The sequence below is a fragment of the Hemiscyllium ocellatum genome, chromosome 15 (assembly GCF_020745735.1).
Source record: "Hemiscyllium ocellatum isolate sHemOce1 chromosome 15, sHemOce1.pat.X.cur, whole genome shotgun sequence".
In the NCBI taxonomy this organism is placed as follows: Eukaryota; Metazoa; Chordata; class Chondrichthyes; order Orectolobiformes; family Hemiscylliidae; genus Hemiscyllium; species Hemiscyllium ocellatum.
The window spans coordinates 31,898,474-32,020,369 of NC_083415.1; the positions used below are offsets into that span (position 1 = coordinate 31,898,474).

At 39.4% G+C, this 121,896-nt stretch overlaps 2 protein-coding genes across 5 annotated transcripts; one reads left to right on the top strand and one right to left on the bottom strand.

Moving 5' to 3' along the window:
- Positions 1–44,839: 44,839 nt before the first annotated feature.
- LOC132822928 (serine incorporator 1-like) lies at positions 44,840–76,099 on the top strand. The gene is made up of 10 exons (XM_060836342.1): positions 44,840–44,999; positions 55,249–55,410; positions 58,566–58,759; positions 59,418–59,497; positions 62,977–63,114; positions 64,585–64,754; positions 65,255–65,345; positions 66,395–66,578; positions 72,901–73,131; positions 75,907–76,099. The coding sequence occupies exons 1-10, from the start codon at positions 44,961–44,963 to the stop codon at positions 76,043–76,045; spliced, it is 1,428 nt and encodes a 475-aa protein (XP_060692325.1). The 5' UTR covers positions 44,840–44,960; the 3' UTR covers positions 76,046–76,099.
- A 6,513-nt stretch (positions 76,100–82,612) lies between these two features.
- On the bottom strand, positions 82,613–118,636 carry ttpal (tocopherol (alpha) transfer protein-like). Of its 4 annotated transcripts, none has more exons than XM_060836345.1 (5): positions 118,504–118,636; positions 104,339–104,816; positions 101,779–101,972; positions 89,858–89,968; positions 82,613–87,137 (listed from the first exon to the last, which is right to left on the bottom strand). In XM_060836345.1, exons 2-5 carry the CDS (start codon positions 104,805–104,807, stop codon positions 86,859–86,861), a joined length of 1,053 nt encoding a protein of 350 aa, XP_060692328.1. In that variant the 5' UTR covers positions 104,808–104,816; positions 118,504–118,636; the 3' UTR covers positions 82,613–86,858. The 4 variants fall into 4 exon arrangements, with proteins under 4 accessions (XP_060692328.1, XP_060692326.1, XP_060692329.1 ...); XM_060836343.1 differs by having other exon boundaries at positions 118,409–118,636; XM_060836346.1 differs by lacking the exon at positions 118,504–118,636 and adding an exon at positions 116,050–116,064.
- Positions 118,637–121,896: the final 3,260 nt, after the last annotated feature.

Below are 121,896 nucleotides of genomic sequence, written 5' to 3' on the forward strand. Positions count from 1 at the left end.
CTAAACTTTTTCAAATACAAATTCTTGAGTTTGCACATACTCAGACAAATCCAGTCTTTAAGCACTCTGCTTTTGTGTGATCTACTAATTAAAATTGGACCATTTTTTGTTCTATGGCAAATGCTTACAAGTAGGGGATTTTGGAGATAACATTTGTTTAAATAGTTAGAACTTTTAGCAATAGAATGTCACAAAAGTAAGGATGCATTAGAGAACAATATTTATGTTTAACCATAGTAAGATATCAAACTTTTAAACCCAGAAATGATTTACTAATGTTTGGATTTGGTTGCATGCCCATTCTTACCAGCTGCTTCTTTGCTTGTACCCCCAGTCTCCAATGCGTTTTTCGGTGACTCGTTTATGTCAGGTACAGCATCTCTACGACCTGCTCGTGCCGAAGAAATGAATTCTGTTAATGAGGCTTTTATATCCGGCACTTGAGATGTATTTGGATGCAGCTGCACCTGCAATTTAAATAAACAAAGATTATGTAACTCAATGACTGAAGCAGATTCACACTCACTTTATAAGGGTAGACATGTCTTTGATATGTTAAGCCAATTTTTGATTTTAAGAATAAGATCTCTTTTATGCCAAGTTCATTCATAGAAATAGAATCTCTTTTCTCTAACAACTAGGAATCAAGCATGCATGCATAGTTGAAAGCTGTGTGGAACTGGCACCAAAGAGATGTTGAGGCCTGAATAAAATCAGCCATGATACAGTTGAGGCAGGCCTGAGTTGCCAGTGGCCTACTTCTGCACCTTTTTCTTATGTTTACAGTCTGGACATCAAAGATTCTCATGAAAATAAGCAGAAGTTGCAGACTTAAGCACAAACTACTGTTGCTGAGTTTTCAATGCCAAATCATATACTTACATTTTCAAACAAGACTTAATTTACAAAGAAAAAAACACCCATTCTTACATTTGTCTACAGATGCAGCCAGACCTGCATTTAGACATTTAAGTGTCTACTCATTTCTGTTCTTATATATGGCATATCTGTAAAATGAATCTGTACATAATATTAATATAACCAAATCAGTTAATAAATTTAATAATGATGTTAAATATGCATTTACAGCAGGAACTTTTATTTATAGTCTTATTTTGGACATTGAAAATGTCAGTTGTACAGACTAAGTGTTATATTTACATTTGCACAATTTTTTTGGATGATCTAATTGGTCCACATGTTAACTTAAAAATGAATTTTATTAGGTCCTCCTCAATATTTATTTAATAGTTGCCTCAAGACCTTAATAATCATTGCCTTTTTTCTCAGCCTTTTTCTTAGTGTTTTGATCTGTAATGTCATAGTAGATGTGTGACAAACAGGAAGTGTAAGCTCGATGCAAGACTTGATCATCATTTTGTCTCTCTGTATGTCTCTCTCAATTTAACAGATACTAGTGCCAGAATGGAATATTTCTCTGCTCATCTTTACAAGAGCACTCACAACTTAAGTGACAAATTGACTATTTGCAAAGTAATGCTTTCTTTCCTTTTATAACCACCTTAGAGTCTGATGTTTTGTTTAAAAAGGAAGCCCCTGGACAAATTTTCACTTTTTGAAACTCTTTCCTCACCAAGCCAACTCCGATCAATATAACTAAAACATCACTCAGTAAGCAAACAATATTTCAAATAAAAAAGATAAATTTTGCTTTAAGTAGTTGATATAACAAAAATACACCTAATTTAATTACAAATAGTCAGATTGCTTCACACACAACTGTGCAGCCACATGCATTCTCATGTTCTTTTCAATTCGGTCTCTGTCTTATGGGTTTTCTTACTTCTCATCCAATCATTTTAGCTCAAGTCATTCACACTCGTCAGAGGTTTCCCAACATGATCACAACTGAGAAGACAGATGTCTATGAATGCTTTCTCAAATGTTTCATGACAATCCTGATGGTACAGAATCAATAGAGAAACCATTCTCATGATTCTTAAATCACTTTTGTTTCAATTTTGGCTTCTAACTTAATCCAATCATTATCATTTATTTCACCATCTGATGATGTAAATTAAAAGTGAAAGACAAAGTGCTTTTAATTTCCTGATTTGCTGTCTGTGAGATTCCTTCAATGTGGTTGGTTACATCAGCTAACAATTGAAAGAACTACAGATACTTGAAATCCGAAGCAAAGACAGAAATTGCTTGAAAATCTCAGTAGGTCTGGCAGCATCTGTGGAGAGAAATCAGAGTTAACATTTCGGTTCCAATGACCCTTGTTCAGAACTTCAGCAATTTCTGTTTTGCTTAAGCTGTTTGTTAACATCACTGCAGTTGGATACTTGGAAATTTCTTTGTTTTGGCACAAGATTTAAACTGCCACTGAAAAAGGTAAGTCTGACCAATAGAGATCTTTACAGACAGCTTTATGTGGCATCAATGCCACGCGTTGTGGTTTTACTGTTCACTGCAAAATCCAGCTCATAAATCTCAAAAGGCACTTCAGAGGACTACCTGAGGTAATGGAAATAGGTTGGGTGAAGCTATAAATAAAGATAATTTTGAAAGCAAAGCATTAGATAGGCTGGGAAATGGTAAATCAGCAAGCACAGGAGTGATGGGTAAAAGGGAATTTGTTCAATTTAGAAAACAGCATATTTTGGATGAGCTCAAATTTATGCAAAATAGATGGTGGAAAACTGACTAGGATAGAATTGGTAGAGTCAACTTAGAGGTAACAGTGCTATGAACAGTTGAGTCACAAATAGCAATGAGAAAAATGCTTGCTTTAGTGATATTAGCCAAGGTCTAAAATACTGTCCACAAAAGTGGAAAAACTTCATTATTATTCTTCAAATTTGATCTTTTCCTTCCACTTGAAAAGAAAGAAAGGCAGTAACTGTTTTGTTTGTGCTCATGCATGCAACAACAGAAGTAAGAAACAGTATTCTGATTTTGTGTACAATTTTGAATTTGAAATATGAAAAGACCATGTCAGAATAAAAATAAATATCTTTACTGTTGGCTTTAAATTGTAATAATTAAACAGAAGATGCACATGCACCAGTTGATAATTGCTAGATAGTTGTTTAATACTGAAGCAAATTACTGCAGATACTGGAATCTGAACTGAAAACAAAAAGTGCTGGAGATCACAGCAGGTAAGGCAGCATCCATGGAGAAAAAAACAAGCTAATGTTTTAAGTCCAGATAACTCTTCGTCAGAGCTGAAGTGAAAATTGTTGCAAATGCTTCAGTCTTATCTTTTGCACTGATGTGTTGGACTCTTCTGTCATTGAGATAGGGATATTTGTGGAGCCTTCTTCTCCAGTGAGTTGTTTAACTATCTACCACCACTCGACTGGGTGTGTATGACTGCAGAGTTTAGATTGATATGTTAGTTGTGGGATCGCTGTGCTCTGTTCATCACATGCTGCTTATGCTATTTGGCACACAAATGGTCCTGTTTGGTAGCTTCACCAAGTTGACTCTCATTTTTACAAACGGTTGGTGCTGGTCCTGTCATGTTCTCCTGCTTCAGCTCTGATGAAGAGTCATCTAGACTTGAAACGTTAGCTTGCTTTCTCTCCATGGATACTGCCTGACCTGCTGTAATCTCCAGCAGTTTTTGTTTTCAGATGTTTAACATACTTCAAAACATTAGCAGTATAGTTCAGAAGAATTACAGGAACCTGCGCATTAAATTTATATGTAGATTACATTTTTTAAAAATTCTAATGGATATTAACAATTGACAATTGAATCTCATCAGGCATGTCAGTAAGCAGAAATATAGTGTGGAATTTGAAGTTGGCAATGTGGCTTATCCACTGCCTTGAAAATCTGTGAGAACTACAGGGCACTTTTATCTTGGAGACCCAAAGCTATTGCAAGGTATATTGCATATACCTACCTAGACAACTGTGGTCTTCCCTTTGAAGTTGCTCTGGGAATCCTCAACATCGACTTTGGGCCCCATGAAGTCTCAAGGCTTCAGATTAAATCTGAAACCTCCTGCTAATGATCTTATATTGTCCTTCCTTCATTGATGAATCTGTACTCCTTCATATTGAACAGCACTTGGAGGAAGCACTGAGGGTCATTAGGGTACAAAATTTACTCTGGGTAGGGAATTCAAAGCTCATCACCAAGAGTGGCTCAACAGCAGCACTGCTGATTGAGCTGGTCAAGTCCTAAAGGACATAGCTGCTGGACTGGGCCTGTGGGATGTGGTGAAGGAATGAATAAGTGGGTTGGCTCCAGCACAATCTGCAATTTCATGGCCAGGCATATTCCCATTACATTACCATCAAACCACCAGATCATCTCTGGTTCAATAAAGAGTACAGGAGAACACAAAAGGACCAGTACCAGTCATAACTAAAAATGAGATGTAAACCTCATGAAACTACCAAACAGGACTACTTGTGTGCCAAGCAGCATAAGCAGCAAGTGATAGACAGAGCTAAGTAATTCCACAACCAACTGATCAGTTTAAGTTGTGCAGTCCTGCGCACCCAGTCATGAGTGGTGGTGGATAACAACTCACTGGAAGAGGAGGCTTCACAAATATCGCCAGCTCAATGACGGAAGAGCCCAAAACATCAATGCAAAAGATATTATTGAAGCATTTGCAGCAATCTTCAGCCAGAACTGCTGTCAAATCCCAGAGTGGATGAACAATTTTGGTCTCCTCCAGGGGTCCCCAGCATCACAGATAACAGTCTTCAGCCCATTTGATTCACTCCATGTGATATCAAAAAATGATTGGAGGCATTAGATAGTGCAAAGTCTAAGGACCAAAACAACATTCCACAACAGTATTGAACACCTGTACTCCAGAACTTGCTGCATCCTTAGCCAAGCTGTTTGAGTACAGATAAACACTGACATCTAACTAACAATTGGAAAATTGCTCAACTATGTCCTATACAAAAAGGCAGGACAAATATATGCCTGCTATTTACCACTCTATGGGTGATGAATGGGGGTAAGTGCAGGGTTGAGGAGATGTTGAAGGTAAGGACAAATTGGATAACTTTCTAAAGCACCCCAACCACCACACCTTTTACACTGCTGGGTGCCTTGATTTGGGGCATCACACTTGAGAACTAGTGAGCAGCCAGAATATGTCTCAGGTAAATGTAACCAGCTTTGCCGGGCAGTTTTCTTGGAAGGTGAGTTTTCTGCCCAGGGTAAGACCTAGTGTGTCCCTAAAGTGACTGCCTAAGGACCACAATTGGTGTCCAGGTAGGAAGATTGCCCTTGACACTTCCCGGCTAGGCCTTGATTTGAAAAGTGAGAGATTTGGGAAGCTGCCAAGGTCTCCATCCACATTCTTCTTCCCAATTAAATGGCCCGCCTTCAAAATTGCATCAGTGGGAGTGGGCGTCCATTAAATTCCATGCACGCTCCCAATCTATTACAGTCCTGACTAACAATGCCCAAGGATAATTTAATCACTTCTTTTATCAGTCCGTGTGCTATCCTGCTTCCAACTAGGATGACAATGCTAGTGAGCAGGCAAGTCCAAACAATATCATTGTCCACTACTGCTGTCAATACCACTACAGGAGCAGCCAGCATGAGTTACATTTAATGAAATATTCACCCCACGTAGCAGTTCAGCAGAAATGCAAGTCTGAGCAACAAATGATTTGGAACAAATATATGATCATCCAGCTGAGAGAAGTATAATACCAAACCCACAGCCAAGTCAAGCTTTCTGGCTTTGAGTATAAATGATAAAAGAAAGCATCATTCTCTAATAAACTGCAGAGCTGATTTGTTTCTAAATGCAAATTAATGTTACTGAAAGGAAAGATTAGGAGCTCCTTTACTATGAACCTCACATTTTAATTTAATTTTCTCGTGGGAAAGTTGATTGCCATTTACAACATGAAGCCTGAGTTCAAGACACCAGTAAATATGGTCGTGTTTAAAATCTGTTAATGCTCATGAACCACTGCCAAGAGCTTCAGATCAGTCATTCCCATGCCAGCTTGAATGAATAAATAGGTCTTGCCACATTGCTTTTAATTTCAATCAGTAGGGTGCTATTCGCTGCACAATATCCCCATCAAACCGAGACAAAACAATTTTTTTACATATCCAATCAAGTAATGAGTCCACTTTATAAGAAGTACAAGTTTTCATTGTTCAAAGACTGCACACAGCATGCATGGCTGCATTATTTAGGAAGGCATTTTCTTCAAAGGTTCCACCTTGGAATTTTGTTCAGTGTTATTAGTTATTTAGTCCAATTACAAAATTCAATTTTCATGGTCATGTAAAATCAATGTGCTAAATTACTCAAACTAAGTATATTAAACATATATTAATCAAGAACTTAGTCTTGTTAATCTCGATGGAATGATGTCAGATAAGAATCTGGAATCACTTATAATACAGGATCTTCCTGCTCACTATCAATAGTGGCATGGGAAATCAAACATTTTGTATCTCTGACAACAATATTGAAAGACAAAACCGAAAACAACGATTTCTGTATGTTCCCTCATATACCTTCAACATCATCATCCCAAATTTCTGTTAATTCTCCTTCAATTTACAGTCTTCTTCATCTCTTTACTTTCTCCCAAAATTGTCACTTTAAAGATATTAAAATGTTTGGTTCTTTCAATATTGAGCTGAAAAGTAAGTCTTATTAAATGTTTAAGTGGTTTACACTCCATAATGAGCATTTGCACATTCAAAAATGTATAAGGTCAAATCTGAAATATGAAAAGGTGGATAATAGGCAGAACAGAGAGAAGGACTTAGCAGCTAAATCTTAAATAGTTGACCAACAAACAAAAATAGATAGTGACAATAGTGCATTAGTTGACACGGAGAACAGAAGCAGAGAAAAGAAAGACAGAGAAAAAGAGATAGAGAGAGAGCATGAGAAAATTAAAAGAAAAAAGAAAGAAGAAAAACATGAAAGAAGTTCAGTAAATAAAAAAGAAGTTTAGAATCATGTGATTCACTAAAGTGGACAATAGGTAAATATATGATACCAAAGTATAACCTAGAAGTTCAGCAAAGGTGATTGAATTGCTCTAAAGTTGAATAGGAAAGCTGGAATATGAGAACAAGTATAATCTAATTGAAAACTGTGTTTGAATGAATTGCAACAAGCGTCAAACTTAAGAAAAAGTTGGTGTCCCCGTAGATACCTACATCATAAGCATAAATTTAAAATATTACTTTTGAAATCTTTAATAAACTTGCCCATCTTCCAATACCATTCTGCTATAAATTTGTAAATTTGCATTCTTGTTCCTTGTAAACTTGGAACAGTCTAATTACACTCTTGCCAGTATCAGTGATACAGTAGCTATATCACTGGATAGTGAGTGTCATCACAGTATGACAGCTTCCCTAAGCTGTTTAAATTAGAATTAATTTACAAGAATAAACGAATGTAGCCAAAAATTGTAGGATAAGGACCTCTATAAGCAAATAACACAATTTAACTTCAGATTATATTTTGTCTTTATTCCTCATATTCAAATAGGAAATTGTTGTGTGGAGCTAAATGTCATTTATCTGTAAACCATTCCTGTTTGCAAAAATGTATTTTCTGCACACATTTTGTCAATTTTTCAGCAAATATTTCCATAAATTCCTTTGTCCAAAAACTTGCTATACATCCTGCACCACTGGACACTTGTCATATTTCATGTTTGCTTTACCCAACCTTTCATACAGTACTGTAAAAAAATCTCCTCTATTCTTCACCTAACTATCTTTTTGCTTCCATATAGTGACATGATTTGGTTTTAACTTTAAATATGATGGACCAAATCTTCCTGGAAATATAAGAAATAAAAATGAAAGATCGTAGTCCAAACAATGCAATATTAACAAACAGAGAAAGTGCTGGAGATACTCAACCCATCTACAAAGATAGAAACAGAGTTAATGATTTGAGTTAGTTATGATTATTTTTCAGAACTGAAAGTGGTTGGAAAAATAATGCTTGTTATAGTTTTGACAGAAGACTGAGGGAACAGATGGTGGAGATAACAAATCCAAAAGGAAAAGAGGTTATTAATTGTAAAGAAAGAGAATAGAGATGTGAAAGATGTGTAAACTAAGATGTGAAAGGGAGAAAATGGTCCTCTCTGCTACAGTTATTAATGTGCAGCAAGTTCAGGGAAGAAGTGGTTCATCATGAGTCATAAATCACTAAAATATTCCGGTTGACTTATATTGTTCTGCTGTTTGTTCTTTTAATAGCATCTTGCCTCTTGTTTTGCATTGATGATTTCCACCCTGGGGTCCCACTATTCACCTCTGTGGGCATACTGCAAGTGTTAAAGTGTTACGCAGAACAGTCACAGTTAATTAAGAAGATCTTTCATTAAAAAGCAAATACTATAAAAATTCAAAATATGAAGAGAAAAGGCTGAAAACCCAATAAGCTCATTCGTGGAGAGAGAAGCAGAGGTGAGCTGCTGAACTAAATTATGTCCAAATTTTTATTTCAATACTGAGCAGTTTATTTACAGTGAGCTAATCTAAATGTATCTTAAGCTCAGGTCTCTCAGTTGTGTGTATTAAATCATACACTCCACAGAATGGCAATCTTATACACAAGACTATGGTCCAGATGTTCCAGTAGGAAGACAGTTGTTACTGAGGGTAGACCAGATTTGCATATTGGGACCATGAGGAAATCCTAATGCAGCTGAGTCCACAGGAAGTGCCCAGGAAGTTAAAACTTTCAACAGGTGTCTGGAGTTAAAGTCAGGTATGGATGTAGGTTTGCTTGCTGAGCTGGAAGGTTCATTTTCAGATGTTTTGTCACCATACTAACTAGGTAACATCTGTAATTAGGTAAAGTTGGAAACCTTGGATAGTTTAGGCTCACCTAAATAGGACAATAGAAACATTTCTAACTCCTGGGTAAGTATGAAACTGACCATTCTCCCCATTTCCCTGACTCACAACTAACACGGCCACCCAGTCATTTCTCCAAGAACAACCAATTCTATGCCCTCCTCACTAACGCTGACTAGATCCCTAACTCTCCCCAAATACCCTTTGGAAAGCTGACTCCTCCTTTATGCACCAATACTTCCCAACACAAATCGCCTCACCACATGACACCTTACTTTCCATTCACTTTCCAGCCAACTCACCACTTAAGTGCCATTCTCCTCCATCATATCTCTATAACCCTGGTGCTGTGCCCACTTCCATTCTCTTCGAAGCGGTTAATGAGGCTTTAGGCTTTTGACATACAGAATACAAATGCTGCAAAACTGATATTGTTTAGCACGGATTCTCTTTGTTCTTGTCTTCATTGATTTCTGCACTTGGTCAAGATTGGAAATAGGATTCTGGGTTGTGTTAGGTCTTTATAACTTCCATACAGCTAATGTTTCACTGCTTATAAGGCCTATACAATTAATGTGGTGGGTGTAGACTATAGGTTGTGTGAAAAAAGGAAACATGTCTATTAACAGAAATATTGAAAATAATTTGTGTGTTCCTGTGAAAGTTGTCACAGATCAGCTGTACAAATGATGCACAAAATTATCTTTGCACTTTATGTAGTGGATGAGACCAAGACTAGTGGTACAGTGCTACAAATCCTTCATCTTCTGCATGGGATCTTTCATCACCTGCCATAAAATGTAGGAATGGAAGTAGGCCATTCAGCCTACTGAGTCAAGAGTGTGGTGCTGGAAAAGCATAGCAGGTCAGACAGCATCCAAGGTGCAGGAATATTGACATTTCGGGCAAAAGCCCTTCATCAGGAATTCTGGATGAAGGGCTTTTGCCCGAAACGGCAACTTTCCTGCTCCTTGGATGCTGCCTGGCCTGCTATACTTTTCCAGCACCACATTCTTGACTCGAATGTCCAGCATCTGCAGTACTCACTTTCGCCCATTCAGCCTGTTGAGTCTACTCTATGATTTAATGAGATTACAGCTGTTCTGATAATCATCAACTTCACCTTCTTGCATTGTCCACATATCATTTGATTTACATACTGCTTAAAAATCTATCTCAGCCTTGAGCCTACTTAATGAATCAGCCTCATCAATCCTCTGCAGTAGAAGCTTCTCCAGATTCATTACCCTCTCAGAAAGAAAAAAAACTCCTCATTTCTGCATTAAATTACTCCTTAATTGAGTTTATGCCTTCTGGTGTGAGATTCTCCCACAAGGGGAAACAATTTCCCAACATCCATACAGTTGAGGCCTCCAAGAATTCTGTACATTTCAATAACATCAACTCTCATTCTTATGAACTCCAATGAGTACAGGCCCACTATTCAACTTCTCCTCACAAAGCAATCCCTTCAGGATCAGCCTGGTGAACCTTCTGTAGACTGCTTCCAATGCCAGTATGTCTTTCCTTAGATCAAGGGCCCAAACTTGTTCAAAATCTACCAGGTGTGGTCCAAATAGTGCATTGTACAGTGTTAGCGTGACTTCTCTAATTCTATGCTCCATTCTCTTCAAAGTAAATGCCAATGTGGTACAAGTGGTGGGTAATATACTACAGTACACAAAATATAACAAAATATTCCAAGTAGTGTTGAAGCTGTAAGTTGAAGCCATAACTAGAAACAATCTATACCATGCTGCCAGTGGGGGATACCATGGGGATTATTTTAGATTCCAATATGGCCTGAAAGTGGGCACAGACAGGATAGAGTTAATCTGGAAATAAACTTGAATTGTCAGATTGTTGAAACAAACGCAGACAATACCAGTGAAACTCATCAGGTCTGGCTGTATCTGTAGACAAAAACAGAGTTAATGTTAAAGTTCAATATGACTCCTCTTCAGAACTTTGGTACATCCTTTTCTGAATAAGGACATAATGTTTACAACTCTCCAACCCTCTGATAACCCCTCCCCCAACCACCCCAACCCCATCTAAGGAAGTTTGATAAAGTATTACCATTGTCCATTGAAGAGCATACACTGACACACTTCTGTTACCCAATATGTTGTACTGAGTTGATTAAAGATTTTGTAAGGTGGAATTTATGGAAGAATTGCTAACAACCAGAGCAATTTCAAAAAATCAAATTCTACTTACCCAGAAAGCTGCAGACTTTAAAGAACATGCAGTAGCAACAGTTCACAGAGTCAATTTAAAAAATAATCACTACAGATAACAACAGTAAGTGAAGAGAATTATATAGATTAGATTACCGAAAGTACGAAACGGTCTACCCTCCGAAGACCAACCCACCTAGACCCATTCCCCTACATTTACCCCTGCCCCTAACACTACAGGTAATTTAGCATGGCCAGTTCACCTAACCTGCACATTTTTAGACAGTGGGAGGAAACCTGAGCGAACCCACGCAGACACAGGGAGAATGTGCAAACTCCACACAGACAGTTGCCCGAGGCAGGAATTGAAACCAGGTCTCTGGCACTGTGAGGCAGCAGTGCTAACCACTGTGCCACTGTGCTGCCCATATTATATCCAGATTGGATGCATGAAATTAATCTCTGACACAACAGTGTGTTCTCCAGATATGATTGATGGGTAATTACCCAATTGCCTCCTTTCTGACTAAGAACAGCAGTGTCATTCTATGTGCCTGGCTATGTTCAAGCAGCTAAGGAAGGTTTATCGTTGTGTTCAAAATTAGGATATTCAATCTATTATGGTCTAACTGACCAGTCCGTATTCTGGGCAAGTTGCATTAACACTAATACAACATCAACGAGTGATAAGGACTGAAATACATGTATAAATTCTACAGTCACTCCGACTGATTTTTGCTGGGATATGACAAACTCAAGAGAGATTTGTTTCAATCGATTAAAGAAAAAAATATTTTATAATGTTTGCAATATACAATCAGAACTTTATATCCATTTTAGATTATAACTAATAGTTAATGATTACAACATTCCAATGGGATTATATTTCATGTGGGAGCATCTTGCTATGTGATAAAATTGAATGCTATCTTGTACTTTGTGACCATCAGTGAAATGACGCTATCTCTTTATTTGAACTCTCAAGTCTTCAATGGGGTGAAACAGCACCAATGTGTTCATATAGGAACCAATTCTGGGGTAAGTTATCGTTCCTGGCAGGAATCAAATTAGCAATAGAATCAGCATGAATCTTCATAACATCTCTTCTTCAAATTCCAGTTAACAATTGCAAAGCATCAATCTCAAAATCATGAGTCATTGTACAAGCACGAAAATTTTGATGACAATCTGAGTGCAGATGACAGTGGACAGGATGCAGTCAATGCTGGCTGGAAAGAAAGGAAGTTTGCTAAGCAACTGACATAAGATTGATCAGCATATTTTTTGACTGGTGTGATCAAGTAAATGTTATGGCAATCCCAGATGACATGTTTGGTGAAACTGGATCTCCCACAGTAATAAGTACTTTGAAAAGAAAGCTTAGCTTATTTGGAGGAAGTGTAGTGCAGATAAGCAAATTCCCCTTTAGCTGACTGAGCATCATTCTGATAGTCCAAATCAAATTGCTTATTCCTCATAATGAACAAAATGTGCAAAATTCTGATCAATCAAACCACCTTCTGCAGGTGAGCATATCCATGTCTCCCTGTTGAGCATCGTTTTAGGAAAATTAAAACACAGGTCACTGGACTTGAGACGTTAACAATTTTTCCCTCCACAGATACTGCCAAATATGCTGTGTTTTTCCAGCAATTTCTGTTTTTGTTTACTTTAAGAATATTGTCCCCTTCACCAAAATTGAAGAATAATTGAACCATTGCTCTCCAGAAACTAAGTATTTGTCTAGGAAAATCTTGTTCAAACTCATGTCTGGCCATTATATTGTATTATTTGCCTAAATGCAAAAGACTTTTGAAACATTTGCAAACAACTACAGCTAGAGGTTCTGAGTGGGAAATTCGTTTTAGCCTTCTTCTGAGATTCCCAGCATCAGAGATGAGGTGAGATGGACTGCGCTTGATATCAAAGTCCTATTTGGCTGAGCATGGGATCAAGGGGTCCAAGCAAAACTGGAGTCAGTGGGAATTGGGGCAAATTTCTCCACTGGTTAGAGTCATACCTGGCATATAAAATGATGCTTGTGGTTGTTGGAGGTCATTCATCTCAACTTCAGGACATCTCTGTAGGAGTTTCTCAGGGTAGTGCCCTTGGCCCAGTCAACCTCAGTTATATCATTATTGTTTGCCAATTATTGCACAATGTTCAGCACCCTTCACAACTCCTCAGATACTGAAGCAATCCATGTTGAGATGCAACAAGATCTGGATACTATCCAGGCTTGGGCTGACAATTGGCAAATAACACAAATGCCATGCAATAACCATCTCCTATAAGATATTATCTAATCACTGTCACCAGCATTGAATCCCTTACTGTCAACATCCTGAGCATTACCATTCATCAAAAACTGAACTAAACTAGCCATATAAAGATAATGGCTCCATAAGCAGTTGTGAGGGTAGGAACACTGCAACAAGTAATTCATTTCTTGGTGCTCCAAAGCCTGTTCACCATCTACAAGGCACAAGTCAAGAGTGTGAAAAAAATATTCCCCACTTGTCTGGATGAATACAGTTCCACAACACTCAAGAAGCTTCACACCATCCAAGATAAAGCACATCACATCCAAAAATATTCACTTCCTCTACCACTGACACTTAGTAGCAATACTGTGAACCATCGAGAAGATGCACTGCAGAAATGCATCAAAAATGCTTAGATAGTGACTTCTAAACCCATTACATATATGACGTATAAGGAAAAGAATAGCAGATACATGGGAACAGTACAATCCGCGCATTCCCCTCCTGGGCATTTGCCCGAAACATTGATTTTCTTACTCCTTGGATGCTGTCTGACCAGCTGTGCTTTTCCAGCACCACTCTAATCTAGACCGTGATTTCCAGCATCTGCAGTTCTCACTTTTACCTAGCATTCCCCTTCAAACCACTCACCATCCTGACTTGGAAATATATTGCCATTTCTTGATTATAACTGGGTTAAATTCTAGAATTTTGTCCATAGTGGCACTATTTGTTTACATATAGCATATAGACTACAGTTGTTCAAGAGGGCAGTTCACCACCATTTTCTCAAGAGCAACAATGACTGGTCAATAAGTGCTGGCCAGTGATGGCCATGCCCCATGAGTGACTAAAAACATGTCAACCTTCAGCCAATTCAATTCACTCCACATGATATCAAGAAATGGATGAAGGCACCGGATACCACAAAGGCTATGGGCCCTGATGTCATTCACAATAGTACTGAAAACTTGTACTTCAGAATGAGCCATGTTTTTAACCAAGCTATTACGGTACAGTTATAAAATTGGCATCTACTTGTCAATGTGAACAGCATGATGTACCCAAGTATGTCTTGAAACAACCTGGCCAATTATCATCCCTTCAGTCTACTCTTCATTATCAGTAAAGTGCTGGAAGATGGTGTTAACAGTTAGTGAGTCCCTCAGATTGAAATTCTGAATGTAAGTTTGCTCGCTGAACTGACATTTCGTCACCATACTAAGTAACATCATTTATTAGCCTCCAGTCAAGCACTGGTGGTGTGGCCTGATGTTTATTTAGGTTTTCTTGGGTTGGTGATGGCATTTCCTGTGGTGATGTCTTTTCCAGTGGTGAAGTCATTTCCTGTTCTTTTTCTCAGTGGGTGGTAAATGGGATCCAAGTCAATGTGTTTGTTGATAGAGTTCTGGTTGGAGTGCCATGCTTCTCGGAATTCTCGCACATGTCTCTGTTTAGCTTGTCTAGGATGGATGTAGTGTCCTTCCTCATCTGTATGTAAAGGTGCTAGTCAGAGTGGGTCATGTCTTTTTTTTCATGTATCCTTGTGGATAGCTTTCTGTCTGTTCGTCCAATGTAGTGTTTGTTACAGTTCTTGCAAGGTATTTTGTAAATGACATTGGTTTTGCTTGTTGTCTGAATAGGGTCTTTCAAGTTCATTAACTGCTGTTTTATTGTGTGGGTGGGTTTGTGAGCTACCATGATGCCAAGAGGCCTGAGTAGTCTGGTAGTCATTTGGTACTCACAAAAAATGACATCACCACAGGAAATGACATCACCAACCCAAGAAAACCTAGACACATAATTAAAGAGCAGGCCATACCACCAGTATTTCATCAGAAGCTCACTGATGCTGTTACCTAGTAGAGTGACGAAATGTCTGAAAATAAACCTTGCAGATCAGCGAGCAAACTTACATCCGGTGTTAACAGTGTTGTTATCAAAAAGCACTTACTCAACAATAAACTACTCACTGACACTCAATTTGGTTTCTGTCAGGCCTACTCAGATCGTGAACACATTACAACCTTGATTCAATCATAGAAAAAGAGCTGAACTCAGGAAGGAAAGTGAGTGTGATTGTCCTTGACATCAAGGCAGCATTTGATGGAGAGTGGTATCAAGATGCTCTCGCAAAACTGGAATCAGTGGGAATCAGGGAAAACTCTCCACTGGTTGGAATCATTCATAGCGCAAAAGAGATTATTATGATTTTGGATGTCAGTCACCTAAGCAGTCTCTCAAACTATGCCTTTTTTCAATATTTCTGGGTCAGATTTACGTCTTGCCAGCATGTGCTTCAGTGAGGTGCAGGTTAACATAAGATTTTACTTATGTTACTTCTGCAAGTAAGCTTTTACTAGGGCCAAATGTTCACAGACCTGCCGTCCTGCTCAGGCATCCAGGCATTCAACAGCATTGTCAACACAGGCCAGGTGCTGAAATCCTTTAAATGAGCAAGCAACATGAAGATCTGCTTGCTGCATTGAAAGCAAAAGACATGGAATAAAGTGCATTGTAAAATAAATCAAGTAATTCCAAACATCTTCTATGAATAAATAATCGTCTCTCTTTTCTTAAAAATATAACAAATTTACCTAAAGTTAATTGTTAAGTCTTTAGCTTTCCAGTCCTATTCTCTAGCATCCTGAAAGGGGATTTACTTTTCAACCCTTTAACTCGATTTGAGACGTGTGAATTTTGTGTTCTCCAGTTCTTTGAAAATGATTTGTTTACTTTTATGGTATTTATACCTGTCTTATTTTAATGGGCTGTAACAGTATCTCTCTCAGTCTTCTTATCTCTAGTGAAATAGGTTTAATCATCCCATTTACCCATTATCACCTTGGGTGTGCTTTTCTAAAGTAATTATGTCACAGAACAAAGTACATTACAGCACAGGAACAGGAACTTTGGCAACCAAGCCTGCACTGATCCAGATCCTCTATCTAAATCTGCTGCCTATTTTCTAAGGATTTGTATCCCTTTGCTCCCTGCCCAGTCATGTATCTGTCTAGATACATCTTAAATGTTGCTATCGTTTCCACCCCTACCACCTCCGCTGGCAATGCACCCACCACCCTCTGCATGAAGAACTTTTCCTCTCACTTTGAACTCATGACCCTTAGTAATTGAGTCCTCCACTATGGGAAAAAGTTTCTTGCTATCCACCCTGTCTACACCTCTCAAGATTTTGTAGGCCTCAATCAGGACCGCCCTCAATCTCCTTCTTTCCAATGAAAATAATGGTAATCTACTCAGCCTCTCCTCATATCTAGCACCCTCCACACCAAGCAACATCCTAGTGAACCTCCTCTGCATCCTCTCCAAAGCATCCACTTCCTTTTGGTAATGTGGCAAACAGAACTGTACACAGTATTCCAAATGTGGCCGAACAACTGTAACATGACGTGCCAACTCTTGTACTCGATACTCCGTCCGATGAAGGAAAGCATGCTGTACATCTTCTTGACCACTCAACTGACCTGTGTTGCCACCTTCAGGGTACAATGGACCTGAACACCCAGATCACTCTGCACATCAATTTTCTCGAGGGCTTTTCCATTTACTGTATAGTTCACTCTGGAATCGCATCTTCCAAAAGGGTATTTACTTTTCAACCCTTTAACTCGATTTGATGGTGAATTTTGTGTTCTCTAGTTCTTTGAAAATGAACTCGCAGTCGTCTGGACTGAACTCCATCTACCATTTCTCTCCTAACTCTCCAATCTATCTATATTCTGCTGTATTCTCAGACAGCCCCCTTCACTATCTGCTACTCCACCAATCTTAATATCATCTACAAGCTTAAACCACCTCCAAACGGACCCTACCACCAGGGATATATCTCACTCCCCTCCCCTATCAGCGTTCCGAAAAGACCACTCCCTCCGTGACTCCCTCGTCAGGTCCACACCCCCCACCAACCCAACCTTCACTCCCGGCACCTTCCCCTGCAACTGCAGGAAATGCAAAACTTGCGCCCACACCTCCCCCCCTACCTCTCTCCAAGGCCCCAAGGGATCCTTCCATATCTGCCACAAATTCACCTGCACCTCCACACACATCATCTATTGCATCCGCTGCACCTGATGTGGCCTCCTCTATATTGGGGAGACGGGCCGCCTACTTGCGGAACGCTTCAGGGAACACCTCTGGGACGCCCGGACCAACCAACCCAACCACCCCGTGGCACAACACTTTAACTCCCCCTCCCACTCCACCAAGGACATGCAGGACTCCTCCATCGCCAGAACATAACAACATGACGGTTGGAGGAAGAGCGCCTCATCTTCCGCCTGGGAACCCTCCAACCACAAGGGATGAACTCAGATTTCTCCAGTTTCCTCATTTCCCCTCCCCCCCTTGTCTCAGTCGATTCCCTCAAACTCAGTACCGCCCTCCTAACCTGCAATCTTCTTTCTGACCTCTCCGCCCCCACCCCACTCCGGTCTATCACCCTCACCTTGACCTCCTTCCACCTATCACATCTCCATCGCCCCTCCCCCAAATCCCTCCTCCCTACCTTTTATCTTTGCCTGCTGGACACACTTTCCTCATTCCTGATGAAGGGCTTATGCCCGAAACGTCAAATTTCCTGTTCCTTGGATGCTGCCTGACCTGCTGTGCTTTAACCAGCAACACATTTTCAGCTGCTAATAAATCAACCTACACGTACCTCCAAATCATTTATATATATCACAAACAACAGTGGTCCCAGCACTGGTCACAGGTCTCCATTTTGAGAAGGTCCCTTCCACTACTACTCTATATCTCCTGTTGCCAAATTAGAACATCTAGCTGTCATTTAATTGCAAAAAATATCTAAATAACCTGCAACTCTCCAGAATTCAATTTCATCATTCGTTTAGTTGCATCCAATGTCATCTAACAATCCCCAGTATCTAATTTGCTTTGTTAGTAACTAGGTTATATACAGATACATTTAGTTTGGTAATAATAGCTCAGAAATTCCTTTCCGTTTTGAGTTTTGCAGATGGAGTTGGTTAGATCAGCTGGCTGGCTAACTGATTTGTGATATAGAGTACTATATCAGTAGCTTGGGTTCAATTTCTGGTGATCCTCAGGTAACATTACTGCCAGCCTACTCTCTCTCTCTCGTGAGAGAGTAGACCTATGGTCTAGTAATACTATGATGACTGTACGTTTTTAGAATCCATTACATTTTCAGAATGGATACGTCTTCAAGTGACAGAGAGCAATAATGTTCAATGAATCACTTGCTTGCAATTCCCAACTTGCATTTGCACTGCTTGATGAAGGAGAGCAAGGAGGAATCTAGTGGATTTGAGCAGATTGGATTTGCCATCACTAGAGGCATTAACTGCCACATTATTTTTATGCTGCTCCTTTCCTGTGCAAGGGTAATTAAACTCTGCCAAAGAAATAGGTTTCTTTCAGGTTTCACAGGCACCTTGAACTCTGATGGCTACTTTTCCCTTGACACAGCACTTGTTATTTATTTACTTCCTTCCTGTATATCTGTTATCAAACACATTCCTAATCCAGCCAGCCAAAGTAACTAACTATTAGTACAAACACATAAACAAATAGATTAGAAGGAGGAATAAGCCATTTGGTTTCTTGAGCCTTCTCTGCCATTCCCTAATCTGGTTGTACCCTCAACTCCACTTTTCAAGCTATTTTTGAGTTCCTCATTCATCAACAAACTATCCATATCAACCTTAAAATGTTTTCAATAATCCTGCCTCGACCAGAGTCTGGGAACAGAATTCCATACACTCACAACCCTCTGGGAGAAAAGAATAATCCATATTTCTGTCTAAACGGAAGATATTATTTTTAAACTCTGTCCCCCATTTCTCGTCTCTCCTACAGGTTAACATTCTTTCAGCATCTACTAGGTCAAGCTCTGTGAGGATCTTTAATGTTTCAAAAAGATTGTTATTTATTATTCTAAACTTCAATGGATAGAGGTCCAACCTGTCCAAACATTTCTGATAAGACAAACTCCTCATCCCAGAAAGCAGGAATGTGACTCATTGAACTGGCTGTAAATGTAATTATGTCCTTTCTTAAATAAGGCATACTAACTTCCTTGTGATTCACAAATCGGGCACTCCAGATCTCTCTCTACCTCAGATTTCTGCAGTTTCTCACAACTTAAACAAAATGCTTCTTTTCTTCCTGCTAAAATGGACAAGTTCACATTTTCCCACATTATACCCCATCTGCCAAATTTATTGCTGACTCACTTGACTATATCCCATTGCAGTGTTGTCTTACAACTTTCTTTCCTACCTATTTTTGTGTCATCAGAAAATTTAGTAATCATACATTCTTTACTTCTTGGTCGTTTCATTCAAGCCATTGAAATAAATTGTCAATAGTTGTGGTCTAGCACTGATCTCTGTGGCACTCCTCACTTTACACTTTGCTAACCAGAAATGACCTATTTATAGCTACTTTGTTTCCTGTTAGCTAACAAATCTTACATCCATGCCAATATATTACCCTCAGTACCATGAATAATTGTTTTGGGTGGAAACATTTGATATGAAACCTTGTCCAATGTCTTCTGGAAATTGTCTGTGGTGTTGCAGGCAGTCAGTTGAGGAATACAAGTTTACATTTTATAATATTCAAATTTTCCCCATCCCAACTATGTAAGCCAGGTTAACCTACCTCTAAATACCAGACTTGTGCCCATTACAAATGCAGATCTTCTGTACATACCATCGCAGGTTTTGTGGGATCAGTTTCTTCCATAAATGACCCGAGTGTCTTACTTTTATGGCAGTTGATACACACTGCATATATATACTTGCATGATGGTGTAAGCTGGGTGTAACAATAATACCCCTTTGTGACCTAAACTGGTATTTCTTCAATCTCTTGGAAGGCATTTGGTGAAACAAGATCAGACACAAATTGTAAAGCTATTTTGTTTCACAATGCATTACTACAGAGTAACAATTATAATCAAAGTTCCATTTTACTCCTTTCCATATTGTTGAAAACTGTTGTCACCCAATGTCATACTGTCGGACAATCTGTTCATACTTTCAGTATTACTTTACTTTCTGTTTAACTACTGGCAATAGAAAAACTGATGGACTTCATTTTGATCTTTAGTAAGGAAAGAATCTTGTCTCTCTTTATGTTAACATTTTTTCTTGTCAGATTCTGGCTGAGGGTTCGGAGGGATGGGGCACGGTGTGAATCTTTGCAGGCTCTTCTACCAGTCATACCATCAGGTACTAGGCATCAGACAATGAAATACAACCACTGGGATTCTGCAACTGTTGTGATCCCTGGAAATTCTGGACAAGTCAGATCCCAGAGTGAAACCTGGCTTGATAGAGCTTAAATTTTAATGCCGTGGTTTCTTTTTAATCATGGTGGTCAGGCACTGAGCATATACATGATCCTGTCAATACACTTTTAACAAAAGAACATCAAAGTTTGTGACACAACAGGAAAATAAACACAAAAATTTTATGAAATACAAGAACTATTTGGAAAAGTCTTATTATTTGAATATCAGAAAGAAAGATCCAATCCTTTTACCTTTACCTTACGGATATTCAAACCTCAGTGAACAGTCACACTACTTCCACTTTAAAGGTCCTTGTTTAGATGGCATGGTCGTAATTGGATTATTTTTGGCAAATTTCTGTGTTTACTCAAAGGTATTTCTTTCGGTAATAAGACCATAATAGAAGGAATGGGATGAGACCATTCGGCCCCTTAAGCTTGCTCCACCATTCAATAGGAACACCAATCCTATGTTGGTAGAATAAAATAGAATAGAACAGAACAGAATGGAATAATATAATCTCTACATTTGCCCCAGTGAGTCTTCAGCAACCCTCCAAAGTGCATTCCACTCAGACCTAGTCCTAATCCTATCCCCATAACCCTACTTCTACCATGGCAGATCCACCTGGCCTCCACATTCCTGGGCACTAGGGAACAATGTAGCATGGCCAATATATAGTGGGAGGAAACTGGAGCACCTGAAGGAAACACTTGTAGGTACAGGAATATGTGCAAGCTCCACACAGACAGTTGCCCAAGGCTGGAATCAAACCCGGGACCCTGGCACTGTGAGACAGCAGTCTAACCAAGTGGCTAACAGAGCCACTGTGCCACCCCTACATCCACTTTGTCTCTCTCACTCTTGATTCTCCTAATGATCAAGAATCTTTCACTCTCAGTCTTAAATACACACAGCTCTCTTTGTGACAAAGCATTTCAAAGCTTCACAACTTGCTGAGAGAATAAATTCCTCTTCATCTCAGTTTTAAATTGCACCCCTTTATTCTGAAACTATGTCCTCTGGTCTTCCATGAGAGGAAACATTCTCTCACCATTTAACCTGTCAAGCCCCTTAAAAATCTCACATGTTTCAATGAGATATTAGCCAGGGAACACGGTGATGTGCTGAAGTTACAGGCGACAGGAAGCTAAGCATCCTTTTTACAGACAGAACACAGATGTTCTGCAAAGCAGTTACTCAGGCTGTGTTTCATTTCAGCATTGTAGAGAAAACCATATTGTGAACAGTGAAGTGCGGGTAAATCACTGCTTCATGTGAAAGATGAGTCTGTGGCCTTGGATTGTGAAGAGGGACAAAGTAAATGGACATGTGTACCACTTTCTGCTATTGCATGGGAAGGCACCGTAGATGTGTGGGGAAGTGTTGGGAGTGGACTAGGCTGTCAAGGGAGAGAAAGGGAATATCTGTCTGATGATGGTATCCTGCACATGATGTAGAGCACATGAAACATTTCTTGCTCCATTATTACTCTGGTCCTACCCACAACTCTTTCTCTGATACATTGATGACATTATCTGTGCTGCCTCCCTCTCTTGTGCAGTATTGGAAAAGTTTATCAATTTCTCTTCCAATTTCCACCTTGTTCTCACCCTCACTTGGTCAATCTCCTTCCCTACTATGACATCTCTGTTTCCATTTCTGGGGTAGGCTGGCCACCGATATCCACTACAAACCACAAATATCCACTACACTCCCACAGTTACATGGTCTATACATCCTCTCATCCTACTTCCTGTAAAGACTCATAGAATCCCTACAGTGTGGAAACAGGTCCTTTGCCCCAACAAGTCCACAACAACCCTCCAAAAAGTAACCCACCCAGACCCATTCCCCTACCCTATATTTACCCCTGACTAATGCACCTAACCTACATATCCCTGAACACTATGGGCAAATTAGCATGGTCAATTCACTTGGCCTGCACATCTTTGTGACTGTGGGAGGAAACCAGAGCACCCGGAGGAAACCCATGCAGACACGGGGAGAATGTGCAAACTCTACTCAGACAGTCGTCTGAGGCAGGAATTGAACCTGGGTTCCTGGCGTTGTGAGACCACTGAGCCACTGTGCTACTCTCTATCCCATTCTCTCAGTTTTCTATCAATCGATTTTAGATCATCAGCAAAGTAGTGGAAAAGGTTGCTCAGCAACAACCTGATCATGGACATTAAATTCAGATTCTGCTCGGGCAGTCAGCTCCTTACAGCTTTGGTTCAAACAATGATAGTTGAGCTGCAAAGATGAACATAAGGCTGACCTCTTTTTAACTGTTCACAGTTCGGAAATAAAATAGCATTTTATTGATTAAGATGAGTTGTTCTTTTGCAGTAGGAGTGGCAGTTGAAGTAAGCTTTCATAAATGGTAAGCTCCAGGAAGGTAGGAAATGGATGAGTTGGCCTAGGTTAACCAAAATGGCAATGGATGTGGTTTGATATAGCATAGGCATTCCTTTAACATTCCTCCTCTGAAATAACCTTCTGGGATAAAATCAAGTGAATCTGATCAGAAGTATTGCGTATTTGCACATGCCGTGAAAAATAATTTTAACAATTTTAATTAGTCTTGTATATTCTAGTACTAACTCAATCTAAAGGAAAATCTGAAGAAGCCTATGCGTCTTATACAAATGTTTCTGATTTGGCTCAGGGGTGTTATGTTGTTACACTCTTGGGCTTCACAAACACGCAAGTGCACATAGGGTATAGTGAAAGCTTTTTTGATCATGTTTTCATTTGAGTTATTCAAATTTGATCCAAGCTCAGCTGGATTTTTTTATTAAACAGGCAGCCCTGGGTTGTGAACAGTTTCTGTGCTTGAATCCATTCATAAGTCTATTTGGAACCAAATCCGAACACAATGCAGGACAATATAAAGTAATCGTTCCTAAGTACAAGGAAACATGTCCCATGTTGGATCTTTAAAATTATTATTAATGCACCCCTGTATAGATTCACAATAATAAGTACAAATGTTTATAATTCGGACATTGTATTTATATATAGTATTTAGTGTTACACTGTCCATGATGATAAAGTTATGAAGCAGGAGGCTCCAAGCTGTACAAAGGGCACTACCACATGACAACAGAGGTCATAGTGATATCACAGCTTACTTCAAAGGCTCATCTAAATAATCAACAAACCCTATCACTTTCTCTTTTCAAAGCTTTTTTTTAAACATTATTAGCAGAAGCCTTTAATTAAAAAATTCTCATTAAGATTGAATATGTTTTGAATATCATCACTTCCCTTCAAAGTCTCATTTTCACAGATTCAAATATTGTGGTGATTTCAATTCTAACAAGAAGCTGTCATACAAACTGAGTCACTACAAAAGTTGGTGAAGGAAGCTGCTCTCTCTGATCTGGATGAACATCAGGGAAAACTTGACCTATTTTATCAAGATCAAGATGTGGTAGGCATCACAGAGACATGGTTGCAGGGGGTTCAGGACTGGCAATTAAACATCCAAGGATTTACAACTTATCGAAAAGACAGGGAGGTGGGCAGGGTTACCTTGTTAGTTAAGAATAAAATTAAATCTATGACACTGAATGACATAGTGTCAGATGATGTGGAGTCTGGTGGGTGGAGTTGAGGAACCACAAAGGCAAGAAAAACCCATAATGGGAGTTATGTACAGACCTCCCAGCAGTGGTCAGGACCAGGGTGCAAGATGTACCAGGAAATAGATAAGGCATGTCAGAAAGGCAGGTCACGGTGATCATGGGGGACTTCAATATGCAAATAGACTGGGTGAAATATGTTGCCGGTGGATTCAAAGAAAGGGAATTCATGGAATGCTTGCAGGATGGCTTTTTGGAACAAGGGAGCAGGTTATCCTGGACTTAGTGCTATGTAATGACTTAATAAAAGATCTCAAAGTAAGGGAACACTTCGGAGACAGCGATCATAACATGGTAGAGTTCAATCTGCAGTCTGAAAGAGAGAAGGCAAAATTAGGTGTAATGGTGTTACAGTTAAATAAAGTTAATTACAGGGGCATGAGAGAGGAGCTGACAAAACTCGACTGAAAGCAGAACCTAGTGGGAAAACAGTAGAGCAACAATGGCAGGAGTTTCTGGGTGTAATTGAGGACACTGTACAGAGGTTTATCCCAAAGAAAAGAAAGATTATCTGGGGGTGATTGGGGGGATGGAGGGGAAATTAGACAGCCAAGGCTGACAAAGGAAGTCAGGAAATGTATCACAGAAAAAGAGAGAGTCTATAAAATGGCCAAGAGCATGAGGAAATCAGAATATTGGGAAGACTACAAAAACAAACAGAGGATAACAAAGAGAGAAATAAGGAAGGAGATGATCAAATATGAAGGTAAACTAGCCAGTAATATTAGAAATGATAGTAAAAGTTTCTTTCAATACATAAGAAACAAGCAAGAGGCAAAGGTAGAAATTGGACAGCTCCAAATTGAGGCAGGAAGGCTCCTGATGGGAGATAAGGAAATAGCTGAAGAACTTAATAAATACTTTGTGTCACACTTCACAGTGGAAGACATGAGTAATATCCCAACAATTAAGGAGAGTCAAGGGGTAGAGTTGAGTATGGTAGCCATTACAAGAAAAAGTGCTAGAAAAGCTAAAAGTTCTAAAAATTGATAAATCTCCTGGCATGGACGGGCTACATCCTAGAGTTCTGAGGGAGGTGGCTAAAGAAATAATGGAGGCATTGGTTATAATCTTTCAAAAATCACCAGAGGCAGGGAAAGTCCCAGATGATTGGAAATTGCCATTGTAACCCCATTGTTCAAGAAAGAATCAAGACAAAAGATGGAAAATTATAGGCTGATTAGCTTAACCTCGGTTGTAGGTAAAATTCTAGAATCCATTGTTAAGGATGAGATTTCTAAATTCTTGGAAGGGCAGGGTCAGATTAGAAAAATTCAGCATGGATTTAGTAAGGGGAGGTCATGCCTGACAAACATGTTAGAATTCTTTGAAGAGGTAACAAGTAGGTTAGACCAGGGAAACCCAGTGCATGTTACCTACCTAGATTTCCAAAAGGCCTTTGATAAAATGCCTCATGGGAGGCTGCTGAGTAAGGTGGGGGCCCACGGTATTTGAGGTGAACTATTGGCGTGGATTGAGGATTGGCTGTCTGACAGAAGGCGGATAGTTGGGATAAAAGGTTCTTTTTGCAATGGCAGCTGGTGACAGGTGGGGTCCCGTAGGGTTCAGTGTTGTGGGCCGCAACTGTTCATTTAATATATTAATGATCTGGATAAAGGGACTGGAGGCATTCTGGCAAAGTTTGCTGATGATACAAAGTTATGCGGACAGGCAGGTAGTTCTGATGAGGCTGGGAGGCTGCAGAACGATTTAGACAGTTTTGGAGAGTAGTCCAAGAAATGGCTGATGAGCAAATGTGAGGGCTTGTACTTTGGAATAAAGAATACAGGCATGGACTATTTTCTAAATGGTGAGAAAATTCACAAAGCCAAAGTACAAAGGGCTCTGGGAGTGCTAGTCCAGGATTCTCTAAAGGTTGACTTGCAGGTTGATTCTGTGGTTAAGAAAGCAAATTCTCTCAAGAGGGTTGGAATGTAAAAGCAGCGATTTGCTACTGAGACCTTACAAAGCTCGAGTTAGGTCCCATTTAGAATACTGTGTCCAATTCTGGGCTCTAGACCTCAGGAAGGACATACCTGCACTGGACAAAAGTGAGGACTGCAGATGCTGGAAATCAGAGTCTAGATTAGAATGGTGCTGGAAAAGCACCGTAGGTCAGGCAGCATCTGAGGAGCAGGAAAATCAACGTTTCGGGCAAAAGCCCTTCATCAGGAATGAACTGTTGATTCCTGATACTGGCATTGGAGCTTGTCCAGTGGAGATTCACACAGATGATATCTGGAATGGTAGGCCTAACATACGATGAACAGTTGAGAATCCTGGGATTGTATTCATTAGAGTTTAGAAGGTTGAGGGGAGATCTAATAGAAACTTACATGATAATGCATGGCTTAGAGAGAGTAAACGCTGGGAATTTGTTTCCGTCAGGCAGGGATACTAGAGCCCGTGGACACAGCCTTAAAATTAGAGGGGGTCAATTTAGAATGGAAAGAAGGAGATATTTCTTCAGCCAGAGAGTGATGAGCCTGTGGAATTCATTGTCACAGAGTGCAGTGGAGGCTGGGACGTTAAATCTCTTCAAAGCAGAGATTGATAAATTCTTGATCGCACAAGGAATTAAGGGCTATGGGGAGAGTGCGAGTAAGTGGCATTGAATTGCCCATCAGCCATGATTGAATGGCGGAATGGACTCAATGGGCGAAGGGTCTTACTTCTACTCCTATGTCTTATGGTCTTAAAGTCTAAGATCTGAAGAGTCAGATACCATAGGATCAACTTCTGAAAATAACAAAATTGGCCTGTTAAGCACCTGTCATAAAGTTTATTCCTGGCGTGAGGATTGATCAGAATATCTGAAACAGAAAGAGATTTATCTTGGAAAATTTTCACAAAATGTTGTCCAGTTGCTTTCAGATGAAAACTCACATCCCTGAAGAGACTGAGATAAAGCCTCACAAAATGAAATGTAATAATCAGCTGATCATGGCACTTCCTTTACTGGAGAAAAGCATAACTGCTGAAGTGAGAAAGGGAAGACCTCATTGGCTCTTCATTATGCTGTGTGGCACTGCTCTCTCATTGAATACATCTTTTGCTAACTCCTTCTTAACCATCACAAGCTTTCATCCATTTTCAACAATTGATTCCCTCTTCTCTTAAGCAGGCATTATCAATGGCCAGTGAATCTCCACTGAGAGGCCAATGCTGGAGAATATCATATTATTTTGTTCTCCTTTTCAAAAAGAACATCTTTACATTTTCCAATACTGTACAGTATTTGCCAATTTTTGTCTATTTACTTAACCCAACAATAGCTCTATATACCCTGTTTGTATCCCTCTCACAACCTGCCTTTCCGCGTATTTTTGTGTTGTCTACAAATGCGGCTACAATACATTCACATCCTTATTCCAAGTTTAAGTCTGTGTTATATGTTTTGATAAATTTTGAGGGAATCAGATAAAGTTGGAAAATTAATTCAGAAGTTTGAGTTATTATTATTCCATATTTGCACATGATTAGTAGATTAACATGATCTACATTTGCATGATGAACATTTTCAAAATCAAACATGCTCCGTTTTGTATCTGAGAAGCTGCAAATGGTGCTGAACATTGTACAATCATCAGCAAACATCCCCACTCTGAACTTATGATGGACGGAAGGTCACTGATGAAGCAGCAGAATATTTTTGGCCCCACAACACCACCCTGAGGAAGTCATGCAGAGATGTTTTGGAGCTGAGATGACTGACCTCCATCTCCCTATGTGTCAGGTATGATGCCAACTAGCAGAGAGATTGCCTCCTGATACCCACTGATCCAGTTTTGTTAGAGCTCTTTGATGCTAGTTCAGCTGAATGCAGCCTTGATGTCACTCTCACCTCACCTCTAGATTTCAGGGTTTTTGTCCATGTTTGAACTAAGCCTGTAAATGATGGCAGGAGCTGGGTGGCCCTGGTGGAACCCAAATTGGGCGTCAGTGAGCAAGTTATTGCTGAACAAATGCTGCTTGATAGCACTATTGATGACACCTTCAAAAACTTTACTGATGATCAAGACTAGACTGATGGGGTGGTAATTGGCTGGGTTGGAATTGTCCTGCTTTTTCTGTGCAGGACATACTTGGGCAATTCTCCTTATTGGTGGGCAGATACTAGTATTGTGACTGTCCTGAAACAACTTGGCTAGGGAACTGGTAGGTTCCGGAGTACAAGGCTTCAGTACTATTGCCAGAGTGTTGTCAGAGCTCAAAGCCTTTGCAGTATCTGGTGTCACCAATCATTTCTTGATATCGTGTAGAGTGAATTGAATTAACTGAAGACTGGAATCTGGGGACCATTGGACAAGGCTGAGTTGAATCATGCACTTTGCACTTTGTGCTGAAAATTATAAATCCCTTCTCTGGGGAGACAGAAGTTTTTCCTGGGGGCTCACTGCTGAGTCTGTCTAATATATTAATGGCAAGTTGTAAGTTTGCTCATTGAGCTGGTAGATTTGTTCTCAGATGTTTTGCCACCATGCTAGGTAACATCATCAGTGAGCCTCTGATGAAGCATTGGTGTTCTGTCCGGCTTGCTATTTATCTGTCTTGGTCTGTTGTGGTGGGTGATATCACTTCCGGTTCTTTTTCTGAGGGGTTGGTAAGTGGTGTCCAAATTGATATATTTGTTAATGGAGTTCTGGTTTGAATGCCAGGGCCTCAAGGAATTCCCATGCGTGTCTTTGTTTAGCCTGTCCCAGAATAGATGCATTGTCCTAGTCAAACTGGTGTCCCTTTTGGTCTGTGTGTATGGATGCTAGTGATAATATCCATACAAAAGACATGGCCAACTATAATAGCAAGTGGGACAGAACACCAGTGCTTCATCAGAGGTTTACTGATGATGTTACCTATCATAGTGACGAAATGTCTGAGAACAAATCTACCAGCTCAGTGAGCAAACCTACAACTTGATCCACAAATCTTTGCCAGAATCACAAATATTAATGGCAAGTCAGGTCAGCCTCTGAGAAGATGGTCCAGCAACTGACATTGTTTCCTGTTCATGTTGTAGCAAGAGATGCCCCATTAACAGCTCTGTTATTAATCCACTGTGCCATGGCTATAACAAAAGAGATTATTTCAGATATGTCTGTGGAAGTAACAGAACAGTCCTGGCAATCAGAAAAAAAGAACAAAAATAAATCTTTACAGCCTGTCCAAGAAATATATGTAAAGAAATATATGATATTGAAAACTAAATGTATTTTTCTGAAGAAAGTCATAGACCCTCAAGATGACCTCTGTTACTCAAGTAATTTTCTCAACTGCAAGAAGATTCCTTTAGAATAATTACCAAGGTTGATGTATCCATTCTTTCTGATATGGTGCCATGGCTCAAGTCTCACTTTCCTAAACATCATAAGATCTGACTGTGAGGTCTAGGAGTTATTTCATGGATGCTAAGAGACAGCTGTATGCTCTCCATATTGATATGTTTACCTAGATTCTACATTTTATTTTTAATCAGCAAAATTATTTCAAGAGAGAAGCTTGTTTAACCTTCTTTCTTCAGCATCAGTATGATAATACACTTTCTTGATAACATTTATCAATAGGACCACAGCTGAATTTTTTGGATCTTTCATTCCTTTTTTAGGAAAAGCTCTGTGAAGTGTCCAGGACTTGAAGGTGGCCAGCTGCAGGATGCTGTGTTAGCCTTCCCTTATCTTTGGCAATGGAACAGGCACACAAAGTAGGGGCCACCACTACTGATGATTTGATGATGGAGGAGGTTACAAATTCAGCAATGCTCTTTGAAGCTGGCACAGACATTGACAACCATCTTGAGATTTCTGTTGACCCTTTTGATGTTTCTCAGTCCTTCACTGGCTACGCTAGTATCATGATGCCTCTGACGCACAGTCTCACTGAACATTCCAATGTCATATTGTAATATGCTCAGTTGAAATAAAAAGTATTGAATAAAGATTGTAGTTCACCAGAATGAGGACAACCTCACCTCTCTCTCCAACTTTAGTAAGGTCTCACTTCAAATTGTACTTTGAAGTACAGACAGGCTCCATGTTTTATTCCATTATCATGATGTAATTTTTATATCAGTCAAATGGTGCATATACATTGTATTAAAATATTGCCCTCTTGTTCTGATTAAGTACTCTTCCAGCATCCAAGTCAAAAATGGAAAGCAGAGACAGTACTGTTGTTTTATTCTGTCATGCTTACAGACTATGACATTTTGAATTTATATAGTAGTTGAGTGGTCATTTAGGAGGATTCCAATGCGCCTTCCAAGCAGAGGCTGGTTTATTCTGACTTATATTATGATGCTGAATCATTAGAATCTCTTTGAAAGTAAATTAAAGTTAGCCAAGTGATAGAAAACACGAGTACTCAGTTTCTGCATGAACATCCTGAGATCAATAGAATTACTTCTTGTTTTCAAATAAACCACAACTAGCAATTCATAATTGTTGCAGAATTCTAGGAAATTTTATTACAAACATCTTAATTTACTACTTTCCAAGATTTTATATGTCATGGTCATGTATTTATTGCTTTTTGGAGTTGTAGAGTGAAACAGTAGAATTTTCAACACAATTAGGTCTGTAGACAGCATTAAGAATTAATTCAAGTTATTTGTTCTTAGTGGATGGAGTTCAGTTAGGCCAAGAAAATATCAGCATATTTCTGATCCAAAAGCTTTTATGCAACATTTTTTATCTTAGTTTCCACTCTTAATTGTCTGCATTTTTTTTCTGTGAGGGCAAAGGGTGAAGGGCTCCCTGTAGATCATACTCACTCTATTGATTCTGTGCTGCTCCAGAACTCTTATCATAGCCTTCGATGAAATGGGTTTCACATATTCAAAAGCTCTTGTAGTCTCATAAACTGACACGGTGACGGTGGTATTCCACACAACACATGAACTAATCTCTCCTCTGCCTCCTTAAATGCCTTCTTCTCCTTTGAACTTCAACTTGTTCCATTCCTCCTTTTTCATTTTTTTCAAAATATTTCTTAGCTATTCAATCTACAGGACTCACCCTGAGTTTCTCCCAGAGATACCTTTTATCTTTCCTACTGTAGCTTAGGGGAATTTGGAAACGATGGTCTCCTCACAACATTGCAACTTTTGCCTCCTTGGTAATAGAGTTGGCAGGGGATGAAGGTGTTTTCAAAATAGGTTTGGTGAGTTGCTGTAGTATCTCTTTTGTATTGTACCTACTACAGCCACAGTACTCTGGTGACAGATGATATATATATGTGTATATATATATATATATTTGAAACCAGAGGAGGGATGACCAAACAAACAACTGTCCTGCCCAGAAAGAGTTCAACTTTTGAATGTTGGTGCTGCTGTAATTATCTAGGTGAATGGCATCTTTTTCTTTACACTATTGACTTGGTGTTGACTGATGTAGAGTTTTTGAGGCGTCAGGAGATAGCCATTCATTATACAGTATCCAGCTTATACTTTCTTTTTCTGGTTTGATTTTGCAAAGATGCCCTTTGAAATAGCATTTATTTTGTATGTTCCCTGTTTGCTCTAGTTTTTGTTTTCAGATTTGATCATTGTGCTGAAGTTCCGACTCCAATAAAAATTCTCATAATGGTGTAAAATTCATAGAAAATTGTAAACCTGTTCATAAATCGGTACACAGAAGAATGCCAAATATCCTATTGTGCCTGTACAGTATCTCCAAATGAGCATCAGGACTTAGTGCCATTTTCCTGCTGGTTCCCCACACCATTGCTTTGTTTCTCTTCAAATAATTATCTGATAGTATCTTGAATGTCTCAACTGAACTTGTTTCCAGTATGCTTTCAAGCAGTGTGTTTCAGACCTGAAGCTGTTGTGTGAAAAAGCTTTTTTTTTTGCTCACATCACATTTACTACTTTTGCAAAATTACTTTAAATCTATGCCCTGAGTGGGAACTGTTTCTCCCTACCTACTGTATCTAAATCTCCCCTAATTTTGAAAATTTATAAATGCATATTTATTGACACAGTGACAAAATTGCATGGTTTGATTTGAGTTCAGAATGTATTGTAAATGTAAATTATTCATTTTACAATATTCTGGTATTTAAACTCTGTCAAATGATGCAAGTACCTCAGAAGTTTAGGTACCTTTTAAAATAGTTAAAGAGTTCCAGAATAGAACCTGATTTACTGTTATTTAAAAATGCAACCTTGGATGAAGGTAATACAGCTGTATGCTGATAGTTTGATTCTGCATTATTAATGCCACATAACATAATCTAAAACCAGCCTACTAATATTAATTTTGCCAAATCAAGAATAGCAATGCGAGATTTAATGTTTAGTATAGCAGCTAAAGCTCATTTTTGCTACAGCTACAAGAAGAATGTACAGTTGGTTGATAAAAAAGATTCATCTTGAAAATTAATGACAGTTTGCACAATATGCAACACGGAACTGGCCATGTCTGTTTAAAAAAAGCTGATTAAAAGTAAGAACAAAATAATTTTATCCAGACTAATTTACCATGGCTCCATTATGCTAGATTCCATCATGTGGAACATACTAGGTATTGTGGCATACAAATAGAGTCATACCGTCATAGAGATGTACAGTACTGAAACAGACCTTTGGGTCCGAGTTGCCCATGCTGACCAGCTATCCCAGGTAAATCTTGTCCTATTTGCCAGTACTTGGTTCATATGCCTCTAAACCCTTCCTATTCATAAAAAATCTAGATCCCTTTTAAATGTTATGATACCTGCTTCCACCACTTCCCCTGGCAGCCAGACATGCAACACTCTCTGTGTGAAATAATTGCCCCTTAGGTCCCTTTTAAATCTTTCCCCTGTCAGATTAAACCTATGCCCTCTAGGTTTTGACTCCCCCACCTCGTGGAAAAGACCTTGTCATAGCCTTTCTTTACCCAAGCTTGTTATGATGCTTTAATTTCAGCAAAAGCATGTGAGTAAACTGCAATAGTACCATTCCAACTGAAATAATTGGAATAATTTGCTGTTTATTTCATTTTTTTCTTTTCCACCTCCAGTGTGGAATAGTGGGAGTTAGATTTTAACTAAAAGACACAACAAATGGACAGAGAAAACATAAAAACCTAATCAAAATTACTCTCCCACCACAACAGTCCAGATTTATCCCCGTACATAGTCCGGATTTTTCCCTGCACCATAATCTTACACAGAATATTTCAGAAACTAGAAGCTATTTCTTGGTCATTTATTGTTCAATATTAAACACCATAGTCAGAAAAATATAACTCGGACCACAAAGTCAATTTTTATAAATAATCCAATTAACCAATTTAAAAATGTTCTGTTAGGTTAGCTGATCTTGAAAAAGTACAAATCTAATGTTAAATAAAGTAATTCTTCCAAGAAGTGAAAGTTATAAACAAAACCAATTCTTAATGAAGAAATTTAATTTGCAAAACCTTGTATTAGCTTGGCATATTATAAAACACAACCTACCTTATACAGAAGACATCTATAAACTATTTAGCACATGAGCAATGCATGTTAGCCTCAAGGATCACTGTTGAAAATAAAATAAACATGTTTAGTTAGTGTTGGAAAATTAATAAAATGTTAAATGTTATGAAAAGTTGTGCTAACTATTAATTAATAGATTATTCTTTCAAATTAAGGGATAAGATTTAGTGTTGTAAATGTAGATGTCATATAGGGACCTCTCAAACAGATCGTAATCAAAATGCGTACTTTAAGCTCTTATTCAAAGACACATTTAACTGAGCAAAAACATTAGATTGGTACTTTATGACTTCTGAATAATACCTTGTCGTAAAAACTTATCCTTTGGGTACAGGTCTGCGTCATTACTTTCCATTAGCTCATCTAAATAATAAGATTAGTGTTCTATTTGATTTCATAAGTTTAAAATAAAATATTGGAATAAAATATTTGTAAAAGATACACAATATGATGTGGGGGATAGGGGAAGCAATAAACTAAAAACGTGTCACAAACAGGCCTTATGACATATTTTTGCCTGCGGCTATTTTCACTTGAGAGAATATGTGGTCATAAAGGACTTTCAGAATTTTAGGACCAGATGAAGATGTACCAAGTGCCACTCTTACTAACTCCCAGGCAAGCTGCAGGAAATTTCTAAAAATATCTTTTACAAGATCATCAATTTATTAACATTTCAAAGAAATTCAGCTGAACTTGTTAGCTTCTCCCCTGCTTAGATTCAATTATATGTAGGAATGTATTCAAATATTAAGAAAACTCTTGATTAGATTTTGTTTTGGTTTCTTATATAAACTCCTCACCACAAAAAAAACTTAGCTGTAGATGTTCTCCATTATCTCTACTGCAATTCAAAGCTGTTGCAGTTACTTGATTAATAATATTCAAATAACATATTTGACAAGTTAAAATGACAACAAAGTATATTTTCCAGAGTGTCTATGTATTATGTGTAAATGTCACAGTAATTTCAGGTGGCAGCAATTGTATGATTATATGTGAAAATCTAAAAATTACTGTTCAAGATATGCTGCATTGCTACTAGTTTCAATAAAATATCAAAATCTGTCTCACCACTGAAATGCAATAACTGGCAAGATGCTGCTATTTATTTTTGGTATCTATGAACTAAACTGGCGCAGGAAGTTCAGTTCTGTCTAAGTACACTTTTAATAGCATTGCAAGTCTAAAATAGTTGTAGTCAACTTCTCTGGCATTGAAAATTAAATATTACAAGTTTGGAGTCTTATTTATTTGAGTGTGAATTGTTGTTGGAAAATTTAACTTATTAAAAACTTGTCCTATCATTTTTGGTCTTTTGTGAATTACTGTAGCATGGAAGAAGTTTGTTGGCCTGTTGTGTTAATGCCAGATAAGTGAATGTGAAGTTATTCTACCACATTTTTAAAGTAACTGTCCAATTTAATCCCACATCCGAACATTTTTTTCAATACACCTGCAAGTCTGTTTTCTTCAAACATATATCAAATTGACTTTTAAGAGTTTTTATTCAATCTGATTCCAAACAATGTATTGCAGATCAGATCGGACAGTTAGTCACTTGGTTGCGCAGAACATGAATCTTGCTGAAAAGGGAGACATGTTGCTGATATCTTTCATCTTTAACTCATTGGGGCAAACACATGCACACTAAATTTCAAATGATTTCAACAATTTATTTAACAGGACAAAAAGGTGCTGAATGGTTGGGAAGTCAATTCTGATTATGGCAGCTTCATTTTTTTAATGCACTTGACTGTGAAGAATTGTGGAAATATCTGGATATTTTTTAAAGGTCCAGGAAAAGATTTCTTTTTTAAACAGGCATTTTTTTGGAAAGCGTGTGGTTCCAGATAATTGGTGGTCTTGATCCCTGTAGCTCACATGACTTTTTAATGATTGGAGTTATACTGTTCAGTTTCCCAACTACCTGCTCCACCCTCCCCTCCAACCTATCGCTTATTTCTTACCCCCCTTCCACCCCACACCCCACATTCCTGATGAAGCACTTATGTTCCAAAACATCAGCTCTCCTGCTTCTCAGATGCTGCCTCATCTGCTGTGCTTTTCCAATGCCACACTTTTCGAGTCTGATCTCCAGCATTTGTGGTCCTCACTTTCTTTCAGTTTGAACAGTGTTGCGAACGTAGATATTGTTTTGTCATTGGTAATCAGCCCACTAAAGGAAAAAGCTTCCCAGCTCATCTGTCCTGTTTCTGGAAAAATCCATGTGGCAAATCCAACTGATTATCATCTTGAGCAGTACCTGGAAGAACCTGTGTTTCCTTGAGAAGCATCTCGTATAAAGATTTGAGAAATAACTGCTTGTGTTTGATTACATTAATGCTGTCACCTGGGAAGTAGTGGAACTGGAGAGAGACAGTACACTCCTCCCATATGATAATATGATGGAGATAATATGATGGAGAAAACAATGGAAGGCTATATATGCACCAAGCTTCAAGGTAATTGAAAAAAAGTTGCAAGGTTTAACAATACTTTTTGGTAGAGAACAAATTACTTTGTAATAATGTAAAACATTTCTAGCAAGCATAAATGACCTATATACCATACCTATATTATTTGGCTGGTTATTTTAAATGGGTGTTTAGTATCATACATAGCATAATTGAAATTGTTCAGTGAGGTTTGTAATCACAATTAATTGTTCTAATGATCTCAACCTTTTTTATTTTTGAATTGGAATGAAAGTGAAGAAAATTGAATGCTTCTTTTGAAAGGGGAGAATGTGCAAAGAGTTTGTTTACAACTGAATAAAATCAGCAAAGCTTGTGGATACATATTAAAAAAAAGTTACTTTTTGGGGACACAAATACTAAATGAATTGGCACAATTTATCGTGCGGTCAGGAGAGCTCAATTTTGCAACAACTCTCAGATTAGTCAGGCTGAAGCTTAACATACAGCCTGTGAGAAAACCACCAAAAGTAGCTGCATCAACAGTTCTCTATCTCCTTTCTCTGTAAGGTTGTTCTTTGTAATTCTCTGTTGGAAGAGCAAGAAAACTATACTCAGAGGTGCTGATATAAATCATTTTAACACCCAAAGGTAAAAAAAAACACCCAGTGAATTAAAGACTGATCAACACTGTGTGTATATAGCACTGTGGTATCATTGAAGGAAAAAAAAAGTATTGTGAGACGAAAAGTATTGGTGGCTAAGACAAATGGTACATAATTGTGGCCTCTGCGCCATTTTTTTTCTCCACTGTAATATTTGTGCCTTGTCTACTTCTTTTTGAGTGTTTGTTTGTATGTGTTATAGTATGGTTGAGAGAGAGAGGGACATTTTAAAAGGCATTAATTAAATTTTCTAGTCATAAATTAGCAGTATCATTTATTATTATTTAAGAAAAGCAGTTTGATTGACTAATCATTTTCTTGTTCATGCCAAGAACCTGAAACAGACAATCAGGTAAATTGGACATTTTGGTAGTTCAATTAAAGTTTTTGTGACCATGGTTGTAATATCTCTATGAACTTTTGTGGCTTAACATTGCTGCATTCTCCCAAGTGAGTCATGTCAAAGAAAACATTTTGTTTTGGGTTTTCCAAGCTAGGACTGGTTGAGTAGGGTCTGTACTTTGCCTATTATGCACAGCGCATCTCCTCCTCTTCCTACACCCCCTCTCTTGAATTCCACTCCTCCAACAGCAACAAGGATAGAAACGCTCCCACCCCCACCCCAGTCTTCACCTTCCACCCCACCAATCTCTGGGTATAGTGCATCATTCTTTGCCATTTCCGTCACCCCCAGTCAGACCTCACCAGCAGAGATCTACTTCCCTACCCACCCCTCTCAGTATTCTGCAGAGACCATCCCCCCCCCCCCCCCCCGCCCACCGCAGGTGCATGCCTGCAATCCACATCCCCACCAACCCACCCTCCACTGTCAGCACCTTCCCTTGCCGCTGCAAGAGGTGTAAAACTTTCACCCACATCTCCCCCTCATCTCCATCCAAGGTCACAAAAGATCCTTCCACATCCAGTAGAAATTTTCCTACACATCCAAACACCTCATCTGAAAGGCTTTTGCCCTAAACGTTGATTTCGCTTCTCCTTGGATGCTGCCTGAACTGCTGTGTTCTTCCAGCACCACTAATCCAGAATCTGATTTCCAGCATCTGCAGTCATTGTTTTTACCTCATCTACTGTGTCTGTTGCTGTCAATGTGGTCTCCTCTACATTGGGGAGACAGGACGCCAACTCGCAGAACATTTCAGAGAACATCTCTGAGACACAGTAACCAAACAACTGCACTGCCCTGTGGCTGACTACTTCAATCTGCTTTCCCACTCTGCCAAGGACAAGAAAATCCTGGGCCTCCTCCACTGCCAAATCATAGGTATCTGGTGCCTGGAGGAAGAATGCCTCATCTTCTGCCTTAGGACTTTCCAACCACATGGCATCAACATCGATTTCACCATCTCCCCTCCCCCCACCTCATCCTAGATCCAACCTGCCAACTTGGCGCCACCCTCGTGAACTGTCTCACCTGTCCATCTTCCTTCTCATCTATCAACTCCCACCTATCACATTCACCTCCCACCTGCATGCGCCTATCACCTTCTCAGCTGCCTTTCCCCCAGCCTGACCCTCTCCTATTTACCTCTCAGCCCCCTTCCCCTCCCTCTGCCCACATTCCTGATAAAGGGCCTTTGCCCAAAATATTGATTCGCATGCTCCTTGGATGCTGCCTGATCTCCTGTGCTTTTCCAGTGCCACACGTTTCAACTCTGACCCCCAGTATCTGCCGTCCTCACTTTCTCCTAAAGGAATAGGTTGTTTGATTCAATTAGCCAGTTGTTGGGATGTATGGCCAATGAACTTGACATTGTATTGACACTGAAATTCATTCACAATGCTGCTCAATGTGGTAAACAAAACATCTTTTTAGACTGAAGGCAGCATCCTGTTGGAGAAAAATACCAGTCATGTACGCAGTGCATTGTAACAATGATCTGAACAGGTTAGCTATTGTCCAGCAGGTTAGCTTTGCTGTGTTCTACATCAATCTTGTATGTTGAACAAATGGCTATGGCCCTTTCACATTGGTGCTAATAAGTCTAATGTTAGAGAGTGTGGAGGTTTATAAATCCTAAGGTGGATATTGACCAGTGATATTGGTATTGTAATTGAGATAGATGGTCTAGTGGTACTATTGCTGGACTATTAATCTGATTTGATTCCCGTCATAGTAGATAGTGGAAATTGAATTCAATAAAAAATTGGAAATAAGAGTCTAATGATACCTATGATTCCATTGTCAGAAAAACCCACCTGAGTTCTTTAGGGAAAGAAACTACCATCCTTATCTGGTCTGGTCTACATGTGACTCCAGATGCACAGGAATGAGGTTGACTTTTAATTGGCCTCAAGGCAATTGGGGCCATCAACATCCTTATCTTGTGTATGAATAAAAAAAAAATTGCAAGATGGTGTATAATGTGGGAAAATGTGAACTTGTCTGCTTGTCAGGGAGAATAGAAAAGCTATATAATATTTAAATGTAGATATTACAGAACTCAGTAGTGCAGAGGGATCTGGGTAGCTTGATTTACAAATCACAAAATATTAGTGCAACAAATGTTTAGGAAAGTAAATGGGATATGTAATGTCTTCTGGTATTATCAACAACCTGATACAAATTGAGTAGCATGGATACTGTTTACTTTCAAAAAGCTCAAAAAGATTTGTTCGCAGCTTAGATCTGAAAATCGACATTCATACAACCTCCTACTCACATTTCTTCTTGCTAGACTGCATGACAATTGATCTTGTAGTTTACATCCTAGTCCTTGGCTAACTGACATAACACTGCTTGGAAGTGTGGAGGTGGCAGGCTCAATTAAGACAATAAGAGAGAGAATTGGATGACTATTTAAAAAGAAATAATCTACAGTGTTATAGGGAAAAGTCAGGTGTCTGGCACTAATTCAAAATGCTCAGAAAGCCAGTGCAGGCATGATGGGCTATATGGTCTTCTTCTGCAGCATTAATATTAAGTGATTCTGTGATCAAGCTTTTAAAGCAAAACACCTCTTGAAGCACTTATACAACAACCCATATATTCCAAGATAAAATTACACATACTAAACTTTTGGTGAAAATCTGTAGCTCTGCAGCGGGTTGGATTCATTGTTGGTCTGTTTGCCGAGCTGGTAGGTTTGTTGGCAGAGATTTTTTCCCCTTTCTAGATGACATCATCAGTGCTGAGTTGCTTGCTGTGAAGCGCTGCTTTACTGTTCCACTTTGAACTTCCAGTTTGTGGTGCTTCCGGTGGGTGCCAGTTCTGGTTTTCCATTGTAGCAGTTTCTATATTGGGTCCAGGGATGATAAACAGTAGGCTAGTTGCTAAATTATTTAGATAGCAACACACACTGAAAAGTATTTAAATTTTGTTTCAAATTTAAAAAAAAATAGAGTTCAAGATTTGGTATAATGTCTTGGTGATTAGACAACCCTTATCAATCTTGTGATTGTATAACCATCCAGAGATTTGAACTTTGCACTTCATAGAGGTGTTGGAGACTTGGCTGTTGCTAGTTGATTGCTGTCCTGATGATCTTCCACACTTTTGTGAAGTAACTGCAGGTTTTTATGTGTTTTGTGCACAATTGCTGGACGGTACCGCTCTGAGCTGGCTTCTATTTATCCTCAACGTTGCTCTATTCTGTGTTGTGACTTTGTAGGATCTACACTTAATGTACTCTCTCAATCCCTCTGCTGATAACCAGGTACCCTGTGTAGGACGTATGGCCCTGGCTTCCTGTCCGACATGGAGATTAGACAGTTCTGCATCTGCATGGTGGTCATACACCATCCTCATTCTCACTTGTTTTTCAAGATGTTTGTCCTGTATCTCTGAGAATTTGGGATAGGTCATGGCTTGGCAGGATTATCCTAACTATCCTGCTAAACTTGATCACTGCTGGTGAATGTTAAACTCACATCCAGAAGTTTAGCCCTTAGGTACAGCAACAGAACACAAAAATCTTATTTAATTACCCTGCACTTTATGCTGCTTTGACAGTGCATGCATTCATTCAGCAGAAGTGGTGAAAGTGAGATATTGTGATAAGGGTATAATATCAGTTAGCTTCATTTTGAAATGTGTTCCTGAAATGTCTGCCTGTATATTGTGGACCATTGTCAGATACATTTTCTTCATGTAGATTGAACTGACCCAGTATTGCATTCTTTCTAATTGCTATCTTTATTTGCACTGTTTGCTTAGCTGGTTCTGCAACTGCTAAATCTAAAAAGCATAGCTCCATCCTTTGTTTAAAAAACCCAGATTTAGATAGATCACCTGTTGTCTTCCAGTCATTCTAGGGAATTTCATAATCATCTCACTGATGCTATCAAATGTCTGGAGATTGTTTCTCCCCCACTCTTCCATTACTGTTTCCAGTTCCAACTCAAGTATTGTTTTTGTTATAAAATCAAGTATTCACATTTGCTTCCTGGGTCGTTGTGCTACCCCTTCACGTCTTGCCTGAGGCCTTCTCCCGTGGTGCTCAACCTTGTATTCTGTTTTTACTTGTAAGAAAATCACTAGAGTTTTACACCATGGAATTTTTTCTTGAATTATTTGGAAGTACCACCAACTGAATAGCATGGCTTCTGTTTACTTTAAAAAGCTCAAAGATTTTATTAACAGCTCAAACTATAATTTGCAGTTACAAGCAAGTACATATACCACCTTCTTCCAGTGCTGCACATGCTAATTGGTCTAGGAATTTACATCCTGGTTCTTGATTCATTACATATCAAGCTTTTAAAGCCTCACGGTTGTTAAAGCACAGAATAATGGCATTTATTGTAAGGGAATAGAATTTTAATTTGGTATCTTTATTATAGCTGTAAGGGTCTAGGAAAGACTACGTATATAGTACCGTGTATAGCTTTGATCTCCTTGTTTGAAAAAGGATATAACTGTAGTAGAAGCAGCTCGGAGAAGTTGCACCCAACTTATTCCTGGGATGTTGCATTTTCCTTCCCAAAAAAGATTGGATAGATTGGACTGTGTTCATTTGAAAGAATGAAAGGTAATTGTATACATACAATAAGATCCTTAGGGAGCAGGGGACATCCTGCTGAAAGGATGTTTCCCCATTGTGGGAGAGACAAAAAGTAGGGCACATAGTTTAGGAAAGAAATGTCCTCCTATTTAAGATAGTGATAAGTAGACTATTTTCTCTCAGAGAGTTGTTAATATCTTTCTGTGATCCTAACTGCAAGTTGGGAGACAAATATTCAGATTCAGATCCAGATTCAGATTATTCACAAACATTCTCTCCCTCTATCACCAATGTTTACTAGCAACAGCGTGTACAATGTATAAGAACAAAGAGCAAGAAAAGTACAGCACAGCACAGGAACAGGCTCTTCGGCCCTCCAAGCCTGCGCTGATTCATATCCTCTAGGTAAAAACGAGGACTGCATATGCTGGAAATCTGAGTCTGAATAAGAGTGGTGCTGGAAAAGACAGCAGGTCAGGCAGCATCCAAGGAGCAGACAAATCGAGGTTTCGGGCAAAAGCCCTTCATCAGCAATAGAATGATCTATATCCTCTATCTAAACCTGTTGCCTATTTTCTAAGGGTCTGTATCCCTCTGCTCCCTGCCCATTCATGTATCTGTCTAGATACATCTTAAATGACGTTATCGTGCCTGCCTCTACCACCCCCCCCCCCCGACAACATGTTCCAGGCACCACCATCCTCTGCTTAAAGAAATTTCCGTGCATATCTCCCTTAAACTTTTTCCCTCTCACCTTGAACTCATGACTGCTAATAATTCAGTTCCCCACTCTGGGAAAAAGCTTCTTGCTATCCACCATGTCTATATTTCTCATGATTTTGTAGACTTCAAGTAGGTCCCCCCCTCAACCTCCATCTTTCTAATGAAAATAATCCTAATCTACTCAATCTCTCTTCATAGCCAGTGCTCTTCATACCAGGCAAAATTCCGGTGAACCTTCTCTGCACCCTCTCCAAAACATCTGAATTTTTTTGGCTATGTGGCAATCAGTATTCCAGTACGCAGTATTCCAAATGCAGCCAAACCAAAGTCTGATACAACTGTTACATGACCTGCCAATTTGTGTACTCAATACCCTGTCCAATGAAGGAAAGCATGCTGTATGTCTTCTTGACCACTCTAGTGACTTGTGTTGCCACCTTCAGGGTACAATGGACTTGAACACTCAGATCTTTCTGTACATCAATTTTCCCCATGACCTTTCCATTTACCATTGAGTTCGCTCTTGAATTGGAGCTTCCAAAATGCATCACCTCGTATTTGTTTGGATTGAATTCCATCTGCCATTTCTCTGCCGAACCCTCCAATCTATCTATATTATGTTGCATTCTCTGACAGTTCCTTTCACTATCTGCTACTCCACCAATCTTAGTATCATCTGCAAACTTCATAATCAGACCACCTATACTAGATCATTTATGTATATCACAAACAACAGTGATCCCAACACAGATCCCTGTGGAACATCACTGGTCACAGTTCTCCATTTTGAGAAACTCCCTTCCACTACTATTCTGTCTCCTGCTGTCTAGGCAGTTCTCTACCCATCTAGTGACTACACCCTGGACCCCATGTGACCTCACTTCCTCAATCAGCCTACCGTAAGGAACCTAATTGAATGTCTTACTGAAGTCAATGTACATGACATCTACAGCCCTTCCCTCATCAATCAACTTTGTCACCTCCTCAAAGAATAATATTAACTTGGTAAGACATGACCTTCCCTGCACAAACCCATGTTGCAAAGGAGTTGCCATGGGCACCCGCATGGGCCCCAGCTATGCCTGCCTCTTCGTAGGATATGTGGAACAGTCCATCTTCCGCAACTACACTGGCACCACCCCCCACCTTTTCCTCCGCTACATCGATGACTGTATCGGCGCTGACTCGTGCTCCGAGGTGGTTGAACAGTTCATCCACTTTACCAACACCTTCCACCCTGACCTCAAATTCACCTGGACCGTCTCAGACTCCTCCCTCCCCTTCCTAGACCTTTCCATTTCTATCTCGGGTGAGTTTGGAAGGTTTAAAGAAATTCTGCATTGCGCCTTTTAAGGTGCAGCCTGAAAGGAACTAGATAATGAAGTCAGCATGACTAAGAGGAAGAGTAGGTATGGAGCAGATGCTGAACGCGAAGGGACAGGTGGTCTGAGTGCATTTGTTTTAATGTGAGAAGTGTCGTAGGTAAGACAGATGAACTTAGGGCTTGGATTATTATCTGGGAGTACGATGTTATTGCTATTGCTGGGACTAGCTTGAGAGAAGGGCATGATTGGCAACTAAATATCCCAGGATATAGGTCCTTCAGGCAAATAGAGAGGAAGGCAAAATGGGTGGAAGGGGTGCACTGACAGAGAACACAGGGGCTAACACCTTCAACATATTATCTGGCTAACACAATTGTTACAGTTAACCTGAGAATGTAACTTTTAAAAACAAGTTTTTTGATTTACATATGAAAGAACTGAAGCGATCAAGATAGAACAAAGAAGAACAAAGAAAGTTTAAAGCCCAGGAACAGGCCCTTTGGCCCTCCAAGCCTGAGCTGACCCAAATGTACGATCTAAACCTGTTGGTCAATTCTCCTGCTGCTCCCCACCTACTCATGCATCTGTCTAGCCGCAAATTAAATGTATCTACTGTGCCTGCTTCTACCACCTCTGCTGGCCACCATCCTCTGTGTGAAGTACTTGCCGCATGTATCCCCCTTAAACTTTCCACCTCTCACCTTGAAAGTGTGACCTTTCAACAGATATTTGAACAGATGAAAGACTCAACAATCAAGGTATTTTTCAATGTATAATTTCAGTTCTGTCACACTGTAAACCTTTGCTACAAATTCTGTGTCTTACAATTGTGCCCTTCACAACCACCTGATGAAGGAGCGACGCTCCGAAAGCTAGTGCTTCCAATTAAACCTGTTGGACTATAACCTGGTGTTGTGTGATTTTTTTTATCTTTGTGTACCCCAGTCCAACAGCAGCATCTCCAAATCCTGCCCATCATAACTGACATCGCAGTCAATCCCCGCTCACATCACTCCACAGGGACCAGAGGTAGCGCACGCGTGCCCTGCCCGCCGACGTCACAGTCACGTGCTGGCGTAGTGACGCGTGGGCGCGGCTCGCTCGCTCGCGGGTTCCCGCTGCTTGGTAACGCGGCCGTTCGGAGGCAGTGACAGTGAAGGTCGCCGGGTATTCGGATCGCTCCCGGTGTGCCGCTAACGATGGGCTCCGTATTGGGGGTGTGCTCGCTAGCCAGCTTGGTAAGAATGTGATGCGAGCGGCGAGGCCTTGGAGTGCCTGTGTGTGTGTGGGTTGTGGTGGTGGTGGTGGTGTCTGGCAACTCCCGAAGCCTGGAGGGGAGGGGTCGAGGCCGGGGCCTGAGCTCACGATCAGGTTAAGTTCCCGCTGATGGGTGCCCAATATGGCCATTACTTGCGTTTGTTCACTCTCGAGCTCACTTCTAGAAGCTTCCGAAATCAAGGCGGGGCTGAGGCCGCTCTGCCCGTCGCTGTCGGTGTTGAGACCGCAGCAGCTGTGTGTGTGGGCGCGCGCTGCCCACCGCGTGTTTGTGTTGACGACTGTGGTTTAATGAAGCCTTCAAGCGCCTTGTGTCAAAAAAATCCCACCCGCTTAATGAAAGCAGTGAATTGTCATTGCGCAACTGTTCGGGTTGTACTATAGAGTCACGTGATGTTTTTGCGCTTCAGTAGAGCAGCCGCAGAGCGTACTTAGTGGCGTTTGCCAAATATTTACGTATTGGAATTTTTTTTACAACGTTTCAACAAAACTTTGAAGAAATAACGCACTTTCAGAGTTAATGCAAACGTTGGATGCTATTTTCTTTCAGTAGCGTTGTATTTATGTAGCTGGGGAGAACTGTCCTGTTTCCCTTTGAATTATTATCAGGGGGGTCTCCTGAATTAGCTTTTGGGATGTCGTCATGTTAGTACTGCATCTGAAAGATAGCGCCTCCGGAAGTGTGTTACCTTCAATTGTGTATTGTCAGTGTAGGTTTCGCGCACTCGGCATCAGTGAATATATTATAAAATGTAGAAACTCGACTTCAGCAATTAGAGTAAAATCTCTTTTATTTTTGAATTATTCAGTTAGCCCACAAAACCGAACTGCTCTTTAGGCTAAGTCCTTAAACAATAACGTATCTGCATTAATATTTCCTTCATTTCAAGATAAAAGGATACTCAAATTGCTGTAATTCCAACTTATAAAAGTTTTGACAGTGAAAAGACCAATTTTAAATAATTGGTTAAAGAAACAGCAACATAAAAAATGCATGGTCAAGGTCTGGAATGCATTGCCTGAGAATGTGGTGAAAACAGGTTCAATTGAAGTATTCATAGAATTGTACAGTGCAAAAAGGCCCTTTGGCCCAATGGGTCAGCATCAGTGTTAGAGAATTATTTAGCAGCAATGTCCTTGTGGGGAGATTTGGTGCTATGCTCTTACCAAAATGAGTGAGAAAAGGTTGAGGCTCGAATCATCGAGGGAGACAAGAGCTTGGCAAACAATAAGGAAGATGGATCAATAAAGTTACATTTACTTCAATACACAACACCTGGCAGGTAAAACAGGCAATGTGAGACTATAATATCACAGTTATTACATAAATGTTGCTCAAGAATGTGCATGACTGGTAACTTGATCCGGTATACATGTGCTATAGGAAGGATAGAAAGGGAGGCAAGTGAGGAGGGGGAATGCTGTTTTGGTTAGGGATAACATTACAGTTGTACTTAAGGAAGATATTTCTGGGCGATCATCTAGTTATATGGGTGGAACTGAGAAATAAGAAAGGGATGATCACCTTGTTGGGGTTGTGTTATAGGCCCCCCAATAGTCAGTGGGAAAACGTGATAAGAAGATCTCCGATACCTGTAAGAATAATTGGGCTGTAACGGTGAGTGATTTCAACTTTCCAAACATAGGCTAGGACTGTTATAGTGTTAAGGGCTAGGATGGGGAGAAGTTTAAGTGTGTACAAGAAAATCTTTTTTTCTTAATTTATGTCCACTAAAAGAGCAATATTTGATCTTCACTTGGGAAATAAGGCAGGTCAAGTGACTGAGGTGTCAGTGTTGGAACTCTTTAGGGCAAATAATTATAATTCTGTTAGTTTTAAAATCGCTATAAAAAGTATAAAACTGATCAAAAAGCTAGTTCTAAATTGAGGTAAGCCTGGTTTTGATGGTATTAGATACAAACTTCCAAAAGTTAATTTTGGGAGGCTATTCTTCAAAGTAAGTGGCCAGTTGGAAAGTGGGAGGCCTTTAAAAATGAGATCATGAAAGTTCAGAGACTGTATTAAGTGTTAGTGTTAAGGGCGAGGCTGGCAGGTGGAGGGGATGTTGGAAATTGAGGCTCTGGTCAAGAAAAAGGAGGAGGAATATCCGGTGTAGACAGCTGGGATCATATGAACTAGAAGATATTAAGAGCAGTAGGAGTTCCCTCCATAAGAGGGAAATCAGGAGAGCAGAAGGGGACATGAGATAACTTTGGTAAATAGTTATGAAAAATCCAAAGACGACTAGTAAATACGTTTTAAGGGCAAAAGAGTAACTAGGGATAGAATAGACCCTCTTAAAGATCTGCATGGCCATCTCGTGTTGAATAACAGGATATGAGTGAGATACACAATGAATATTTTGTCAATATTTACTGTGGAAAAGGGCATAGAAACTTGGATAAATAGTAATGTCATGAAATAATTCATCTTACAAAAGAGGAGGTCTTAAAATGCATGAAGGTAGATAAATCCCTGAGATCTGAAAAGGAATTTCCTGGAAGTTTCTGGGAAGAAATTGCTGGGCCCCTTGCTGAGATATTTGTATCATTAACAGCTCTGGGGGAAGGTGCCGGAAGACTGGAGATTGATGCTGTTATTTAAGAAAGTATATCAGGAAAACTAGGAACTATAGACAGTGATGAAAATGTGTTGCTGATTAAAGCACAGCAGGTCAGGCAGCATCCAAGGAACAGGAAATTCGACATTTCGGGCATAAGCTCTTCATCAGGAATGAGGAGAGGGTGCCAGGCAGGCTAAGATAAAAGGTAGGGAGGAGGCACTTGGGGGAGGGGTGATGGAGATGGGATAGGTGGAAGGAGGTCAAGGTGAGGGTGATAGGCCGGAGTGGGGTGGGGGAGAGAGGTCAGGAAGAGGATTGCAGGTTAGGAGGGCGGTGCTGAGTTCAAGGGAATCGACTGAGACAAGGTGGGGGGGAGGGGAAATGAGGAGATTGGAGAAATCTGAGTTCATCCCTTGTGGTTGGAGGGTTCCCAGGCGGAAGATGAGGCGCTCTTCCTCCAACCGTCGTGTTGTTATGTTCTGCCGATGGAGGAGTCCAAGGACCTGCATGTCTTCGGTGGAGTGGGAGGGGGAGTTAAAGTGTTGAGCCACGGGGTGGTTGGGTTGGTTGGTCCGTGCGTCCCAGAGGTGTTCCCTGAAGCGTTCCGCAAGTAGGCGGCCCGTCTTCCCAATATTGAGGAGGCCGCAGCGGATGCAATAGATGATGTGTGTGGAAGTGCAGGTGAATTTGTGGTGGATATGGAAGGATCCCTTGGGGCCTTGGAGAGAAGTAAGGGAGGAGGTGTGGGCGCAAGTTTTGCATTTCCTGCGGTTGCAGGGGAAGGTGCTGGGAGTGGAGGTTGGGTTGGTGGGGGGTGTGGACCTGACGAGGAAGTCACGAAGGGAGTGGTCTTTGCGGAACGCTGATAGGGGAAGGGAGTGAAATATATCCCTGGTGGTGGGGTCCGTTTGGAGTTGGCGGAAATGACGGCGGATGATACGCTGTATACGGAGGTTGGTGGGGTGGTAGGTGAGAACCAGTGGGGTTCTGTCTTGGTGGCAGTTGGAGGGGCGGGGCCCAAGGGCGAGGAGCGGGAAGTGGAGGAGATGCGGTCGAGGGCATCGTCGATCACGTATGGGGGGGAATCTGCGGTCCTTGAAGAAGGAGGCCATCTGGGCTGTACGGTATTGGAACTGGTCGTCCTGGGAGCAGATGCGGCGGAGGCGAAGGAATTGGGAATATGGGATGGAGTTTTTACAGGGGGCAGGGTGGGAGGAGGTGTAGTCCAGGTAGCTGTGGGAGTCAGTCGGTTTATAGTAGATGTCTGCGTTGAGTCGGTCGCCCGAGTTAGAAATGGAAAGGTCTAGGAAGGGGAGGGAGGAGTCTGAGACAGTCCAGGTGAATTTGAGGTCGGGATGGAAGGTGTTGGTAAAGTTGATGAACTGTTCAACCTCCTCGTGGGAGCACGAGGCAGCGCCGATACAGCCATCGATGTAGCGGAGGAAAAGGTGGGGGGTGGTGCCAGTGTAGTTGCGGAAGATGGACTGTTCCACATATCCTACAAAGAATCAGGCATAGCTGGGGCCCATGCGGCTGCCCATGGCAACTCCTTTAGTTTGGAGGAAGTGGGAGGATTGGAAAGAGAAGTTATTCAGGGTGAGGACCAGTTCAGTCTGTTGAAGGAGGGTGTCAGTGGAAGGGTACTGGTAGGTGCAGCGGGAAAGGAAGAAGCGGAGGGCTTTGAGTCCTTCGGGATGGGGGATGGAGGTGTACAGGGACTGGATGTCCATCGTGAAGATAAGGCGTTGGGGACCGGGGAAGCGAAAATCATGGAGGAGGTGGAAGGCGTGGGTAGTGTCCCGAACGTAGGTGGGGAGTTCTTGGACTAAAGGGGACAGAACCATGTCGAGGTACGCGGAGATGAGTTCGGTGGTGCAGGAGCAGGCTGAGACAATGGGTCGGCCGGGGCAGTCAGGTTTGTGGATTTTGGGCAGGAGGTAGAAACGGGCGGTGCGGGGTTGTGGGACTATGAGGTTGGAGGCGGTGGATGGGAGATCCCCTGAGGTGATGAGGTTATGGATGGTCTGGGAGATGATGGTTTGGTGGTGGGAGGTGGGGTCATGGTCAAGGGGGCAATAGGAGGAGGCGTCTGCGAGCTGGCATTTGGCCTCAGCGGTATAAAGGTCAGTGCGCCAAACTACTACCGCGCCTCCCTTGTCTGCCGGTTCGATGGTGAGGTTGGGGTTGGAGTGGAGGGCTACACGTTCTGAGGGTGAGAGGGGTGGACAGGTATAGACAGTGAGCCTTCCTTCAGTAGTGATTAAAGTTGTTGGCGGGAATTCTGAGGGACAGGATTTACATACATTTGAAAAGGCCAGGATGATTAGGGATAGTCAGCATGGCTTTATGGTTGGGATATGATGTCTCATTCGCTTGATTGAGCTTTTTGAAGAGGTTACAAAGAAAATAGATATCTACCACTCTGCTTTCATCAGTATCAACTTCAGCTAATTGTTTGACTGGGTGCTGCATGGTTGACTGGTAAGAAGGATAGATCACATAGGCGTGAATGAGCTAGCAAATTGGATACAAATTTGCTTGGAATGTAGGAGACTGTGTGGTGGTAGAGGGTTGCTTTTTAGTCAGGAGACCTGTGACTAGTGGTATGCCACAAGGATTGGTGTTGCGTCCACTGCTTTTCTTCATTTTTATAAACTATTTGGATGTGAATGTAGGAGGCCTAATTAGTAAGTTTGCAGATGACACCAAAATAGGTGGTGTGAAAAAGATTCTGCAGTCCTTGCTTTCTCCTAATGAAAATGATTGAGTACAAAGGGGCATTGATCAGTTGGGCCAATGGGCCGAGCACTGGCAGTTCAAAATTAATTTCGATAAATGTGAGGTGTTGCAGTTTGACAACGCAAACCAGGACAGCACTTATGCAGTTAATGATAGGGCTCTGGAGAGTATTGCTGACTAGAGACCTAGTGTTTCAGGTTCATAGTTCCTCAAAAGTGGAGTCACAGAGCAGTGAAGAAGGTATTTGCTATGCTTGCCTTTATTGGTCAGAACATTGAATATAGGAGTTGCAGCTGTACAGGACATCAGTGAGACTGCATTTGGAATATTGTATACAATTCTGGTTGCCCTTCTATTGGAAGGATATTGTTAAACTTGAGAGGGTGCAGAAAAAATTTACAGATTGTTCTGCTGTAATGCAAGTTTAGTCAGCACGAATTGACAGTCATGTGATTGTGGATGTTGTTTGCATAATGCCAACTTTCTGCTTTTCCTTAGCACAATTTACTATAGCACAAGGTTGCAGAGGAACAGAGCTGTTGCATTATAGCAGAACGACCTGTGCAAGGATATTGCCTGGTATGGAGGGTTTCAGTTATGAGGAGAGGTTGAATAGGCTAGGATTTTTTTCCCTGGAGTATTGAAGGCTGACGAATGACCTTCAAGGTCCATAAAATCATGAGCGCATGGATAGGGTGAATAATGAGGTCTTCCTCCTAGGGCAGATGGAATCCAAAGCCAGAAGGCATAGCTTTAAGCTGAGGGGAAAGATTTAATAAGGCCGTGAAGGGTAACTTTTGCAGTCAGAGGGTGGTTTGTGTATGGAACAAATTGCCAGAGGAAGTGGTGGAGGCAGGTATATTTACATTATTTAAAAGGCATCTGGTTGGGCATATGAATCAAAAGTTATACCTTTTGAGTGAGAGGGGCCAAATGCTGGCAAGTTGGGACTGTGTGGTTGGGATGCTTGGTCAGCACAGATGAGTTGGACTGAAGGGTCTGGTTCTGTGCTGTATGACTGATGTGGAGGTGATGATGAGGTCAGAAGTCACATGACACCAAATTACAGTCCAACAGATTTATTTGAAATCACAAGCTTTTGGACCGTAGCCCCTTCAGGTGAAGTGACAAAGGAGCAACTCACCTAAAGCTTGTGATTTCAAATAAACCTGTTGAACTAAACCTAGTGTGCTGTAACTTCTGACCGTATGACTCCATGACAAGGTTTAGCAGTCTTAAGTGCATAAATCCACAAGTCTAAATGAGATGTATCCCAGGTTGTTGAGGGAGGCAGGGGCAGAAATATCAGGAACCCTGGCAGTAATGTTTAAATCTGATTACAGCACTAATGTCACTCCATTATTAAAAATGAGAAAAAGGTATAGACCAGGAAATTCCAGGCCAGCGAGTTGAATCTTGGTGGTAAGTTATTAGTCTTCTATACTTGGACATCCACATATTTATCAGGGATAGTCAGCATGGATTTATTGAAGGAAATTTGTGTTTGACAAACTTGATTTTATTTTTGAGGTGATGCTCTTGTGGAGGGCTGACAAGAGAAGGGGTTACATGATGACTTGTAAGACCCGCAAAAGTACTGAAGGCAAGAAACCTGGCTGTGCATATCTACAAATTCCTGAAGGTCTTAGCTGGTAGATAAGGTAGTTAAAGAAGGCATGTGGGATACTTGCCTTTCTTGGCTGAGGTTTAGGGAGAAAGTTCCAGCATAGCGACCAATGTAAACATGATTAGAATATTGAATGCAGTTCTGGTCACCATGTTATAGGAACGATGTGATTGTACTCGAGAGGATGCAGAAACCATTTACCAGGGTGCTGCCTGGCTAGAGCATCTGAGGTATATGGGAAAATTGGAGCAGCAAAGGTTGAAGGGGACCTGAAAGAGGTATAGAAGATTAAGTGGCATAGATAGTGTTAGGAAAAGGGTTTTTCCATTACTAGAGGGGTCAATAATCAGGAGACAAAGATTTAACGTAAGAGGTAGGAGGCTAGAAGGAGGGTTGAGGAGAAATATTTCCATTTTGTAAGTGATGGGAGTAGGAACTTTCTGCTCGAGATGATAGTTGAATCAGACACCCTTGGGCTGTAGGCCAAAAGTATGTACCTGCTGGGCAGAAAGGTCTGCTTCTGTTCATAAATGAATTGTTGTTATCTTTTCATCTCAATTGGTGAAATCATGTAAGTCTGAGTAAAAGTAGAGATGTATATTTCTTAGTGCCTCTTGATTAGTTCTGAAGAAATTCTGAAATAACTGAGTTCATATTTTGTGAGGTCTGAGCTTGTCAGGTGGTCAGAGCGGCCCTTTGAGTCAGTCGAGTCTTTTTTAGTCCATGAAATGTCGAATGATAAAGCCACGTTTTGAAATTTGATAGTCCATTTTGACTATGATTTTATCAGGATAAATAGATAACTTTCACATTGATACACTGTCAATAGTGGAGCACCACAGGGATCAGTGCTAGGTTATTTGCACAGAACATTGAACAGTACAGCAGAGTAACAGGCCCTTCAGCCCACCATGTCTGTGCTGGCCATGATGTCATTCTAAGCGAATCTCAACTACCTGCATGTGGTCGGCATTTCCCTATTTCCTGCTTGTTCGTGCATCTTAAATGTTGCTTTCTTATGTTTCTTCCACCTCACCTGGCAGTGCAGTTCGAATCACTTACCACCTGTGTTTTTTTTTAAAAAAAATCTTTCTCCTCACATCTCCTTTAAACTTTCCCTTTCTCAACTTTCTCATCTGTGTTGATTAATATTTGACAGTTTCATCATGGTAAAAGACTCCACCTAACGACTCTATTATGCCTTTTGTAATTTTATATACCTATATCCTGTTGCTCCTCAACCTTCGCTCTTGCGAAAACAGTCCAAGTTTGTCCAACCTCTCTTCATAGCTAATGCTGACCAAACCAGGCAATATCCTGGTAAACCTCTTGTGCACCCTTTTCAAAGCTCCATGTCCTTTCTGTAGTCTGGCCACCAGAATGAAGCACAATATTCCAAATGTGGCCTAGGGTTTTCTTTTACAGTTGCAAAATGACTCGCCAGTCTTTTTAGTCACGGTCCCTGACCAATGAAGGTAAGCATGTTGTTGGCCTCCTTTACCATCTTATTCATTTATGTTGCCACTTTCAGGAAACTATGGACTTGGACTCCAGGATCCCTCTGAATTTAAATGCTCCAAATGGTCCTGCCACTTATTGTGTACATTCCTCTTGCATTTGAACTCCCAAAATGCATCTTCTCATACTTATTTGGATTAAACTAGATTTGCCATTTCTCTGTCCAACTTTCTACTGATGGTTATCCTGCTTTATGGTTTGACGACCTTTCTCTAATTTTTGTGATGTCAGCAAGCTTACTAATCAGGCCCCCTACGTTTTTCATCCAAATCATTTACATATGTTACAAGCAACAGAGCTCATCCTAGTGGAAGACCTCTAGTCAGCAAAATGACCTTCTACAACTATCTTCAATGACCAAGCCATATTGTATCCAACCTAAATGCTGGATTTCATTACAATTTGTATTAATAATTTAAATGAAGAGGCGAACAATGTGGTAGCCAAATTTGATGATAGAAATGTAGGCTAGAAAGCAAATTTGTAAAGAGGTTGTTGAGTCGGCAAAATGATATAGGATAAATAGGTGAGCAAAATAATTGTCAGTTGGGATGTAATGTGGGAAAATGTGCAATTGTCAACTTTGACATGAACAAAAAAATTGGTTTAAATGAGGAGAAACTCAAGAATTCTGAGGCAGAGTGCCATCTGGTTGTCCTTGGTCATGAACCACTAGAAGTTAACATGGAGTTGCAGCAAGACGTTTGGAAGGTAAATAGAGTGATACAATACTCCAACGCCCTTGCAAAAAAAAAGTAAGTGCAAAATCTTGTTGCTACTTCATTGCATTGCACTGGTGAGACTATTGGATTATTTTGTACTGTTTTGGCCTCATTCCTTAAGGAAAGAATCACTTGTTTTAGATGCAATTCAGGAAAGTTTAAGACAGCTCCTTCCTGGTTTTAAGGGGTGCTTTCCTGAGGAAGGATTAAGCCATCTCACTGGAGTTTAGCTGATAGAGTTGAGCTTATTGATGCATAAGATTGAGTCGAGTGTGTGGTGCTGGAAAAGCACAGGTCAGGCAGCATCCGAGGAGCAGGAGAATCAAAGTTTTGGGCATAAGCCCTTCATCAGGAATGGTCTGATTAAATATAGATGAAGGGCTTATGCCCAAAATGTGATTCTGCTCTTCGGATGCTGCCTGAACTACTATGCCTTTCCAGCACTGCACTCTTGACTCTGATCTCCAGTATCTGCAGTCCACACTGATTCTGAGGAGGCTTGACAATCTCCTTTAGTGAGAAGTTATTTCAGCATTTAGAGGAAAGTGGAAATGGTGTTGCAGTTTACTTATAAAATATCTCCTATTAAAGCCAAAATTGAGGTGGAACTTGGATGAGACTGTGATTAGAGACATGGCATGCAAATGAACTGAGGCCTGTTTAGATTGACATGAGCTAAAAAGATGGAGACTAGGCTTGAAGGGTTAAATTATCTACTGATATTTTATGATCTGTGTATACTGTAAGTGCAACACTTCATGTTTTCAGAAATTTCTGATCCATAATTGTTGTTAGGAGCAACAAATTCTTTGATTTAATATTCTTTATAATTCTGTAACTATTTACATTTTATTAAAGTCTAGAAACCGACCTTTTGGTCAATCTCATTTGTGCCAAACTGTCAGATCTCCAGACCCCAAGCTAGCTTTTCATCTGTAAAATGCAGATTTGTAATATGCTAAAATATTTCAGCATGAATTACAATAAGGATTTATTCTCTTTGTTCACTTTTAATAATTTTATTTGTAATATTTACTCATAGGTGCCATGTCTGTGTAGCAGTGCACCTTGTTTGCTGTGTACCTGCTGCCCCAACAGTAAGAATTCCACAGTGACCAGATTAATCTATGCATTCATTCTACTTCTGGGCACTCTTGTGGCTTGTATTATGTTGGCACCTGGAATGGAAACTCAATTGAAAAAGGTATGTGTTATGTTATCATTCCTAAATGCAGTGGACTCCACTTTTTATGGAAAGCATTCATTTAAAAAATGTAGAAGGCATTGTTTACCTGTATTACTAATTCCATTCACATCACGTATCACTTTCTGCTTAATGGGAATGGGAAACTTTTGACTTGGTATTTGCTTTATTTTGATGAGAAACATGACACTGGGTTAAACTCCACTGCTAATTTAAAACGACACAGAAGCTCACCTCATGCCATAATCTTTTAAATTTTGAGAGGCAAAGAACTATCCCAGATTTCAGTATTTAAAGTGAAAATTGACAACTTTATTCTTTTAGACCAACAGAGAACATTAAAACTGCCTTTTACAATTCCTTTCTCTTAAACTTATCTTTTACCTCCCACTCTACAATACTAGTCAGTTTTTTTTTGAAAAACCCTGATTAAGTCGTACAAAAAAAATTAAGTTTCAAAACCAGTCGGTTTTGTCAATTTTCTTCTGCAGAGTTTCCTCTGGGTTTCCCTGGGTGGCCGTCTCTTCTTCAGCCTTCTGCACAACCTGTGGACAGGTGCCTTTCAGAAAGCTGTTTGGCTAGCAGTCTATAATTGTTGGTTTTCTTGGCAGTTCTCCTCTGAACTGTTCAAAATGTCTGGTTTTATACCCCAAAACATCAGATCATTTCATTGGTTTGATGTCATCAAAACACTAAATTCAGATTTGATTGGAATGTGGTGTCTGGGGTGTAATTTAAACTGGCCAAATTTTGAATTTGTTTTTGTTCCATGGCAACGCAACTCCAGATATTTGTTTCACCTATGTGTTACATTTTATCTTGTTCAGCACGCTTTGTGCTTTCGGTCAGTCCTTGTTAGCTTCCTTTCTTAAATGTACAATACACACCTACACCTTCATAACAAACACAATCGAACGTTCATGTTTCTATTTTGGAATTCTGAAAATGTATTTACTGTGAACTATATGGAAATGTTCACATCGTCAAATTCCGTGGGTAATTAAATTTGAGTGAACAGTATCCACTTGTATCAAACAGAACAATCCTTTCATAACCATCAAGCTTAGGAAGGTAATTTGCTTTAGCTTAGTTTATCCATCTTTATAAATCTACCACTTTCCATGACATTTACTAGGCTTCAGCGTGACTGTTTCACTGATATTCTTTTAAATTTATTCTGTGATTTCTTTTTGGATGAAAAAAATACTTTCAGATGTGATTCCTAAACTTGCATTTCACTTTGAACCTATTTCCCCAAGTTTTACTCTTGGTTTTACTTAGAAGTAACACCCTGCTTAATCTTTCGTATAATGTTTGATGTGTTATACTATAGCGCACATTTTGTTAATACAACTTCACTGTAATATGATTAATGCATTGGGGACACTTCCTAAAGTGTGAGCTTTTACAATGTGTGTTGGCGAATACATCACCAACTCTTGAAGTGCTGTTTCTAAAGGGGGATTTTTCTGTAATGTAGGGTTACACAAAGAATGCAACTGTGACATTATAGAAGAACTACCTGTATTATTTTAAAAGGGTTTGCAGACAAGAAAGCATTGGAGTGGTATCTTGGATATAATTGGATAGATAAAAGTGAGACAGGTGCAGTTCCTCTGAACTAATAGTGGATAAGCATTCGAAGATGAAGATATTGCAGCCATATCACAGGCTGAATATAGGTCTCAACAAGCAAAGATGGTGTACTACAATTACAGACGTGATTAGTGACTTCATGGTTGTTTCAGTGCTGAAACAGGGATGGAAACCAAGTTTTAGAACTTTGACCTTCAACCTAGAGTTGAATGAAAATTAGGAATATATTTGGGAAATGACAAGTTAGGACAGAATCCCTACATTGTGGTAGCAGGCCATTCGGCCCATCAGGTCCACACTGACCTTCTGAAGAGCATCTCACCCAAACCCACTCCCTGCCTCTATACCTCTGCATTCACATGGCTAATCCACCTAGCCTGCACTATGGTCCATTTAGCATGGCTGGTCCATCTAAGTTGCACAAATTTGGACTCTGGGAGGAAACCCATACAGACATGGAGAATGTGCAAACTTCACACAGGCAGTAGCCCGAGGCTGGGATCAAACCCAGGTACCTTGCACTGAGGCAGCAGTGCTAACCACTGAGCTGCCATGTTGTCATCATTAATCATTCTTTCCACTTATTCACAAACTTTTCTTTTTGATCTTTCCTCCCTACTTCCCTGTACATGACCTAGTACATTACCAGTTTTTCTTTTCTCCATAGATGTTGCATGGCTGGATATTTCCAGGATTTTCTGTCAATGTTAACTTTTGCCAAGTATCAGTTTTCCTTGTAAACTTGTCAATTCCCCTTTCCTTCAATTCTATTCATTTTCATTACTTGTCATGTCTTGATTTGGTGCCAAGCAAATTTTTTAGGTTTGTTCTTTTTATGCTTGATATCTGAATTATTAGTATAAATGGTCTCTTATAAATGGTCCCTATAACATTTTAGGGAGCATATCACTAATATTCTTAGAATTTAAAATACCTAATTGTACATATACAGCATTCATTGTGTTCTCTTTATGGATATTATGAATTCCTCAGTAAATGTCATTTAAGGATGATTTGCACCTTGAGCTGGTTAAAGCATCAGGAGGCATCTGGTCTTTTGGCATCCAGTTTTGGGAAACATCTAATGGGATGTTGAAAGTGGAGGGAAAGTTAATTGCAAAGTGAGTGACTGGAACAAAGTGGAGAGGGGAAATTGAAGAACTAACTGAATCATTCAAAGAAATAAAGATGGAGATGTATGAGGGAGTGTTGTAAAAAGAAATAGTTAATAAAGTAGGGAATTTAATAAAGTTGGGAGTGAAGATTTAAGAAGGAAATTTGTTAGCTTTAAACTTCTCAAGTTGCAGCCTTTAGCCAATAGTAGTTCCTTTCCCTTTCAAGCATCATGCTGTCAACTATCACCTAGCGAGAAGGATGCATAGAATTGGATAAGGATGGAGAAATGATCAAAATTATGTTAGAAGTAGAAATATAGAGAGCAAAGTAGAAAAGGCAAAGCAGAATCAGTAAGATGAAAGTTTAGTTGGAATAATGAGCAGTAAAGGAAAATGTATAGTTAACTTATAACTTAGTTATAATTCAATACTTCTTTTTGATAGATTCCGGGATTCTGTGAAGATGGCTTTGGTACCCAAATTCCAACTATTCATGGGGCTGTGAACTGTAATGTATTGGTTAGCTACAAGTCTGTTTACCGTATCTGCTTTGGATTGGCTGTCTTCTTCTTTCTTTTCTCTCTGCTTTTGATCAATGTGAAATCCAGCAGGGATCCCCGAGCTGCAGTGCATAATGGGTAAGTAGTCTTGTTTATGTTCACAATTTGAAAATGAAGTAAAAGGGAAGTTAAATGTTCAGTGAAAAAGTATTTCTCCGAATCAAAATCCCAGCCTTACTGGTAATAAATCTGTCCTGTTAGTGTGACCAAGGTTATTTTAAAATCTTCATAATGGAGGATATAGGTAAAATAGTATCTGAGCGGAGGATGGAGATGGCGGTAGATAGGGTGACTGATCCCTAATCATGGGGATGGGAGGACTTCAGGGATGTTTTTGTTCTTGATCTGATGAGGATGAGTTCAGAGCTGAAGGAGTGAACTCGGATTCTTTTTGAAGCTGTCTTTGGTGTTTTTTTTTGCTGAGTTTGCTGACTGCTGGTCAACAACTGTTAAGCATGTGAAATAGCTTTAATCATAAGCTGTTCGTCAAATTGTTTAATTGCCCATCCTGTTTCCTGGAAGCTAGTGGCTGCTCACCCATTGTCCGACTTGCATTAAATCTGGAACTCGTGGATTGGTGTTTGAAAATTTTCCACTTAACATCTGTTTATTCTACCCACCTGTTTTTAAGAAGTTAAGTGGTAGCCTTTGAATCTACAGTTGTGTTTGGGATTAATCAAATGATTTCAAAGTTGGCCTACTTGCAAGTTTTAATTGTTACTTTTATTTTTGACAGATTCTGGTTCTTCAAAATAGCTGCCATCATAGCTATTACTGTAGGAGCTTTTTACATTCCTGAAGGACCTTTTACAAGAGGTAGAGTAATAACTGTCTTTTAAGGGGAAGAATATTTCCCTTTTTTGTTTGTAGCTTTCTTACTAAACTATCTTTGATTTATTAGTCTGACATGCACCTAGGTATAGTGTAAAGTTTTGCTTTGCATGCATACTTAATATTATTCTAAAAAGTGGAATGAAGGTTTGATATTTAATTAGAACTTGACAAACAACTGGCTCTTCCTACAGGAGCAAACTCCTTCTGGAAACATGAAATGAGTACATAAGAACATCCAGCAGGTCAGGCAGCTTATGTGGAGAGAAAAGAGTTAATGTTTCAGGTTGAAGATTGACTGAGGGAAGATAGAAACGTAATAGGTTTAGAGCAAGTGAATGAAGTGAGGCAGCACAAAGGGGAAGATTTCTGATCAGATGGAGACAAGAGGGACAAATGACAGGATTTAATGTTAGGAGAACCATATGGAATGGTGATGGATAATGTAACAAACTAAAGCTATCTAGATGAGGTGCAAATAGTTGGACAACAGTCATCTGAATGCAAAATAAAGGAATGAAAAAGAAATGAGGAATTAAAAATAAAACAAAAATAAGTCAAAGATGCTAGTCTAATTTTTTTTTAAAGAGGAAAAGGCAGGGTAGATAAACTATTTCCACTAGTTGTCAATTCTGGAACTGGAGGGTATAATCTGAGTTAGAACTATACTGTTCAAGAGATGTTAGGAAGCTCTTTTACACACACGGCAGTAGAGGTTTGGAACTCTCTTCCACAAATAACATTTGATGCTAGATAAGTTGAGAGTTTTAAATCTGAGAATTTTGTTAAGCGAAGATCTTAAGGGATATGAGTCAACAGTAGTTATGTGAAGTTAGACCACAAATCAGACATGATCGCATTAAATGGTGTTACAGGCACGAGGGTCGAAATGGTCTGCTTCAGTTCCTGTGTTCCTCATTGTTGAGTCCAGAAGGCTGTAGGATGATGAATTGAAAGATGTGCTCCTTGACCTTCATTTGAACTACATTAACAGGCCACAGACAGAAGTTTGGGTGGAGCAAGGTGGAGAATGGGAACGACCAATGACAGGAAGCTCAGAATAATATTTGTGGATTGAATAAAATGCAAAGTGGTCGGCTTCTGAAGAAGCATTATTGGACTTGAAATGTTAACTTTGTTTTTCTTCAGACATACACTTAATGGTAAGGTCCTAGGGAGTGATGCTGAACAGAGACACCTTGGAGTGCAGGTTCATATCCCCTTGAAAGTGGAGTCGCAGGTAGATAGGATAGTGAAGAAGCTATTTGGTATTCTTTCCCTTATTGGTCAGAGTATTGAGTACAGAAGTTGGGAGGTCATGTTGCAGCTGTACAGGACATTGGTTAGGCCGCTGTTGGAATATTGCGTGCAATTCTGGTCTCCTTCCTATCAGAAAAATGTTGTGAAACTTGAAAGGGTTCAGAAAAGCTTTGCAAGGATGTTGCCAAGGTTGGAGGATTTGAGCTATAGGGAGAGGCTGAACAGGGTGGGGCTGTTTTCCCTGGAGTGTCGGAGGCTCAGGAGTGACCTTATAGAGGTTTACAAAATTGAGGGGCATTTTTAGGATAAATAGATGAGGTTTTTTCCCTGGGGTCTGGGAGTCCCGGACGAGAGGGCATAGCTTTAGGTTGAGAGGGGCAAGATATAAAAGAGACCTAAGGGGCAACCTTTTCTCAGAGGGTGGTACATGTATGGAATGAGCTGCCAGAGGAAGTGGTGGAGGCTGGTACAATTGCAACATTTAAGAGGCGTTTGGATGGATATATGAATAGGAAGGGTTTGGAGAGATATGGGCCAAGTGCTGGCAGGTGGGACTAGATTGGTTTGGGATATCTGGTCGGCCTGGACAGGTTGGACCGAAGGGTCTGTTTCCATGCTGTACATCTCTATGACTCTGAGATGCTGCTGGACCTGTTGAGTTTCTCCAGTAATTTCTGTTTTTGTTTCACCCAAGGTTTGGCTTCCCAATTGTAGAGTAGACCAAATTATAAATAGTGAATACAGTATACAGAGGAGCCTCGATTATCCGAAGGACTTGGGCAGCGAGTACTTCGTTTGGTTAATCAAATGCCGGATAACGTAGTTTAGCCAAGCATTGGGACCTTGCAATCTTGCTGGATAATCAAATATTTGGAGAATGGGATGCGGGATACTCGAGGTTCCTCTGTATTAAATTGAAAGAAGTAAAAATATATCATTGTTTCACTTTGAATGTTTGAGGCTTTAGATTGTAAAAATGGAAGAGATAAAAGGCTGATGATGTTTCTCCCGCACTTGCATGGAGATATGATCTTTATTTCATTGGGAATGCATTCAAATCAATTGCATTACAGTCTGTGCTTAGATAACTAGATTCTTCTTAGTCTATGAAGTGAAAGTTTTCCACTTTATTGTTTTCTCTTTATTGTTGTATCCTGTTCCTGTGCTGTATTCTATGTTCTTTGTTCCCTTGATTTCACCAGTAAGTGTTTGAATTTAACTCCAGCATTCCAATCCTCCAGTGCAGTAATCTTTTGTCGCAGACAATTTGAAGTTTGTACACATAACAACTAAATTATTGTTTTACGCTATCAACCACTACTCCATCACAATCCATCTCTAGAAAGCTCTGAGTCACACATTCAAATTCCATTTTTCTTTTGATTGTCCTTTTACAATATCCCTATTTCTGATTCTTATTGTTAATCTCCATCACATGTACTCTTTTTTTTCTTTCTTACGCTTTTCCTACTCACTTACTCCCTGTCTCTCCTCCCACTGCTGCCCTGTTTTACTTTTGTCTTACTAACTTGGCATCATCTTTTCCTTCTCCATACATGTCTGATTCTCTTCTTGACATGTTTTTTTTTCAAAAAAGCTTACTGACATCAATAATCTGGTAACTGCATTTGCTCACTGGCTCTTTTTGATCATGTAGTTAAGTTAATTTTTAAAAATTTAAATGAAAATCCTGATTTATAAAACAGTTTAGTTTTCTTGCACAATATACTTTGTTTTATTTTTGGGTATCAGTTAGTTTTCATTTTTGTTTTAATATATTTGAGAGATTTTGCTGCTAATGCACTTCCTCATGTCTGTCAGCAAGGCCAGCCACTTGTTTTTAAAATGCAACCATTGTGATAAAAAAGAACTTTCTGTACTTTGCTTTTACCCTCATCCTCTGGCACAGTGGCTCAGTGGATAGCATTATACCACCGGGGACCTGGGTTTGTTTTCACCCTTGGGTGACCGTCTGTGTGAAGTTTGCAAGTCCGTTCTGTAGGGACTCTACACATGCTCTTGATCTTTTATCATTTATACTGGAGAAAAAGGAACACAAACAGTAATGGAGTGAAAGTACAACAAGAAAGTAAAAGAGAAAACAGTTGCCAATTTGAAAGAGATGTAAGTTATTTTGATGTTAAGCATCTAGTGTATTAAATTAATGTTTTTCTTTCTCTTCCCCCTCCACCTGCCCATCTTAGCCTTATTTGCCATTGGTACAGCCGGTGCCTTCTGCTTCATACTAATCCAGTTGGTTTTGTTAGTTGATTTTGCTCATTCATGGAATGAGTCATGGGTAGGAAAGATGGAGGATGGAAATTCAAAATGTTGGTATGCAGGTGAGTGATTAGTAAAAATATGTTCTTGGAGGAAATAGTTTTTAGCATCTAATTGAACACTTTAATTTCAAGCTGTTAGCAGCTGAGGTTTTGGTTGGAAGCTTAATGAGTTTCATATGTGTTTTTGTAGAGTTGAAATAAAATCAACGTTTTATTGCTAATTATGAATTGAATTTTAATCTGTTCATAACATGTTTGTTAATATTAATTTGGGTTTCTGATAGAGATTTTATGCAAAATATTGGTGTTAATTACTGCATTCTTGCAATGTTCCCACTTTTTTATTTAGGTTATATGTCATTAATTCTGCAGTAACGCAGTCAAATGTATGTTTCAGCTAACAAGCGTTTTCACACAGGGATTATTAAAAATTTTTGTACCACACTTGGAGTACTATATACTTATAGGGAGCATTTATTGGCTTAGAGGACGTGTATCAAAAGTTCACTAGAATGGCACTTGAAATGGAAGGAATTTTTGTGAGGGGGAGAGGGAGAGAGTGGCAGTGCTGGTGACACCCTTCTCTCGAGTGAAATACCTTCGAATTCTTCACCCCAACAGAATTGTGGATGGTCAGCATTCAAACAGAAATCAATAGAGTTTTGGGACTAAGAGAATTAATGGATATGGAGATAATGTGAAAAGGTGATGAGGCTAATTTGCTGTGATTGTATTGAATGGTGCAGCAGACGTGTAGAGTCTAATGAATTATCCTTCCTATTATGTTATTTCGACAGTTAAGAAGAAGGTATGATCATAAATGGAGATCAGACATTAAGATAAATGTGGTAGAGTAATACTTCAAAATATCTAATAACTAATAAAATATAAGAGACAATTGCCTGTCCAATTGAATACTACACGTGCCAAATGAATTTACTTTGAGGATGAACTTAATGGACAAATGGCCTTTTCTACTCCCTGAATTTTTAATCATCTCAAAACTTTTAAACTGTTAAAATGAAAGAAATTCTTTTTAATAGTTGTATCAATGAACTAGTCTTGTATTTTAAGTTGTGCAAGAGGAATTCAGATTTAAGCTATTCAATGAATTAGACTTTGAAAGTGAAAATTGAGATTTTTTTTCGTGCAAGCGTTCTAAAAATACAGTCTTCCTCAAAAATACTGTCCAATTCATTATATTTTCTGCTCCATGTAATTTTTGGCCTCCACCCAGGAAAATGTTCTTATACCTCTAGGTCTGCACGTTATCACAGTGCAAGTGAAATAATTCAAATATGGTGCAAATTGTAAAAGTAATACTATTTCATACATGGTCCACTATAACAAATGATTTAACCTGAGCAAATATTGTGGTTGTATTTAACCTAACTGACTAGAGTGTGGTGATCAAAATATTTCTTTGCCCTGTTGTATTGAGATAAACTTGCAATTTCGATACTTTAACTCATTTGTAGGGTTGTTATTTTAAATTATAACCTACTTAAACCTTTTTTATTTTTATTTCAGCCTTGATATCTGTCACTGGCCTGAATTACATCTTGGCTTTCACAGCAGTTGTGCTTTTCTATGTATTTTACACAAAATCCGAAGGATGTGTTGAGAACAAGTTCTTCATTAGTTTCAATATGATCCTTTGCATTGTTGTATCTATTACTTCTATTCTTCCAAAAGTACAGGTAAAAATATATCTGCATTTTCCCTTTTCTTGATGTTTTTGATCTCAAACCACAGTTTACTATAAAAACATAAAATCAGTCTAAGTTCGCCAAAAAAATTGTTCTTAGATCCGTTAATTAGAGGCTTACAAGTGCCTAAAATGGTTTCCCCCAAACGTTGTTCTTGTTTTGAAGGTTAAATATGTTTGAGAAATATGTTTAAATTGTGAAATAACTACAGCTAAATATTCCTGGAAGGCAAGACTTGCTACTTTCAGTGAGCGCTCCGTTGGTCTGCAGCGAACATTTAGAAGCTTGTTTTTAATGCTGAAGAGATCTGACTTTTACCTGTGACTTAGCAGTGGAGCTCTGACATGATCACATTAGTGTTTTCTAAATACTTATAGGGTTTGCATTTTGCCTACTTCTTTAATGCTGTTTTCAGGTTTTGAGGCTTTTTGTATATTCTCTTGAGTTGTTAGGATATTTTATTAAACCGTGACACTTTTTTTCACTTCTAGGAATCACAACCTCGGTCTGGTCTCCTTCAGTCTTCAATCATCACTCTGTACACTATGTATCTCACATGGTCTGCAATGTCTAACGAACCTGGTAAGTCTCCACATGTGGCACTGAATACTAAATTTCTGAATACAACTGATTTTTTTTTTGAGGTGGCATTACATGTCGAATAAAGTCACTAATCGCAAAATGGATTACTTTAATATTTCCTGTTTTTTTTAAAAACAAAATTATTGAAGTGCAAAACCTAATTTTGATTGACTTTAAAACATTGCTACTATGGGCACATTGGTCAGGATTTTTATTTGCTGGTGGGGTCAGGAAAAGGTGTAGGATTGATTTAAAAATTGCACTGTTTGAGGTCTCACTTGATTTTGTTGCTTCTGTAATGTGATGTAATTTTCAAAGGGAGGGCAGGACTGTTGGAAACAGGGAAACCCATTCATTTTCAATTAAATTATCCATTAAGTTTCTCGAAAAGCCTAACTGGCCAGGAGGTCAAGATTTTCAATGCTGAAATAGCTGAAGGTGTATAATTAGTACAGCTGTCAGGTTCAAAATGAGCAGAAGTTAGTTATTTTTCATATTGAAAAGTATTCGGAGCTGTTGAGGATCTTATGCTTTACGTATTTGACTGCATGGCCACATTTGTGTTAGGTGAGGCAGCTGGCCCTTCAAATTGCAATCCACTTGTTGTCTTCTGCAAGGTAATGGTGGCCACCCTATGGCTGCCATCTGCCCTTGCACCTTCTGTCCCACTTTGGCCTAATTAGGATATTTGCATCATGTGGTTAGCTGCAATGCAAGATCAGAACTTGAAAATTATCCAGGTATTGGATTCTTGATCATAATTTGAAAATTCAGCTTTTGTCATGCAGGTTTCAAATTTATTTGCTTTGGGTGTATAAATTTATTGGGTCTGATTTTTAACTCTTAAGTGGCTTGATTTTCAATGGGTTAAGTTTGGACCTGTTTTTTCAGGGTATTGGTCATTGGAGGTTCTAATTAATCAATTTCTACAGTTTGCATTTCATTGAGCTGTAAGCCCACTGTTTATGTAGACAACCACTTCAAATTAATATCATTTGTAGATCAATACCTAGCAGCTTTTAAACTAAGACCTGTGATTTATCTTTCAGACCGGCAGTGCAACCCTAGCCTTTTGACCATTATTAAACAGTTGGCCTCACCTACATTGAGTCCAGCCAATAAAAGTGAATCTTCAGTAAATGTAGCACCTTCACCTTCAATTTCAATGCAGTGGTGGGATGCGCAGAGTGTTATTGGACTCATCCTCTTCATTCTGTGTCTACTGTATTCAAGGTATGGTCCTGAGTATGAATGTTTAAACCACATTGTCATTGTTTAAGATCAGGTAGATTATCTCATGTTAATGTTTTTAATTGAGCTGTTAAATGCAATTGTATGGGTGCTAAAATAGTGTTTGATGGCCAATGCATATGGTCCATTACCTGAAGCAACCTAATTTATTCTTGGTTTAAAGTATTTAGCTGAAAACGTTTAGTTGTTGACCAGCTCTGGCAAGGCATGAAAGAAAGCCAACTTTCCACCAAAACAATTTGTAAATGTCTCAATATTAATTATATCCATTTGAAATCAGTGGGTTTGAAAGATGTGTTCTGAGATAAAATTGGGGAAAATTGCATTTGCATCCAAAAGTGGGCATACAGAATGATTTCCATGTTAGATCTGAACAAATGTCATGGATCTCATTATTAAACCATCAAGCAGGGGACAACTAATTCGTATACTCAACAGCTCATAGGCAGAGGCCTTGACAGTTGAGTGACTTTGTTACTAATGAAAGCAGGCCTCTGTTAAGTTCAAATTGGACTAGGAAAAGAGTGTAACGGTGGATTTGTACGAGCCTGGTGGGGAGAGAGGTTGAATTACCACAACACATTCTTGGGTGCACAACATGCAGCATCAGACAAGTTGGACTACAAGTCGTTAGTTATGTTCCTCTGCAACCCCGTGCTAGAGAAAATCATGCTACGGAAAACCGTTTTAGAAAATCACGCAATGCAAGATCGCTATAGAAAATTGCTATAGCTGTTCAGTAGAATGATTGTATTATCCAAAAATATCCACAATTCATATGCATTAGTCAATTTGTGTTAACGAAATGTGTATTATTTCAGAACGACCTGAACTTAGGGTGAAAAACTAAGTTTGTGTCCGATATCCAGTCAAAGGCGACACCTAATTCTTTGTTCTCATTTTTGTTTATCTCTTGATGGAAACATTGCCTTTGGAAATCCAGGTAGATAACATTCAGAGATTCACTTATTTACCTTATTGGCACTGTCTCAAAACAAATAACTCATCTGACGTAAGCAGCTTCAATCTATGTTCTGTCATTCCATACCTATAACAGATTCTAATAACTTCCCCTAGATCCAATGATAAGCAAAAGTCTATTGTTAATTGTTTTTCCCCTTACACACTTTTTTTTTCTTTTAAATTGTGGAGTGACATTTCGCAAGTTTCCAGGCAAATAGACTTTCTCATCAGGAGAGGCTTTAAAGAGCAGTTTTTTGAGTTCTTTTTAATGGTCTGGCATGGAAAGCACCATGTCCTGGAGGTTTATCTATCTTAAACCTCATTGTCTTTTCTGTTACTGTTCTCCTTGTAGTGAATAAAATTATTTTTTCCCTTGGTTTATTTTCAGTTTCCTATTTATCACCAAACAGATTAAAAAGCAGTAATTTAATAACTCTTCAGTTAATATTTTAATTATAGTATCTTGCTCCAATCTTTGGGCACAAAGATCTCTAAGCCACTTTCATTTTTAATGTACTAATGTAATAAATACTTCTACAATTGGCTTTAATGTTACTTGAATATTTTCTGTTTGCAGTGCTTCTTAGTTTCTTTGCTTCACACATTTTTGCAGTCTGTTGATTTACTGTTTTTCTTGGCATTTATGCAAACCTTTCTTTAGCTTTATACTGTGTCTTACTTCATATCTTGACCTAAGTCAGTTGACTGTGCAAATGGAATGTTTTATATTTATCTTGTATATAGGTAACTCTTTTAAAATATTTGTCACTGTTCTTCAGTGGATTTAAGTTTCCACAGTTTTAATATGTTAATCGTATGACTCATTTCTCCAATGTCAGCTTGCTCCGATTGAAAAACCTGGTTGTGTTATCTTTCCTTTTCCAAACTTGAATTTTGCATTCCTGTTTTGGTGTGGTCACTTTACTAGATATTAACTTGCTGTCAATTTTGAAATTAATTTTGCCTTATTATAAAATCTAACATAGTTTGCGGTCCATTTGCTTTTTTATAAATATTTTTACTGAGAAGATTTTGAATTTTTACAAATATATAAAATCACTACACAATACTAGAACAATATTGCAATTTAACAATAACCATAAACCAACCACTACTTTACCCCACAGTCCAGAGAAAAAAAAGCTCTACACAAACTGCAATTCAATAAATAATTGAATCAAAACGAAAAGAAACTAAACAGAATTGAACCGTGTCAAATTAAATTACGTTGTCTTTTTGCTTTTAAAGCAGTCTCAATATTTATTGCACTGAGGCTGGGATGGAATCCATTAATCCTTGAAACAGGAAATCTTTGAGTTTTACAATGAGATCTTCTTTAGGCCTGCTGTTGGACAGTGCCTGAAAGACTGTAGCTCAGTTAGTTCCCAAGATGGAAAGGCCAGTGAGGGTGACTGAGCAATCAGACCAGCATTTTAGATTGATGTTTGTTGAGGTGGATGGGTGAAGTTAGAGATATCTGGAAGGTTGGAGGCTTTGTGAATGTAAGATTGACATTAGAAGGGAATAGCAAAGATCACAGGTTGAAGAATTAAGCTAGCAGGAAGGAGGGTTTTAGTGTGGAGGGGGCTGTGTGAGTGAAAACCTGCTTAAAAGACAGCTATTGGGTGTTTGCAGATCTGTATGAAAATTTAAATCTGTAGCTGTGGCATCTACTGTGTAGTTGGAGAGTTGAATATTGAAACTGGAAGACTTACTTCTGGATCGTCTTTGAATTTCTTATTGCAATTATGTCCATCCAAACAAGGGGTGAACATCTCTTCACTTTTTTGAGCCTTATAGCTTGTAAAGAAACTTTGTAATGAATGGCTCCCACAATCTCCAGAATATGCAAGTTTTGCTTTTGCTAATATGGCAGATCAGTTATTGGTGGCTGGCAAAATATTGATTATGTTGACATGGCCCTACTGCTGTTGAAGGTCAAAAAACGATTTGGTTTTCTTGTGATAGAGATGGGTCTTGTCTGACTCTTGGCTACATGAGTGTTACTTGAACTTTTTCACCTGTTATCCAGGTCCTGTTGCCTGAAACCACAGAATGTTCAATTTTGGAATATGGAGCTGAACACTGATTATCTGAAAACCATTCCAGTCAGTGCCTTCAGATAAAAGTAAAATATTGTGGATGTGGAACTTTGAAAGAAACAGGACGCTAGAAAATCTAGTTAGGTCCAGCAGCATTTGTGCAGAGAAAAAGATGTTTATATTTCAAGTCTAGTATGACTTCAGAATGGGGTTTCCCAGGGTTGCAATCACTGTCCTCTCAACGGCAGTAATCTTCCATTTTCAGTAAAATACAACTGTTGTGGAGGATTTTCTTTTTTTAAACTCTTATTTTTGCAGACCTATTGGTATATATCTGTATCTTGTTTCCAGATCTATTGCTGCTTTAATGTGAAGAACAGCTGATCTCAGCACTCCTAAATTGGTTCAATTTAATGTTTCTGCAATATTCCAGCTGAATTCAAATTTTATTTTGGTTGTTTAGAGCAGGTGAGTGCAATTGTCAAGGCTGGCATTTATTGCCCATTGATCTTCAGATCATAGTGAGCTGCCATCTTGAACTGCTGCAGCTTGTGTGAATACACAAACAGGCGTGCTAGGGAATTCTGGGCATATGACCCAGCACTGAAGGAATGGCAGTATTTCCAAGTTAGGGACGGTCTGTGGTTTGAACAGGAACTTGCACGTGGTAATGATCCCATTCATCTACTGCCTTCTAGGTGGTATTCTAGGTGGTAGAGGTTGCGAGTTTGGAACATGCTGTCAAAAGAGTCTTTAAAAATTCCTACGCATCTGTTATATGGTGCATGCCGCTGTCATGGGATGAGGTAGATGACCAGTGAGTAAAAGGTTGTACATGCTAGGCTGTGTCTACTGGAGTTCAGAAGAGTAATATTTGACTGAATTGAAATATACAAAATTCTGACTGGTCTTAACAGGGTAAATTTGGAGAGGATATTTCCACTTCTAGGAGAATCTATAACTATTGGACCATCTTTTTTTAAGAAAAGGCAATCCATGATTTTTAAACATTGCTGGCTGGACTGTCATTTATTTCCCATCCTTAACTGGCCACAGAGCAATTAAGAGTCAACCACATAGCTGTGGGTCTGGGTTCATAGCTTGGCAGTTTTCTTCCCTGAAGAACATTAGTGATCCAGATGGGTTTTTCTGGTAATTGACAATGAATTAATAGTCAAGACTAGACTCTTAATTTGATTTTTTAGTCAAATTCCACCATCTACTGTGGCAGGATGCTAACCTGCATTCCCAGAACATTATCTAGGTATTACATTTAACTTGCGATAATATCACCAGATCATCGCTTCCCCAGAAACTGAGAACTTTTCTCTCAGGAGTTGCGGAGCCTTTGGAACTCTTTCTGGTAAAATTGCAGAAGCAGAGTTGGATATTTTACGCCAGAGCTTGATAGATCCTTATGGAGCAAGCAGTTGAAAGATGATCGGAAGTGGGCAGCAAAGTTGGAGGTTATAATCAAATCGTCCATGATATTATTCAGTAATAGTCCCAAGAAGCTGAATGACCTATTTCTGCTCCTGAATTGTATACACCAGTTATGGAGGTAGTGAAGGTTAAAATGGTGGATGGGTGTTGATCAAGTAGGCTACTTTTTTCTACATGTTGTCAAGCTTCTTGACTGGTGTTGGATCTGTTATCAGCCAAGTGAGCAAAGCGTATTCCATCGTCACATATCACGGAATCACACATTTTGGTGCATCGTGTCTGCACTGGCTCCTCAAATGAGCAACAATACCAACTATTAATTTGCTGTCTTTTTCATACTGTTGAATTTTATTTACATGATCATTCAGTATCATCTTGAATGTCTCAATTGAATCTGCCTCCACTACACTTCTAGACAGTGCATTCCATATCCTTCCTACTTGCAGTGCAAAAAAAGTTCTTTCTCACATTGTGTTTTGTAGATGGTGAACATGGCTGGGGGAACCAGGTGATGAGTTACTCACCACAGAATTTCCTGTCTTTAACCTGTTGTCTAAGCCACAGCAATTATGTGACTGGTCTAGTTTTATTTCTGAACATAGTAATTGTGGGGGACATCCACATTGGTAATGTCATTGAATGACTAGCTTAGATGGTTAGGTTTGCTCTTGTTGAAGATGGTTATTGTCTGACACTTGTGTGGCACAGATGTTACTTGTTACTGTCGACCCAAGCCTAAATGTTGTCCAAGTCATGCTTCAGCTGAGTACAGACAGCCTCAATATCTGAGGTGTCATGGATGATACTAAATATTGGCATTGAACATTCCTACTTCTAACTTTTTGGAGGGACAATCAATGATGAAACAGCTGAAAATGTTTATGCCTGGGATGCCACCCTGAGGAGATCCTTCAGGAATGATTGGACTTGCAAGATCTCAACTATTTTCCTTTGTACCATGTATGTTTCCAACCTGTGGAAGATTTGCCTTGAGTTTTATTTTCATGTTACTAAGACTCCTTGATGCTCCAGTCAGTTAAATATAGCATTGGTGTCAAGGCATTTATTTTCTCCTTGCTGTGGACATTCACCAGTTTTTGACCATATTTTGAAGTAAGGCTGTAAAGATATACAGATCCGCTTATATCTGAATTGAACATTTAAGCTTTGTAAATTCTACTTAATCACATTATCAACAATATCATTAATCCTGTTTCTGAGGTTTGTGTTTAGACTTTTAAGGGAGGATTTGCTGGATCAGCTTTTTCCTGCCTTTTGTGAGCAAGATGAACCCAGTGCGATTTTATTTTTCCACATCATTGAATGGATGTCACTACTGTCCAAACAATCTGGACCTGTGTATGTCTCATTCTGTTGCATAACTTTTCAGTGTTACCTCGATGTTGTCAGGTCTATAGCCTTTCCTGTACCCATCAAGCTCTCTTCAACTGCTTATTGATATGTGGATTGAACCAAATTAGCTCAAGACTAGTGTCTGTTGCTGGGGACTGCAAGAGAAGCCAAAATGGATATCCACGCTCACTTTTTTTAGCTGAAAAGTTGCAATTGTTTCAGCCTTACGTTTTGCACTGAAGTCATAGACTCTCTTATTAACAGATGTTTGTGAAGCTTCCTTCAGTTGTTGGTTATTTAATTATCTACCACCATTTACCCCTGGATGTGGCAGGATTACAGAATTTTAATTTGATCTGGTCATGGAGTTGTTTAGCTTTTATTGCATGCTGCCTCAGCGGTTTGTATGCATGTAGTCCTCTGCTGTAGCTTTGCTGGGTTGGGACTTCATAATTAAATATGCTTGGTGTTGCTGTACTGATTATTGTGTTTTTTATTTACAGTATTCGTTCCTCGAACAATAGCCAGGTGAACAAGCTAACACTCTCCGGCAGTGAAACTGTCATGTTGGATGACTCTTTGGCTGGAGATGCTGTTGGTGTTGAAGAAGGAGATGGAATACGAAGAGTCCATGACAATGAGCAAGATGCAGTCCAGTACAGCTATTCATTCTTCCATTTCATGCTCTTTCTGGCTTCACTTTATATTATGATGACACTTACAAACTGGTACAGGTAAACACTTGCAAAATTCATTTCCAAAAGGTTTATTATTCCTTGGTTTAAAACTTAAAATTTTAAATTTATAAAATATATTGTCTCGATCAATTCTGGGTGAGAATATAATACTGACTTGACCAGAATTTAAACACCTAATACTTCTTTTACTTTTCAGTAACTTTGTCCAATAGAACTCTCTCTCACTGCCTCCTCTACATTAGTTTCAACAGAATATGTGTATATTCAGAATAAGTTGACATGTGACAGCGGATAAATCCTCACTGAAGTAGCATCTGTATTTTAGAATAGAATAACTTTGCAATTGTAACAATAGTGTGACAAACCAAGCAAATCTTTTACTTAAAGTACATCAGGTGGACTTCATCTGTGCTCTACCCCTTGGTCTCTGCTGCAGTCTACTTGTTAATTTCATTCCCTTTCCCTTTTTAGCATAGCTGTGTTTTCTGGAACTGATGTCCGCTTATTATTAAACACTAAATTTAATTATCTACATGATAGATCTAGAATTAAAAGGAGAAAAAAAATGAGGTTAAGTGGAAAGGACAGAACAATCTCACTTACTTACAGAATAGCTTGATTCAAGGATTGGCGTGAAAACAGTGCACCAAAAGGTGCTAAGGTCCAATTCTTTAAATTAGCACTTGGGTATTTAAAGGGTCAAAGAAAATTTCATCCAAATGGAAGAAGCTCATTTGGTTATGATTTAAAGTGCACTGAATAGAGTAAAAGGAGCTTTATGTATGGGGGCATAAAAAGTATGACCTGGGATCAACTACTTGCAGTCTTGCTCCATTATTACTGCCTTTTACTGAATTTGTCTACATGTTCCCCATCATGCTGACTCCTTTATCAGTCAGCTGTCCAGCTTGAATATATTATGACCCAGCCTCCACGCCTCTCTGGAGGAAAATTCCAAGAGCTAACACTCCTCTGAGCAAAAATAAATCCCTCATCTATTTTAGTTGGGAAATCCCCTAAGTTCTAAATTCTCTAATGAGAGGGAACATCCTTCCAGCAGCTGTGCTATCAGATTCTATCTGAATAATATTTGAGATTATTTCTTATACTTCAGTGATTACAAGCCCGATCTGTTTAACCATTCCGGCCAAGACAACCCCTTCATCTGAAATCTGCATAGTGAACATTCTTTGAACTACTTTCAATGTATGTATATCCATACTAAAATAAGGCAATTGAAAATTTTACACTACAGTTGGGACCTCATCAATCCCTGTACAGCTATAGCAAGATTTCACTACTTTTTATTCTCATTGTCCTTTCAATAAAAGCCAAAACTTCATTTGCTTTTGTAATTACGTGCTGCATCTGGATGCTACCTACTTGTGATTGATAAACGAGGGCACCTAAATCACTCTACAACTCAGCATTCTGTACTTAAATAACGTTCTTCATTCTTATTGCTGAGGTGATAGCCTCGTTTTCTCATTATTATTTAGAGTTCATAGAGATGTACCATGGAAACAGACCATTCGGTCCAACTCATCCATGCCGACCAGATATCCTAATCTAATCATAGTCTCATCTGCCAGCACTTGGCCCATATCCCTCTAAATCCGGATACAGAACAACTTCGGTTATCCGAACAGCAATTACCTGAATTTTGGATTATCCAAAAAAGAGCTCAAGGTCCTGAAGTTTGAGATTGGGAACTGGACTCTGCCACTACCTGTAGAAACTCTCTTTCCAAGACAGACTGCCCACCAGTAAACTCAGCAACTTATTTCCCGCCCTACCTCTATCATTTATTTTTCCTTCTTTCCTCCTTTCTTATTTTAAAATATAAATCACTGAGATAAACTAACAGTAGAGGATCTGGTTGTGGAGCTCCTGCGACGGGTTTCCAAATGGAGATGAAACTATTGTGCAAGGACCCGGAGGTAAACAGTGTTGAACCTGCTTTGTGCCTGGGGCCGTTTGTGTGAGGCTGCAGTTTCCAGCTGGTGACAGTGGAGGAAGCGCAGGGCTGATGGTTGCTAAGGGGAGAGACCTGAAGGGGAAGAAGCAAATGGGAAGAGAAAGTGGCGTCTGAGTCTGGCTGAAAAGGTTGAAGATCGCAACTCTGTGCACACCTGAGAGTGGTCTTCTCACTGATTTGAATTGTCCCTGTCTGGTGTATTAAATATTAAATTAATTCAACCTCCTGTTCGTTTTAACTTGATTCAAGGTATTTACTTGATTCTGATCAGTTATCCGAACAATCATCTATCTGAACAAAATACTCCCTGCCTGTCACGTTTAGATAATCAAGGTTGTTCTGTACCCATCCAGAAGCCTCTACAAGGTCCTCTGGCAATCCATTTCATACATGCATCACCCTCTGAAAATGTTGCCCCTTAGGACCCTTTTATATCTTCCCTTCCCACCCTAAACCAATACCCTCTCTAGTTCTGGACTCCTCCACCCCAGGGAAAAGACCGTGTCAATTTATCCTATCAATGCTGTTCACGATTTTACTTCATCTGCAAATTCTTGGTCAGCCCACTTAGCGTATCCCTTTTCAGACTCTTTCTATCCTCTTCAAAGGTTGTTTTCCTACCTATATTTATATTATAAAATTTAGCTACAGTTGAGTTGTTTATGTTGTGCCTGCCCAAGATATTGTATGTTATCTAATGTTTTGTGATGGTGATATTGATTAAGCAGCTTGAAAATGTTATTTTTAATTAGTAATGTCTTTTGTTAGTTTTTTAGGAATGATTGAAGAGCTCATTGACTTTAATTTAGTTAATTTATTTTTCCTTTATATAGCCCTGATGCTGATTACAAGACAATGACAAGCAAGTGGCCATCTGTGTGGGTGAAGATCACTTCAAGCTGGGTCTGCCTTCTCTTGTATGTCTGGACATTGGTGGCCCCTCTCATTCTTACTAACCGTGACTTTGACTAGACTGCTTCATTCTTGTTCCACTGGTTTCTGAATTAAAGTCCATCTAACATGAAACTAATTTGTATAGCTATTGATTTTTATTTAATAAAATATTGCATACCGCAGAACATTTATTGGGCTTATTGCACTGAAACATTGCGTACAACAAGAAAACATGTTTTTAGCCTTAATGTTGTTCTCTCCAGATGAATAATATGCACTTTGCATCCTATTGAAAGCTGTAAGAATGTGTAGGTGCCAGGGAGTATCAAGTTTGGAATTCTATTGCAGATTATAAGGTAGTTTTGTTTAGAAGCTGTTTACAGTTTCTGCAAAGCATTTAATACTGCTTTTAAGAGAATTGCTGTTATGTTCTACGGGTTTATGCTGCATTTAGGTTTTTTAAAATTCAAGATTGTAATATTATATTCAAATGTGCACTTTTTTGTGCATTGCGTAAATCACATGGATGTTAAAGTCAATAAACATGCCATTCCTCTGTTCTTGTAAGAGCTAAACATAAAATTTACATAATATTTGATGTGTTTATATAATGCATAGAGAATATAATGGTTTAAAATGGTGAGCAAAAATTTTCATGCATGTAACAAATGAAGTCTGGTCCAAAAATCTTGTCTGTAAAGAGTTTATATTAAAAAATAAATGTTAAGTTATCCTAATCAAATCTGTATTAAGCATTTAGCATTTCTAAATACTAGAAAATGTGATTGTATATCATTTTCTTCATTCTTTCCATATTTATCTGAAGGCATTCTTATGATTCAAGCTTGTTGTGCAATTAATAAAAGAAACTGGAGAGAATTATTATTTAAAATGAAATTTTTTCAGCAGAATAGTTTTAAGTTTAAAATTATTTTCAATCTTTTTATAGTCCCGGATCAATAGTTTTTTACTGATCGTAAAAACCTGTTTTGAAGGGTGGAAAAGAAAATGGGGAGTTGAAAGAATCGTTTCTGTTCTTTGGGAGAATCTTTTCTGGAAGAGCTGAAGAAGTCAGTGAAACTTATTTTTATTTCATTATGCATGCTGCTATGTTTACCAATGACTGATCGATTACCTCCAATTTCGGTTATGACATTTCCAAAAATAAATATTCCAAGTTTCTTTACAAGTAGATGTATGTCAGCCCAGGATCAAAAATTAGGAGGAATGACCAAGACTTTGATAAAGAGGTGAACATTTAAAGATGGAAATAAAGCATTTAGGGGAGGAAATTCCAGACAGCAAGGGACTTGTACGAAGTTGTACTATTAATATTGCAGAGAAGGGTAAGCGTCATGGAGGGGAATTGTGAATTAGTTTAGTGTTTAAGAAAAAAAGCACTCAGAAGGGGGTAGAAGAGATTACAGATGAACAAGCCAATGAATGGATTTGTGTTGGGGATGAGTGAGTTCAGTGAGCCATTGAAGACAGGGTGATGGGTGAGTGAGGCTTGATGAAGAATAGGATGTGTAGCAGAAGTTTGGACTCATAATTCTTTTTTTCCCACTCCCCCACCATCTCCCAACCATGATTATCTTCTGTCACTTCAAATTTTCCATAAAAATGAAACCCTTTCTCTCTCTTTGCAAGTTTCAAAACTTCACTTTCCCCTTAAGTCCTTGAATGTATTATCACTTATTATTCCATGTTTGAATTGCTCTATTTGGATTCATGATTTGGAGATGCTGCTGTTGGACTGGGGTGTACAAAGTTAAAAGCCTCAACAGCAGGTTTCATTGGAAGCACTAGCTTTCGGAGCACCGCTCCTTCATCAGGTGATTGTGGAGGACACACTTGTAAGACACAATTTATAGCAAAAGTTTACTGTGTGATTTAACTGGAATTATACATTGAAAAATACCTTGATTGTTTGAGTCTTTCATCTGTTCGAATACCATTTTCATATGTAAATCACAAAACCTTTTTAAAACGTTCCATTCTCAGGTTAACTGTAACAATTAGTGTTAGCCAGATAATATGTTGAAGGTGTTAGCCCCATGTGTTCTCTGTGCCATAATGTTTAGACTGATTCTAATCTAAAAAGTGAGTTAAGAGTCTTTCATGAATTCATGCAGTCTTTGAGCAAAGAATACTGTAACTCTAAATACAATTTTACCCACAAAATGTGTATGTATGTGTGCATGTGGGTTTTTGTGTGTCTATCTGTCTGTCTGCGGGGGGGGGGGGGGGGGGGTAGGTTTGGGTGTGTGTGTCTATCTGAGAAGTGTATATGTGTGAGTGTAGTGGTCTAAGTCTGACAGAGGATGCGTGTGGGGGGTTGTGTGTATAGTGCAATGGTGGTCACCTGTAGTGTGACATGAACCCAAAGTCCCAGTTGAGCCCCTCCCTATGGGTACAGAACTTAGCTATCAGCCTCTGCTCAGCCACTTTTCGCTGCTGTCTGTCCCAAAGTCCGCCTTGGAGGATGGTCACCCGAAGGTCTGAGGTCGAATGTCCTGGGCCACTGAAGTGTTCTTCAACTGGTAGAAAACACTCCTATCTGTTGTTTGTTGCGCAGTGCCCATTCATCTGTTGCCATAGCCTTTGCTCGGTAGGCATCCTGTCACTGTAGGCACTGCAAGAGTGTCAGTGTTGACATGGATACCACCATTAGATGTGGGGACACTACCTGCCACGTACATGGTGGGAACGCGTGACTCAGCCAACGTTGTCTATCTTATATGTTGCAGGCAAGGATGCTCTGAGGCATGGTACATTGGGGAAACTAAGCAAAGACAACAGATAAATGGGCCCTGCATAACAATCAACAGATAGGAGTATTCCCTCCCAGTTGAAGAACGCTTCAGTGGTCCAGGACATTCGATCTCGGATCTTTGGGTGACCATCCTCCAAGGCAGACTTTGGGACACGTAGCAGCGAAAAGTGGCTGAGCAGAGGTTGATAGCCAAGTTTCTGTACCCATAGGGAGGGCCTCAACTGGGACCTTGGGTTCATGTCACACTACAGGTGACCACCATTGCACTGTGTGTGTAATATCTCTCAGATTTAGACCACTCTTCTCTCACTCTCTCACTCTCTCACTCTCTCTCTCTCTCTCACTCACTCACTCACTCACTCACTCACTCACTCTCTCTCTCTCTCTCTCACTCTCTCACTCTCTCACTCTCTCACTCTCTCACTCTCTCACTCTCTCACTCACACACACACACACACACACACTCACTCTCACACTCTGTCTTACACTCAGAACTCCCACACCAGACACACACACCTACTTCTACAGACAGACACTCTCACATGCACCCCCTTAGACTTAGACACTCTGCACTCACATACACACACACACACACACACACACTCACTCTCAACCCCCCACCCCAGAGAGACACACATGCGTGCGCACACAAAAAAAACCTACATACGCATACATTTGTGGGGTGAATTTGTACTTGTAGAGTTATACAGTACTTTGCTCAAAAACTGCATGAATTCATGTAATACTCTAACTCACTTTTTAGATTAAAATCAGTCTAAATATTATGGCATAGACAGGAATATGGGGGTTAACACCTTCAACATATTATCTGGCTAACACCAATTGTTACAATTAACCTGAGAATCTAACTCTTCAAAGTTTTGTGATTTACATGTGAAAGAAGTGAAACTATCATGGTATTTGAACAGATGAACGACTCAACATACAAAGATATTTTTCAATGTATAATTTCAGTTACATTACACTGTAAACTTTTGCTATAAATTGTGTCTTACAATTATCTTCCATAACCACCTGATGAAGGAGCGGCACTCTGAAAGATAGTGCTTCCAGTTAAAGCTGGTGGACTATAACCTGGTGTTGTGACTTTTAACTTTCTATTTGGATTGTTCACATTCCTGCAGTACTGAAACAGACCTCATCAAAGTGGCATCCTTTTGGTTTTTACCACCTCAACCTTCTCAGCCTGCTGCAGCGTTTACTACAGTTGAATGTGCCTCTCTTCTGAGGTGCCCAATTGAGTCAAACTGTTCATTTCCCTTTCTTTATAGTTTATTTTTACTACACTTAGAAGTCTTGTGTATGCAGTGGTTAAATTATTAATCTGCTCATAAAACACTAATTGAGAAAATACTTTGTACTGGATTAAGTTTGCAGATGGTGTTAATAAGCCGAGGTACATAGATGTTTATTAGGCAAGGGAATTGAATGTTAAAAAAACGCACAAAAGTTGTTGATTCAACAGTATTGAAATATTTACAGACCAGGCCACAACAGTTCAAAAAGGTAGCTCACCATTGTCTTTGGCATTATAATATGTCATTTTAATGAGATGTGTTTATGGTTGTGCTGCACACTTTATTTCATGTGTATTGCACTGTTATCCTATCATTATGAATACCTTTTTTGAACACTGCAGAAGTACATTGGATGTACTTTTCTACAAATAATTAAGTATGTGTACTTATGTTGTGACTGAGGCTGGAGATGTGCACTGTCTTTAGTCCCACTAATGCATAGGCCATGATGTAAATTTAATTATTTCTTCATTCCTATTATAGCAAATTTATTATACTTGATATAAAATTATCCATGAGCCAGTTTTCTTTAAGTTTAAAATTATTGATATATTTGAAAATAACTTATTCAGTGAAAATACAAATATGATTAACACATTTTGTAATAAAATATGTGTGTTATGCCCTTCTACCAGTATGAGGTTTATTTAAAATAGGATGGGGGAAGGTGTGGACAATAAACTATTTCCCTCTGCAGAGATTCAGTTTGACAGAAAACTATCTTGGCTAGTACATTTATGTTTTTGAAGGCAACAAGGATAGATTTTGAGATGTTCTAATGGCTGTTGTTTGCTGGTTTACTGGCAGAGACAGCTTGCTCAGGAAAGTACGAGGAGTCTTTCTAGTTATTCAAGAGGATAGTCGGGATTCACCAAAATAAGTTATTTGGGGGGGGTGTGATCTGTAAACAAGCAATTATCACCAGAAATGAGCAAAAAATACATTATTGTTGAAAGGAGCTTTTTTTTTTGAAAACATTCTTTAAATAAAACAACCCAGGTATCCACAATCCTTCAAACTTATTCACAAAACATTTTGGATGTGGGTTTGCTTGCTGAGCTGGGAGGTTCATTTCCAAATGTTTCGTTACCTTACTAGGTAACATCCTCAGGGCCTTAGGTGAAGCAATGCTGAAAATTCTTGCTTTCTATTTATGTTTGGGTTTCTTTGGGTTGGTGATGTCACTTCCTGTGGGGATGTTATTTCCTGTGGTGAAGTCACTTCGTGTTCCTTTTTTCAGGGGGTTGTAGATGGGGTCTAACTCTATCAACAAACACATTGAGTTCCAGTTGGAATGCCATGCTTCTATGAATTCTCATGCGTGTCTTTGTTTGGCTTGTCCTAGGATTGATGTGTTGTCCCAGTCAAAGTGGTGTCCTTCCTCATCCCTATGTGGCCAACTAGCCACAAAAAGGCATGACCCTCTCTCACTAGTATCCTCACATACGGATGAGGAAGGACACTACTTTGTTACATTTAATGCAGGGCTTTGGTTTGGTTGTCAAATATTTGCATTGAACAACAAACCTTTTACTAAAGTTTGGTTGTAATGTTAAGGTTGTACAGGACATTGGTGAGGCCTCTTGTGTGCGCAGTGCTGGTCACCCTGCTATAGGAAGGATATTATTAAATTGGAGAGGGTTCAAAAAAGAATTAATCAGGATTTTGCTGGGAATGAACGGTTCAAGTTACATAAATGGGCTAGTATATTTTTTCATTGGAGTATAGGAGGTTGAGTGGTGAACGTACAGATATTTATAATATCATGAGCATAGATCAGATGAATGATAAAGATCTTTTCCTGAGGGTATTACAGTTCAAGCTAGGTGTATTTTTAAGGCAAGAGAAGAAGGTTTTATAAAGGATATGTGGGGCATTTTTTTTAAAAACTGGTTCATATGTGGAATGAACTGCCATGAATACAGGTACAGTTACAGCATTTAAAAACGCTTCAATAAATGCATGAATAGGAAATGACTGGAGGGACTTGGGACAAATGCTGACAAGTGGGACTGGTTTAGTTTGGGGAGGTGGTTGACATTTATGAGTTGCACTAAAGGGTCTGTTTCCATACTGTATGATTTGAGATTGGTCCCTGGGATGTGAGGATTGTTCTATGATGAAGCTGAGTAAATAGATTCTATATTCGTTTAAGTTTAGATGGTGGAGGGACTTGACGGGGTAGCCATTGAGAGGTTGTTTTCCTGACTGGGCAATCTAGATTATGGCTGACAGTCTCAGGATGTGGGACTAATAATTTACGACTGGTAGATTTTTTTTTTCCCTCGGGTTTGTGAATCTCTAATTCTGTACTTTTGAGGGTTGTCGATGCTTCATTATTGAAAATGTTTAAAGCCATGATAAATTTAATTTTTGGTCTCTTAGGGAACCGAGGGATATGAATGTGTGGGGAAAATAAAATCTAGACTGGAAATATCAGTCATGATTGTATTGAATAGGTGAGCAAGCTTGACTGTCAATATAGCTTATACCTTTGCTTGCCACATTTAAAAAAAAAGACAGATTTTCAAAACAAATTTTATTGCCAGTTGTAACAATTAACACAGATATTCTACTGAGTAACATTTAATTTAGAAATGTCCTAGTAGTAATAATGAACTATATCTTTAAATGCGCATTGAGATCTGAGTATTTTGTTGTGAACGTAACTTAAAACAGAATTAACTATCTAACCCAAAACTTAACAAGTTCACATCTTATGCCAAATAACTCTGGTACAAAAGACAAAATATAAAACTTTAAATTCTTTTTTCTTAGCCAGTGTTCTCCCTGAAAATGTTGTTGACCTCTTTGTAGGATCTTTCTACACCTTATCTGAATTATCAGAACACTTAACTTGTGAGTGCAAGGAGTCATATTAACTAGTTTTCGTATTATTACCCCTCAGCATACACATGCATGTTATCCAAGAATTGGCTGTTAATGATTAGGGTCAAGAACCCTGATTTTCAACTTGTTAACTCAAGTTACCTACAGCTCAATTATTGACATCCCAGTGCAGTTCAGATCATAGTGAAACTTGGAAACTACTTGGTATGGTTGAGCTATTCTTTAGCTGTCATGGTCATCAACAATGTTATATGTACTTTTCACAACTCTATATTTAAAAAAAAATAACTTGCCATTTTAAATACTTGACAAACTACTGTTGTAGAGTGGAAAACAGAATACCATAAGCTTTAAGCAAAAATGTGAAATATTCTTTTTGAAAAATATATGTAAAATATCTTATTGTAGCTCTCGAAACTGGAGGGCAAATACATAAGAGAATAGTACTTCCAAAACTGCTGATTTGGCACAAAGTAATGGTGATGGGATGTCAAAAGATGATGATTGCTCTATCGAATCAACAACAGAAGTATCCATTTAAAGTCTCGTGCCCAGTTAAGATCATAGGAGGAACAGGGAGATTGCTTATCAATTCCGAAGTAATCATTTTAATTGACCGTTCAGACATGTCATGAGAGATCTCTAGAGCACATGGGACTTGAACTTGGACGTTTTTGCCCAGAGGTAGAGTCCCTGACTCCAACAGTCACCAATCATCTTTTACCCTGAGCCAGAGTAAGGAACATTGCTGTGGCTTTCCTGTAATATGAAAGCAGGTTGATTGCTGTCAAAAATGATGACCAGCCCCACAATTGATTTACTTCTGAAAATCTACATAGAAAATGACAGTTACTTTTGTCAATAAAAGCAGAAAAGTGTTTGTTTCCTAAATTATGCAAATTTGAAACAACAGTTTTTAAATTTGATTTGGCTAAGTGTTATTAAATGATGCTAAGTTAATCTTAGAAACAGTCTGAACAGTCATATTGTAGCTTTGAGAAACGGAGCATCTTTGGAACTCTGTGCAAAATGCTTGTATGTTTCATTGATATTGAGAGATCTAAACCGGGTTTTCCAATGCCAAATTGTGTGGCAAGATACAATACAAAGTAATATTTTCAAAAGAAAGTCCTGTATTTCTTTAGAATAAGATGATAAAAAGGTTGTCAAATAGACTGGTAAACTGAATTTGAAATTAGGCAGGATTTTTGGTTTTGGATTAGGATCGCCAACATTCTGGTCTAGAGTAACACCTGATTCCTATAGTGTTTGAAGCAGTAACCTACATTGGTTTTAGCTGTATTGACCAATTAGTGACCAGAAAGTGTGTTTGCTGTTTAATTTGGGATGGTAGGCAGGCTCTAAAAGCATAAGGACCAATAGGAAGTCTTCTAGTCTGGACGGAGCTGCCACAAGATTATACTTCAAGAATGAGCAACTTTAATGTATTTGACATTAAAAATGACCACAGCTAGACTACCACTGTGGAGGGTATATCCCACCCTAGGGCAGCCTTTAGCCAGCTGGGCAAGGCATCTGAGGCAGTGCATTATCAAAGTGATCCTGTTGTAATATGAAATCAGGACAACTCGAAATATTTGCAATATTCCTAGTACCACAGAGGACTTGCAGGCCAATTGGAAAATGGCCTTGATTGGCCTTTTAATTGGCAACAAGCTACCCACCATTTGCAGAAAGTAGTCATTCCTCACCTGGTCAGTTCTTGAAGGCGTGACAAATGCAGGCAGCAGTACTCTAGGCAACAGGAGCTATATGAAAATCTATTGTCTTCTTCCTGGAAAATGCCCATAACAATGCTGAGACTTTTAAATTCCTATGAATGTGCTGGCAAGTTAATTATTTCCACCAGTGGAATACATAGGATGAATTTGACCCATGAATTGCTGTAGGTCCATGCTGGAGTTGTGACCTGCACTTAAAACCTTCTTCCGGTTCCCCCCCTCCCTTGAAAGGGTAGTGTAATCATAGTTGATCTTTGACCAACAAATTATTTCTGCAATTATTACTCAGTGAATTAAGTGGCTTTGAAGGGCAGCATGGAGGCTCAGTGGTTAGCACTGCTGCCTGACAGTGCCAGGTTCCCGGGTTCAATTCCCACCTCTGGCGACTGTCTGTGTGGAGTCTGCACATTCTCCCCACGTCTGTGTGGGTTTCCTCCCACAATCCAAAATGTGCAGGCTAGGTGAATTGGCCATGCTAAATTGCCCATAGTGTTAGGTCGCTTAGTCAGGGGTAAATGTAAGGGTCTGGGTGGGTTACTCTTCAGAGGGTTGTTGTGGACTTGTTGGGCTGAAGGGCCTATTCTCATACTGAAGGGAATTAAATCTAATCTGAATGGATAATAGTAATAATTCTCAAAATTAAGACCGTGCAATTTGTTTTATAATTACAGTAACTTCTCAGTAGAACACAATGATATATCACTTATTCACGTGTCCCTCTGCAACACTAAATAGTTTAGGACTTGTCTGGTGGACTTTATGAGAAACGAGCAAATCCGTGGCATTTAGCCTTTTCAATGCCATATTCAATACTGAAGATCTAAGGCTGAGATTAGTTAAATCCCAGTTTGGCAATTCCACAGTACTGTTAACTTGTGAGAAGAATAGCTGCAAAAGTCAAACGTTTTCAATATTAGTGGAACTGTTGTTCATATCCCAATTTCTTTCAATTAGGCATCTGAATAGCTGTGCTGACCAATTACAGTGCTGTATATATCTATCTGATTCTGATGCTTTTCTTTGACAAATACTGCTGTTTAAAAAGAGGGGAAGAATGAGAAATGTACGAATTTGACTCAGTTGAAAATCTACATACACATACATTGGATGGTGCATTAGCAGAATGGGAGCATATCAGTATATTCTACCTTCTTGTAAGAAGAATTTACCAAAATGTGCAAGGTGTGGATTGCTTGTGCTTTCTTTGGGTTAAATGTATCAAATTATATCTGAAACCCAGGGGCAAAATTAAAAGTACTTCCATTATAATAAAGTTACCAGACCATTGGTCTACACTCTCATTAGTTAGCAACAAGTGGCGGTTGTTTAACAGGAGAGTCACTACACCTTAGGCAAGTGAGACATTGAGAAGGGCAATCCTTCATAGTATCCTCAGCTGGTGCAGGAATTGAACCCACACGGTTTGCATCACTTTACATTGCAAACCAGCCATCTGGCCAATTGAGAAGTATACTTTACTGTATAATGAATAGGAGATACCTGTGACTTAATTTAAAAAGAATGTCATTCTTTGAATGCTGTTTACTGTATACTTCTGATAGGCAGTTGTTCATAATAAATACTGTTCGTTTCCTCATCCGTTTAAAGTCCACAACACCATTTCAATATCAAAGTGTGCAGTTAATGCTTTGAATTATAACATTTACTTTGGCTCTGTTATTCTGTAAAACCTAGTACTGCCAGATAGTGACCATTGCAAATGCTAGACAATGTAAATTATGTGACTATCTTATCAATATTGAAAAGATTTGTTAAGAGACTAGTATTTTCACTTAAAAACGAGGCCTTGTCCTCTCTCTCTGGATGAGAAACATTCAGCTTAGAAACCTAATGTTCTTATTTTTCTTATTGCCAATTCAAGATAATTGCATAGCAGCAGTCAGATTAGATCTGTTCAAATTTGCACATTTTTGACTGGCTAACAGTTGAGCTTTTGTATAAACTAATTTCTCAAAAAACTTGCCTGCTGCTCTCTTTAAAATTACTGCCATAGGTCGAGGAATATATATTCAATTTCTTTAAATATATATTCAATTTCTTTACAATTCAGACATTTCTGACAATATAACTTTAGACATTGAAGAGACTGTGGAGTACTTTAAAAGTGGGCAGACCATTATTTTGAATGAATACCCCAGCACCAAAATAAAATTCTTCATCAGAAATGTCAAACAAGGGTGTTATTAATAACAATAATACAGTGGTGACCTCACTCCTCGAAAGGAATCATCGCATTGTTGACCTGACTGACCATTTGCCCCCACTGCATATTGTGTCAATGAATTATCTGTTGGTGTATGTATCTGACAAAATTCTGCTACAAATTCATCCTCAAATGCCAGCAGAGTCTCAGTCCAGGCCGTTGTGTTGAGTTTTCCCATTGTGCCTCCATACTCTTGAGGAAGGGTATTCGGTGGAATATCTTTGTGAAGTGAGCTTAGATCTGAACCATGAAGAACAAACTATAAAAAGATGGAAAATATATTCAAATCTTTGATATAGAAAAACCTAGAATACCAATCTCAAGCATTGGTAAAATTTAACTGTAACAAAATACTTCTGAACAGTAAGATAACAACTTGCAATAAAAAGTATCTGAAATAAAAAAGTGCCTAAAATAAATGTCACCTTTTAAAGTGATTGAACTTTCTTCTATAATTTTTTTTCTTATTGTATCATCCTAATGAAACTTTTGGCTTCAGTCTCAGCATAACTGCCCAATTCAAAAACCTTTAGTGATGAAGTCACCACAATGTGAATAGGACAATCAAGAAATGACTTAAGTTATCATGTTAGACCAAAATTGTACAGTGGTATCTGCTGAAATGGGTATTCAAGTTGCCACTTATTCTTTCTTGTTTATTCTGACAGTGTAATGTTTCTTACTTACAGCACACAAGCAGATCTAAACTTAGACATGGAGTGAAGCATTTGGTTGGGCAGAATAGAACTCTGGAGCCAACACTTATAGTCTTGCTTATCCAATGCACTAAATGATCAAAACGTCATCAGAAAATAATCTGACAGCAAAATCTTCATTGAAGCAGACTAGTTGCAATCTTAGTGACCTGTTGTGCAGGAATTCTTTTATATATCTCAAAAAAAATCAAATTAATGATAAACTATGAAATGAAGGATATGTCATATTTTCATATTAACATCCTCCATTTGACAAAGGCACAATGTAAGTCTGAATGTCTGTCAGCAATATGAATGTAATAGAAATGAATCTCAAAAGGAAAATAACACAAAGGAATCTGAAACAAAAACAGAGAATTGAATAAACTCAGCAGGTCTGGCAGTTTCTGTAGTGAAACATAGTTCACGTTCAAACCTAATGACCCTTCATCAGAACTGAATGCCGCTGGGAAAGGGTGGTATTTATGTTGATTATATTTACAGCCTTCAAGACCCCATCTTTGCCTAGGTACTTTACAGCTTTCAAGATTCAATGTTGAGTTTAATAATTTCAAAACTTGAACACTCTCCCTCTATGTTCGTTACCTATCATCACATCCTGAGGCTCCATTTTGTATGTGTTGCTCCAGCTGTTATGGACCAGACCAAACCCCTGAAAATAAGATAGCCTGGATCCTAACTTTTTCTTATTTTAAAAGGTAAGTGTGAGATGTTGCATTCAAGATGTGATTTGATTGGTGAAACTACTTTAAGCACACACTATAGTTGAAGTACAGACAAATTAAAATAAAAGAAAATTGGCTTGACTGTAGCTATCAAAATGCTTAACAAAATAATATTAATTGGGTATATGAATAGGAAGGGTTTGGAGGGATATGGGCCGGGTGCTGGCAGGTGGGACTAGATTGGGTTGGGATATCTGGTCGGCATGGACAGGTTGCACCAAAGGTTCTGTTTCTGTGCTCTACATCTCTATGACTATGAACCACCTAATTAATTGTTCCAATATATTAACAGCCCATAAAGACACCCTTGGCAAAGGCAAATTCAGTAAAATAGATCGTCTCACATGCAATTCTAGCAACCCAGGAAGAGAACCCAGCATATAGCTTTAACAGAGAGAGGAATAAGAGCTTTCAACTCCAGCTTCAAGACCCCAGCAATTACAGAAAGCTAAAACTAAAAATCCTGGTTCTGTGAAAGTTTGACCTCACCCACTAAGGCTGTTGGTATTGTTCCTACTTAAAAACAAATCCAAGGCCTCACAAGCTATTTACTTCATTAACTTTGAGCAGACCACTCAGTACCAATATCTTAACTTTTCTCCATTAAAATAAAGACAAAGTACACCTCTTAAAGCCACATATCGTCACACAGCCCAGCCAATTCATTTTCAACTATTCACATTTCTTGTTAGCATCCTACTCTGCCTTTATCCCCCTCTTGACTTCAGTTCTGACGAAGGGTCACTGGATTAGAATCGTTAATTCAGTTTCTCTCTCTATAGATGCTGCCAGATGTGTTGAGCTTCTTCAGCACTTACTGTTTTTGTTTTACATTAAAGGAAATATTTGAGAGGATGGGTGAAAAAGTTAATTTGTTTAAACCTCTTTACCATCTGCAATTTAGTTATTAAAAAAAATTGACTTATTACATTTTGCTTCTTTAGTGGAAATGAAGATGAACTCAAGTAAAGTCTAAGATAGTAGAGAGTGACGTGTAATCTTTGCTTTCTTAAGCCTCCGGGGAATTTAGAAGTAGAATATAGTTCAAAACGCTACTGGAAAAGTGCAAAAGCAACTTTACCAGTTAGCGCATTCTCCATGATTGTATTTTCTCAATGAAATATAACAAATCCAGATGTGTAGGTATTTTGATTTGCAGATGCTAGGAGTCTATTTTAAAACATTGTATATAAAATGCTGAATAATATAACATGATATATAGTTTGTAAGCTTAAAATGTAATATGCAAGATTTGGAGCAAAAGTCTAATGGACTTCTAAATGTAGTAGTCCAATTCAAAGCCTGTAAATGAAAGTCATACATAGCAGTCATAGTGATGTACAACATGGAAACAGCCCCTTCGTTCCAACTCGTCCATGTTGACCAGATATCTCAACCCAATCTAGTCCCACCTGCCAGCACCCAGCCCATATCTCTCCAAACCCTTCATATTCATATACACAGGATAATTCTACATTAGTACACAATTGTATAGTTGAATGTGTATCACAATGTGCTAAGAAAACTAAAGTACATACCCTTTCTGTCATCTTCTCCTTTAGAAATGGTTTTATGATAGCAAAAATGCCCTTAAAAATTATGGGTTCATTGATGACATTGACAGTTTTTATTCTCATCGGAAATCCATCCTATGAAGAGAAGTGAAAAGTGTAATGCTGCAACAGTTAAGTAGCAAATGAAAACAATTTCTATTCATTTTTCATATTTAACAATGTTTTATAGGAGTGACTGATTAAAAGCACTGCACATGCAACCCAAAAATATTATATAGCGCCAGAAGATCTTCCAGAGTTCAAAAACAATATAGAAAGAAATATTTCGCATATAGAGTATACACTTATGCTTACCTGTTGTGCCATACTCATTTATTAATTTATAATTGAACAAAGACATCTTCGATTATAAGACCATAAGATGTAGGAGCAGAAGTATGCCATTCAGTCTGCTTCACCATTCAATTAGATAATGCCTAACCTGATAATCCTTAATTGCACTTTCGCCAAAAGTACTGATTAAAAATCTGTCTATCTCAGCCTTGAATGTATTTAATGATCCAGTCTTGACAACCCTCTGCAGTAAAGTCTCCACAGATTCACTACCATCAGAAAAGAAATGTCTTATCTCTGTCTTAAGTGTGTGACCCCTTATCTGAGAATACATCCTCCAGTCCCAGACTCTTCCACAAGGTAAAACAACCTCTCTGCATCCACTCTGTCAATTCTCCTATGAATAATTATCAACCTCTCTTTATAATATAGTCCCTCCATTCCCAGTTATCAGCCTCACTAACTTTCTATGGAATGCTTCCAATGCCAATATATTTTTCATTAGATAAGGGGCCCAAAACTGTTCACAGTATTCTAGCTGTGTAACTTTAGCAAAACATCCCTTTTATACTCCCAATCCCTTTGAATTAAAGGCCAACATTCCATTTGCTTTCCCTATTACCTGCTAGAACTTGGATGCTAGCTTTTTATAATTCATGCATAAGGACTCCCAAATCCTTTTGTTTCTGTAGACTTCTGCAGTCTTCTCCATTTAAATAATATTCAGTTCTGCTATTCTTCCTGCCAAAGTGCATAACGTCACATTTCTCATTATACTCCATCTGACAAGTTTTTGCTCATTGCCCAACCTGTCCATATCTGTCTGCAGACTCCTCGTGTTATCCTTACCACTTCCAAATATTTTTATGTCGTTTGCAAATTTGGCTATACTACATTCAAATTCCTCATTCAAGTCATTAAAACATATTGTAAATAACTGTGGCCCGAGCACCGATCCATTTGGCACTCAACTAGTTGCAGGTTGCCACCTGGAAATGCCCCTTTATCCCATCTCTATCTTCTATTAGTTAGCCAAATATGCTACTTCCAGCACTTATAGGCTCTTATCTAATAAATATTCTATTGTATGGTACCTTATCAAATGCCTTCTGGAAATCAAAACATATTACATCCATTGCTTCCCTATTCTGCTTGCTATCTCCTCAATGAATTCTTGCAAGTTTACCCTCCAAGTTTTTTCTTGGGAGGATGAACAGCCAGTTATCTTGGTGCATATAGGCACCAACGATATAAGTAGAAAGCGAGATGAGGTCCTGAAAGAAGAATTCAGGGAGCTGGAGAGAAGTTAAAGGGGAGGACCTCAAAAGGTAGTGATCTCGGGATTACTACCATTGCCATATGCTAGCCAGCATAGGAATGAAAAAAATAGGCAGAATGAACACATGGCTTGAGAGATGGTGTAAGAGGGAGGGGTTCAGATTTGTTGGACATTGGGAGCCGTTCTGGGGAAGGTGGGACTATTACAAAATGGACAGTCTACATCTGAACCAGACCAGAACCAATTTCCTTGGGGGAGTTTTTGCTACTGCTGTTGGGGAGGTTTTAAACTAATGTGGCAGGGGGCTGGGAACAAGAAGAGAAAACAAGTAGGCAGCGAGGTGGAGACTGGAGACTGTAAGAATTATGAAGATAACATGAATTAGGGGAAGAATAGGCAGAGAGCAGGTGAGTGCAAAAGAACTAGTGGCCTGAAATGCATCTACTTTAATGCAAGGGAGTATAGTGTGTTACGGCAGATGAACTTAGGGCTTGGATTCCTGGTAGTATGACATGATTGTCATCAGAGACTTGTTTGAAGGAAGAGCATGATGATTGGCAACTAAATGTTCCAGGATATAGATGCTTCAGACAGGATAGGGAGGGAAGTAAAAGAAGGGGGTGGAGTTACATTGCTGGTCAGGGATGATATCATGGCTGTGCTAAAGGAGGACACTATGGCGGTCTTGGGTAGTGAGGCATTATGGGTGGAGCTGAGAAATAAGAAGGGTGCAGTTACATTGTTGGGGCTGTATTATAGACCTCCCAACAGTGAGCGTGAGATAGAAAAGCAAATAGGTAAACAGATTATAAATAGATGTAGAGACAATAGGGTAATGGTGATGGGAGATTCTAATTTTTCCAGCATTGACTGGGATACACTTAGCGTCAGAGGTTTGGATGGAGTAGAATTTGTACGAAGCATCCAGGAGAGTTTTCTAGAACAGTATGTCAATAGTCCGACGAGGGAAGGGGCCATATTGGACCTGGTACTGGGGAACGAGCCAGGAGAAGTGGTATAAGTTGTGGTGGGGGATTTCTTTGGGAACAGTGACCACAATTCTGTAAGTTTTAGAATACTCGTAGATCAAGATGGGAGTGGTCCTAAGGGAAGAGTACTAAACTGGGCCAAGGCCAATTATATCAAAATTAGGCAGAGCTCTGAAATGTGGATTGGAAACAGCTATTTGAAGGGAAGTCCACATTTGAGATGTGGGAGGCTTTCAAAGATAGGTTAATAGTAGTGCAGGATAGGCATATCCCGTTGAAGGCAAAGGATAGGAAGGGCAAGATTTGTGAACCGTGGATGACAGGAGAAATTGTACAATTAGTCAAGAGGAAAAGGGAAGCATACACAAGGTCTAGGCAGCTAAGAACAGAACGGGCCCTGGAGGAATATCGGAAGAAGGGTGCAGTTACATTGTTGGGGCTGTATTACAGACCTCCCAACAGTGAGTGTGAGGTAGAAGAACAAACAGGTAAACAGATTATGAATAGATGTAAAGGCAATAGGGTAGTGGTCTGACGAGTCTTAAACAAGGAATCAAACGGACTAAACGGGGTCATGAAATAGCTTTAGCAAACAGCATTAAGGAAAATTCCAAAGCATTTTATTCTTATGTAAGAAGCAAGCAGGTAACTAGAGAAAGGATTAGTCCACTAAAAGAAAATGAAGAAAGGCTGTGTGCCAAACCTGAGAGAACGGATGAGATTCTGACTGATTACTTTGCATCAGTGTTCACTGAGGAGAGGAACATGATAAATCTTGAGATTAGAGATAGAAGTTTGATTTGTCTAGACCATGCTGGCATAACTAGGGAAGATGTGTTGGGTATGCTAGAGGTTATTAAGGTGGACAAATCCTCAGGACCGGATAGGATCTATCCCAGGTTGCTGAGAGAGGCGAAAGAGGAAATAACTGGGCCCTGAAAGATATCTTTGTGGCATCCTTAAATACAGGTGAGGTGCCGGAGGACTGGAAGGTTGCTCATGTTGTTCCCCTGTACAAGAAGGGTAGTAGAGATATTCAGGGTAACTACAGACCAGTGAGCCTGACGTGGGTGGTGGGGAAGTTGCTGGAGAGGGTACTGAGAGATAGGGTCTATTTGTATTTAGAATAGAATTAGCTTATCAGTGGTAGGCAACATGGTTTTGTGTGGGGGAGATTGTGCCTTACCAACTTAATAGAGTTCTTCGAGGAAGTGACCAATCTGTTAGATGAAGGAAGGGCTGTTGATGTCATATACATGGACTTTAGTAAGGCATTTGATAAGGTTCCCCATTGTAGACTAATGGAAAAAGTGAAATCACATGGTGTGCAGGGTGTTCTAGCTAGGTGGATAAAGAACTGGTTGAGCAACAGGAGACAGAGAGTTGTAGTTGAAGGGAGTTTCTCGAAATGGAGAAAAGTGACCAGTGGTGTTCCACAGGGGTCAGTATTGGGGCCACTGTTGTTTATAATATACATAAATGATCTAGAAGAGGGCACTGTTGGTATGATAAGCAAGTTTGCAGATGACACAAAGATTAGTGGAGTAGCAGAAAGCATAAGGACTGTCAGAGAATACAGGAGGATATAGATAGACTGGAGAGTTGGGCAGAAAAGTGGTAGATGGCTTTCAATCCAGACAAATGTGAGGTGATGCATTTAGACAAATCTAATTCTACAGCAAATTATACAATGAATGGAAGAGCCTTGGGAAAAGTTGATGGGCAGAGAGATCTGGGAGTGCAGGTCCATTGTACCCTGAAGGTTGCTGCACAGGTGGATAGAGTGGTCAAGAAGGCATATAGCATGCTTGCCTTCATTGGATGTGGTACTGAGTATAAGAGCTGGCAAGATGTTGCCTGGTATGGACGGTGCTAGCTATGAAGAGAGGTTGAGTAGGTTAGGTTTATTTTCACTAGAAAAAAAGATTGAGGGGGGACCTGATTGAGGTTTACAAAATCATGAAGAGTATAGACAGGGTGGATAGAGACAAGCTTTTTCCCAGGGTGATGGATTCAATAACGAGATGTCATGCTTTCAAGGTGAGAGGTGGAAAGGGGGATACACGCAGCAAGTACTTCACACAGAGGGTGGTGGATGTTTGGAACGCGTTGCCAGCAGAGGTGATAGAGGCAGGCACGGTAGATTAATTTAAGATGCATCTGGACAAATGCATGAGTAGGTGGGGAGCAGAGGGATACAAATGCTTAGGAATTGACTGACAGGTTTAAAAAGTACATTTGGATCGGCTCAGGCTTGGAGGGCCGAAGGGCCTGTTCCTGGGCTGTAAATTTTCTTTGTTCTATTAATTTATGGTCATCTTTTGTTGGATTTTAATACTTGCCCAATCATCTGGCTTACTACTAATCTTTGCCACATTATATGTTTTTCTTTTAATTTGATACTATCCTTCAGTTTCTTGGTTAACCTAGCCCCTTCCTAGAATCCTTCTTCTTCACTGGAATATACCTTTGTTCTGAGCCAGGAACTATTTTTTTTAAACATCTAACATTGTTCCTCAACCACCTTTGCTGCTAAACTCCTTTCCTAGTTCACTCTAGCTAGCTCTTCCTTCATTCCTTTGTAAATACCCTTGTTTAAATTTAGCAGAATTGTTTCCAACCCAAGTTCCTCCCTCTCAAATTGAATGCTAAATTCTACCATTGTCACTGTTTCCTAGGGGATATTTTACACTGACATCACTTACTAAGCCTACCTCATTACCCATCACCACATTTAAAATAGCCTGATCACTGGATGGATTCATAACACATTGTTCCAGGAACTATCCCAAACACACTATATGAATATTTTCTCATAGCTACTCCTGCCGATCGGATAGAAATTTAAGATCCTGTAGAGAGTTTTGGAAGAGGAAAACCAGAGGAAAATCAATTGAAATCAATGTAATTTGCTACTGTAATGTTATTATTGTTTAATTATACTATAATCAGAGGTCAATGGAAACAAGTAATTCAGATAAGTACCATGGTGTGTTAGCTTTTATTGGTTGAGGGATTGAGTTTTGGAACCATGAGTATAATGGAATATTTCCACTTGGCTGGATGGATGCAGCTCCGACAACACTCAAGAACCATGAGGTCATGCTGCAGCTGTACAAAACTCTGGTGAGACTATATTTGGAGTATTGCGTGCAGTTCTGGTCACCACATTATAGGAGGAGGTGGAAGCTTTGGAAAGGGTTTAGAGGAGATTTACAAGGATGTTGCCTGTTATGGAGGGAAGATCTTACGAGGAAAGGCTAGGGACTTGAGGCTATTTTCGTTAGAAGATTGAGAGATGACTTGATTGAGATGTAAGATAATCAGACGGTTAGATCGGTTAGACAGTGAGAGCCTTTTTCCTTGGATGGTGATGGCTAGCACGAGGGGGCATAACTCAAATTGAGGGGTGATAAATATAGGACAGATGGTCAGAGGTAGTTTCTTTACTCAGAGAGTAGTAGGGGCATGGAACGCACTGCCTGCAACAGTTGTAGACTTGCCAACTTTTCAGGCATTTCAACGGTCATTGGATAGGCATATGGATGAGAATGGAATAGTGTAGGCTAGATGGACTTCAGATTGATTTCACAGGGCAGCGCAACATCAAGGGCCAAAGGGCCTGTACTGCGCTGTAATGTTCTATGTAACATTATAAGATTTTTAAATTACTGTTCTTGGTGAGCACCTCCAGTACTCAAAAACCAATGAACAGTGGTTTCCACAGAAATCATTGCTTAATGATTATCAGGATGAGAAAAAAAGAAACTGAAACCTGTTAAATTTTCTCCTGTGTTTGGTTTTGCTTTTATTCTCATTTGATCATTGCTTTGTTAATCAAACACAGATTACTCAGATGGTGACGTGCTTTCCACACAATGACATTAACAGAATAGGCCGATCCCTATTATGGACAACAACGTTGCTATGATGCATCATCAACATTTGAAAAGCCAAACGCTTAGCTTCAGCCAACATGGCCAGACAGCAATAAAAAAAAGAACTGGAAGGTGACACTATTACAGCTGATTGATCAAATATCAAATATTGGGAAGGAAAGGCCAAATTGTATTATCATTAGACAGGAATTTATTTAATTCAAAAGACATCTGGAATTAAGAATCTGCTGATGACCATGAAACCATTGTTGATTGTCAGAAAAACACATCTAGTGATAAATGTCCTTCAGGGAAGGAAATATGCCATCCTCATCTGGTTGACCTATATGTGATCCACAGCAGTGGGGTCGACTCTCAACTGCCTTCTGAAATGGCCTAGCAATCCATTCAATTGTATCAATCTCTAAAAAGTCCCAAAGAAATGAAACTGGACACATCACCTGGCTTTGACCTAGGCACCAGAAAAGACAATGACAGAAACAGCCCTGTTGACCCTGCAAAGTCCTCCTTAATAACGTATGAGGATATTGCCAAAACTGGGAGAGCTGTCTCACAGACTAGTGAAGCAATAGCCTGCCAGTCAGAATCATACCTTACAGACATTGTCGCAAACATCCCTGCATATGTCCTGTCCCACTGGATAGCATTGACCAGATATTCAACTGGACTTGCTGCATAAACATAGTGGCTACAACAGCAGATCAGAATCTAGGAATCTTGTGACGAGTAACTAACTCCAGGCTTCGGAAAGCCTGTCTAACATCTGAAAGAGCACAAATCAGTAGTGTAATGGAATATTCCCACTTGGCTGGATGGATGCAGCTCCGACAACACTCAAGAACCTTGACACCATCCAGAACAAAGCAGCCTACTTGATTGGCACCACATCCACAAACATCTACTCCATCCACCACTGATGCTCAGTATCAGCAGTGTTTACCATCTACAAGATGCACTGCAGAATTTACCAAACCTACTTAGACGGCACCTTCCAAACCCACGATCATTTCCATCTGGCAGGAGAAGGATAGCAGATACACGGGAACCCCACCAGCTGCACATTCCCCTCCTAGCTACTCATCATCCTGACTTGGAAATATTTTGCTATTCCTGCACGAATTCCTTCTTGAGGGCATTGTGGGTCAACCTACGGTATGTGGACTACGCAGTTCAAGAAGACAGCTTACCACCATCTTCTCATGGATGAGCAATAAATGCTGGCATGGTCAGTGAAATGCACATCCCATGAATTGAAAAAAAAACTCACTTTAATAAACTTATTTGGCATTATGATCCCATTGTGACAACCATAAGACATAAAAATTAAATAAATTTTACAAATCCACAAGCATTTTATTCATTCCCTACAGGTATTTGGTACCATATGCAGTTCCAATTTTTGGTTTACTGTTTCCTACATAGGATTTCTTTCCTTCTCCACACATTGGTTCAGCTCACCAGGTTTATCAGCAACCATATTCCATCCATGATCCACAGAGACATGGCACACTGCTGTAGACCTCCTTAGCCATATTTACGAAAGCCTACAAAACTGAAACACTAGCAGCAAATTTGTTTAATTGATGACTGCCTGTATTTGACATACTGTTTGTTCAACTAAATACATAAAGCTACTGTTAAGTGTGCTTTCTCTTTACTCCCCTCTGCTACAGTTTTCCTTTATCTGCATCTTTCCTTTGTGTCTGACACATGGTTTTCTTATGTTAACTTCCTTCTTGTTGATAGTATTTCCCTGTCAATGATCAGCAGGTCACACAGATCAGTATTTCTATTCCTTTTACAATTCACACAATCCTTTCAAAGTCCCTATCAAACATGCTCAAAAATATTTACAACTTCCACAAATATTTAAACTACATTTCAAACATTCTTGATTTACAAAGGCGTTGAAGGGTAGAGGGAATAAAAGTAAAGTAACACAGCTTTAAAAATTGATGTGGTGCAACATACAAATTTAACGACCCTATTAAAAATGCAATTAAATGCAAACTATAATTACCCTAGTGGAAAATGGAGCGAGGAGTACAATCAGATCAGTCACAATCTTATAAAATAGTGGAATTGGCTTGTGAAGCAGAATGGCCTACTCCTAATCCCAATTAGTACATTTGTGGTTTTTTTACTCCTTCAGGGTCAAGGTTAACAAAAGGTAATTATAACTTGCATTTAATTGCATTTTTAATGTGGACGTTAAATTTGTATGATGCAACACATCAATTTTCAAGGCTGTGTTATTCTTGTAAAAGAATCAGAAGTCATCGGAATTCTTTGAAAACAAACAGCAAGTAGTAGTACTGCAGCTATAAGTCCAGAAATAGCAACATGAGAAAGTAAACTCATGGTGTGGGCAACACACAATTATGTGAGCTGCCCTGTGTCCATAGCAGCTCCCTGAAGAGTACAGGTCTGTGAAATAACTGATGCAGACCTCAAGTAGTAGCTGACTATACGCTGATTATACTGCGGTTTATGAGTTAAGGTAAGGCAATATACCAAAGGAAAGGGACTGATGAACCAGATGCAAAAAAAGCGGAGGCTGTCCATCCAAGTTGGCCAGATTGGTTAGGCCACAATCCTGGGTGTCAGGAGTCCCTGTTGTGGTGGGGGAGTTAGAGAAGTCAATTGTGGGGATTCCGGGAAGCGTACAAGGGAACAATAATTGTCAAGAGAGCAATTCAACATGTGAAGGTAGGGGAAAGACGACAGTGAATTGGAAGACGTGTTATTGTGGGAGGTGAAAGAGGTATCCTCTAAATTCACAACCATCTTGATCTTGACAGGGAGACACTGAAACTCACTAGTTGGTGTGACTAAGTTATAGGCTACACTGGGAATTGGAGGAAAGCATAGGCAGGCTTTTAAGGTGGGATGAGAGAAAAGGCAACCTGTACTGCTTGTTCTTAAATAGCAATACATTTACAAAACGTGCAGTTGTATTTTTAATGAAGTGTCAGCTGTGCCACCTATGTGCCCCAAGAAGCAGTGTTCATTCTGATTTTCTTTGTAGCTGCATGGGCCTCTGAGACTGGTGTGCAGAAGCGATTTCTGGAACCAGAAGTGATCAGTGTGCTGATGCCAATTGCCGTAAGCAGAACATTGAAGCAGTGCACAGCTTACAGGGAACGTTGCTGGGAAGCATTTGTTTCTGGTTGCCTTTCCACTATGTCTGAAGTGAAGGACAACTCCAGCCTGGCAGCACTTGCATTGTTGCATGGCTGGGCTCTATAAATGATGGCAGTGCCGGTACCCTTGGAGATACCAGCAGAGACGAGTACTTTCACATTTGCAAAGAGGGAAGATGAGGGGTGTTTCGGAGAATAGCATGAAAAATCTTCCTGGGGCTCACAGAGAAATGAAAATTGCCAAAATTGATACTCAGCTGATTTGTGATAACTTTAGCCCACAAGATGGCAGATAGAATAATAATATGGGGATATATGAGGTTACTCACTTTGGGAATAAGAATGGAAAAGCAGAATATTTATAAGATGTGTGAACATTAATGTTCAGAGAGACTTGGGTTTACTCATATAGGAACACAGAAAATTAGCATTCAGGTACAGCAAGCAATTTAGAAGGCAAATTGTATGCTGTAATTGGAGTATGAATAAGGAGGTGCTGCTAAAATTGTATGGGCTTTGCTAAGACCATAACTGAATTGTACAGTTTTGTCTCCAAATTTAAGGAAAAATACACATGCATGAAGGTGATACAGCAAAAGTTCACTTGTCTGGTTTCTGGTTGGGCCTATAGTTTCCACTGTTTTGAAGAATGGATGGTGATTTTATTAAAGCATATATGATTCTAAATAGCCTTGACAAAATAGATTATTTTCTCTCGAACATTGAAACAGACATTCAGAATAAGGGGTTAAATAAATATTTAAGACCGAGGTGCCAAGTTTCTTCACTCAGAGGGTTGGGAATCCTTGGAATTTTACACTCCAAAGAAATGCTGCTATTCTATTGTTGAGTATGTTTCAGGCTGATGTTGACAGAATTTTGATCAAATATGTGATTAATGGACATGGGAAATGAGTGCAAAAGTGGCATTGAGGTGGATGATCATTCCTGATTATACTGAATAGCATATGCTGAAGTGCAGAACAGATTTGAGGGGTGATAATTTTTATCCCTGCTTCCATGTCTTATGTCTCGTACTGGTAACATACATGTCAAGGAGCTTGATGAAATAAGTACTTAGATCAGAAGGGGAGTGGGGTATGTGGTAAGGATGAGGTAAATTTTACAGCGATGGAACATGTTCTGTGTGTAGAAAGAGCAGTTGAAATTTTGAGAATTAAAAGATTTTAAGATGTTTAAGGTACAGCAATCTAATCGAGACAAATATAACATTGTGAAGAAAAATGTGATATTACAGTGTTGAAATATAATGCAAAGGTTAGGGTTGAAACTTTTAATTAAATAAGGGGATCAAACATTAAACATAATTCTGTGGATAGCTAAAGTTTACCAAGAATAAGTTGTGTGATCTATTGTGGGAGTAGCAATAGAATTCTCTAGAAAGGACCTTTGATTTTTCTGTTATAAACGGTTAAGGAAATTACACCAGTGAGCAAAGACACCAGACCTAATATATATAACAATTATGGGATGGTAAAGTAAATTGATGTCAGAAAGAAGATTTGATATATGTTTAAGATTGGACTGAAAATAAAGGTTATAAATTACAAAATTATTGCCGTGCAGGAGGCCATTCAGCTCTTCACAACTGCACTGACTGTCTGAGCATTTCAATTTAGTAGCAATCTCCTATCTTTTCCTCATAATGAGATTAAAAGCATTTAAAGCCTAGATTGTGTGACAATGAGGAGAGACATGGAGTGGATTAATTCACTAAAGGGCACTTGTATCACAAGGATACATTAAATAAACCATCAATTTTTGCACTGGAGAGTAGGTACGTCAGAGGTATCTATTCTAGGGGGTGCAGATAAATTGAATCCTAACAAATTGTTAACAATAACTATAAAGCGTAAATCAGGGACGTTGACTCATGAAGATAGAAAACAAATTAATAGCCTTATTTAATAGTTGGTCTGGAAGATGTGGAAGTGAATAATTCTAGAAAACATAGCAGCAATAAGGGTAAATAATTTATTTTTATTTTTAGGACCGCTTGGATTTAAATTCACGAGGAATCTCACTTTATATTGCACTCATTTGGAATGTTTTGTTTTGAGCTTTGATAGAATTTAAATAAAAAATAGCACCAGCATCTTTAGTGTAAGACCCAAATTGCTATTGAACTGCAGTGGTGCAATTTAATTTCTTGAATTGGTTACATATTTTATGTCATTTTGACAGAGAAAGAAAAAATGTAAAAGTCTATTGGTGAGGCACATCAGGGTTGATATCAGCTTTGCTTAATGTTAGGTGACAAAAAATGGAGTTTTATATTTACCTGAAGAATTCCAATGACCTTTTTGGCCATGAATGGACCAAGTTGTGCAGCTTGGGACAAAGTAACTCCACTGTAGTCTGCAAGGATTACTATTCCATTCACCTGATTTTCTTCTGCTCGAACAAGTTTCTCTAATGTTATATAAATGGCACGAATGTTTTCTGTAATGGGATAATCACCGATTTTCCATTTTCCTACAATATAAAGAAACATTCAGTAGTTGTGTGTTTAAGGGCTTTTAAACTTACATCTAAAAATACAATATCCTTTCTGTTGGCCAATAATATAACTTGAGAAACCTCAAACCATGAATATTTGTCTATTAAAACTTCATGGCAAGGTAGTATTGAAAAATATCTAAAAATTTACGATAACTAAATCTCTAATTTTCAATTCACTTCAACAGGAAATGTACATATTTCGAGAACTGTACTGGGTCACCCTATATTTGAATTCAGATGATATTTTTGTCAGGTTGTGTTCTTTGCTGTTAACTCTTATGACAAATAAAGGCCCAAAGCAAATAATTAGTTCTTGAATATTTCACAGAATTCCTTAAAGATCTAGAAGGGCTGTACATGAGTATGTGGGTATAAAATATGCGCTATGTTCTCCAAATGTTATCTTATTGCAGCCAGTTCTCAAGAATCACTGTCTTCAGGACCCTCCTCAATTCAAAAGGAGTACACATTCCTTGTTTTTAAACAAATAAATAATTACATAAAAAAGTCCTCACTATTGTATGGGGATTACTGGTGGTCCTCAATTTGATTATAATATAATCAAATATTTTGATTACCTTTTTCAGTCAAGTATCAAGGACTTCACACAGTGGTGAATGCAAAGAGAAACACAGAACTGGAATGTGAGCTTAAAAAATAACTAAAAGGATAAGTTTTGGAAGAGAGGGGAAAAATAAACCTTCATAAAGCAGATCATAAGTTCAGAAAACAAATAAAAGGATAGAATGTCTTACAGTTCTATATATTTAATAAAAAATATTTAGCTTCATTGCTCCTCTGGTAAAACCTTTTAAAATGGCTTATTGGATTTCTAAAATGTTTAAAACTGTGCATTCTCAATTGCATACAATTGTCAGTAATGTCTCTGATAACAGATGTTACATCTGTCCATATAAATTAATGCCTTGAAAACTGAGTTAAATAACAAATAAGAGTACACATGCAGCCTTCCCAAAGTAAAGATGGCTGAGTGGTGAGGAGACAATGTAGAATGATGTCAGCTAATTGTCAGCAATAATACGATACAACTTAAATTTTAGTACTCGAAAAAGCAATAAAGGATTGACGAGGGCAGAACAATGGGTGTGATCTATATGGACTTCAGTAAGGCATTCGACAAGGTTCCTCATGGGAAACTGGTAAGCAAGGTTACATCTCATGGAATATAGGGGGAACTAACCATTTGGATACAGAACTGGCTCAAAAATAGAAGACAGAGGGTAGTGGTGTAAAGTTTCAGACTGGAGGCCTGTGACCAGTGGAGTCCCACAAGGATCAGTGATGGGTCCACCAATTTTCATCATTTATATAAATTATTTGGATTTGAGCATAGGAAGTATAGTTAGTAAGTTTGCAGATGACACCAAAATTGGAATTGTAGTGGACACCAAAGGTTACCTCAGATTACAACAGAACCTTGATCAGATGGGCCAATGGGTTGAGGAGTGGCAGATGGAGTTTAATTCAGATAAATGTAAGGTGCTGCCAGAGGGAGTGGTGGAGGATGGTACAATTGCAACATTTAAAAGGCATTTAGATGGGGATATGAATAGGAAGGGTTTAGAGGGATATGGGTCAAGAGCTGGCAAATGGGACTACCTTAGGTTGTGATAACTGGCCAGCATGGACAGGTTGGACCAGAGGGTCTGTTTCCGTGCTGTACATCTCAATGTCTCTATAATCAATGATTGCTACCCAAAGCATACTGCCAATCTGTAATTAACAATCCTATGATTTTAATTATGTAAATATTTCATCAGCATGTAAGTGTCACTGAGCACTATTCTGGTCCAGCAGGAAGATTTTTTTTATAGGACTAGAATCATACTAACTTATTCAATCTATTGGAGGCGGTGACATAGTGGTAATGTCAGTGGATTAGTGATCCAAAACCACAGCCAATAATCTAGGACAAGGGTTTGAATCTCATCATGGCAGACTGCGAAATTTGAATTCAATAAAATCAGGAATACAGAGCTGGCTTACAGTGGTGACCACATAGCTGTCGACTGTCATAAAAATCCATCTGGTTAGGGAAGAAATCCAGTGTAGTATTATTACATGTTGTAGGCTTGTAGTCACAATTTGGGTAACTCTTAACGACCCTCTGAACAAATAAGACAGACAATAAATGCTGGTCTAGTTAATGATGTCCTTATCCCATTAACGAATTAAAAAGGAAACTCCAATAGCTTTGTACAATCCTACCATTGCACACAGTCTGGATTTTTTGATTAAATTTAAGCCTGGATAATGAGATAGCTTTCAATTTTATATTAACACCTTATGTTATTTTTTGTTCAATTCTGTTTATTTACCTGGTCGAATTACCAAGATACACCGACCAAATGGATCCGGATAAGGTAGAACAGTAAGAAATCCAGAGTCTAGAACACGTTTTATTGCAGACGGCCTCAAATTTGTAAACACCTCTGGCCAAGTCCTTTGGCTTGCATGGTAATTCACTAAAAGCTTCAGTGCCCTGTCATAATCAAACTTGCGAGCTCTGAGAAAACGCAATAAGAAGGGGTCATCCAAACGTGTTTTTAAGTTTGGTTGTTCTTTTAAAATCATGTCTCTGAGGGCCTGCACATCACGCAGTCTCCATTCAGGTTTCTCCTGAAGCTCTTCTTGTGCCTTAGCAATCAGTTGTGGACTCAAAGTGCACACATATGGCTGTGCTTTCGGGGAGGCTTGTAACTGAAGCTCCAGTGGCACTGAAGGGGCATCGCCATCACAGGAAGCATTCTCTTCTGCCATCAGTGCTTTGTGAGATTCTGCTTCCATTAAAAAATACTAAATGGAAAGAATGGATAATCAGAGTAGTTATTTGTTTGCAATCTACAATGCGTCATTATCCATTGAAACAGCATAATGCATTAACAAAAATAAAACCCCTCATCTACCAATATATTTTTTAAAATGATGACATTTTGTGTCATTACTTCCTTCCTACCAAGATGTTCGAGAACTGACTTTACAGGAATGTTAGCAAGCCTGAATTCCTTTTGCTTTGTTAAATAAAAGGACCTAATTGCATCCAAGGCCTTCAATAAATACATTCAACTTACCCCTAATCTATGACAGGCACTCTTGCTCACAATAACATCCAATGCTACGTATCTCCCTTGGGAAGGGAGATTTAGTAGTTTGAGGAGGATGAGGTGGATGAGAGTCATTGTGCAGGAAGTGGCAGAGAGACAGAGATGGTGACATTTAGTCTTGTGGAACACAGAAGAACTTTCTTGCGGCATTGCTGCATGTTCCTTTGGACTGTAGAACACACACTGATCCAAGAGGCAACTTTGGACCAGGCTGGCAAAGTTCTAGTGCTCCTTGGGAAAGAGGATAGTCCTCCTCTCCACCAAGACTCCCAGGTCCCTGTTGGTAAAACATAGAGCCAACGTGCCTCTCACAGATATGACCTTTCCAAAAGTACAGCCACTTACCGGCCTGACTTGCAGTGTTTAAAGTGGTGCAGAGCTGGGGTTATGGCAACCAAAGTGAAAATGCCAAAGGTTCTGACACTGGCAAGTACTTCCATCTCTGCTAAAGCAAGATTGTACAAGAATGGCCTGGTGCAATGGTACTGGTTTTCAATGGCAGACTCATAATTCGAGTAAGTCAGAGTTGGTCAGTGTGAGGCAAACTTCATTTCATATAGTCATAGAGTCATAGAGATGTACAGCACAGAAACTGACCTTTCGGTCCAAATCGTCCATGCCGACCCTATCTAGTCCCACTTACCAGCACCCAGCCCATAACCCTTTTAATCCTTCCTATTCATATACCAATCCATATGCATTTTAAATGTTGCAATTGTACTAGCCTCCACCACTCTCTGCGTGAAAAGGCTGCCCCATAGGTCCCATTTATACCTTTCCCCTCTCACCCTAAACCTATGCTCTCTAGATCTGGAGTCACCCCCCCCAAAGAAAATACCTTGTACCTTGTCTATTTACTCTATCCATGCCCCTCATGATTTTATAAACCTCTAGGAGGTCACCCCTCAGCCTCTTTTGCTCTAGGGAAAATTGCCCAGCCTATTCAACCTCTCCAGAAAGCTCAAACGCTCCAACCCTGGCAATGTCCTTGTAAGTATTTTCTTACCCTTTCAAGTTTCACAACATCTTTCCGAAAGAAAGGAGACCAAAATTGCACACAATATTCCAAAAGTGGCCTAACCGATGTCCTGTACAGCCGCAACATGACCTCCCAACTCCGGTGCTCAGTACTTTGACCAATAAAGGAAAGCATACCAAATGCCTTCTTCACTATCCTATCTACCTGCGACTCCATTTTCAAGGAGCAATGAACCTGCACTCCAAGGTCTCTTTGTACAGCCAACACTCCCTAGGTGTATAAGTCCTGTAAATATTTGCTTTCCCAAAATGCAGTACCTCGCATTTATCTGAATTAAACTCCATCTGCCACTCCACAGCCAATTGGCCCATCTGATCAAGATCCCATTGTAATCCAAAGTAACCTTCTTTGCTGTCCACTACACCTCCAATTTTGGTGTTATCAGCAAACTTAGTAACTATACCCCTTATGCTCACATCAAAATCATTTATATAAATGATGAAGAATTAGTGGACCCAGCATCAATCCTTGTGGCACTCCATTGGTCACAGGCCTCCAGTCTGAAAAACAACCCTCCACCACCACCCTCTGTCTTCTACCTTTGAGCCAGTTCTGAATCCAAATGGCTAGTTCTCCCTGTATTCCACGAGATCTAACCTTGCTAATCAGTCTCCCATGGGAAACCTTGTTCAATGCCTTACTGAAGTCCACATTGATCACGTTCACCATTCTGCCCTCATCAATCCTCTTTGTTACTTCTTCAAAAAACTCAATCAAGTTTGTGAGGCATGATTTCCCACACATAAAGCCATGTTGACTATCCCTAATCAGTCCTTGTCTTTCCAAATACTTGTACATCCTGTCCCTCAGAATTCCCTCCAACAACTTGCCCACCACCGACATCAGGCTCACCATCTATAGTTCTCTGGCTTGTCCTTAACACCTTTCTTATACAGTGGCATGGCGTTAGCCAACCTTCAGTCTTCCGGCACCTCACCTGTGACTATCGATGATAGAAATATCTCAGCACGAGGCCTAGCAATCACTTCCTTAGCTTCTCACAGGAGTTCTAGGGTACACCTGATCAGGTCCACTTTTATGCCTTTCAAGACATCCAGCACTTCTTCCTCTGTAATATGGACATTTTTCAAGATATCACCATCTATTTCCCTACATTCTATATCCTTTTCCACAGTAAACACTGAGGCAAAATACTTGATTAATGTTTCCCCCATCTCCTGTTGCTCCACACAAAGGCTGCCTTGCTGATCTTTGAGGGGCCCTATTCTCTCCCTAATTACCTTCTTCTCCTTAATGTATTTGTAAAAACCTTTTGGACTTTTCTTTATTTTACTTGCCAAAGCTATCTCATGTGTCCTTTGCCCCTCCTGATTTCTCTCTTAACTATATTCTTGCTGCCTATATACTCTAAGGATTCACTCGATCGATCCCATCTGTACCTGACATATACTTCCTTCTTTTTCTCAACCAAACCCTCAATTTCTTTAGACATCCAACATTTGCTATACCTACCAGACTTTTCTTTCACCCTAACTGGAATACACTGTCTCTGGACTCTCGTTATCCTATTTCTGAAGGCTTCCCATTTTCCAGCCATCCCTCTACCTGCGAATAACTGTCCCCAGTCAGCTTTTGAATATTCTTGCCTAATACCGTCAAAATTGGCCTTTCTCCAATTTAGAACTTCAACTTTTAGATCTGGTCTATCCTTTTCCATCACTATTTTAAAACTAATAGAATTATGGTCCCAAAGTACCCCCCACTGACACCACAGTCACCTGCCCTGCCTTATTTCCCAAGAGTAGGTCAAGTTTTTCACCTTCTCTAGTCGATACATCCACATACTGAATCAGAAAGGTTTCTTGTACACACTTAACAAATTCCTTTCCATATAAATCCTTAACACTATGGCTGTCCCAGTCTATGTTTGGAAAGTTAAAATCCCCTACCATAACCACCCTACTATTCTTACAGATAACTGAGATCTCCTTATAAGTTTGTTTTTCAATTTCCCTCCGACTATTAGGAGGTCTATAATAAAATCCCAATAAGGTGATCATCCCTTTCTTATTTCTCAGTTCCACCCAAATAACTTTCCTGGATGTATTTCCGGGAATAGCTCCCTCAGCACAGCTGTAACACTATCCCTTATCAAAAATGCCACTTCCCCTCTTCTCTTGCCTCCCTTTCTATCTTTCCTGTAGCATTTGTATCCTGGAAGATTAAGCTGCCAGTCCTCTGAGTCATGTTTCTGTAATTGCTGATACCCAGTCCCATGATCCCACCCCTGCCCTAAGTTCATCTGCCTTCCCTGTCAGGCCTATTGCAATGAAATAATTTATCAGCCCTACCTTGTTCTCTGCTTTGTCCCTGCCTGCCCTGACTGTTTGACTCACTTCTTTTCTCAACTGTACTAAGTCTCAGATTAATCTCTTTACTCACTATCTCCTTATGCCCCACCCTCCCACTTTACAAGTTTAAATCCTCCCAAGCAGCTCTAGCTTGGGTATATTAGCTTTCAGTATATTAGTCCCCTTCCAATTCAGGTGCAATCTGTCCTTGTTGTACAGGTTACTTCTACCCCAGAAGATTCCATTGATCCAGAAATGTGAATCCTTCTCCCATACTCCCAGCTCCTCAGCCATGCATTCATCTCCTCTATCATCCTATTCATAGCCTCACTAGCTCATAGCACAGTGAGTAATGCAGGTATTACTACTCTCGAGGAACTCCTTTTTAAATTCCTGCCTCACTCTATATTCTCCCTTCAGAATCTCATCCTTTTCTCTTCCTATGTCATTGGTTCCGGGTTCCAATGTGTACAATGACCGCCTGCTGGCCCCTCTCCCCGTTGAGCACATTCTTCAACCTCTCGAAGACATCCTCGCCCCTGGCACCAGAGAAGCAGCACACCATCCTGATTTTTTAGCTGCTGGCCACAGAAAAGTCTTTCTGTGCCTTGGACTAGAGAGTCCCCAAATAAAATTGATCTCTTGTAAACCGACGTACCCTTAATTGCATTATAGCCAGATCAATACCAGAAACTTGGCTGTTCCCCTGAGAATCCATCACCTCCTACATTTTCCAAAACAGCAAACTTGTTTGAAATGGGGATTGCCACAGAAGATTTCTGCATTACCTGCCTACCTCTCTTACCTTTCCTTGAGTTAACCCATCTATGTGACTATATCTGTGACTTTTCTCCCTTCCAATAACTGTCTTCCATCACACCTCCTTGCTCTTGTAAATTCCTCATTGCCTCTAACTGTGTCTCCAAACGATCCATTTGATCTGATAGGATTCACAACCAAAGGTATTTATTGCAGATATAATCCTCAATAACAAAACTCTCCCTAAACTCCTACATCTGACAAGAAGAGCACATCTCTATTAAGGGCCATTTTTGCTTCTTCCAATCTGCAGACCCAGAAAATAGCACAGTCTTATTCCTCTACAAAATACTGCTCCAGGCTAACTTAATACTTATTGTTTATATTTTAAGTTTAATCCAGAGACATATTAGATTACTTACAGTGTGGAAACAGGCCCTTCAGCCCAACAAGTCCACACCGACCCGCCGAAGCGCAACCCACCCATACCCCTACATTTACCCCTTACCTAACACTACGGGCAATTTAGCATGGCCAATTCACCCGCACATCTTTGGACTGTGGGAGGAAACCGGAGCACCCGGAGGAAACCCATGCAGACACGGGGAGAACATGCAAACTCCACACAGTCAGTCGCCTGAGTCGGGAATTGAACCTGGGTCTCAGGCGCTGTGAGGCAGCAGTGCTAACCACTGTGCCACCGTGCCGCCCACAATAAAACATATAATCAAGAAAGAACCCACTCTACTCACTACTGCAGACTTACTGTAAGGCCAAACTTAAAACTATTTACTTACCTGTTTCTGTGCTGTGACCTCTCCCAAACAGGTTCCTCCAAGATCAGTTGTGAATTTGAGTAAACTTGAGACAGAGTGAATAACTGGGAAGTTGGGTCAAAGTGAGAGTTTGGGGCAGAGATTGAACGAGGTGATTTAGGTAGGTTTGTGCCCAGAAATGAAGTCTCCAGAAGAAGAGAGAGTGGGTGACGAAATAAGACAGAAATTGATTGGCTTAACTATACTAAGAATAATGGCAACATGATGTCATGTTTGAGGGGAAAAGCAGCTGATTGGGTATGGTTAATATTTCCAATCACCAATCTTTTAAGTAAAAGTTGGGTGTTTCTTTTGTATTGAAGACTTTGTTTTCTCTACTTTCCCTTCAGGAATTACTTACTGGGTTTTCAGAGTAAGCTCATACTTATTCTAAGGGTAATGAATAGTTTTGAGAGTTACACATTAGAATCATCAAAAAAATGTCAGTCAACCATAGCTGACAAATGATGCTCAAGGATTGTATAAGACCAAAAAAGAAGGCCTATAAGGTTTCCAGAAATGCAGTAATTCTGAGTATTGGAAGCCTTGTGGAGTACAACAATGGAAGACCAAGGAACTGAAAAGGAAGGAGAGAATGCAATCTCGCAAAAAGAAACAGAAAAAGTAAATAAAAGGAAACAGTTGGCTAACATGAATGTGGGTCCATTACAATTAAACTCAGAAAAATTGTGATGGGAAACAGAGAGATATTGCAGAGAAACTAAATATTTAAACTGTGTTTGTTTTTGCTATGTAAGATACCAGAAATCTCCCATAACTAGACATCCAAGGTGCCAGGGAGAATGAACAGTTAAGCAACTTAGCATTGGTAAAAAGACGGTGCTATTTAAACTAATGGAGCAGAAAGTTGGTAAATCTTCAGGACCTGATGGTCTATATCTCAGTGCCTTGAAGGAGTTGGCTACAGAGATCATTGGATGCAACGGTGATTATCTTCCAAAATTCTATCGATTCTGGAATGGTTCCTGTAGATAGGAAGGTAGTAAGTGTCAGAGTCGAAAAGTATGGTGCTGGAAAAACACAGCAGGTCAGGCAGCATCTGAGGAGCAAGGAAGTCAACATTTTGGGCACAAGCCCTTCATCAGTAAATGTCACCCCACTATTAACAGAGTGGGAAAGAAAACCAGGAAGTACAGGCCTAGTTATCTTACATCAGTGGGAGGAACAATGACAGAATCTATTATATAATGAGATAGATGCCTGCCTGATTCAGCATAGACAGCATACATTTGCAAGTGGGAAATTGTGTTTGACAACCTTGTTGAAGTTTTACAGTCCCTCACAGGAGGTAGGTTTGAAAAATTAAAGTTCTTTGGATAAGAAGTTACATACTGTTTATGGATTAATGATTGGCTAACAGACAGAAAACAGCAGGGAATATGACTGCAATAGGGTACAATATGAGTTAGCATCTGTAGCTTGTTGTTGACGACATATTTCAATGGTTTTTGAGGTGGAGGCAAAACGTAATATTTCGAAATTAGAAGCAGAAAGGAGAAAAGCTGGATGGAAAGGCATTATGTTAGGAAGGTGTAAAACAGCTTCAGGATTTAGAAAGGCTTAATGAGTAGGTTAGAACATGGCAAATGGAATATAATGTAGTAAAATATCAGGTTATTCACTTTGGGAGAAAAACAGGTGTGCAGATGTCTTATAAGTGGTAAGAGATTGAAGAGTGTTGATGATAAGTTAAGACTCACATGCAGGTGTAGCAAGCTGTTAGGAAGGCTAATGGAATGTTGACCTTTGATGTAAGAGGATTTGAGTACAGGGGTAATGAGGCCTTGCTTCAATTGTAGACTGCATCTGAGTACTATGTGGAGTTTTGATCTCCTTATCTCAAGAAATACATTATGTCATTGAGAGAGTGCAATAAAGGTTCGCTTGACTTATTCCTGGGATCCTATGAAAAGATATTGGCCAAATTCACTAGAATTTTAAAGAATTTGTTTTTTTTTATTTTGTCATTTATATAAATGCTTTGGATGAGAATATAGGAGGCATGGTTATTCAGTTTGTGGATGACACCCAAATTTGTGGTGTAGTGGACAACAAAAAAGGTTATCTAAGATTAGAAAGCGATCTTGATCAATTGATTCAATGGGCTGAGCAGTGGCAGCTGGAGTTTAATTTGGATAAATGCAAGCTATTGCATTTTGGTAAAACAAACAAGGACAGGACATTTACAGTTAATAGTAGGCCCTGAGTAATATTTTTGAACAGAGACACCCAAGGGTTCAGGTACATTTTAAAAAAAATTTGTGTCACAAGTAGACAAGATAGTTAAAGTGGCATTTAGCACATTTGCCTTAATTGCTCAGACCTTTCAGTATAGGGGTTGGAACATTATATTGAGGTTTACAAGATGTTGGTGAGGCCTCTTCTGTGTGAAATTCTAATTGCCCTGCTATAGGAAGGATATTACTAAATGGGAGAGTGTTCAAAAAAGATTCACCAGGATGTTACTGAGAATGGAGGGTTTGAGATATATAAATAGGCTGGATATGCTATGTTTTTTTTTCACTGAGTGACCTTATAGAGGTTTATAAAATCATGAGAGGCATCGATAAGGTGAATAGCATATGTCTTTTTTCGAGGGTGAGGGAGTTCAAAACTAAAGGTCATATTTTTAAGGTGAGAGGAGAAAGCTTTAAAAAAGATATGAGGGGCAACTTTTTTTTAAAAATGCAGACAGTAATTCATGAATGGAAGAGGAAGTTGTGGATGCAGATACAGTTACAACATTTAAAAGATATTCAAATAAGTACATGAATAGGACTGGTTTAGAGGGATATGGGTCAAACGCAGGCAAGTGAGTGTCGATTAGTTTTGAAACATGGTCAATGTGGACAAGCTGGACCGAAGGGTCTGTTTCCATGCTCTATGACTAGAATAAGAGGTGATCTAATTGGCACTTACAAAATAATTGAAGGGAGTGACTGGGTGGATGCCAATAAGACGTTTCCCCTGATTGGGGAGTCTAGAATGGGGGACATTATTCAAAAATAAGAGGGATGTCATTTAGTACTGAGAGGAGAATTTTTTTTACTAACCTTTGGAATTGTCTACCACAGGAAGCTCAGTTTTTGATTAGCTTTAAGGAAGAGATTGATAGATTTCTAATTACCAATGACATTAAGGGTTATGGGAATGGGAGTGAGGAAAATGCATTAAAATATTCATGATTATACTGAATGGCAGAGCAGGCTTGACAGGCTGAATGGCCTTTGTTCTCTGTTCCTATGATAATTGTGACAAGATATATCGAAGACAGCATGAGATTCTGTTATGATAGTGAAGTATGATCCTTCGTCATTGTGGGTTCAGTTGTCAAGATGCCACCTGAAAAATGTGTCACTCATGTAATCCCAGATGTGATTATACCCAATAATGGACCAGTATGTCAAAGATATTTGAGAAATTTGTAACCATTTTAGGATTTCAACAGATCACTAGTTATACAGTCATAGAGATTTATAGCATGGAAACAGACCCTTCGGTCCAACCTGTCCATGCCGACCAGATATCCCAACCCAATCTAGTCCCACCTGCCAGCACTTGTCCCATATCCCTCCAAACCCTTCCTATTCATATACCCATCCAAATGCCTCTTAAATGTTGCAATTGCCCCAGCTTGCAACACTTCGTCCGGCAGCTCATTCCAAACACGTACCAGCCTCTGTGTGAAAATGTTATCCCTTGGGTCTCTTTTATATCTTTCCCCTCTCATCCTAAACCTGTGCCCTGTAGTTCTGGACTCCCGGACCCCAGGGAAAAGATTTTGCCTATTTACCTTATCCATGCCCCTCATAATTTTGTAAACCTCTATAAGGTCACCCCTCAGCCTCTGACACTCCAGGGAAAACAGCCCCAGCCTGTTCAGCCTCTCCCTATAGCACAAATCCTCCAACTCTGGCAACATCCTTGTGAATCTTTTCTGAACTCTGTCAGGTTTCACAACATTTTTCAGACAGGAAGAAGGAGACCAGAATTGCACACAATATTCCAACAGTGGCCTAACCAATGTCCTGCACAGCTGCAACATGACCTCCCAACTCCTGTACTCAATACTCTGACCAATAAAGGAAAGCATACCAAATGCCTTCTTCACTACCCTATCTACCTGCGAGTCCAAACAGTCAAAAGAACACAGACTTCACAGTTCTACTAAAGCACTGCTCCATTGCATTACAATGTGGCTTCTCATCAGAACCACTGATTGAGAGAAGACTTTAATCTCAGCTCCCTATCTTTCCAAGGTTGTTAACCCCACAAATCAGGTCCATGGATAGACAACAATGTTTGTCAGAAAGAATGGAAACTTCATCAGCAACGAGCAGCGAACTACAACACAGAGTTTAAAATCAAAATCGTGCCAATTCTGGAACAAGGTTAAACAATGATCCCACTCAGTTCAATACATATTCAATCAGGAAACTCAGTCAAACTGCTGGATTGACTTAGTTCATTAAATCAGAGACTTGGGAAGTGATGGAGTGACAGTAAGTGTACTTAATGTATTTGAATCAAATGTATAAAGAATTTAATAACCAAAAAATAAAGTTTGTGGAGAATGTTGTTTCAAGCAGTTAATATCTGAAAGGATTAACAGGCATTACATGATTTGCTCCACCCATCGGGGTCTAAAAGTGATGTCCTGCAAGGAGCTAGCCAGGTTTTAATGTGTAGCCTTGTTGTCTTTATCCAGAATGTTTCATTAATAGTAATGTATACTTTTAAATTGAGCCCAATGTCTCACAGGAGATTGTCATGTACTTTAAATGTCATGTAACTAGTTGCTATGGATTATTGTAAATTTCCTTACAGTTTACCAAGACGAGAAGCTGAGCTTGGAGGTCACGCAATCTGGGGGTCAGGTAGTAGAGGAAGTGACGTGAAGGTGGGAGAAAGAGATTGCGGTAATAGCACAGTTGTGAGGAAGATGTTGAATTTGGGCTCAACCAGTGTTCAGGACTGCCTTAGGTTGATGAGATCGAGGCTAGAGGCATGTAATTGCTGACAGGGACCAACAACAATTACCCTGGCTTTACTAACATTTTGTTGGAAAGAATTGTTAACTCATCTATACTTAACACAGTTTACCTTTCAAAATTTATAAGCCTGAAAAGATAGTAACTTTACATTGACTAAAGATTTAGTTTTCTCTTTCACAGTAAATAGGCTTTGCTGGCTCGGCCTACATTTATTGTCCCTTCCAAACTGCTGCTTAACAACTGGTAGTGAGTCACTTTCTTGACTTGCTGCAGTACATGCTGTTGAGAAGGGAGCTCTAGGATTTTGACAACAGTGAAGAAACAGCAATATGGCTCCAAGTCAGAATGGGGTGGGGTTTGCCAGTTAAGTTGCAAATTCTGGTGTTCTCCTGTTCCCACTGCCTTTGCCCTTCTAGGTGGTAGAAGTCTTGGGGTTGGAAGGTGCTGTGAAAGAAGACTTGTCAAGCTGCCGTAAAGCATCTTGTATATGGCACACACTGAGTGCCACAAGTGGAAGTGAATGATTTTTAAGGTGGCAGATGGGGTGCCAATCAAGCAGGCTGCTTTGTTCTGGATTTTGTGGAGCTTCTCAACTCTCTTTGCTGGAGAGTTACACCTATCCAGGTGATTGGGGACAATTTCATCATCCATGAAATGGTGTGGCTAAACTACACCTTCAGAATACCATTGCTGGCCCCTTACGCAGCACAATTCTATGATCAAGTATTCTCTGTTTAGGTGATAAGTAGTCCACATTATCACATCTTATGTTCTGGTCTCTTTTAAACAAATACTCCAGCCTTTCAGAGTTGTCGTGACAGTTCAGTCTATTTCTGTTGAATTAAAAAGGATTCAAATACAAACCCATTCTTTCAGACACAAAACACATCAAAACCAAGGACTTTATAATTATTAGACTTTATCTGTTTATGCTTATTTCATTTCATTTGGGCTAACCCAGTAAATATTAGGTTAATATTTACACCTGCTCTTCTTCAGAACAGTGTCCCAGGATTATTCCCATCCACCTGAGAGGGCAGACAAGAACTCAGCTTTAACGTCTCATCTGAAAGACAGCAGCTTTGAAAGTACACTCCCTCTGTAGTGCCCTGGACTGTCAGCCTTGATATCTGTGGAACTTGAGCAAGAATTGATTGAAATTCCTAATGTGAGGAAATTATACAGAAATTACACTAATAGTTATACAATTGTATTGATTCCTGAAGAAAGGCTCATGCCCAAAACATCGATTCTCCTGCTCCTTGGATGCTGCCTGACTTGCTGCGCATTTCCAGTAACACATTTTCAGGTACAACTGTATTGAGTCCTACATGCTTAAAGATGATGGGAAATACAATTGAGTAGAGTAAAACTTGTTTAATTCATTAGAGAATGAGCAGCTTTTGACACAGACACATAGATGAGTCTAAACTCCCAGCCCTACAATTTGAGCTGCATCATAGAAATTACCTCCATGCTATTCCACTGTACACAGACAGGTTTCTTGTACTGGCTGCAGCAGCACACCCTTCATACCACACCTTCACCAACCATCTGAATGCATGTGGCATTCCAAAGGTAGTAGGGAACCCTCAGTGGGATGTGTTCTAACCAGGAGTCTCCTCCTTTACCACACAGTTTGCTTGGTGGGTCTTGCATGTACCAGGACACTGCAGCCATAAGTTAAGTAGTTTCACGGACTTTTGTGATGTTGCAGCCCCTCATATTGTAAGTCTGAGTGCTCTTCAACTTTGGTTGCAATTCATTCACATGTTCCTGATCTCTGGTCATTTGGCGTGGCGGGGATCACAGAATTACAAAAGTATTATAAAGCAGAAGGAGTTCATTTGGCCCATCATGCCTACTGCAGCTTGCTAAAATGAGTGTCATTTACCAAGTGCCAATCTCCTGCTTCTTCACCCATAGCCTTGCACAATAATTATAGCTGAAAATGTGTTGCTGGTTAAAGCACAGCAGGTTAGACAGCATCCAAGGAACAGGAAGTTCGACGTTTCGGGCCAGAGCCCTTCATCAGGGATTAAAGGCTCTGGCCCGAAACGTCGAACTTCCTGTTCCTTGGATGCTGCCTAAACTGCTGTGCTTTAACCAGCAACACATTTTCAGCTCTGATCTCCAGCATCTGCAGACCTCACTTTTTACACAATAATTATAGCCAAATAATCATCCAATTCCCTCTTGAAAGCTTAAACTGAACCAGCTTCTATCAAACCTGCTTCTCTTGTACTTTCCACATCATAACGACTCACTGAGTGAAAAAGTTTTTCCTCACTTCACACTTGATTTGTTTGCAGGTCACTTTAAATCTATGCCCACTTGCCCTTGTTCCTTTTCCTTATCCATACTATCCAACCCACTCTTGATTTTGAAGACCTCTGTCAGAATGTCTCTTCATGAGTCTGATCCTGGGCCTAGCCAAAGTGGCCATTAACAGGTCCAGGCAATTGTCAATGGTCGAATAAGACCTGAAAGTACTGCAAATGCTGTAAATCAGAAATTGCTGGAAAAGCTCAGCAGACCTGGCAACATTTGTGGACAGAAATCAGTGTTAATATTTCAGGACAAGTGACCCTTCCTCAGGACCATTCTGAGAACCATGCCTGGGAGATAGTTTCTAATCAACTTGATGAGAGATAGGAGCATTACCAATGTGCCACACAAACATACCATGCTTGGGTATGTTTCTGTGACTGATTGTGCAATCCAGCTCCTGTGGCAATAATCTCCCCACCCCCAAACAAACGACAAATTTTAATTTCATTTCATGAGTTTCTATTTAAGTTTTGTTATAGTAAGCCTTTAGAGGGCTGGTCACGGTTAATTTGTTCGTTAATTTATCATTGATATACGCGGAAATCTGATTGGGCATAAATCTGAAAGGTTGTAGCTTTAGGCCTTTGACATCCATGACGGTGTTAACTAGCCTTTGAGAAGATTAGGCGATTACATTAACAGAAGAAACACCAATCAGGCAACATATGCTACCCGATAAGGGTCAGCCGTTTTCAAGTCAGTGAATACCCGTCATAATATTCTGAATTTAAAAAATACTAATCAGGCCACAACCAGGAAGTGAGAACAGACTCCGAGACACAATTGCATTGCAAAAAGCCTGTACAGCATATCTAACAATAAAACAAGAGCGGTCAGCTGATGGATAATACTCAATCCTGGCATCTGATTCTCGGCTAAGAACAGATTCAGAATGTGACAATAAAATAACGTAACAAAGGTGAGCTGCCGAGCTGGGCAGTCAGTCAGTGTTTGCAGCATCTGCCTTGCGGAAAGGGAAGTAGCTGCTAGTGAAGTCTAGGCTCCTCACTAACCTGCCCACTCTGCGGTGCCGGGATGAAGGTCAGAAACTCGGCCGGGACAGGAACACTGAAAGACTGGGAGAAGGGGCTGCGCTGCGCTGCTTCACCTCCAGCCGCAGCTCCGCGGGCTCCGGCGCCGCCAACAGCTCATCTAAGAACAGTGAACAGTAGGGCAAGAGATGTGCAACATTAGCAGGCAACAAGCGAAACTGAGAAATCAGCTCACTCACCAGTGAGTGGGCGTCAAACCCTCAACATGAAAACCGAATAATGAGGCGTGAGGACGTAAAATATAATGGTCCACACAGCACTGTTACTCATGGTCTTATCCAGAAATTTTAGGGATGAGATTTATTTTTTAAAAGAGCGACGCCGTTTGCCTTGAAATGCATCCACCTTCTAAATCGAAACCCAAATGCCACACGTTAGTCACAAATTCTATTCATTTGTCGTAAGTGTGTTGTTGCATGGGATTGTTAACCTGGAATCGAAAACCAATTATCGGATCCTACTATGTGCTATGCTGGTGAAACATCACAGGGACATTAAAAAATATTGAGACTTGTTTTGTTGTTATTGAAAATGGGGAACCAAGGCTGTTTGACCAACAGTCTAGTATCATCCAGTTGGTTAGAGTCTTTTTGCCACATGCATAGATGTATTGGCCAACTAACAGCTGCAGTGTAAAACTGAGAGAGACAAAGAAGTTTTGCAAAGGAATAATACTGAATGTGCATGTGCATGGCTCTATTTTGAAGTATGCAAAAAAAAGTAGACCAGTGCGAGTCGTTCACAAATGTTATTGGTTGTTCCTTCTCAGAAGTCATGTGCCTGTTATCACAGTTGGCATCCTCGCTGTTGCAGGCTGTAGAATATACAAGATAGAATATCTTCATCTTGACTTCTCTGAACAAAGACAGATCTGACCCACATGCCTCAGCCTTCATGTTTTGGATAAGAAGGCAACCATTGAAGCTAGGGACGTTATCCACTGTGACGCAAGAATCTTAATGCTCCTATGAAGTGCCTTGAGATATTTAATTAAAACATCCTATAAACAGAAATCATTGCAAAGAATGAAGAATTTATCACCCCCTGACATTCAATAGCATTACTTTCCTGAAACATCCACGAGCAACATTATAGGGTTATCATTGACCAGAAACTGAACTGAATGAGCTATATAAATACTGCAACTACAAGATTAGCTCAAAGAATAGCAATACTACAGTGCGTAACTCACTTCTTGACTTCCCAAAGCATGTCCTCGATCTACAAGTTACATATCAGGAATGTGCTGGAATATCTCCCACTTGCTTGGATGGCAACAGCTCCAACAAAACCCAAGAAGCTTGATATTGTCCAGGATAAAGCAGGCCACGAGGTTGACACATCAACAATTATACATTCCCTGAACCACTAATGTACAGTAGCAGCAGTGTATACCATGTAAAAGATGGCTCTTTAGACAGCACTTTCCAAACCCACCAGAACTACCATCTAAAGTGATAGCTGCACCAGATAAACGGAATCACCATCACCCGCACATTCCTCTTTAAGTTACTGACCATTCTGACTTGGAAATATATTGCCATTCCTTCAATGTCACTAGGTCAAAATCTTGGAAGTCCCTTCCAAACAACCCGGTGGGTGTACCCACAAAATATGAAGTGCAGTGGTTCAAGAAGGCAGGTCACCTCCATCACCTTGAAGGCAACTAAGTTGGGCAATAATTATTGGCCCAGCCAGCGATGATCATATTCCATGAGTAACAGAACAAAAATTGTGTTTATCAGGTTATGTGCAATTATATGGAAAGAGGCTTAATCATAAGACCATATGATATCGGAACAGAAGTATGCCATTTCGTCCAAAATATCTGCTCTGCCATTCAGCGAGATCATGACTGATCTGATAATCCCCACCTCCACTTTCCTGCCTTTTTCCATCACTCTTGTTTCCTTTACTGATTAAAATTTTGTCTATCTCAGCCTTGAATTTAATGACCCAGTTGTCGTAAAGAATTCCAGATTCACTACCAGTTGATAAAAAATCCTTTCTTTCTGTCCTAAAAGTGCGACCCTTATTCTGAGATTATGCACTCTGTTCGAGACTTTCCCATAACCTCTTTGTACCTATTCTCTAGAGTCCCCTAGGAAAAGTATATGTTTCAATAAAGTCATCTCCTATTCTTATAAATTCCGATAAGTACTGGCATAAACTACTCAACCTCTCCTCATAAGATAGTCCCACCATATCTGGTCTCAGCCTAGTGAACCTTCCCCAGACTGTCTCCAATGCCAGCATAGCTTTCCTTAGAAAACGGACCCAACATTTTCCTAAACAAGCGTAAACACTCGGATAGACATTTTGGTATGTACGTCTTCTTTTTGTGCTTTAAATTAACATATAATTAAGTGACTCCAAATTGAAAACCTTTATAAACATCTGAGAGTGTTTCTGAGCTGCCAATCCTTAGAATTGTAGTGAGGGAAATTCATAAGCCCAGGTCCTGATATGTTGAGAGATAGAAACTAACCTCAATCTGGAACTGCTTCTAGCAGTTCAGCTAACTGGGAGAGGAAAGCACTTTGTTACCAAAGGAACAGACTTCCTCACCACAAACTGTTTTGACTTAAACTCCCCATTCAGGGCACTAGCTCATCCTATGCCATCATAACGGAGTAGGAAGGCTATTAGCAGATCATTTTACCCACCAGAAACTTTACAGAGCACTTCTCTGACCTGATCTCAGCCAAGTGCAGTGTTTTAATTTTTTTCAACAAGGAGCTGGTCACAGAGTTCTAACACTGATTGGAACCTGACCTGCAGCCTTCGAGCAAGGCAAGTGGCTCCTGTCAAGGTGTTTTTTTCATCAACTGATGCTTATTAGGCTACTGGGCTGGACAAGTAACAGTAAAGCATCTTTCGGTTCACCATCCATTGCAGAATCTGGAAGTTCACTGAGGATGTCTGTTACAGGAAAGTGGATTTTATTGTAATAGTACTACTTCTACTTTCAGATCCTCAGTATTGGATTAGTAACATCCACTGAGCTCAGCACTGAAGTTTGCACCATCTTCTTAATTTTATTCATGTTGATGAGGATCTGCTTAATACTATCTATGCCATTTAAAAGCATTCTGCGCACTTATTTTACACACCGAGCTATAAATGGAAACAACTTTCTTGAGAATCTATTTCTCCAGTGCTCTGAATTCATACAGCAAAGATTGAGGTCTTTTGGACCATCATGTCCATCCTACTTAGAGCTGGGAAATCCTACAAACTGCAAGAAATGCTTCCAAAATTAAAAACGCAGTACTGTTATCTAAGCTAACTGTTTAGAGCAAAATTCACAATATTCGAACTTGTAAATGAAAATTACATTTAATTATAGGCATCCCATGATTGTCATGGATCTGTCTCTTTCTTTCCTTGAGGTTGGTTGATTTTATATGTTTTATATCTGCCTTTGATCCTTATTTTCTTTTTCTTTG

Bases quoted from the DNA above. Each gene is read 5' to 3' on its own strand.
- LOC132822928 (XM_060836342.1), top strand. From the start codon at position 44,961: ATGGGCTCCGTATTGGGGGTGTGCTCGCTAGCCAGCTTG. The intron at 63,115-64,584 runs GTGAGTGATTAG...TTTTTATTTCAG, and splicing joins TTCAAAATGTTGGTATGCAG to CCTTGATATCTGTCACTGGC. The intron at 73,132-75,906 runs GTAAACACTTGC...TCCTTTATATAG, and splicing joins ACACTTACAAACTGGTACAG to CCCTGATGCTGATTACAAGA.
- ttpal (XM_060836345.1), bottom strand. From the start codon at position 104,807: ATGGAAGCAGAATCTCACAAAGCACTGATGGCAGAAGAGAATGCTTCC. The intron at 101,973-104,338 runs GTAAATAAACAG...TTTATATTGTAG, and splicing joins TATCTTGGTAATTCGACCAG to GAAAATGGAAAATCGGTGAT. The intron at 89,969-101,778 runs GTAAATATAAAA...TTCTCTTCATAG, and splicing joins AGGTCATTGGAATTCTTCAG to GATGGATTTCCGATGAGAAT.